Source organism: Hemitrygon akajei, chromosome 6 (assembly GCF_048418815.1).
Source record: "Hemitrygon akajei chromosome 6, sHemAka1.3, whole genome shotgun sequence".
In the NCBI taxonomy this organism is placed as follows: Eukaryota; Metazoa; Chordata; class Chondrichthyes; order Myliobatiformes; family Dasyatidae; genus Hemitrygon; species Hemitrygon akajei.
The window spans coordinates 88,731,620-88,875,798 of NC_133129.1; the positions used below are offsets into that span (position 1 = coordinate 88,731,620).

Consider the following 144,179-nt stretch of genomic DNA (forward strand, 5'->3'; position numbering starts at 1 on the left):
ATAGGAACAGACGAGTTAGGTAAGTGTTTAATTGGAGTAAGGGGAAATATGAGGCTATCAGGCAGGAACTTGGAACCATAAATTGGAAACAGATGTTCTCAGGGAAATGTACGGAAGAAATGTGGCAAATGTTCAGGGGATATTTGAGTGGCGTTTTGCATAAGTACGTTCCAATGAGACAGGGAAGGGATGGTAGGGTACAGGAACCTTGGTGTACAAAGGCTGTTGTAAACGTAGTCAAGAAGAAAAGAAAAGCTTACAAAAAGTTCAAAAAACTAGGTACCGATAGAGATCTAGAAGATTATAATGCTAGCAGGAAGGAGCTTAATTAGGAAATTAGGAGAGCCAGTAGGGGCCATGAGAAGACCTTGGCAGACAGGATTAAGGAAAACCCCAAGGCATTCTACAAGTATGTGAACAGCAATAGGATAAGATGAGAGAGAAGAGGACCAATCAAGTGTGACAGTGGGAAAGGGTGTATGGAAACAGAGGAGATAGCGGAGGTACTTAATTAATACTTTGCTTCAGTATTCACAATGGAAAAGAATCTTGGCAATTGTAGGGATGACTTACAGTGGACTGAAAAGCTAGAGCATGTAGATATTAAGAAAGAAGATGTGCTGGAGATTTTGGAAAGCATCAAGTTGGATAAGTCACCAGGACCAGATGAGATGTACCCCAGGATACTATGGGAGGAGAGGGAGGAGATTGCTGAGCCTCTGGTGATGATCAACGGAGACGGGAGAGATTCCGGAGCATTGGAGAGTTGTTCCCTTATTCAAGAAGGGGAGTAGAGATAACCCAGGAAATTATAGACCAGTGAGTCTTACTTCAGTGGTTGGTAAGTTGATGGAGAAGATCCTGAGAGGCAGGATTTATGTACATTTGGAGAGGCAGAATATGATTAGGAATAGACAGCATGGCTTTGTCAAAGGCAGATCATGTCTTACGAGCCTGACTGAGTTTTTTGAGGATGTGACTAAACACATTGATGAAGCAAGAGCAGTAGATGTAGTGTATATGGATTTCAGCAAGGCATTTGATAAGGTGCCCCATGCAAGGCTTATTGAGAAAGTAAGGTGTCATGGGATCCAAGGGGACGTTGCTTTGTGGATCCAGAACTGGCTTGCCCACAGAAGGCAAAGAGTGGTTGTAGACAGGTCATATTCTGCATGGAGGTCAGTGGCCAGTGGTGTTCCTCAGGGATCTGTTCTGGGACCCCTACTCTTCACAATTTTTATAAATGACCTGAATGAGGAAGTGGAGGGATGGGTTAGTAAATTTGCTGATGACACAAAGGTTGGGGGTTTTGTAGATAGTGTGAAGGGCTGTCAGAGGTTACAGCGGGACATTGAAAGGATGCAAAACTGGGCTGAGAAGTGGCAGATGGAGTTCAACCCAGATAACTGTGAAGTGGTTCATTTTAGGTCAAATATGATGGCAGAATATAGTATTAATGGTAAGGCTCTTGGCAGTGTGGAGGATCAGAGAGATCTTGGGGTCCGAATCCATCGGACACTCAAAGCTGCTGTGCATGTTGATTCTGTGGCTAAGAAGGCATACGGTGCATTGGCTATCAGCTGTGGGATTGAGTTTAAGAGCCGAGAGGTAATGTTGCAGCTATATAGGACACTGGTCAGACCCCACTTGGAGTACTGTGCTCAGTTCTGGTCGCCTCACTACAGGATGGATGTGGAAGCCATAGAAAGGGTGCAGAGGAGATTTACAAGGATGTTGCCTGGATTGGGGAGCATGCCTTATGAGAGTAGGTTGAGTGAATTCGGCCTTTTCTCCTCAGAGTGACGGAGGATGAGAGGTGACCTGATAGAGGTGTATAAGATGATGAGAGGCATTGATCGTGTGGATAGTCAGAGGCTTTTTCCCAGGGCTATTGTGGCTAACACAAGAGGGCACAGTTTTAAGGTGCTTGGAAGTAGGTACAGAGGAGATGTCAGGGGTAATTTTTTTATGCAGAGAGTGGGGAGTGCATGGAATGGGCTGCCGGTGATGGTGGTGGAGGCGGATACAATAAGGTCTTTTAAGAGACTCCTGGACAGTTACATGGAGCTCAGAAAAATAGAGCACTATGGGTAACCCTGGGTAATTTCTAAGGTAAGGACATGTTCGGCACAGGTTTGTGGGCCAAAGGGCCTGTATTGTGCTGTATGTTTTCTATGTTTCTATGTAGGATTGAAATAAGCTGCAGAGAGTTGTAAACTCAGTCAGCTCCACCATGGGTACTAGCCTCCGTAGTATGCAGGACATCTTCAAGGAGCGATGCCTCAAAGTGTGGCATCCATCATTAAGGACCCCATGCCCTCTTCTCATTGCTACCATCAGGGAGGAGGTACAGGAGCCTGAAGACACACACTCGGTGATTCAGAAACAGCTTCTTCCCCTCTGCCATCTGATTTCTGAATGGGCATTGAACCCATGAACTCTACCTCACTACTTTTTTTATTTCTATTTTTGCACTATTTGTTTAATTTAACTATTTAACACATATACAAAGCCTATAAAAAGTATTCACCCCCTTGGAAGTTTTCATGTTTTATTGTTTTAAAACATTGAATCACAGTGGATTTAGTTTGGCTTTTTTTGACATGATCAGTAGAAAAAGACTTTCATGTGTAAGTGAAAACATCTCTACAAAGTAGTCTAAATTAGTTACAGATATAAAACACAAAATAATTGGTTGCATGAATTCACCCCCTTCCAGTCAGTATTTAGTAGATGCACCTTTGGCAGCAATTACAGCCTTGAGTCTATGTGGATAGGTCTCTATCAGCTTTGTACATCTGGACACTGCAATTTTTCCCCATTCTTCTTTACAAAACTGCTCAAGCTCTGTCAGATTGCATGGCGATCGTGAGTGAACAGCCCTTTTCAAGTCCAACCACGAATTCTCAATAGGATTGAGGTCTGGACTCTGACTTGCCCACTCCAGGACATTAACTTTGTTGTTTTTAAGCCATTCCAGTGTAGCTTTGGCTTTATGCTCAGGGTCATTGTCTTGCTGGAAAACAAATCTCATCCCAAGTCACAGTTCTCCTGCAGACTGCATCAGGTTTTCCTCCAAGACTTCCCTGTATTTTGCTGCGTTCATTTTACCCTCTACCTTCACAAGCATTTCAGGGCCTGCTGCAGTGAAGCATCCCCACAGCGTGATGCAGCCACCACAATGCTTCACGGTAGGGATGGAGTGTTTTTGATGATGTGAGGTGTTTGGCTTACATCAATCATAGTGTTTGGTCTGATGGCCAACACGCTCAATTTTATTTTCATCAGACCATAGAACCTCCTTCCTGCTGACTTCAGAGTCTCCCACATGCCTTCTACCAAACAATATTTCATGTGAGTTTTTTTTAACACTGGCTTTCTCTTTGCCACTCTCCCATAAAGCTGTGACTGGTGAAGCACCCGGGCAACAGTTGTTGTATGTGAGTCTCTCCCACCTCAGCCACTGAAGCTTGCTACTCCTCCAGAGTTGTCATTGGGCTCTTGGTGGCCTCCCTCACTAGTCCCCTTCTTGCACTGTCACGTAGTTTTTGAGGACGGTCTGCTCTAGACAGATTGACAGCTGTGCCAAATTCTTTCCATTTCTTGATGATTGACTTAGCTGTCCTCCAAGAGGTATTCAGTGACTTGGAAATTTCCTTGTATCCATCTCCTCACTTATGCTTTTCAATAACCTTTTCACGGAGTTGCTTGGAATGTTCTTTTGTCTTCATGGTGTAGTTTTTGCCAGGACACTGACTCACCAGCAGTTGGACCTTCCAGATACAGGTGTATTTTTACTGGAATCAATTGAAACACCTTGACTGCACATGGTGATCTCTATTTAATAATTATGTGACTTCTAAAACCAATTGGCTGCACTAATGTTGATTTGGTTTGTCATTTCAAATGGGGATGAATACTTATGCAATCAATTGTTTTGAATTTTATATTTGTAATTAATTTTGATCACTTTGTAGAGATCTGTTTTCACTTTGACACAAAGGAGTCTTTTTTCTGTTGATTTCAAATTAAATCCCCTGAGATTCAATATTGTAAAACAATAAAACATGAAAACTTCTGGGGGTGGGGGGGTGTATGAATATTTGTTATAGGCACTGTATATAATTGTAATTCACAGTTTTTTTCCCCTCCATTATCATGTATTGCATTGAACTGCTCCTATAAACTTAACAAATTTCACGATATTTGCCAGTGATATTACACCTGATTCTGATTCTGGAAGCAGATTTGAAAGTGGTGTTCGCGATGATATTAGACAGGGATATGAATATGTGGGGAGTGGAGAGATATGGATGATTACTTTAAGCTAGTATCATGCTCAGCACAGTCATTGGGGCTGAATGGCCTGTTCCTGTGTTGTACTGTTCCACTGTCTGCAATCCTGTGCAAAAGTCTTGGGCTCCTATCTATAGCGGGGGTGTCTAACACTTTTGCACAGTACTGTAGTAATTTTATGTATTGCACTTTACTGCTGCCACAAAAAAAATCAAATTTCACGACATGTGTGAGTGACGATAAACCTGATTTTGATATGGGTCTCTTTTGTGGACCGAGAGTGGGAAGGGGCAGGGAGAGGGGAATCATGGTCAGAAAAAGGAGAAGGGAATGGGAAGCACCAGAGAGACATCCTGTAATGATCAATAAATCAGTTGTTTGGAATCAAATGACCTTGCCTGGTGTCTCAGGGCTGGGTGTGTCTGCACCCTCACCACCCCCCCCCCCCATCCCCGACCCTGGTACTCCTTCTCTGCCATCTGTCCCACACCCCTCCCACGATGCTCCAGCCTCACCATTCCCAATATAATTTGCTTCTGCCAGATTTACATACTTGCTCAGTACTGTGTACCGGAGTGGTGTGAGTTCAGTGAGTCAGGTAGCATCTGTAGAGGGGAGTGAACAGTTGACGTTTTGGGTCAAGTCCTTTCAGTTGGGTTAGTTGGTTAAAATGGTTGGCGGTCAGCATGGAAGCAATGGTCCCCCAGCTGCCTCTCTTTACAACTGAGTGCTCTGTGGGAACACGGCCTCCCCGGGGATGCCGGGACTGAAATCCTGTGTTGACAGTGTCACTGATATTCGGCTTCCCGGGAATGGGTTTGGGAAGAAGCCGTGCATCTTGTCCTGGGGACTGACCCTCCACGCATGTGGCTGTGACCCTCAGGTTTGTCGACAAGGTCGTGACCTTCTACTACCATGGTGATGAGGAGGTGAAGGGTGACCTCGAGCTGCAGACCTGGATTACAGACATCACTGAGGTCGGACTTCAAGACTTGAAGGATTCTGTTAAGTAAGTGTTCATAGGGGGAGGTGGTGTGAGCAAAGATGGCGACTATTCAACCCTCCAAACCTGCCTATCTCTGCGATATCGAAATCTCACCATAAAGGAGGCTGTTTGACCTAACTATTGGTGATAGTCCCTCATTAGAGTGGGATAAATCAACCTACAACCTTTCCCTTCTCCCATAAACCTACCAATTTATCCCTTGCAAACAAGTATAGGAACACCAATGCTTCTGAAAGGACAATCGAACAAAAAGAAATGGATTCAGCCCAGTACATCTCGGGTGAAGCCCTCCCAACCATTGAGTACATCTACATGAAACGTTGTCTTAGGAAAGCAGCGTCCATTATCAAAGATCCTCACCGTACAGGACATGAACGTTTCTCACTGCTGCCACCAAGTGGTAGATACAAGAGCTTCAGGACTCGCACCACCAGCTTCATAAACATTTACTACCCCTCAACCATCAGGATTACTTCATCATCTGTTGAGATGTTCCCACGACCCACAACCAATTTAAGGTCACATTCTCGTTATTTATTGCTATTTATTTATATTTGTATTTGCAGTTTGTTGTCTTCTGCACTCTGATTGAACTTTCATTGATCCTGATATAGCTCCTATTCTATAGATTTATCTTTTATTATTTTTTGAGTCACAGTGCAAAGTAGGCCCTTCTGACCCTCTGAGCCACCCTGCCCACCAATCCTCCGATTTAATCCTAGCCTAATCACGGGACAAATTACAAAGACCAATTAACCTTTGGAGAGTAGAAAGAAACTGGAGTACTCGGGGGAAACCCATAGGGTCACAGGAAGCAAGTACAAACCCCTTTCAGGCAGGGTCGGGAATTGAATCCGGGTCACCACACTGTAAAGTGTTGTGCTAACCACTACACTACCATGCTGCCCATTTGCTGAGAATGCCTCAGGGTTGTATTCACCCCCCCCCCCATACGATACTCCAAAATATCACAGGTGCAGCCAATTTAGAAGTCATATAATTAATTAATTAATTAAACGGAGATCTATTTTTGAAAACCTGTGGGCAGTCAAGGTGTTTCAATTATTTGTAGTAAAAATACACCTGTATCTGGAAGGTTCAACTGCTGGTGAGTCAGTGTCCTGGCAAAAATTACACTATAAAGACAAAAGAACTCTCCAAGCGACTCGCCAAAGAGTTATTGAAAAGCACAAGTCATGAGATGGATACATGAACATTTCCAAGTCACTGAATATCCCTTGGAGCACAGTTAAGTCAATCGTCAAGAAATGGAAAGAATATGGCATAGCTGTAAATCTGCCTAGAGCAGGCCGTCCTCAAAAACTGAGTGACAGTGCAAGAAGGGACTAGTGAGGAAGGCCACCAAGAGACCTATGACAACTCTGGAGGTGTTACAAGCTTCAGTGGCTGAGATGGGACAGACTGCACATGCAACAACTGTTGCCCGTGTGCTTCACCAGTCACAGCTTTATGGGAGAGTGGCAAAGAGAAAGCCACTGTTGAAAAAAAAACTCTCATGAAATCTTGGTTAGAGTTTCCCAGAAGGCATGTGGGAGACTCTGAAGTCTGCTGGAAGAAGGTTCTATGGTCTGATGAAACCAAAACTGAGCTTTTTGGCCATCAGACTAAACACTATGTTTGGCTTAAGCTAAACACTGCACATCATCAAAAACACACCATCCCTACCGTGAAGTCTGGTGTGGCTGCATCATGCTGTGGGGATGCTTCACTGCAGCACGCCCTGGAAGGCTTGTGAAGGTAGAGGGAAAAATGAATGCAGCAAAATACAGGGAAATCCTGGAGGAAAACCTGATGCAGTCTGCAAGAGAACTGCGACTTGGGAGAAGATTTGTTTTCCAGCAAGACAATGACCCTAAGCTTAAAACCAAAGCTACTTAGGAATGGCTTATAGACAACAAAATTAACATCCTAGAGTGGCCAAGTCAGAGTCCAGACCTCAATCCAATTGAGAATCTGTGGCTGGATTGAAAAGAGTTGTTCATTCACAATCCCCATGCAATCTGACAGCGCTTGAGCAGTTTTGTAAAGAAGAATGGTGAAAAATTGCAGTGTCCAGATGTGATGGAGACCTATCCACACAGACTCCAGGCTGTAATTGCTGCCAAAGGTGCATCTGCTAAATACTGACTTGAAGGAGGTGAATACTTATGCAATCAATTATTTTGTGATTTATATTTGTAATTAATTTAGATCACTTTGTAGAGCTCTGTTTTCACTTTGACATGAAAGAGTCTTTTTCTGTTGATCAGTGTCAAAAAATCCACTGTGATTCAATGTTTTAAAACAATAAAACATGAAAACTTCCAAGGGTGTGAATATAGACACTGTAAATAAATAGCAATAATAATAATAAGCAAAAAAACAACAAGATAAAAGAGTCCTTAAATGAGTGTAGTTTTCCCCTTTTGTTCAAGAGCCTGATGGCTGAGGGGTAGTAACTGTTCCTGAACCTGGTGGTGCAGGTCCTGAGGCTCCTGTACCTTCTACCTGATGGCAGTAGTGAGAACAGATCACGTCCTAGGTGATGGGGATCTTTGATGATGGATGCTGCTTTTCTACGCCGACATTTCACGTAGATGTGCTCAATGGCTGGGAGGGTTTTACCTGTGATGTACTGGGCCGTATTCAATATCTTTTGTAGGATTTTCCACTTAAAGGCATTGGTGTTCCCATACCAGGCCGTAACACAGCCAGTCAGCACACTTCCCACCACACATCTATAGACATTTGCCAAGGGTTTCGATGACATGCCCAATCTCCGCAGACTCCTGAGGAGGCAGAGGTGCTCTCGTGCTTTCTTCACAATAATATTTATATGATGGGTCCAGTACAGATCCTCTGAGATAGTGACACCCAGGAATTTAAACCCAGGAATTCAGCGGAAAGTTGGGAATCTTTGATCAGCTGTGAGACAGGGAGCGGCCAGGGAGCTGAGTGTTTTCCCACTTTCTACTGCCTCATGGTGGTGATAGGGAGGGGAGAGTTATTCCAGTGTACAGGAATGGTAGGATTTTCTTGCAGTGGTGGAACACCTCTCTTTGCTTCTGGGTTCCTCTTCCCACTGGGAATGGTGGCAGGGAACAGCCTGGATTCAGACAGCCGACTTTCAATATGGGTCTTGTTTGTTCTTAGGAATCCCGACTGAATTCTGTTCCCGTTCAGAACTCTCCAAGTTCCTCACCATGGCCATCCACAGGTAACTGTCGCCCCACCGGTGAGAGGATAGGGGGGAGAGAGGAAGCATTGAGGAGCTGGGGAGGGTCAGATGGGGAGGTGTTGAGTAAGTAGTGAGGGACTGATAAGGAGTTTTGAGGAGGTGAGGGTCCAGTGAGAAGGTGTTGAGGGAGTGAGGATGGAGAGGTGAGGTTCCAATGAGAAAGCCTTGAGGAGGGAGAGGCGAGGGATGGTGAGGCAGTATTCAGGGGTTGGGGAAGAAGAGGGGAGGGACCAATGAGGAGGTGTTGAGGAGGGAGAGGTGAAGGACGGTGAGGAGGAGTTGAGGAAGGAGAGTGAGGGATAGTGAGAAGATGTTGAAGGAGTGGGAAAGGAAAGGTGAGAAACCAGTGAGGAGGTGTTGAGGAAATGAGAGGTGAGAGATGGTGAGGTGCTGTTGAGGGGGTTAGAGAGGGAGAGGTGAGGGACTGGTGTGGAGGTGTTGAGGAGGTGAGGAACCTGGGGGTTGATGAGGACCTGGTAAGGGGGAAATGAGGTTTGGGAGGGGGAAGTAAGAGGGTAGGGAGAGGGAAGTGACAGGCTGGGGAGAGGGAAGCACCCATCCTGGAATCAATACTGAACCAATGTACTTTCCCTCTGCCGTCACACCGGACTCGTGTTGCTGGACAGTTTGACTGGGGAGCCTGGGTACCCAACTCACCCTGTATGATGAGGAAACCTCCTCCCACGGCCAAGGGCTCGGTGACGATGGAGCACATGATGGCCTCTCTGCCTGACATCTCACAGTCCAGTCTCCAGATGGCCGTCAAATGGGTCCTCAGCCAGAGGCTGGCTGGAATGGTAAGAGGTTATCCGAATTGGATCCACTTTCAAAGAGAGATGCCCATTCTGCTCAAGGCTGATCCGTGGGATCTGAGTTTTGTCTGCCTGGGAGGTCTCCTGGTTTAGAAGGACAAGAGGTTATCTATCCAAGACTCTAACCTCCTGCTGGTCCGAGACCAGGACCAGGGCCAGTAGGCTCAGCATGAGTGGTTGCCGAGGAGTCCCCCGACTCCAAGGATTTGGAATTCAGAGAGCTGTGGTCACTCTGTTCAAGGCCAAAGGCACTGAATCATTGGAGGGATATCCAGAATGATCTGGAGAGGGGTCAAGGCTGTCGTAAGGGGGGCGTTGAAGGGGGACCCAAATGCACGACACAGACGCTGAAGTACCAGGAACTGGACTGGACTGGAGTTAGGGACGGGACAGAACACAGACTAGGAGCTGAGTCATGAACACAGACTTGAACTAGGACTAAGCGAGGCCGGGGCTCTTCGGGGTTTGGCCGCAGGTCTGGGCGAGGCCCGGGCTCTTCGGGGCTTGGCCGCAGGACTGGGCGAGGCCCGGGGCTCTTCGGGGCTTGGCCGCAGGACTGGGCGAGGCCCGGGGCTCTTCGGGGTTTGGCCGCAGGTCTGGGCGAGGCCCGGGCTCTTCGGGGCTTGGCCGCAGGACTGGGCGAGGCCCGGGGCTCTTCGGGGCTTGGCCGCAGGACTGGGCGAGGCCCGGGGCTCTTCGGGGCTTGGCCGCAGGACTGGGCGAGGCCCGGGGCTCTTCGGGGCTTGGCCGCAGGACTGGGCGAGGCCCGGGCTCCGAGGCTTGGCCGCAGGACTGGGCGAGGCCCGGGCTCCGAGGCTTGGCCGCAGGACTGGGCGAGGCCCGGGCTCTTCGGGGCTTGGCCGCAGGACTGGGCGAGGCCCGGGCTCTTCGGGGCTTGGCCGCAGGACTGGGCGAGGCCCGGGCTCCGAGGCTTGGCCGCAGGACTGGGCATGGAACTCCTGCACAGGACGAGACACATGGACAGGACAAGAACCCGAAGCCTTGACTTGGTCAAGGGAGACAGGAATGCAGAGACATGGAACACAGAGCTGGGGCCCCTCCTTAGGAACAGGACTTGGGGCCGGGGCTCTACACAGAGTCAGGACCCCTCCTAGGGAGCAGGATGTAGGGCCGGGACTCGTACACAGAACACAGAGAGATGGTTCCCAACACAGGGTAGCAGCAAACAGCCGGACCTACCTAGCAAAGGCATGGACACAGAGACAGTAAACAACAATAGACAGTTCCTTATCTAGACACAGCGAGGTTCCGGTCATCCTCCAGTGGTAGAACTGGACAGCGATACAGGCGAGGTTGCTGGAAAGGCTTCAGGCAGAAGGTGAAGAGAAGGAAGGGAACAGTCCAACCGCAGGGTAATGGCAAAGACAGCCTGACTTACCCAACGGAGGCAAGGACAAGATACTGACAAGATGAACCAGTACCCACATTCGATCCCAGGGCCACTTATATTCCCAGCCCCAAGACGAGCATCAAGTGCCTATGATTTAGCCCAACTGAAACAAGGGACAGCCAGAAGACCCGGAGTCAGGAGTCCACGGACTGGACCGTGAACCGGAACGCGGACTTCACGGACCAGACCATGACAAAGGCATTGAGTCAGCCATGACACTGGTTACTGGTACAGGCTCTAGAGGGGCTGAAAAGCCTCTTCTTGCTCAGTCTTGGTGAATTTTGGTTGGGTTAAATAGGAATCTTGGTTGTCAAGGACCAAGGGCCGGTTTATGTGTTCTGTGACTCTATGACTCTACACTCAATACCATCACTGTTGATCTTCTCGATAAAGGATTCCCATTCTCTCCCAGAATTCCCGCAGACAGCAAGTTTCCTGGCCCCATTCTGAGGGGCATTTTTCTGTAGTCTGCATTCCAGTGGACTGGTTCTGTCTTAAACGGCCCAAATTCAGTTCTACAACCATGATGGTGAGATTCAAACTCAGCTCTGAAGGGTTGTAGGTCCAGAGAATGAGACTGGTGACTTAAAACCGCCATTCTCACACTTCGGAGGCTAAAGCAACATCCGCTCCCTCCCTTGCCCTACGGCAACGCACGCAGAACACCGGAGGGACTCAGTGGGTCAGTCAAGCTTCTCAGATTGAGGATCTCCATCAGGACTGGAAAGGGAGGTGGCCAGAAACCAGAATTAAAATCAAACATCTGGGGGGAGGTGACGCCAGGTGAGAGGAGGAGGGGTGGATGAGAGGATTGGAGATGATAGATGGAAGAGGTAAAGGGCTGAGGGAGAAGGAATCTGATAGGAGAGGACGGTGGAGCACGGGAGAGAGTGAAGGAGGTGAGGAGCAGGTAATGAGGGGAAGAAAGGGGAAGAGAAGGGGCATCAGAATGAGGGAAAAGAAAGGGGGTTGTGGTAGTGAGGGGGAACAGAGAGGGTGTGGAATATAAAAGCAAGGATGTAATGTTGGGACTTTCTCAAGCACTGCTGAGGCCTCACTTGGAGTATTGTGGGCCGTTCTGGCCACTTATCTAAGTGCTGACGTTGGAGAGGGTTCCCAGGAGGTTCGTGAGCAGTGTTTGATGTCTCTGGACCTGTACCAGAATACTGGAATTCAGAAGAATGAGGGGTGACCTCAATGAAACCCATCGAAAGGCCAGAGGACACAGCCTCGGACTAGAGGGATGTCCTTTTAGAATGGAGATGTGGAGGATTTAGTCAGAGAGTAGTGAATCTGTGGAATTTGTTACCACAGGCGGCTGTGGAGGTCAAGTCATTGGCTATATTTAAGGCAAAAGTTGATAGATTCTTGATCAGACAGGGCATGGATGGATACGAGGAGAAGGCAGGAGATTGGAGCTGAGAGGGAAATGGATCAGCCATGATGAAATGGTGGAACAGACTTGATGGGCCAAATGGCCTAATTCTGCTCCTATATCTTATGGTCTTATGGTCTTATGGGCAGACTCACAGGTGACGTATTGCCTCACCTGGAAGGATCACGAATAGTGGTGAGGAAGGAGGTCTAGCACTTGACACAGTCATAGGGGTAAGCGCTAATAGGGAGGTCGGTGGACAGGGGAGTCACAGTCCTTCTGTTGTTTGTGTGCAGGTTCCACTGGGGAAATACATGGAGGGATTCTTCACTGAGGGGGAAGTGAAGGGGATCATCTGAGAATTTCAGGAGGAGCTGAAGGAGATTGATCGCACCATCCAAGATCAGAATGAGGGACAGGTCCTCAAGTATGACTACCTGCAGCCGGCCAACATCGAGAACAGCATCACCATCTGACCAATAGGGTGGTCAGGCTTGAGGGTGGATGGTCCTTGTGCACCTAATCCTGAATGGAAGGCTTCTGGCCACCATAGGATTCTCCTAGGGGCAACACAGCTGCAAAACAGGCCATTCAGCCCTTCAAGAATCTGCTGACCATAACCCAAGTCTCCAGAGCAACATTTTTGTATGCCTCACCCTCTCCCTCACAACACCTACCCACACACTGTCCACTGTTCCTTTCCCATCTCATGAACTTCTCTACACTCTCCACCCTACTCTCACAATTCCCAGCCTCCCAACTTTCCCTAGTCTCTTTTCCACAATTCCCAGCCTCCCAACTTTGCCAGATCCTGCTCTTCCACCATCAGCATCTGTGCTTTCACCTGCCGAAGGCATAATCATTGGAGGCCCCTCAATATTCCTCCCATGCCACATCTCCCTCTGACAGGATCACTGCACCGAAGGAAGACTTGGCTATCAGGTAAGCTGGGAATCTGCCCCCCTTGGAGAGTTGTAGAAGAATTTCCTGAAATTTGCAGCAGAAACATCCACCCCAGGTACCCATGATCCCAGGTACCTCCATTTTATTGACCACTGCTCCCACTGGATTCTCCGAGCCGTGCTCACCGCCATGCGGAGAATCCTACAGGCCCTGTCCCTCTCTCTGTCACCACTCCGGGCCTCACTCTTCACCGTCTGCCATGGACCTCTCCTACACTTCATTCTCCGCTGGATTCACGCCTCCAACCACCGTTTCGTCTCCTTCCTCGCGCCCAAGAAGGATCACAAGCTCGCCCGCCTGCAGCCCACGACGACGACCCCTTGGACTTCGACTCCTCAGGCCTCCGGCAGGCCAAAGACCCATCCGCCTCTGACTCTGACTCTGACCCCAACTGGAACCACGGCCTTCCGGACATGGGCACCAGCCCCCGGCGGGCCATGGACTCACTCGCTTCTGACTCGGAGCTCAGTTCTGGCACCCTGCAGGCCACAGGCTCCGACACCCCCGAGACCCTGACACTCTCCAGACCGGGACTGTTCTTACCGCCGCTGGGTCCTACCGCCTGTCTTATTCCTCTACTACCCCCTATCCTCCCCACGACTTCCAACCTTCCCTCTACCCCTCATCCCCACTCCATTCCTCTGATACCTCATCCTCCCCCAACCCCGCTCTCCCTGCACACCCCAACCCCCTCTCCCTCCTGAGACCTCCCACTCTATACCCTCCTCTGACCCCAGCCGCAACCCTTGCCATGTCTTCACCATCCCCTCTGAGGGAGTGCGTTCTGTCCTTAGCAAGGGCCTCACTTTTGTCCCCCTCTGTCCACACCTCAGTGAGTTCCATGGCCGCCATGACGCTGAACTCTTCTTCCGTCGCCTACGTCTCCGAGCCTACTACTTCAACAAGGATTCCCCTCCCCTACTGATGACCCCTTCTCCTGTCTTCAACCCTCCTCCTCCTCTTGGACACCCCTCCCCTGGGCCTTCTCCAACCTCACTCCCTCTGAACGCACTGCCCTCCACTCTCTCTGCACTAATCCTAACCTCACCATCAAACCTGCACACAAAGGTGGTGCCGTAGTGGTCTGGCGGATGGACCTCTACCTCACTGAGGCCAAACGGCAGCTCTCTGACACCTCCTCGTACTTACCCCTGCGACAGGACCCCACCAAAAAACATCAAACCATTGTCTCCCGTACCATCACTGCCCTTATCAACTCCGGAGACCTTCCATCCTCAGTCAAAAAACTCATAATTCCCACACCCCGCACTGCTCGGTTTTACCTCCTCCCCAAGATCCACAAGCCTGGTAGACCCATAGTTTCGGCCTACTCCTGCCCCACCGAACTTGTATCTGCCTACCTGGACTCTATTTTGTCACCCATAGTTCAGTCCCTCCCTACCTACATTTGGGATACATCCCATGCCCTCCACCTCTTCAATAACTTCCAGCTCCCCGGTCCCGACCGCTTCATTTTCACCATGGATGTCCAATCCTTATACACATCAATTCCCCATCAAGAAAGCCTCAAAGCCCTCCGCTACTTTCTGGACAATAGACCTCACCAGTTCCTCAACACCACCACACTCCTCTGGTTGACGGAACTGGTACTCACACTTAATAACTTCTCTTTCGGCTCTTCCCACTTTCTTCAGACCAAAGGTGTAGCTATGGGCACTCGCATGGGCCCCAGCTATGCCTGCCTCTTCGTTGGTTATGTGGAACAGTCTATGCTCCAAATCTATACTGGTACTGCTCCCCAACTTTTCCTTCACTACATCGACAACTACATTGGTGCTGCTTCCTGCACCCATGCTGAGCTCGTCAATTTCATTGACTTTGTCTCTTACTTCCAATCAGCCCTCAAATTCACTTGGTCCATCTTGGACACTTCTCTCCCCTTTCTTGATCTCTCAGTCTCCATCTCTGGAGACAGACTGTCCACTGACATCTTCTATAAGCCCACTGACTCTCATAACTACCACGACAATACCTCTTCCCACCCTGCCACATGCATAAGTGCTATTCCCTATTCCCAGTTCCTCCATCTCCGCCGCATCTGCTCCCAGGATGAGGCTTTCCGTTCAAGGTCCTCTTTCTTTAAGGATTGTGGTTACCCTTCTGCCATCATCAATGATGCCCTCACCCGCATCTCCTCCATTTCCCACACTTCGGCCCTCACCCCATCCTCCCGTCACCACAACAGGGACCATGTTCCCCTTCTCCTCACCTACCACCCCACCAGCCTCCGGATCCAGCATGTTATCCTCCACAACTTCTGCCACCTTCAACAGGACCCCACTACTAAGCACATCTTTCCCTCTCTACCCCTCTCCGCTTTCCGTAGGGATCGTTCCCTCTGCGACTGCCTGGTCCACACGTCCCTCCCCACAGATCTCCCACCTGGCACTTATCCCTGTAAGCATAAGTGCTTCACCTGTCCCTACACCTCCTCTCTTACCACCATTCAGGGCCCCAAACAGTCCTTCCAGGTGAGGTAACACTTCACTTGTGAGTCTGTTGGGGTAATCTATTGCATCCGGTGCTCCCAGTGTGGCCTCCTCTACATCGGCGAGACACGATGCAGATTGGGGGACCGCTTCGTCGAGCACCTACGCTCCGTCCGCCACAACAGACAGGATCTCCCGGTTGCCACCCACTTCAACTCTCCTTCACATTCCCATTCGGATATGTCCATACACGGCCTCCTCTACTGCCATGATGAGGCCAAACTCAGGTTGGAGGAGCAACAACCTCATATACCCTCTGGGTAGTCTCCAGCCCCTTGGTATGAACACTGAATTATGCAACTTCTGGTAATTCCCTCCCTCTCCCTTCCCCCATCCCAGTTTCACTCTGCCTCCTCCTCCAGTTGCCTATCACCTCCCTCATGATTCTGCCTTCTACTACCCATAGTGCTTTCCCCTTACATTCCTTCTTCGCCTCTCCTGCTTATCCCCTCCCTGCTTCCCCTCCCCCACCCCTTGATCTTTCCTCTGATTGGTTTTTCACCTGGCACCTTCCACCCTCCCCCCACCTTCTTTATAGGCCCCCTGCCCCCTCCTCCTTCAGTCCTGACGAAGGGTCTCGGCCCGAAACGTTGACTGCTCGTTTCCATGGATGCTGCCCGACCTGCTGAGTTCCTGCGGCGTGTTGTGCGTGTTACATCCACCCCACCATAGGAGGGATATTGAGGCTTTGGAGAAGGTGCAGAGGAGGTTTACCAGGATGTATTGGAGTATAAAAGTTGCATTGTTTGCTGTGTAACCAAAACAATGTAGTCAGCTTTGAGCTTGCTATTTGCTATGCATGTATCCAATTTAGTAGGAGCATGAAATCTTAAGAATGTAGAAGATAATGGTGTGTTAATGAGAGGTAGTTAAGAGATGTAGATTAGAACATGATTAAGTTAATGGGTAGAAACAATAGTGGGAAGTCGGGAGCTGATGTACTGGTGATACGCAACTGTAGACCGATTGGATATGCTAATGCAACTAAACCAGGAGATTGCTATAAAAAATGCTATGTACAAGGATCGGTGGGCAATCAGCGACTAGCTCAATGACTGTCTCAGCTTTGATTTGCAAATTAAAGTTTAATACTTCTTGAATCTTCTGCGTCTCCTGGTCGTTTGTGAGGCACGAGGAACCATGACAGATACTGCCTGGTTTAGAGGGCGTGTGCTGTCACAAGGGGCTGGATAAACTCGGGTTGTTTTCTCTGGAGTGCCGGAGGCTGAGGGGAGATCTGACAGAGGTTTAGAAGATTATGAGAGGCATAGACAGAGTAGACAGGGAGTATCTGTTTCCCAGGGTTGAAATGTCTAATACCAGAGGGCATGCATTGCAGGTGTTGGGGGGGGGGGGGGGTAGATGTGAGGGGTAAGTTTTTTACTCAGAGAGTGGTGGATGCCTGCTATGGTGGCCTCTAAGAGACGTTTGGACAGGCACATGGATGTGAGGATAATGGAGGAATGTGAACATTGTGTAGGAAGGAGGGATTAGTGTTTGGGTGTTTTTGATTTGCTTTTTAGCTGGTTCAGCACAACATTGTGGGCTGAATGGCCTGTTCCTGTGTTGTACTGTCCTATGTGCTGTGTCCTATTTCCCAAAGCTCTCCCAGAATCTTGCCCATTGCTCCTCGCTCAGCAGATCACTGGGAATAGAATCTCCCAATCTTGTTTGAGTTTGATTCCCAAACTCCATGGGGACTCCAGTCCCTGCATTGGAATTTTGTCCACACCTACAGAAGTTCCCCATTGGCTCTGATGCCCCTTGGATCAACTGGTTGCTGTAAATAGCGCTATTTCAATGCAAGTCTTTTCTGCACTCTCCTCTCCTTCGCCATGATGCTTGGAAAATGTGTTTCCTTTTAGCTTTCGTTATCCGCGAGGTGATGCCAGATCTCGGGAGTGCTGCTGCATTAAAGGTGTGACGTCAATTAAAGTTGTCCTTGTTGTGTGTGGGGTGGGGTGGGGAATAGTTGGAGATCACCCAAGATCAACATGCATGATCTTGTCTGGGGAGATGTCAGAAGGTCCACATCTGGTTTCTGGAATTGGGGAGACAAGGAAACCCATTGCAAAGGAGCAAGTTGGGAACAGCTTGGGAGTTCTTTCACAGACACATTCAAAGGCTGTTTGGCCCAGTGAGATGATGCTGGCCCCAGTGGTGTAATCGCACCAGTCCCATTCCCTCTTGCCTTATCTCCCTATACTACTGCAACTTAGACCATAAGACAAAGGAGTAGAATTAGGCCATTCAGCCCATCGAGTCTGCTCTGTCATTCAATCATAGCTAGTCTATTTTTCCTGTCTTGCACATCAGAAAATTCCTTTAATATTCTTTTAGCCAATAACTCCCATTAAGGGCAGAGTATAAAGTTCAAAGTAAATTTATTATCAAAGTACATATATGTCACTATGTACAACCCCGAGACTCACTTTCTTGTGGTCTTATTCAATAAATCTGTATAATGAAAGCCATAACTCCGTTGGTTCAAGATCCTGGTGGTTGAGGGCTAGTAACTGTTCCTGAACCTGGTCCGGAGGCTCCTGTACCTTCTACCCAATGGCAGCAGTGAGAAGAGAGCACGGCCTGGGTGGTGAGGGGGGGCTCCTGATGATGGGTGCTGCTTTCCTGCAACAACGCTTCATGTGGGTGTGTTCAGTGGTGGGGAGGGCTTCACTCCCGATGGACTGGGCCGTATCCGCTACTTTTTGTGGGAGTTTCCATTCATGGGCATTGGTGTTTCCATACAGTCAGTCAATATATCTCCACCACACACCTATAGACGTGTGTCATTCCAAATTGCCGCAGACTCCTGAGGAAGCAGGGAAGCTGCCGCGCCTTCTTCGGAATTGCACTTGTGTGCTGGACCCTGGGCAGGTCCTCTGAGATAACGGTATCGTTGAGCTCTTGCTAGTCGGTATGGAAATGACGGGCCAGGTGTCCTGTTCTATGTCATACGACTCTCTCTGTCAGTCTATGATGTCTTTGGGATATGGGAATAGGGTGAAACCCACTTGGAGACAGGGAGAAGGTCACACACACTCACACACACACACACACACACACACACACACACACACACACACACACTCACTCACACACTCACACACACCCACACACACTGACTAACACACACACACACACACACACACACACACACACTCACACACAACACACACACACACACACTGACTAACACACTCACACACAGACACACACACACACACACACACACACACACACACACACACACACACACACACACACACACACACACACACACACACACTCACTCACTCACTCACTCACTCACTATGGAAACACACTTTGTTCTGATCTTATTGCAGGAAGGCCAAGTATGCTTTAGAGAGGATTAGAGAGCATGTCTTATGAAGATAGGCTAGAGCTTCTCTCTTTGTAGTGAAGGCAGATGAGAGTTGATGATGGAGGTGTAGAAGATGATAAGAGGCATTGATAGAGTGGACAGCTAGAGACTTTTCCCCAGGGTGGAAATGGCTAATTCAAGGGTACATGAGCTTAGGGTGATTGGAGGACAGTAAAGAGGGACGTCAGAGACAGCAGGTTTTTTTACTCGGGGAGTGGTGGATGCACGGATCGGGGTGGTGGTAGAGACAGACACATTAGGGACATTTAAGACTGTGCCACTGGGCCACCAAGTTGGACTGAGACAGGGGCTGTGGATGTTTGGAGTTCTCTTTTCCAGCACTGGGCACTGGGAACCCACTGGCTGGGTAGATCTATGGTCGCAGCTGGGATTTTTATTTGGGAATCGCGAGAATGGACCCATTTAAGGCTGGGGGTGGGGGTGAAGGAAATTTGAATTGGTGGTGATTGCCATTATCAGCTCTGAGGCTCAGCGGGCAAGGGTGGGGTGGAGACATAGGATAAGACATTCCATACAGACATTTAAGGGCACAGGCAGGCATTTCAAAGAAACAAAGAACATTTATTATCAAAGTATGTGTGCAGTATACAGCCCTGAGATTTGTCCTCCTGCAGACAGCCATGAAACAAAGAAACACTGTGGAACCCGTTCAAAGAAAAACATCAAACCCCCAACGTGCAAAAAAAAACCAAATCATGCAAACAGCAGAAAGTGAGTGAAAAGCACACAGTTTTAAACATTAAACACATAGCAGTCTAGGAGTGTTCAGTTTAATTCAGTTCAGTTCAATGTAGCACCGTGTTATTAGTTGACTGAAAGTTGCTGAGCCAGTCCTGCCTGATCAAAATCGCACAAAATAGCAATAAAAAAGGAGTCACCAGAAACGCATGTAACGTGAACCGCAGAGTCCAGGTCACAAGACCCAAGATTCTGGCAACGTTGAGCAAGAGGGAGAGGGAGAGACCAGACAAATGCAGGCCAATGGCGCTGAACACCTGCTCACCTTCCGCTCTTGTCCTCGATGATTTCAATTCTGCTCGACACTTTGATTGGCGGGCACGGCGAGAAACGGAGTCGACCGTGGGGCTGGCACCCCATCCTCAGGCTTCTTGGCCTCCAGGCCACACACTCCGCTCGAAGCTTCACCGAGCTCTCCTGGGGTCAGCAAAGCACCAGGTCGCTCGATCGGTCTGAAAACACTCCGTCAAAACGTAAGTCCCAGGTTCCAGTCACACAAAGATTAGTAGCAGAATCAGATTTGAAAGAAGATTAAAAGAAGTAAAAGGCAGTTTGGAGCTTCGAGCAGCACCCAATCAGAGGCTGGAAGCCAACCAGTCCTGTGCAGCAGCCCCTCCATACTTGACAGAAATGCAACCATTTAGAATGCCCTCAATGGTACAAATTTGCTAGAGTCTTTGGTGCCATGTCAAATCTCCTCAGACACCTAATGACATTGCCACTGTTGTGCCTTCTATGTAACTACATTGATTTGTTGGGTCCAGGCTAGATCCTCAGAGATGTTGACACCCAGGATCTTGAAATTGCTCACTCTTCCCACTCCTGACCCCTCGATGAGGACTGGTGTGCCCTCCCTTGGCTTACCCGTTCTGAAGTCCATAATTAATTCTTTGGTCTTACTGAGTGCAAGGTTATTGTTGGAACACCACTCAACCAGCTGGTCTACCTCACTCCTGTACGTCTTCTTGTCACCATCTGATGTTCTGCCAACAATGTATGTTGCGTCATCGGCAAATTTATAGAAGGCACTTGAGCTGTGCCTAACCACACAGTCATGGGTGTAGAGAGAGTAGAGCGGTGGGCTCAGCACACGTCCTAGTGGTGCTCTAGTGTTGATTGTCAGAGAGGTGAAGATGTTATTGCAGTCTTCTGGTGAGGAGGTCAAGGATCTAATTGCAGAGGGAGGCTCAGAGGCCTAGTTTTTGGAGCTTGTTGATTAGTACTGAGGATATGATGTTGAAGCCGGAGCTGTAATCAATAAACAGCAGGCTGACGTAGGTGTTGCTATTGTCCGGGTGATCCAAGGCCAAGTAGAGGACCGGTGAGATTGCATCCGCAGTAGACCTGTTGTGGTGATAGGTGAACTACAGCGGGTCCTTGCTTCAGCAGGAGTTGATTTTGACCAGGACCAACCTCTCAAGGTACTTCATCACCGTAGATGTGAGTGCTACTGGAAGATAGTCATTAAGGGAGCTCGCCCTGCTCTTATAACCGTATAACAACTACAGCACGGAAACAGGCCATCTCGGCCCTTCTAGTCCGTGCCGAACACTTACTCTCACCTAGTCCCACCAACCTGCACTCAGCCCATAACCCTCCATTCCTTTCCTGTTCATATACCTATCCAATTTTTTTTTTAATGACAATATCGAACCTGCCTCTACCACTTCTATTGGAAGCTGATTCCACACAGCTACCACTCTCTGAGTAAAGAAATTCCCCCTTGTGTTACCTCTAAACTTTTGCCCCCTAACTCTCAACTCATGTCCTCTTGTTTGAATCTCCCCTACTCTCAATGGAAAAAGCCCATCCACGTCAACTCTATCTATCCCCCTCATAATTTTAAATACCTCTATCAAGTCTCCCCTCAACCTTCTAAGCTCCAGAATAAAGACCTATCTTGTTCAACCTTTCTCTGTAACTTAGGTGCTGGAACCCTGGTAACATTCTAGTAAATCTCCTCTCTACTCTCTCTATTTTGTTGACATCTTTCCTATAATTTGGTGACCAGAACTGTACACAATACTCCAAATTCGGCCTCACCAATGCCTTGTACAATTTTAACATTCCATTCCAACTCCTATACTCAATGCTCTGATTTATAAAGGCTAGCATACCAAAAGTTTTCTTCACCACCCTATCCACATGAGATTCCACCTTCAGGGAACTATGCACCATTATTCCTAGATCACTCTGTTCTAATGCATTCCTCAATGCCCTACCATTTACCATGTATGTCCTATTTTGATTAGTTCTACCAAAATGTAGCACCTCACACTTATCAGCATTCAACTCCATCTGCCATCTTTCAGCCCACTCTTCTAACTGGCCTAAATCTCTCTGCAAGCTTTGAAAACCTACTTCATTATCCACAATGCCACCTACCATAGTATCATCTGCATACTTAATAATCCAATTTACCACCCCATCATCCAGATCATTAATGTATATGACAAACAACATTGGACCCAGTACAGAACCCTGAGGCACACCACTAGTCACCGGCCTCCAACCTGACAAACAGTTATCCACCACTACTCTCTGGCATCTCCCATCCAGCCACTGTTGAATCCATTTTACTACTTCAATATTAATACCTAACGATTGAACCTTCCTAACTAACCTTCCGTGTGGAACCTTGTCAAAGGCCTTACTGAAGTCCATATAGGCAACATCCACTGCTTTACCCTCGTCAACTTTCCTAGTAACCTCTCCAAAAAATTCAATAAGATTTGTCAAACATGACCTTCCAAGCACAAATCCATGTTGACTGTTCCTAATCAGACCCTGTCTATCCAGGTAATTATATATACCATCTCTAAGAATACTTTCCATTAATTTACCCACCACTGATGTCAAACTGACAGGCCGATAATTGCTAGGTTTACTCGTAGAACCCCTTTTAAACAATGGAACCACATGGGCAATACACTGGGCACTGGTATGATTGTCGCCCTTTTGAAGCAGGTGGGGACCTCTGACTGCAGCAGTGAGAGATTGAAGATGTCCTTGAATATTCCCACCAGTTAATTGGCGCAGGTTTCCAGCACCCCACCAGGTCCACCACCAGAGCCTGACGCCTTGCAAGGGTTCACCCTCTGGAAAGATGTTCTGATGTCGGCCTCCGAGCCAGAGGTCACAGGGTCACCAGGTACTGAAGGGATTCACACAGCTGGAGTTTTATTCTGCCTTTAGAAGCATGCAGAAAAGGCACTGAGCTCATCTGGGAGTGAAGCATCTCTGCCATTCATGATACTGCACTGAGGACCAAGAAGGTGTGGAGAAGGGAGAGCCTACAGGACTGCTTTGAATTGGTAGACTGGACAGTATTCAGTGATTCTTCTTTGTGTCTGAATGAGTATGCCACTGCTGTCACCGACTTCATTAAAACCCGCGTGCCTACGACAAATTACCGTACATACCCAAATCAAAAGCCGTGGATGAACCAGGAGGTTCGTAGACTGTTGAGGGCTTGAGCTGTGGCATTCGAATCTGGTGACCCGGGTCTGTACAAGAAAGTCAGGTATGACCTGAGGGCGATTTCAAGAAATACGGAACAATTGTGAGCGAGCTTGGAGGTGGAGTTGAAGTCACGTCAACTCTGGCAGGGTTTGCAGGCCATTACTCCCTACAAAGCGAAAACCAACATCATGAGTGGCAGTGACGCTTCACTCCCAGATAAAGGGAGAAACTAGAGCTGTCAGGATCCGTGCTGAGCCTGTGATCTCTGTCTCTGAGGCTGGTGGCAGGCTGTCTTTCAGGAGGGTGGACCCTCACAAGACGGCAGGACCTGACTTTCTCCACGTCTCATTGCTACAGTCAGAGGTTCCCACTTGCTTCAAAAGGGCAACGATCACACCCTTGCCCAAGAAGAGCAGGGTGAGGTGCCTTAACCACTATTGTCCAGTAGCACTCATATCTACGGTGATGAAGTACTTTGAGAGGTTGGTCATGGCTAGAATCAGTTCCTACCTGGAAACACAGAAACTTGATGTTGCTTATCGGCTGCAGCTCAGTGTTTAACATCCTCATTCCTTCAGCCCTGATCAAGATCAAGACCAAGATGGTGGCGCGATGCAGTTTGCAGCGGCCTCTCCGGAGCTGGTATCTGTTATTTGTTAAGTGGGGTGCCGTGCACAATTCTAATCTATTGAAAAACGGACGTGGGAGCACGGAGGAACATCTGGAAATCTCCAGGAAGGCCTTCTTCATTGTTGCTGCTGTTGTGAGGTCCGGGTCTCTGCTGAGAAGAACGAGGCCCCCAGTCCTCAGGGTCGCATTGCCAGTGGCCGTTTGCGGGGCATCGTAGTGCGCTCGGCAGAGGATGGTGCTCGGAGAAGCTGTGCGGGAGGGGATGGTCGTCGGCTCGGAGGTTCGACGGACTCAGAGTTCGCTGTGGTCAGGTCGCTTTCACTGTGTGCTGCGTCTGCGAGGCTGAGTCTGGCAGCACCGTGGAAGTCCATAGCGGGATTATTCCCTTCTGCCGCCTGTGTGGGATGACGAGTCTATTGGGACCCTGAGGACTTGTGGAAACTGTGTGGTGGTTTCTTTTGAACTTATAGTCTTTTAACATCTTTGGACTATTTTTTACTGTGCCCATGGTCTGTTTTTTATCAATTGTGGTATTGTCTGCACTGTTGTAACTATATGTTAACTATAACTATATGTAACTATGTGGGTTTGTGTCGGTCTAGTAGCTTTAGTTTTTGGTTTGTTGGGTGGTAGAGTTGGTCCCCTGACTTGGTGTGTCTGGGCAGTCTTGTTTTGTCTGGTGGATTTGGAGCTCCTTTCCGGGGAATGCGCTAGGATGGTAGCGCGATATTAATACGCAGCAGCCTCTCCAGACTCTGGATTGGGGATTGCCAAACATTATGTGGCTTTTCTGGTGTAGTCTGTTTTGTCGTGTGCTTTTGTGATATCACTCTGGAGGAACGTTGTCTCATTTTTTAACTGCATTGCATTTGTGGTTTCTAAATGACAATAAACCGAAACTGAAATGAATTGAAAAAGCTACAGAACCTGGATCTCTTGCCGAAGGGCTTTGGTCCAAAACGTTGGCTGTACTCTTTCCTAGGTGCTGCCTGGCTGGCTGAGTTCCTCCAGCATTTTGTGTGTGTTGTCTGGACCTCCGTACTGCCCTCTGCAACTAGATCCTCTACTTCCTAACTGCAAAACTGTCATCTGTGCGGATCGGAAATAACATCTCTACGTCATGGACAATCAACACTGGTGCACTTACAGAATGTAGACTCAGCCCACTGCTCTAATCTCTCTACACCCATGACTGTGTGGCTAAGCATAGCTCAAATGCCATCTATAAATTTGCTGCCGATGCAACCATTGTTGGTAGAACCTCAGATGGTGACAAGGTGTACAAGAGTGAGATATACTAGTTAGTTGAGTGATGTCACAGCACAACCTTGCACTCAATGTCAGCAAGACCAAAGAACTGATTGTGGACCAGGAAGGGTAAGAAGAAGGAACACAAACTGATCTTCATAGAAGGATCAGAGGTGGAGAGAGTGAGCAATTTCAAGTTCCAGGGTGTCAATATATCTAAGGACTTAACTTGGACCCAACATATCGATGCAGCTATAAAGAAGGCAAGACAATGGCTATATTTCATTAGGAGGTTGAGAAAATTTGTTATGTCACCTAAAACACTTGCCAATTTCTACAGATGTACTGTGGACAGTATTCTAACTGGCTGTATCACTGTCTGGTATGGGAAGGGAGGCTACTGCACAGGATTGATGTAAGCTGCAGAGAGTTGTAAACTCAGTCAGCTCCAGAAAGGTGTCATCCATCATTAAGGACCCCCATCACCCAGGTCATGCCTTGTTCTCATTGATACCATTAGGGAGGAGGTACAGAAGCCTGAAGACACACACTCAACGATTCAGGAAACAGCTTCTTCCCCTCTGCCATCAGATTTCTGAATGAACATTGAACCCATGAACACTACCTCACTACTTTTTTATTTCCGTTTTTGTACTACTTAAGTATTTAATTTAACTATTTAATGTATCCATACCCACTGTAATTCAGTTTTTTCTATATTATGATGTATTTCATCATACTGCTGCCACAAATTCAGCAAATTTCATGACAAGTGCCGGTGATATGAAACCTGATCCTGATTCTGTAGGTTTCACCTTGCAGGACCAAAACCCCGCCAGAGCTGATGTACATCCGATTCCATCTCTAACATCAATCAGTATGGTTCTTTTAGCTCTTAAAGTAGCCTTCTGTAGGCCGTACCTGGACTTGTTGTATAGTTCTGGAGCACCGGACTTAAATGCCAGAGATCTAGCCCTCAGCAGGCTACGAACCTCCTGGTTCATCCATGGCTTTTGGTTTGGGGGTGCCTGGATCGTTCTCAGAGGCACACCCTCATCCACGTTATGAAGTTGCTGACGACTGTGGTGTATTCGTTCAGATTTGAAGGTGAATGCCCGAAGGTCCACCAGCTCAAAGCAGTCCTGTAGGCGCTGCTCCGTCTTGCTTGGTTCTCACCACTGGTGCTGCAGTCTTTAGTCGTTGCCTGTACACTAGGAGTGGAAGTACAGTAAGGCGATCAGAATTCCCAGCGTGTGGGCGTGGGTTGGCATGGTAAGCTTTCTGGGTGGTGGTATAACAGTGTGTCGGCTCCTCTGGTTCCACAGGTGAGATGTTGGTGGCAGTTGTTCAGAGGCTTCTGCAAGCTGGCCTGGTTGAAATCCCCCACAATGATATGGAAGGCACCACAGTGCACCGTTTCGTGCCTGCTGATCACGTTGCTCAGCTCCTTCAGTGTCTGCCTAACATTGGCCTGAGGTGGAAGGTACAGCACTATCAGGATGACGGCGGAAAACTCCCTTGGCAGATAAAATGGAGGACACTTAACCGCTAGATGTTCCATGTCGGGAGAGCAGGATTGAGACAGATTCGCCATGCTTGTGCACCATGATGAGTTAATCCTGAAGCATACTCCACCTCCACTACCCTTAAAGGATTCAGCGGTCCTGTCTTTGCAATGGATGGTGTAACCCTGGTGCTGCAGGGCTGAGCCATGTTTCCATGAAACAAAATACACTGCAGTGTCTGATGTCCCTCTGGTCCTGCAATCCTGCTCTGTGGTCTTCAAGTTTATATTGTGCGTTCAGCAGCAGGATAGTCTGGAGTGGGTGGGGGTGGAGTTGGTGGTTTAAGGGGTCTGTGCTTCGAACCTGCAGACTGACCTGTTTTCCTCATTTCCTTTTCCTTAATGTCGATAGCCCTCATCCACAGCACAGACTGAATGGGCCAAAGGGCCTGCTTCTATGCTATAATCAGAATACAGTGGCGATATCCTGACCAGATTCTTTGAAAGGTTTAGAGCATAGAACATTACAGCACAGTACAGGCCATTCAGCCCACAATGATTTGCCACTCGAAAATCACACATCCCCCGAAGCCCTCCATTTTACTTTCATCCATATGTCTGTCTAAGAGTTTCTCAAATACCCCTAATGAGTCTGATTCTACCACTACCCCTAGCAGGGTATCCCATGCACACACCACTCTCTGTGAAAAACTTTAATCCACCCTATACTATCATAAAACGTAGAACGTAGAAGAATACAGCACAGGAACGGGACTTTTGACCCACAGCGTTATGTTGAAAAAAACTAAACAGCAAATCAGAAACACCCAAACCCTAATCCCTCCTACCTACACAATGTCCTCATTCCTCACATCCACGTGCCTAATCAAACGTCTCTTAAAGCCTGCAATGTATTTGCTTCTAGCACCATCCCAGGCATCCACCCCTCCCTAAGTAAGAAGCCTCCCCTCTCTCATTTTCAATGCGTGCAGCCCTGGGAAGTGGATACTTTCTATTTCTCATAATCCTGTAAACCGCGATCAGATCTCCCCTCAGCCTCTGACACTCCAGAGAAAACAACCCAAGTTTATCCAGCTTCTTGTGACAGCACATGCCCTGTAAACCAGGCAGCATCCTGGTGAACCTCTTCTGCTCCCTCTCCGAAGCTTCAACATCCTTCCTATAGTGGGACGGCCAGAACTGTGTGCAATACTCCAGACGTGGCCTAACCAGAGTTTTTAAAAGATGCAACGTAACTTCCTGACTTTTGAACTCAATGCCTTGACTAATAAAAGCAAGCATTCCACAAGCCTTCTTAACCACCTTATCGACCTGTGTCGCCACTTTTATGGCGCTATGAACTTTGATCCCAAGATCTCTCTGCTCAGCAACACTGCTGAGGATCTCGCCCTCCAATCACCTTAAAATTATTTCCACCCTGGGAAGAGGTCTCTGTCTGTCCTCTCGATCTGTGCCTCTTATCATTGTGTATACCTCTGTCAAGTCACCTCTCATCCTCGGTCGCTGCAAAGAGCAAAACCCTAGATTGCTTGACCTATCTTCATAAGACGTGTCATCTAGTCCAGGTTTGATATATTGAGTTTTGGTACCGCCAGGGTAGGGAGTGTTTATGAGGAATGATGGTGTAGTTCTTCCTTTAGGTGCAGACAGGGAAGGTTTAATCAGAAGGCGGAGGAGAGTTGAGATACAATAAGTAACAGGCCCTTTCCGCCCGGTGAGGCCATGCTGCTCAATTCAAAGTTCCGAAGTTCAAAGTTAATTTATTACCATATGTGTACATATATGTCATCATGTACAACCCCGAGATTCATTTCCTTGTGGGTGTACACAGTAAATGCAAGAAACACAATAGAATCAATGGAAGACCAGAACAAATGTGCAAAATACAACAAACTGTGTAAATGCAAAAAGAAAGAAATTATAATAACGATCGAATAAGCAATAACTATCAAGGCCATGAGATGAAGAGTCATTGCAAGTGAATCCATAGGTTGTGGGAACAGTCCAGTGATGGAGTGAGTAAAGTTATCCCCTTTGGTTCAGGAGCCTGATGGATGAGGGGTGCGTAACTGTTCCTGAACCTGGTGGTGCGAGTCCTGAGGTTCCTGTATCTTCTTCCTGATGGCAACAATGAGAAAAGAGCATGGCCCGGGGTGGTAGGGAGAGAGATGGTCCTTGATAATGGATGCTGCTTTCCTGTGTCAGCACTCTGTGTAGGTGTGCTCAGTATTGGGGAGACCTTTACCCATAATGGATTGGGCCATATCCAATACTTTTTGAAGGCATTTTTAAACAAGGGTATTGGTGTTTCCATACCAGGCTGTGATGCAACCCAGTCAATGTACTCTCCATGGTGTACCTATAGCAGGTTTAGATGACGTGCCAAATGTCTGCAAACTCCAAAGAAAGTAGAGGACCGGCTGTGCACTTTTGTGCTGGGTTCAGGGCAGATCCATCAAACCGATAACACCAAGGAGTTCAAAGTTGCTGAACCTGTCCACCCCTGACCCCCGATGGGGACTGACTCACGGACCTCCAGCTCCCTCCTCCTGAACTCGATAATCAGCTCCTTGCTCTTGTGTCAAAATGGTTGTTGTGATGTGTCTAGTGAGGTAGAGTAGTGGGTAGTGCTTGTCACTCTCACTTTCAGCTTCCACCGCTGGCTAGCAGTCTTGCGGAAATAAGAGCTGAATGTGTGAGTCTCTCCCTGCCAGTACACGGCCTCTCCAACTGCAAGCCTCATCTAATCCCTCCCAGCTGGTGACACACGGAAACTGAACTCCTTTCAGACTCAGGCTGAACCACAGAGGACGGGGAGGAGGCCTGGCCCCTGCACAGTTAGTATGCAGGCCCAGCAGTGTGTGGACACGCCCTGGTGCTTGTGGACCAGATCCTCAGCTATGAGTAAATAGCCCCACTGCCTTGTGGCAGCTTCTGGAGAGACGAAGGTTGTGGGAGTAAAGCCAGACAGCAAATCCAGAGTGAAGCCCTCATGGTGACGGGACATCATCAAACATCCTTCTGGCAGCTCCTGCAGCCAGGCTGGTGTCAAACATATGGCCTCGTAAGCTTTCCTTTGGACTACGACAGTGAGGACGAGAGGGGGATCTTGACGATTGGGCATCTCAGGATCTCCGTACCTTCACCCAGTATCGTGCCCTGGAGAGGTCACGAGTGCTACTGTCCATTGTTCTTCGAGACAGACAAATGCCATCATCATTCTCCTGGCCTTGCCGATACTGAGTGAGAGGCTGTTGTTACGGCACCAGCAAGGTCTTCAATTTCAATAAGCCGAATCGTGACCAGCTTTGACTAGCTGGCGGTGGTCATCGGCAAACTTAAATACGGCATTGGAGCCGTATTTAGCCTGACAGTCTGCGTACATACTTCGAGGCTTTGAGTAGAGCAGGGCGCTAAGCACACAGCCTTGTGGCGCATCGCACTGACCGAGATTGCGGAGGAGATGTTGTTGAGCTAGGGTCTGCAGGTGAGGAAATCGAGGTCCAGGTCCTGAAGCTTATTGATAAGTTTTGAGAGGATGATAGTATTGAATGCCGAGCTTTAGTCAACGAAGAGCATCCCAATGTAAGCATTACAACAATGTGACCAATCACCTACCAAACTGCATCCCTTGGGAATGTGGAAGAGGATGGGGTGCCCTGAGGAAACCCGGGCTGCTGACACTGTAATAGCAATATGCTGCTCTGCGGTTCCAGGGCACTGGTGATAGATAGATAGATAGATAGATAGATAGATAGATAGATAGATAGATAGATAGATAGATAGATAGATAGATAGATAGATAGATAGATAGATAGATAGATAGATACTTTATTCATCCCCATGGGGAAATTCAACTTTTTTTCCAATGTCCCATACACTTGTTGTAGCAAAACTAATTACATACAATACTTAACTCAGTAAAAAATATGATATGCATCTAAATCACCATCTCAAAAAGCATTAATAATAGCTTTTAAAAAGTTCTTAAGTCCTGGCGGTAGAATTGTAAAGCCTAATGGCATTGGGGAGTATTGACCTCTACCTACTAATGTTATTGGTAATATCATCCATTTATCAAGATCTTCTTGAATTTTTTTCAATAATGGTAAGTAATTTAATTTATATAAGTTCTTTATATCATTATCAAATCTTATACCTAAATATTGTACTGTACTTTACTGTAAATCTGTGTCCTATCTTCCTCCAATAAGGGGGAAATTTATAGAATGAGAGAGATATGCAGGATGAAAACCTGCCACTTTTAGAATCATAGAACATACCTAAGTATAGATAGATAGATAGATACTTTATTCATCCCCATGGGGAAATTCAACTTTTTTCCAATGTCCCATACACTTGTTGTAGCAAAACTAATTACATACAATACTTAACTCAGTAAAAAATATGATATGCATCTAAATCACTATCTCAAAAAGCATTAATAATAGCTTTTAAAAAGTTCTTAAGTCCTGGCGGTAGAATTGTAAAGCCTAATGGCATTGGGGAGTATTGACCTCTTCATCCTGTCTGAGGAGCATTGCATCGATAGTAACCTGTCGCTGAAATTGCTTCTCTGTCTCTGGATGGTGCTATGTAGAGGATGTTCAGAGTTATCCATAATTGACCGTAGCCTACTCAGCGCCCTTCGCTCAGCTACCGATGTTAAACTCTCCAGTACTTTGCCCACGACAGAGCCCGCCTTCCTTACCAGCTTATTAAGACGTGAGGCGTCCCTCTTCTTAATGTCCTTTAGCAGTGTCATGTGGGAGCTGCGCTTGTCAGTCGAAAGTCGCTTCTACCGATTGGCCTGTTGAAGGATGCAGCAGCCCTTTCCCATTGGCTGCCGCGTGTGCCGCGGCACTGGTGTCCAGGTTTAGGCTGCTCGCGGCATAAGAATAACACGTGTGGGAGGCTCGGCCTCTTTATCTTCATCCCTGCGGCCGGCTTCAGGCTGAGGTCACGGCCGGTGCTGAAGAACCACTGGAAGGTACGCTGCAGAGGCAGGGGAGCCCGCACATGCTCTTAGCTAAGTATCTAAACACAAAAATACAACTGCAGACGCTGTGGATCAAAGAATACGTACACAACGCTGGAAGAACTCGGCAGGTCAGGCAGCATCCGTGAGAAAAGAGTAGCCAACGTTTCTGGCCGAGACCCTTCATCAGGAATGGGGGGGGGGGGGGGAAGAGAGGGCCGAAGCCCAGTAATAGAGATAGGGGAGGGGGTAGGGCCTAGAGGCGCCAGGTGGAAAACCAATCAGAGGAAAGATAAAGGGGGGAGGGAGAGGGGATAAGCATGAAAGAACTGTAGAGATAAAGAAGCAGAAAGTTGAAAGGGGAGAGAGGCAGAGAGGGACCTGGGATAGGGGAAGGGGGAGGGGGAGGGGAATTACCGTAAGTTGGAGAATTCAATGTTCATACCAAGGGGCTGGAGGCTACCCAGACGGTATATGAGGTGTTGCTCCTCCAACCTGAGTTTGGCCTCATCATGGCAGTAGAGGAGGCCATGTATGGACATATCTAGATGGGAATGAGAGGCAGAGTTGAAGTGGGTGGCAACCGGGAGGTCCTGTCTATTGTAGGTGCTCTACGAAGCGGTCCCCCAATCTGCGTCGGGTCTCGCCGATGTAGAGGAGGTCGCACCGGGAGCACCGGATGCAATAGACGACTCCAGCAGACTTGCAGGTGAAGTGATGCCTCACCTGGAAGGACTGTCTGCGGCCCGGAATGGTGGGAAGGGGGGAGGTGAGTTCTTCCAGCATTGTGTAGGTAGCTAAGTATCTGTTTGTTGAATTTCAGTATTGTAGTTTGTGTAACTGAGGGTGGCTTAGATGTTTGGTCGAATGTTTTACTGTTTGTCTGTAAATAAATGATTAATATATTTATTCAGAATCGGAGTTGTGAGCCTGCTGCCCCGTAACAAGCAGATGAATCTAGGGGCCACTAGTTCTGGGTAAAAAGATGGATGTTGAGGAACTGGACCTTGCCCCGGAGGGTGGCGTGCCCAGGGAGTGGGGGAGAGAACCCACTCCACGTTTTATTGATTTATTTAGCGATACAGAGCGGAGACGCCCCTCCGACCATTTAAGCCACACCACCCCAGTGACTACTCCACAACCCCAACTAATCCTAGCCTAATCACGGGACGCGGGCTGGGGAGCTTGGCTGCAACCAGCACAACTGATGGACAGAATGGCCTCGCTTTACAGCAAAACAGCAAATGGGGAGGGTAGGGGGGAATGCGAGAACTGGGTGGGGTGGCCTGGCATCTGGGAATATCCATGCAAAACAGAAGGATCTAATCCAACATCTAGAATTAAATATATAAAACACAAGATGCAGAATTTTTAAAAAAGTAAAATTTTAATAAAACTGCAGAAATTCAGCAGGGGTTTGAAATAGGTGTGTGCGTTTTTGAGGTGAAGAGGTCAAGAGATGCCAAAATCATCATCTCTTCCTCCATTTGAGATATACACACACACACACACGCACACATATACACACACACACACACACACACAGACACAAACTTACACACACACACACACACACAGACACACACTTACACACACACACACACAGACACACACTTACACACACACACACACACACACACACACATACAGACACACACGCTTTGTTTGTTACCACATTCAACTTTCTCTCTCCCCCTTGCTCTCAATCTCTTGCACACTCTGCCCATCTCCTTCTCACTCCTGCACACTGCCCTCTCGCACATGCCTGCATACTCTCTCTCCCTCACTCACACATCCTCTTTTTCACATAGAATTTGCACTCTCTCACTCACACTTTTCTCTCTCTCTCAAGCACACACACCCACACACTCGATATCTCTCTCTGACATACAATCTGCTCTCTCACTTGCTCATCCACACACATCTTCTTTCTCTCTCTCTCACAAGTACACACACACACAGTGCCTCTCTCTCCTGCTCACTCTAGCACACAGACAACACTTTCTCTAACATAACATTTTCTATCTCTCATGTTCTTTCACACACAATCTGTCTCTATCACTGTCTCTTTCTCATACACACTCACACTCTCTCTTCCACAATCTCACTTGCACACACAATCTCTCTCGCATTCACTCTTTCACTAATGTATTTTCTCTCTCCCTCCCATCCTCTCCCGTCTCCCACACATACAACACTGTCTCTCTCTCTCCTACCCCTCCCTTCTCCCCCCACTCTCTCTACTCCTTCCTTCCCCCTCTCTCTCTACCCTTCCCTTCCCTCTTTCTCACTCACTCTCTCCATCTCTCACACAGCGGAGTTGTCATCCAAATACTCCAGTTCTGTGCCGTGCTGCTTGAACTCGTGGTCGAGGAGCGAGGGGTTGCGGCGGAAGGCTGAGGCGATCTGGTCGAAGGTCTTGCCCCGGGTCTCCGGAACTTTAAAGTAGGTGAAGATGAAGAACCCCAGGAGCATCAGGGCAAAGATGAGGAACACAAAGGGGCCACACAACTCCTGCCAGCGGAAAAAGAGAGAGAGGGAGCGTTATTCATCATGATCTTATTCAGCATAACTCATTAATTATTATTTTTGATATTTCCAGTTTGTCTTATTTTACACTTCGGTTGGCAGTCTTGCCTGTGTGTGATTTCCCACTGATTGAGTTTCTTTGTTCTACTGTGAATGCCTGCAAGAAAATGAATCTCAAGATGGTACACAGTATACTGTACCTACTTTGAACTTCAGAGTCACAGAGTTCTACAGCACAGAAACAGGCCCTTGGTCCATCTAGTCTGTGCTAAACTATTAATCTGCCTATTAACCTGCACCAGGACCACAGCCCTCCGTACCCCGACCATCCACGTACTTATCCAAACTTGTCTTAAAAGTTGACTTTGAACCCACTTCCACTGGCAACTTGTTCCACACTCTCAACCACCACCCCGACTGAAAAAAATTGCCATGTTCCCCTCAAACTTTTCACCTTTCACCCTTAACCCATGACCTCAAGTTCGAGTCTCACCCAGCCTCAGTGGAAAAGCCTGTTTGCGTTTACCCTTTTGATGTCTCTCACAATTCTGTATATTTCTATCAAATCTCCTCTCTGTCTTCTACACTCTAGGGAATAAAGTCCTAGCCTATTTAACCTTTCCCTATAACTCAGGTCCTCAAGTCCTGGCCACATCCTGGTAAATTCAGTCTTTTTTACACCTTCCCTGTAGGTAGGTGACCAAAACTGCACATAATTGGCCTCAGCAACATCTTGTACAACTTCAACATGACACCCCATCTCCTGTACCCAATACTGTGATTTATGAAGGACAATGTGGCAAAAGCTTATCTACCTGTGATGCCACTTTCAATGAATTATGGATCTGAATTCCCAGATCTGTCTGTTCTACCATGCTCCTACCATACTGTTCTCGATGGATGGTCCTCCCCAACAGCAACACCCCACACTTGTCTGCATTAAATTCCATCTGCCATTTTTCACCCCATTTTTCCAGCTGGTTCGGATCCTGCTGCAAGATTTGATAGTCCTCCTTGCTGTCCACTGCACCCCCTATCTTGGTGTCATTTGCAAATTTGCTGATCCAGTTAATCACATTATCATCCTGATCATTGATGACAAACAATAATGGACCCAGCACCGATCCCTGTGGCACTCTGTTAGTTACAGACCTTCAATCAGAGAGGCAACCATCTACTATCACCCCCTGGCTTCTCCTACAAAGCCAATGTCTCATCCAATTTACTACCTCATCTTGAATGCCAAGCGACTGAACCTTCTTGACCAACCTCTCATGCAGGACCTTGTTAAAGGCCTTGCTAAAGTCCATGTCAACAACATCGAGTGCCTTCTTATCATCAATTTTCCTGGTAACTTCCTTGAAAAACTCTTTAAGATTAGCTAGACACACCCTACCATGCACAAAGCCATGTTAACTACCCTTAGTCGGTCCATGTCTATCCAAACACTTATATATCCGGTCTTTTAGAACTTTGACAGGGTTATGAGGAGTGTTTGATGGTTTTGGGCCTGTGTAAGGAAAGAGTTAACTGTGACTCCCCCTTGGTACATACCGAAATAAAATAGAACTTGGAAGACAAAACGGCGTGATTGGAATGTGGTGATAGTCTGGAACAATCCATATGCACAGACGCAAATCCCTGAGATGAGATACCGGAGATAATGTTTTCCTCTTTACAGACCTGTTGTCCCTGTTCACCTAATTATGTGTCTGGGCTGAAGGTCACAACAGATAAGGTGGTGCAGCTGGATGGAAAAGTATGGATGGCGAAAATCGTTTTGAAAGGATCTTGAAGGACATAAAAAGGAGTGTGTACAGCATGTGGGGAAAAGCTTCTCTTGGGCTAGGACAGGATCAAATGCCAGTGCCAAGTTGGAGAAGATAGGCACAGGTATGATGAGAAGGTGAAAGTATGAGGGAGCAGGACGGAGAGAAAATATGAGGGAAAGAGAGGGAGGGAGAGGGAAACTGAGTGAGCAAAAGAGAGAAAGGGAGAGGGAAAGAGAGAGAGGGATGGAAAGAGGGAGAGAGTGATAGGGAGACAGAGAGAGGGGGGCCTCCCTCAGACGCAAAGGGGAAGAGTTTTCTCTTGGGCTAGGTCAGAACCAAATGCTGGTGCTAAGAGTTGGAGAAGATAGGGCTGTACAATGAGATGGTGAGAGTATGTTGAGAGTGAGAGAGTGGGGGGAGAGGGGTGTGAGGAAGATGAGGGGGAATGGAGGAGGCATGAGGGGGAAGGGGAGAGGGAGGAGGAGAGAGGGGGTGAAGGGGGTGGGAGGGGAAGAGGGAGAAGGAAGGGAAAGGGGGAATGGGGAGAGAGGTTGATGGGTGAGAAGGGGAGGGGAAAGAGAGGGGGAAGACAGGGAGAAGGGGAGGGGGAAGAGAGGGGGGAAGACAGGGAGAAGGGGAGGGGGAAGAGAGGGGGAAGACAGGGAGGGGAGGGGGAAGGGGGAGTATAGAAAGGTCTTTATTTAAAACACAGATGAGGAGGAATTTCTTCAGCCAGAGGGTGAGGGTGTATCTGGGAAATTCATTGTCACAGATGGATGTGGAGGCCAGGTCACTGGATAAATTTAAAATGGAGGCTGATAGGTTCTTGTTTAGTAGGGGTATGAAATTTTACAGGGAGAAGGCAGGAGAATGAGGTTGAGAGGGAAAATACACTCAGTGGCCACTTTATTAGTTCCAAAGTTCAAAGTAAATTTATTATCGAAGTATGTATACCATATACAACCAAGAGATTTATCTTAAGGTAGCTCTTGTATTTAATACACTGAGTATATGTTCATGGTCTTCTGCTCCTGTAGCCCGTCCACTTCAAGGTTTGACGTGTTGTGCATTCGGAGATGCTCTTCTGCACAGCACTGGTGTAACGTGTGGTTATTAGAGTTACTGTCACTCTCCTGTCAGCTTGAACCGTCTGGCCATTCTCCTCTGACCTCTCAATGACAAAACAGAAATGTCGCTCACTGGATGTTTTCTGTTTTTAGCACCATTCTCTGAAAACTCTGGAGATTGTTGTGTGTGAAAATCCCAGGAGATCAGCAGTTCTGGAGATACTCAAACCACCAACAATCATTGAGGTTGAAAGTCACTTAGGTCACATTTCCTCCCCATTCTGATGTTTGATCTGAACAACAACTGAACCTTTGACCATGTCTGCATGCTTTTATATATTGAGTTGCTGCCACATGATTGGCTGATTGGATATTTGCATTAACAAGCAGGTGTACCTAATAAAGTGGCCATTGAGAGTAAATCAGCCATGATGGAATTGCAGAACAGACTTGATGGGCTGAATGGCCTAATTTCCTCCATGTTTTATTCTAAAGTATTTTTTCTTGTGAATATTGTGTCTCTGATGTGATATGCCTGTGAAGTTGCTGCAAGCTCTTTATCCTCTGGGTCTGAATCTTGGAGCTCACTAACCTCCTCCCCCCACCCCCCCCAGACAGGCCTCCATGTCTGAATCTCAGAGCTCCCCAACACCCCCTCCCTCCATGAGTATCAGGCCTTGGTCTGAATCCTGGAGCTTCCCAATACCCCGCACCACCAGCAGCGAGGGGGCACGGTCACCAGAACTGCAATGGTTCAAAAAGGCAGCTCACGTCCACCTCCTCGAGGGGCAGTTCGGGCTGGTCTTGCTTTGATGCCCAGATTCCGTTACCAGGGAAACACAACCAAAGGCACCCCTCCTCTTCACTGTATCAACACCTACTACTTCCCCAACTCTCTCGCGCGCCTGGTACTCTTGTTCCTCTTCCCCCCTCTATATCTCCCGCTCTCTCTCACATTTACACTGTCTGTCTGTATTTCTCTCTGTCCCACTCTCTCTGACACTGTGTGTCTCTTTCTGTTCTGCCCCCCCTCTGTCCCTCATCCCTCTCTCTGTCCCATCGCTCTCTCTCTGTCCCATGTCCCCCCCTCTCTCTCTGTCCCCTGTCCCTCTGTGTCCCCAGTCCTCCCCTCTGTCCCCGTCCCTCTCTGTACCCTGTCCCCCCCTCTCTCTCTCTCTCTCTCTCTCTCTCTGTCCCCAGTCTCTCTCTCTCTCTGTCCCCTGTCCCTCTCTCTCTCTCTCTCCCTGTCCCATCCCCTCTCTCTGCCCCCTGTCCATCCCTCTCTCTCTGCCCCCTGTCCCCCTCTCTCTCTGCCCCATTCCTCTCTCTCTCTCTGCCCCCCTGTCCACCCCTCTCTCTCTGTCCCCTGTCCCCCCTCTCTCTCTGTCCCCTGCCCCTCCTCTCTCTGTCCTTCTCTGTCTGTCCCTCTCTTCCCATCCCCCTCATCACTTTTTTCTCCCCCCTCTATTTTTGCTCTAACCTCCTCACTCTTTCTCTCTTGCCTTTCCCTTTCTCCTTTCCCCTTTCTCACTCTCCCTCCTTTCATCCATCTTCACTTTTCCTCTCCCCATCCTCTCTTTCAATTCCCCCTCCGTTCTGCACTCTCTCCATTCCGCACACTTTGTTCCCACCTCTCCCTATCTCCCTTCTCTCTTTATTGCACTCCAACTTCTTTCTACATCTTAGATTTTCTCCCTCCCTCCATCCCCTCTCTCCTTCCCCTTCTCTCTGGCTCAGTTCCTCATTTATTCCTTATTTACTCCCTCTTTCCCATTCCCTCCTCTCTCTCTTTTGCTCTCCCTCCCTCTCTACATCACTTCCTTCCCTCTCCCTCCTTCCCCCTCCCCATTTCTCCCTCCATCCCCTTCTCCCCACTTCCCACCCTCTTCTCCATGCCTCTCTCTCCCCTTCGCCTCTCCCAGTCCCCTCTCCCTTTTCCCTCCCTTTCTCTCTCCCCACTCTTTCTCCCCTTTCCCACCTCTTCCCCTCTCCCTCTCTCACCCTTATCTCTCTCCCTTCTCTTTCTCTCTCCTCCCCCACTCCTGCTCTCCCCATCCCTCTTCCCCCTCCCTTTCTCCCCTCCCCCCCACCAGACCTACCACGATGTACTGGAATGACATTCCCACGAGGAAATTGGAGCTCCAGTTGGTGAAGCCAGCGATGGCGAAGGCGGCCGGCCGAGGCCCTTGGCTGAAGAGCTCGGCCACAATGAACCAGGGGATGGGGCCTGGGCCCACCTCGAAGAAGGCCACAAAGCCGAAGATCCCCACGGTGCTGACGTAACTCATCCAGGGCAGCTTGTTCTGTGCAGAGGGACGAGGATACCGTCACAATCGGGACAGGCAAGACAGGTGATCGTGGTTAGGCTAACACAACTGGGAGTGTCTAATGGCAGGGTCTTAGGAGAGCATTAACCACAGCACAGGAGGAGACCTTCAGACTGTAATATAGTACAAACTAATTAAATTAGTGATCAAATGTCCAATTAATGCCTTCAGCCCACACAATTCCATATACTTCCTGCACATTTATGCACACTTGAGCTTATCTGTCTCTACCACCCTGTTTATGCCTCCCATAATGTTATAAACCTCTCTCAGAGCTCCTCCTCAGCTTTGCCATTCCAGAGCAAACAACCCAGGTTTGTCCAGGCTTTGGAGACGGTGCAGAAGAGGTTTAAAGTCAAATCAACTTTAATGATAGTTGAAATCACCCAAACCAGGACACTGTCTGGTTTAGAGGGCATGTGCTATCATGAGAGGCTGGATCAACTTGGACTGTTTTCTCTGGAGTGCCGGAGGCTGAGGGGAGATCTGACAGAGGCTTAAAAGATTATGAGAGGCATAGATAGAGTGGACAGGGAGTATCTGTTTCCCAGGGTAGGAATGTCTAACACTGGAGGGCATGCATCGGAGGTGAGAGGGGGTAGGTTCAAAGGGGATGTGAGGGGCGAGTCTTTTACTCAGAGAGGGGTGGATGTCTGGAATGTGCAGTCTGGTGTAGTGGTAGAGGCAAATACATTAGAGGTTTATAAGAGATGTTTGGATCGACACATGGATGTGAGGAAGATGGAGGGATATGGACATAGTTTAGGTAGAAGGGATTAGTGTTTGGGTGTTTCTGATTTGCTTTTTAGCTGGTTCAGCACAACATCGTGGGCCGAATGGCCTGTTCCTGTGTTGTTCTATGTTCTCTCCTTGTAGCACATGCCCTTTAAGCCAGTTAGCATCCTGGTGAACCTCTTCTGAACCCTCTTCAAAGCCCCAACGTCCTATAATGGGATGACCAGAACCATATAGATGGATAGATAGATAGATAGATACTTTATTCATCCCCTTGGGGAAATTCAACATTTTTTCCAATGTCCCATACACTTGTTGTAGCAAAACTAATTACATACAATACTTAACTCAGTAAAAATATGATATGCATCTAAATCACTCTCTCAAAAAGCATTAATAATAGCTTTTAAAAAGTTCTTAAGTAGTTTACTTAAATACATTAATATTACATTACATTAATATTAACTTCAGCTACCGATGTTATACTCTCCAGTACTTTGCCCACGACAGAGCCCGCCTTCCTTACCAGCTTATTAAGACGTGAGGCGTCCCTCTTCTTAATGCTTCCTCCCCAACACGCCACCACAAAGAAGAGGGCGCTCTCCACAACTGACCTATAGAACATCTTCAGCATCTCACTACAGACATTGAATGACGCCAACCTTCTAAGGAAGTACAGTCGACTCTGTGCCTTCCTGCACAAGGCATCTGTGTTGGCAGTCCAGTCTAGCTTCTCGTCTAACTGTACTCCCAGATACTTGTAGGTCTTAACCTGCTCCACACATTCTCCATTAATGATCACTGGCTCCATATGAGGCCTAGATCTCCTAAAGTCCACCACCATCTCCTTGGTCTTGGTGATATTGAGACGCAGGTAGTTTGAGTTGCACCATATCACAAAGTCCTGTATCAGTTTCCTATACTCCTCCTCCTGTCCATTCCTGACACACCCCACTATGACCGTGTCGTCAGCGAACTTCTGCACATGGCAGGACTCCGAGTTATATTGGAAGTCTGATGTGTACAGGGTGAACAGGACCGGAGAGAGCACGGTCCCCTGCGGCGCTCCTGTGCTGCTGACCACCGTGTCAGACCTACAGTCTCCCAACCGCACATACTGAGGTCTATCTGTCAAGTAGTCCACTATCCAATCCACCATGTGAGAGTCTACTCCCATCTCCGTTAGTTTGTGCCTTAAGATCTTGGGCAATATTCCAGATGCAACACAAGTTCCCAACACTTGAACTCAATTTCTCGATTTATCAGTCCCTGCGGCCACTTTCTAGGGAGTGTTGGACACCGATGTTTTTTTGATACTTTTTATAAGATGAATTAATGTAAGACTTAAGCTGCAGTTTAATCGTTTGTACCTTTAACAAACTCGAGTACTTTTCACAGTATGTGGTGGTTCATCCCCACTCACTGGCAGAAAACGGTATAGCAGCTAAACAAACAGTTTATCACCTTCAAACAACACACACAAAATGCTGGTGGAACACAGCAGGCCAGGCAGCATCTATAGGGAGAAGCACTGTCGACGTTTCGGGCCGAGACCCTTCGTCACCTTTTATCACCTTTCTCATTTTTTCATTGGCAAAGTGTCAGCACATTACCCACATGATGTAACTGTACAACCATTAATTGGTTTATTCTTATCTAACTAAGGAATATTTCTTAGTTCGATTATAAAATGATGGATTTTTCAGGGGTGCCATCTTTATTCTCTTTCATCTTCGGCTTCCGACTGCTTTTCATTCATCTCAGCTTTGTTTCTCAGCCCGTTATTTAGTTTGCATAGTATTTATATATTTGTCTGTACTCTAAAATAAGTGATCATTAATAATTTAAGACTCCTCGGCATTCAGCTTGCATTTCTAGAGTGTTAAAGACTTGGACCCCAAAAGTCTGTCTGCACATTTACCAGGAGTGCTGTGTACGCAGGGCCCTTAGTATTACCAAGGATCCCACCCATCATCCAGCATCCTCTTTGACTTTCTACCATCAGGCAGGAGACTCCGATGCTGAAAGACAAGAACGGTCAGGATGGGAAACATTTTCTTCCTTCAGGCCATTAGGTTTCTGAACTCCCTGCCGCATCACATTCGAAGTGCCACCTAATAATTTGTACCGTACCCAATGATATTTAATTTAATGCACTTTACTGTTTATTTATGCATAAATCATTTGTTGATTCAATTCTCACTTTCCTAGTTACTGTGTGTTATATGTGTACTACAGTGCTTTACACCCTGGTCCAGAGAAACACTGTCTTGTTTGACGGTACACATGTATATAGTTAAATGACAATAAACTTGACTTGACATCTACACTGTTAAGGGTCCTGCCTTTAACAGTGCACTGTCCTTTCTGTACAGAGACAGCCTTGTGTCCGAGTCCATGGCTCCCTGAAATTGGTGGCCTAGGGCAATGAAGAACGCTTTTGGCACACGTCTCTTCACAGGTCAAGCTGCTGAACCTAAGAGTCTGGGACACCACACTGCGCTGAGAAAATGTTAGCTATAGTGTGTACTTCTGACGGCCATACAACAAGAAAACGGTGGTAGCATTGGAGAGAGTACGGAAGAGGCTTGCCATTGTGGTTCAGTGATTTGACAGTTAATCTAATATCAGAGACTATACACAGTGCCTGGAACGGAAGGCTGATGTAATATGGAGAGATGAGATAGGCTGGGTTTGTTCTTAAATACGAGGAAGTCTGCAGATGCTGGAAATCCAGAGCAACACACACAGGAACTCAGCAGGTCAGGCAGCATCTATGGAAATGAATAAATACCAACGTTTTGGGCCGAGACCCTTCTCCAGGACAGAGAAGGCAAAAGGACAGGGGGAGGGTGAAGAGGCTGGCTGGAAGGTGACAGGTGAAGCCAGGTGGGTGGGAAAGGTCAAGGGCTGGAGAGGAAGGAATCTGATCGGAGAAGAGAGTGGACCATGGGAGGAAGGGAAGGAGACCGAGAAGGACACCTCTTTAACTGGGACACTGCCACAGGCAAACACAAAGTAGACATGACAATTTTTAGAAACTTGATTCTCTTCTGATAACTCTATAAACAAACTTATTGAGATAGATGCCATCGACGAACCCCTGTGAGCCAAAGAGATGCGAGCCAATAGAATTCAAAGGTCAACTCAAGGGACAACCAATCAGGGCCAAGGCAAGCCTGTATAAACAGAAGCATTCCCAGAGAGAACCATTTATCTTTGCACTTCTATCTTTGGCGGGGGGGGGGGGGGCGGGGGTTGGTAGTTTTCATTTTAAAACTTTACTAAGTTACAGAAGTGACTTTAATTCACAATATTGTCATTATTTATGATCTATAGGGCTTTTTGGGTTATTTTAGTTCGCATTGTCCAGTTACGGAAACTCAGTTGTGATGTGGGAAGGAAATCTCGTCGCTGATTGGCTGTGTGACGTGGTCTGGAACTTTGCCTGCATCGGCTCATAATTTGTTTCCAAGAGCCAGATGTATTACCACTGACTTGAATGACATGAAATGTGTTGTTTAGGGAACTGCCACAGGAGATGGACTTCAACCTGAAATAGTGTGAAGTGATTCACTCTGGAAGATTGAAAGTACAGGGTACAGGGTTAATGGCAGGATTCTTAGCGGTATGGAGGAACGGAGGGACTTTGGGGTCCAAATGCACAGATCCCTCAAAGGTGCTGCACAAGCTGATAGGTGGTTAAGAAGGTGTATGGTGTGCTGGTCAGGGGACTGAGTTCAAGAGCTGTGAGCTCTCTAAAACCCTGGTTAGACCACATTATTGTGTTGCCTCATCATAGGAAGAATGTGGGAGCTCCAGAGAGGGTGCAGAGCAGATTTGGAAGCTCCTGCCATGGAGAGGGAAGCCCTGAACACCGACAGAGATGGGGGACGTTCTGCTCCGATCTGACGGCATCCGTTAGTCTCGCGAGACCATGGATCTGTGCCTGGAAAGTCCACCTCCAGTCGGAGGGCGTTCACTGCTGCCCTAAACACCAGACATCGAGGACGAGGATGAGAGGAGATTTACCAGGACGCTGCGTGGGTTAGAGAGCATGTCGAAGGTTGAGTGAACTCGGGCTTTCCATTTGCAATGGAGGAGGGTGAGAAGTGACTTGATAGAGGACAGCTGGAGACTTCTCCCAGGGCGGCAATGGCTATTATGAGGGGACGTCATTTTAAGGTGATTGTGGGGTGGGGGGGTGGTTATCAGAGGTAGGTTTTTTTTAAAACTGAGAGTGGTGGGCGCATGGAACACACTATCAGGGGTGGTGGTAGAGGCTGAAACTTTAGGGCCATTTAAGATAGTCTTTCAATTCTCTTTCACCCATGTGCCTATGTGGGAGGGAAGGGTTAGCTTGATCTCCGAGTAGGTTAAAGGTCGGTGCAACATTGCGGGCCAGAAGGCCTGTACTGTGCTGTGGTGTTCCATGTTCTGTCTGGGCCATGCCATTTTCTCACAGCCACCATCGGGCAGGAGGTACAGAAGCCTGAAATCTCACTCCCCCAGGATCAGGGACAGCTTCTTCCCTTCATCCATTCAGTTCTCAACCCCAATCACTACCTCAGCACACCACACTACGGCCACTTTGCAGCGCAGTAGACTTGATTTTTGTTTTATTCAAGTATTCTTGTATAATTTTGCATAATCTGTGTATAATTTGTCTTTCTTGTGAATGCTGTTAATGTAACACTGTGTGCCTATGATGCAGGCAAGTTTTTCAATACCCCCGTGCACGTGTGTACTTGTGCAAACGACTATAAACTTGACTTTGACTTTCTGACTTGGGGGAATTATTATCCAAGCTTGAGATGTGGTTCGGAGGGGACAGGAAGCTTCAGAAAAGGAAATTATTTCAAATCTGTAAGAAATGAACTTACTTTTATTTATAAAGAGCCTTTTAATAAATAAACAATAAAAATCATATAAATAAAAGAAATAACCCTCAAGAAGGGGGGCAGTACATTATTTGAAGAGCAAAAAAATTCGGCCAATTGGGCGGGCTCTTACTTACCAGCAGCGTCAAGGAAACAGTCATCACTATGGCACAGGCGCACATCCCAGCCAATCCCAAGAGGTGAAGGGCCCGGCGGCCCATCCTCTCCACGAGGAACAGCTGCAGAACAGAAAGGGAGGGGGCTGTCATTCAACGGCTGACCTGCCTGAAGCCCCAGATGCTCCTCATCCCATGGCCTTTCATACACTTCCGCCTACAGTCCACTTTTCACCCAGAGGCCGGCCAGTGTCCGGAACAAGTTGCCAGGTCCAGTGCTGTGCAAGAGTCTGAGGCACATATCTAAAACCTAGTCTCCTCTACAGTCCATTGCTCTTCCATTCCTGGCCTCTTCCTCAACATGACCTCTTTAATTCATTTCTCAATACAAACTCCAGCACGTCGGTGGCTCACATGCTGTCCTAAGCCGACCTTTGCTTTAAATGCCTCCTTGCAGGTATCACAAACATGCCCCATGTCTAGATTTTCCTTTACATTTACCACTACCGCGAGCAATAGGATGGAGTTTGTCTATTTTTAGTGCGAGTTGCTTTAATGGATCTGATTTGGTGCTTTTTCTTCACATGGGGAAGAAAGGCTCCCATGGTGTTATAAATCTCACCACAATCTTCAATAGGGCACTTCTCAATCGGAAATGGAATGGGCACCATAACCACAGGCTTCCTTCCATCCCTGTCTCTTGTTTTTTTAAAATGTATATTTAAGACAGAGGTTGATAGATTCTTGATTAGTCAGGGCGTGAAGGGATATGGGGAGAAGGAAGGAGATGGGGCTGAGAGGAAAATTGGATCAGCCATGATGAAACAGCAGAGCAGACGCGATGGGCCAAATGGCTTCTGTATCTTATGGTCTCAAATATATACACAAAGACTTGGCCTCCACAGCTGCCTGTGGCAAAGGTTTCCACAGATTCACCACTCTCTGAATAAAGAAATTCCTCCTCATCTCCGTTCTAATGGATGTCCCTCTACTCTGGTCTTAGGCACCCACAGCGTAGGAAACATCCTACCTACATCCACTCTATCAATTCCATAGGTTTCAGTGAGGTTATCCTTCATTCTTCTGAATTCCAGAGAGTCATCAAAAGCTCCTGATATGATAAGACTTTCAATCCTGGAATCATTTTCATGAACCTCCTTTGAACCCTCTCCAGTTTCAGCACATCCTTTCTTAGATAAGGAGCCCAAAACCGCTCTCGATACTCCAAGTGAGGCCTCACCAGTCTCAACGTTACATCCTTGCTTTTCATATTCTAGTTCTCTTGAAATTAATGCTAATGTTACATTGCCTTCCTCACTACAAACTCAACCTGCAAATTAGCCTTGAGGGAATCCTGCACAAGGACTCCCAAGTCCCTTTGCACCACAGATTTTTAAATTTTCTCTCCATTTAGAAAGTAGCCTACGCTTTTATTTCTTCTACCAAACTGCATGACCATACACTTCCCGACACCTTAGTCCATCTGGCACATCCTTGCTCATTCTCCTCGTCTGTTTTAGTCCTTCTGCAGCCTCCACTTCCTCAGAACTACCCGTGTCTCTCAATCCCAGCATTACGTCCCCCGTGTCCAGGTCCCGGGGCAGGTTGCAATGTGCAGGGGAATACTCACAGAGAGCACAGTGAACACGGTGTTGATGATGCCAACTCCAATGGTGATGTATACCGGGTGTTCAATGCCCATCCCAATGAAGATGCTGGTAGAGTAATAAAACACCTGGGAGGGCAGAGAGGGGGGAGAGAGGGGGGGAGGGGGGAAGGGAGAGAGGGGGGAGAGAGGGGGAGAGAGGGGGGAGAGAGGGGGAAGGGAGAGAGAGAGGAAGGGGAGGGCAGAAAGGTGGGGGTAGGGAAGAGAGAGGGAGTGGAGTGGAGAGAGAGGGGGTGAGAAGGGGTGACAGGAGGTAAAAAGGGGGAGAGAGGAGGGTGAGAGGGAGAGGGGGAGGGGAGAGAGCAAGGAGGGAGAGAGAGTGGGGGAGGGAAGAGAGGAGGGGGCAGAGAGAAAATTAAAAAAAGATTATAATGGAACAGTAACAGGTTTTTTATTGTCAGATGTACTGAGATACAGTATTTGATACTGTGCTATCCGGACAGGCAATGCCTCGAGGCAGTGAAAAGAGAATGCAGGGTATGCATGTTACAATTACCCGGAACATGCAGAGCTGGCGGACAAACAAAATGCAAGTTCGACTGGGAGATCAAGTGCTCCTCTATTAGCGTGAGAGAGGTTCATTCCAGAGTTTGATAAAAGCTGGGATTGACAGCAAGGGGGAATCATTGGGAATGGGAATCGCGGCGAGTGCAATTCACTGGGAATAAGATTTGAGATTATCCGGATTGAGCGTTAAGGGGAAAGGGCTTCACAGGGAGCGGGGATTGTCAGGGAGTGGGATTCGCTGGGAAACGGCTTCACAGGGAGCGGGGATTGTCAGGGAGTGGGATTCGCTGGGAAACGGCTTCACAGGGAGCGGGGATTGTCAGGGAGTGGGATTCGCTGGGAAAGGGCTTCACAGGGAGCAGGGATTGGAGAGTGACGGGGAGTGACCGGGTTGGGTGAGAGTCACGGGATAGTGATCGGGTCAGGTGGGGGTTGCGGTGGAGAGTGACGGGGGAGTGACCAGGTCGGGTGGGGGTTGCGGTGGAGAGTGACGGGGGAGTGACCGGGTCGGGAGGGGGTCGCGGTGGAGAGTGACGGGGGAGTGACCGGGTCGGGTGAGAGTCACGGTTGAGAGTGACGGAGGAGTGACCGGGTCGGGTGGGGGGGTCGCGGTGGAGAGTGACGGGGGAGTGACCGGGTCGGGTGGGGATCACGGTGGAGAGTGATGGAGCAGTGATCGGGTCGGGTGGGGGTTGCGGTGGAGAGTGACGGGGGAGTGACTGGGTCGGGTGGGGGTCGCGGTGGAGAGTGACGGGGGAGTGACCGGGTCGGGTGAGTGTCACAGTTGAGAGTGACGGAGGAGTGACCGGGTCGGGTGGGGGGGTCGCGGTGGAGAGTGACGGGGGAGTGACTGGGTCGGGTGGGGATCATGGTGGAGAGTGATGGAGCAGTGATCGGGTCGGGTGGGGGTTGCGGTGGAGAGTGACGGGGGAGTGACTGGGTCGGGTGGGGGTCGCGGTGGAGAGTGACGGGGGAGTGACCGGGTCGGGTGAGAGTCACGGTTGAGAGTGACGGAGGAGTGACTGGGTCGGGTGGGGGGTCGCGGTGGAGAGTGATGGAGCAGTGATCAGGTCGGGTGGGGGTTGCGGTGGAGAGTGACGGGGGAGTGACCGGGTTGGGTGGGGGTTGCGGTGGAGAGGGACGGGGGAGTGACCGGGTAGGGTGAGAGTCACGGGATAGTGACCGGGTCGGGTGGGGGTCGCGGTGGAGAGTGACGGGGGAGTGACTGGGTCGGGAGAGAGTGACGGGATAGTGATCGGGTCAGGTGGGGGTTGCGGTGGAGAGTGATGGCGGAGTGACCGGGTCGGGTGGGGGTCACGGTGGAGAGTGACGGAGGAGTGACCGGGTCGGGTGGGGGTCGCGGTGGAGAGTGACAGGGGAGTGACCGGGTCGGCTGGGGGTCACGGTGGAGAGTGACGGAGGAGTGACCGGGTCAGGTGGGGATCACGGTGGAGAGTGACGGGGGAGTGACCGGGTCAGGTGGGGATCACGGTGGAGAGTGCTGGAGCAGTGATCGGGTCGGGTGGGGGTCACGGTGGAGAGTGACGGGGGAGTGACCAGGTCGGGTGAGAGTCACGGTGGAGAGCGACGGGGGAGTGACCAGGTTGGGTGAGAGTCACGGTGGAGAGTGACGGGGGAGTGGTTGGGTCAGGTGGGGGTCGCGATGGAGAGTGATGGAGCAGTGACTGGGTCAGGTGGGGGTCGCGGTGGAGAGTGACGGGGGGAGTGACCGGGTTGGGTGGGGGTCGCGGTGGAGAGTGACGGGGGAGTGACCGGGTCGGGTGGGGGTCGCGGTGGAGAGTGACGGGGGAGTGACCGGGTCGGGTGAGAGTCACGGTGGAGAGTGACGGGGGAGTGACCGGGTCGGGTGAGAGTCACGGTGGAGAGTGACGGGGGAGTGATCGGGTCGGGTGGGGGTCGCGGTGGAGAGAGATGGAGCAGTGATCGGGTCGGGTGGGGGTTGCAGTGGAGAGTGACGGAGGAGTGACTGGGTCAGGTGGGGTCGCGGTGGAGAGTGACGGGGGAGTGACAGGGTCGGGTGGGAGTTGCGGTGGAGAGTGACGGGGTAGTGATTGGGTCAGGTGGGGGTTGCGGTGGAGAGTGACAGGGGAGTGATTGGGTCAGTTGGGGGTTGCGGTGGAGAGTGACGGGGGAGTGAGCGGGTCGGGTGGGGGTTGCGGTGGAGAGTGACGGGGGAGTGATCGGGTCGGGTGGGGGTCGCGGTGGAGAGAGATGGAGCAGTGATCGGGTCGGGTGGGGGTTGCAGTGGAGAGTGACGGAGGAGTGACTGGGTCAGGTGGGGTCGCGGTGGAGAGTGACGGGGGAGTGACAGGGTCGGGTGGGAGTTGCGGTGGAGAGTGACGGGGTAGTGATTGGGTCAGGTGGGGGTTGCGGTGGAGAGTGACAGGGGAGTGATTGGGTCAGTTGGGGGTTGCGGTGGAGAGTGACGGGGGAGTGAGCGGGTCGGGTGGGGGTTGCGGTGGAGAGTGACGGGGGAGTGAGCGGGTCGGGTGGGGGTTGCGGTGGAGAGTGACGGGGGAGTGACAGGGTCGGGTGGGGGTTGCAGTGGAGAGTGACCAGGTCGGGTGGAGGCCGCGGATACTCACAGCGTTGACGCCCGAGAGCTGCTGAGACAACTGCAGCATGACGGCAATGAAGAGGGGCTGCCGATAGGCTGGGCTCCTGAACAGCTGAGCGATGGTCACCTTCCGCTCCAGGTCCATTCTCCGTTTCTCTTCCTTCATCTCTGAGAGAGAATTGGAGACATCCTGCTGGCCCGTCAGTCTCCTCAAACCTGTGCACAACACCAGAGAACCAGGTTAAAGGTTACCTCACCATGGCAGGAGGCACGAGGAGTACTCCGAGGATAATGGCCGTTAGACAACACACACAAAGTGCTGGAGGAACTTGGCAGGTCAGGCAGCATCTATGGAGAGGAATAAACAGCCGAGGGGAATTCTGTCCCCCCTTGCCTGCACCCCTGCGAGTTCCCTGCCCGCTATATCACAGAGATCTTCTACTGTTGTCTCTATCTCCAAGCCCACTTCTTCGGCAAGACTTCCCACACTGATGACTCCTCCTATTCTTGGACACTTCACCCTGGTTTCTGCCTGCCCTGGATCTTTTCATCTTTAATTGACGACTAGTCACTGACCAGCTCAACCTCAGCACTTCCCTCTGCTCCTCGATCGGTACACTCCGCTCTCCGCACCAGTCCCAACCTTACCATCAAACCCGCAGACAAACGGGGTGCGTTGTGTTTGTAGTGTGGGGGACTGGCACCTACCTTGCTGAGGTCAGGCGGCAACTCTCAGACACCTCCTCAGAGCTGCTTCTCGAACGTGTGTCTGACTCCATCACCGACCTCATCAACTCTGGAGGACTCCCATCCACTGCCACTAAGCTCACCCCACACTGCTGACTTCTACCTCAGGTCCTACAAACCTGACTGGTCGGGGAGGCCTACTCCCGCCCCACAGACCTCGACTCCATTCTATCCCCCCCGGTTCAGTCCCTTCACATCTACATCCACGACACTTCACGTGCCCTCCAATTCCCTCACCCTGACCACCTCATTTTCACCATGAATGTCCAGTCCCTATACACTTCCATACCCCATCAAGAGGGATTAAAGCTCTGCGCTTCCTTCTCAACAGGAGACCCAAACATTTCCTCCCCACCACCTCCCTCCTCCATCTAGCAGGCTGGTCCTCAAACTCAACTACTTTTCCTTTGGCTCCTCCCACTTTCTCCAAACTCAAGGTGTGGCAATGCCTGTCGTTTCACCGCTCACACAGAACAGCCCATGTTCCAAGCTTTCCCTGGTAACGCTCCCAAATTCTTCCTGCGTCACCCACGCTGAGCTCATCAGTTCCATCAACCTTCCCCCAAGTTACACCTTGCCCTTAAATTCACTTTCCCCATTTCTGATACCCCCCTCCCCTCTCTCCATCTCTGGATACCTTTAACAAGCCTACTGACTCTCTCAACCATCTCGACTATACCTCTTCCTGCCTTGTCTCCTGTAAAAATGCTATTCCTTTTTCTCAGTTCCATAGTCTCCCCCTGCATCTGTTCCCAGGATGAGGTTCTCCTTTCCAGGGCATCAGAGGTGTCCTCCTCCTTCAAAGAACAGGGTTTCCCTTCCTCCACCATTGATGCTGCCCTCACCCACACCGCCTCAATTTCCCGAACATCCGCGTTCACCCCATCTTCCCGCTGCCTTAACAAGGATGGAGTTCCTCTTGTCCTCACCTACCACCCCATGAGCCTCCACATCTGACACATCATTCTCTGCAACTTCCACCATCTCCAAGGGGATCCTACCACCAAATGCATCTTTACCTTTCCCCCATCTCCCAACCACTTTCCACTGGGATAGATCCCTCCATGTTTCCCTTGTCCATTCATCCCTCTCCACTGATCTCTGTCCCAGTACAAGGAGCCAAAGTGCTACATCTGCCCATTTACCTCTTCCCTCACCTCCATTCAGGCCCCCACCAGTCCCTCCAGGTGAGGCAATACTTCACCTGCCAATCTGTCTATTGTGTCTGGAGCTTCCAATGCGACCTCCTCTACATTGGTGAGATCCAAATTAAATTGATGGATCAAGCGTTCCCGCTCCGTCCGCCAAAAGTGGGAATTCCTGGAGGCCAAACATTTTAATTCCGATTCCCTTCCCTGTTCTGACATGTTGGCTTATGGCCTTCTCTACTGCAACAACGAGGCCATCATCAGGCTGCAGGAGCAACACCAGGTAGCCTCCAACCCCATGGCACAGACATCCATTTCTCCTTCTGCTCATTTTTTCTCTCCCCCCTTTCCCTTTTCTATTCCCTCTCTGGCCTCTTACCTCTTTCCTCACCTGCCTATCACCTCCCCCACCGGAGCCCCTCCTCCTTCCCTTTCTCTCATTGTCCACTCTCCTGTTAGATTCCTTCCTATCTGGCCCTTTACCTTTCCTACTCACCTGGACCTCATGATTCTGCCTTCTTCTACTACCCATAGCGCTTTCCCCTTACATTCCTTCTTCACCTCTCCTGCCTATCCCCTCCCTGCTTCCCCTTGATCTTTCCTCTGATTGGTTTTTCACCTGGTACCTTCCACCCTCCCCCCACCTTCTTTATAGGGCCCCTACCCCTTCCTCTTCAGTCCTGACGAAGGGTCGCAGCCCGAAACGTTCACTGTTCGTTTCCACGGATACTGCCGACCTGCTGAGTTCCTCCAGCGTGTTGCTTTGACCCCAGCATCCGCAGAGAATTCTGTGTTCAGGGCAGCGGGTTGAAGAGAGACTCTGAGACTGGTCCCAGAGGGGCCCGAATCTGAGTGAGACCTCAGGGCAGTGGGTTGGAGAGGAGACAGACTGTGCTAGAGGGGCCTAATAGCCTCCTCCCAAGCTGTGTTTGGCCACAGGAGTCTGAAGGTTTATAAACTTGCACAGCAAGGAAATAGGCCGATCAGCCCACTGGATCTGTTCTGACCGTCAGCCACCCATCTACACTGATGCTATTTCAGTCTCCCCACATTCCCATCCACTACCCCAGATTCTACCCCTCACTCACTCACTGGGGGGAGGGGTAACTGGTAATTTACAGCGGCCAATTAACCCACCGACCCCTCACAGTGTTGGGATAGGAGAGGACACCAGAGCAGCCTGGGGAACTCGTACAGCCACGGGGGGAATGCGCAAACTGCACACACAAACACATGCATGCACAGCGCCAGATGTCAGCATTGAACCGGTGTCTCTGGAGGGGGAAGATGTCCACTCACATATCTTGGCATTGCTCTCCTTGTTGCGCACGATGTAGAGGAAGCGGGGACTCTCCGGGCAGAGGGGAAGCAGGATTGCCTGAAGGAGGGCCGGTATCACAGTGACCGCCAGGAGCAACGGCCAGAGCTCGTCTGTCCCCAGGATGACGTCCAGGCCGAAAATCTGCCAGTAAATGCCACGGAAACATCTCCATTAGGTCTGGGCCTCAGCCTGCCTGTGTCCCCGGCAGCACCACTGGCCGTTAGTTCCAGTGTATCCCCACCAATATTTACAGATCCACCATCTTATTTGGATGCGTAACGGCTTGGTATGATAATCACTCTGCCTATAACCGTAAGAAACTGCGGAGAGCTGTGGGCATAGTTCAGCACGTCACGTGAACCATCCTCCCCTCCACGGACTGTCAACACTTCTCACCGCCTCAGTAAAGCAGACAACACGATCAAAGACCCCCTCCCACCTCAGAGAGTCTCTCTTCTTCCGTCGGACAAGGGATAGAAAAGTCTGGAAGAAAGTACCGTCAGGTTCGAGGACAGCTTCTATCACACTGTTATCAGACTCTTGTGGAAATATATTTGATAATTTGAGATTTTTTATGTATTTAATCTTGTAATGTGACAAAATGGAACCTGTATAATCCCAGAATGCTTTCTATATACTAAGTGTGTGTGTGTGTGTGTGTGTGTGTGTGACAGGAGGCGTGTAATGTCCTGATCATTGTTCACTGTGTAACTAAGGGGGTGGGGTGGGTGATGTTCTGTGCGGCCTTGAAGGGAAACAAGAGAGCAGCTGCTGGGTGGACGTGGGGGTGGGAACTGACTCAGCCAGAACAGCCAAAGAATTCTATAAATACGAACTTTATAAGCTGTAAAACGGAAAGCACCTGCAGTCTATTGTAAGAAGCGGTGGTGAACTTCAACTTGCAAGTAATAAACGCACTTTTGATCCACCCTGTGCTTTTCAGTTCTTTGTTATAAGACCTAGTGGAAGGCACACGGCACTCTTCAATGGATTTTTTGTCTGATAAGATGGACGCTTGTCCTCGCAATCTACCTCGTTGTGGGCCTTGTACCTTATTATCTGCCTACCCTGCACTCTCTCTGCAACTGTGACACTTCATTATTCATCCTGTTACTGTTTTCCCTCGTGACCTGTGACAATTGTAAGCTAATTATCTATTTACCCTGCTTTGACTGGTTATTTCCAACCATACTTACACTCGTGTCCTAGAAGGACCAGACCTTACAAAACTTGTTACCGGACTGTCTACCCCGAGACCATTACATCCAAAATTCCACAACCCTGACCCCAATGCCCTACATCCAGGTATTTTTTTGCCCTTCTCCCAAATTCTCCACCCCAGTGTCCTGGATCCGGTAACCCCCATGCAAGATTCAACAGTCTGATGTCCAAAATCCCAGCACTCTCTATCTCAAGGTCCTGTAAACAGCATTCCCAAATGCCTGTCATGATACCCCATATCCCAAGAATCCTGAAATTTCTTCCCCAGCTTCTATACTCTGATTCCGGCACTCCCAACTGCAATGCCACATATTCAACATTCCACGATTCCCTGCTGCAGGACTTTGCATCCCAGATTCCTAGACTCCCTTTACTATACCTGGGATTCCCTGTCCCAGAGCCCTGTATCTGAAGTTTCCAGACTTACAAGCACATCTGAGATCCCCAGTGTCCTGCACCCATTTCATCCCCATTGCACATTTGGAACCCAATGACAAACCTGAGCAATGAGGATCCCGGTGACGATGCCAAGTTGGTGCAATGTTCCCAACATTCCTCGTAAGCTGGTGGGCGAAATCTCTCCGATGTACATCGGGACCAGTCCGGAGCAGATACCTGCCGGGACACAGGACACCATTAGCTCCCGGGGTCCACCAATCGCAGGGAGGGGCTGGGAAATAGCCAGCCAACTCACCAGAATAAGCACCAATGACAAAGCGGCCGAGGATCAGCATCTCATACGATTGGCAGTATTTTGACAGCCCCATCAGTGTTCCTCCAATCAAAGCAAGGCTATTGTTGACCAGCATGGCTCGCTTCCTATTGGACAAAGTTACATGTTGGTGAGCCAATCAAAAGGCAACATGAAACAGAAGGACATTCGGACCCTTGAGCCTATTCTAATATTGACTGAAACCACAGCCAATCATTTACCTTAACACCATTTCCCCACCCTTTTTCCATACCTCCTTTAATAGCCAGAGATCTTTTCAACCCTATAAGGAATCAATAAGAACACAGGAAATTAGAGCATGAGTTGGCCATCTGGCTCATCGAATCTGTTCCGGCAGTAATGAAACGTATCAACTCCTGCCTGAGAAACAACTTGAATCTGCTCCAATTTACCTAACAGAGCAACGGGTGCCATCACATTGGCCCCTCACTCCACATTGGAGCATCTGCTCAGCCCAGAGACAAAGATCAGGATGCTCTTTATCGACTACAGCTCAGCATTCAGCACCATCATCCCCTCAGAACTAATCAATAAGCTCCAAGACCTGGGCCTCAATACTTCCTTGTGTCATTGGATCCTCGATTTCCTCACTTGCAGATCCCAGTCAGTTTGGATTGGCAGCAACATCTCCTCCACAATCTCCATCAGCACAGGTGGATTTCAAGGCTGTGTGCTTAGCCCTCTGCTCTACTCATTTTACACTGGTGACTGTGTAGCTAAGCATAGCTCCAATGTCATATTCATGTTTGTTGACGACACCACTGTTGCAGGCCAAATCAAAGGTGGTGATGAATAAACTGAAAATCTGGCTGTTGCCATAGCAGCAACCTCTCACTCAATATCAGCAAGACCATGGAGCCGATTAGAGACTTCGGGGGACGGGAACCAGAGAGGTTTCTCTTCATCAGATGATCAGAGGTGGGGAGGGTCAGCAACTTTAAATTCCTTGGTGTTATCGTTTCGGAGGGCCTGTCCTGGGCCCAGCATGCAAATGCAATTACAAAGAAAGCACGGCAGTGCCTCTACTTCCTTAGGAGTTTGTGAATATTTGGCACGACATCTAAAACTTTGACAAACTTCTATAGATGTGTAGTGGCGAGTATTTTGACTGGCTGCATCAGAGACTGGTGTGGAAACAGCAATACCATTGAATGGAAAATCCTACAAAAAGTAGTGGATATGGTCCAGGTAAAGCCCTCATCACCAGTGAGCACATCTACACAAAATGCAGTATCCATCATCAGGGACCTTCCCCACCCAGGCATGTTCTCGTCTCGCTGCCGCCATCAGGAAGAAGGTACAAGAGCCTCAGGACTCACCCCACCAGGTTCAGGAACAGTTATTACCTCTCAACCATCAGGCTCTTGAACCACAGGGGATAACTACACTCAACTTCACTTGCCCCGTCATTGAAATGTTCGCACAATCTATGGACTCACTTTCAAGGACTCCACATCTCATGTTCTCAATATTTATTGCTTACTTATTTATTAATATTATTTCTTTTGTTTTTGTATTTGCACAGTTTGTTGTCTGTTGTACGTTGATGCAACACCCAAGTTGGTGTGGTCTTTCAACGATCCTGCTGTGGTTATTACTCTGTGGACTTATTGAGTATGGCTACAAGAAAGTGAATCTCAGGGTTGGAAACGGTGACATATGTACTTTGATAATAAATTTGTTTTGAATGTTGAACTTCCAAAAGTAGTTTTTCATCATCTCTGTCCCAAATCCACTCCCCTGAATCTTGAGGCTATGTCCTCTCATTCTAATCTGACTTCCCAGTGGCAACAGCTTTGCTGACTCTATCTTATCTAGCCACATCGTGATTTTATACGGTTCTATAAAATATCCTTTCATTCTTCTGAATTTTAATGAGTATAGAACCAGACTCAATCTCTGCTCATCGGGCAATCCCCACACCACCACCCCCACCTCCGGAATCAACCTGGTGAACGTCCAAGGGTAGAGTCTCACTAATTCTCTGAGGTCACCCTGGGAGACATCGTCATCATCGGCCTCTCTCAGCCTCCTCCAACAATCACCAAGGTCACGATATTCGAGCTCAGTACCACTCTTCCCTGTCCCTATGTCCCGATCCCTTGAACATGCAGAAATCTCCCGCAGATTCACCTCTCTATGCACGAGAGAGTCAGAACGAGAATCAGGCTTATTGCTACTGACACGTGTCAGGAAATTGTAGTGCAAGGTATAAAAATGCCCATCAACGACAAAAAAAAGTGCAGAAGACAGTTAGTGTTCATGGGTTCGCTGACCGTTCTGGAATCTGATGGAGGAAGGGAAGAAGCTGTTTCTAAAATGTTGAATATGGGGTCTCCAGGCTCTGTACCTTCATCCTGATGAGAAGAGGGATGTCCAGAGTGGTGAGGATTTTCACCGATGGACGCTGCCTTTTTGAGGCATGTCCTCGATGGCGAGGAGGGTTGTGCCCATGATGGATCTGCCTGAGTCTATAACAATCTGCAGTCTCTTGTGATCCGGTGCATTGGAGCCTCCAGAGCAGGCAGTGACGTAACCAGTCAGAATGCTCGTCATCTGTAGAAACTTGCTAGAGTCTTTGTTGACACACCAAATCTCCTCAAACTCCTAATGAAACATAGCCGCTGACATGCCTTCTTCGCGTTTGCATCGAAGTGTTGGGCCCAGGATAGATCCTCCGAGATGTGGACACCCAGGAACTTGAAGCTGCTCACCCTTTCCACCACCTACCCTTCAGAGAGGTCTGTCAATGGGAAGCCAGAAGAACACACACCAGACCCTCAGTGAGGCTTCCTCCTTCCTGAAATCCACAATCAGTTCCTTGGTGTTGCTGATGCTGAGCCCAAGGTTGTTGTGGTGACTCCACTCAACCAGCTGATCTACCTCACTCCAGTATGCCTCCTCACTGCATGTCCTCTACCAATCTTTGTCCTAAATGGCCTTCCTGTCATTGTGAGTCTCAGACTCCTCAACTGGGGAGAAATGTCATCACTACGTCCTGCTCTCAGGCCCAGAGGGGCAAGTCACACTTTACCGTGGGCTCATCTCTGGTTGTCCAACCAAAACGTAGAGTGCAATTGTACAAGACGTTGGTGAGACCACATTTGTGGAGTACTGTGTACAGTTTTGGTATCGGAAAGGCAGAGTGCAAAGGAGATTATGAAGTTGCCTGGGCTTGAGGGTTTGAGTTACAGGGATAAGTCATAGAAGCAGAATTAAGCCATTCAGCCCACTGAATCTGCTCCACATTCCATCCCAGTAGATTAATTATTCCGCTTAACTTCATTCTCCTGCCTTCTCCCCGTAACCCTTTACGCCCCGACTAATCAAAAACCTATCAACTTTCACCCTAAATATACTCAATGACCTGGTCTGCACGGCCGTCTGTGGCAATGGATTCCACAGATTCACCACCCTCCGGCTAAACTGTGACTCTTGCGAAATTCCTCCCCCTCTCTGTTCTAAAGGGAATGTCCTTGAATTCTCTTCTCTTATTATATTATTTATTTATGACCTTATTTTCTCCTTCATCTGCCTGAAGAGCAAAGGGTGAGGGGGAGGTATCAGCCTCAGATGATGACGAGGAGGTGTACAGGAGTGAGGTAGATCGGCTGGTTGAGTGGTGTCACAGCAACAACCTCTCACTCAACGTCAGCAAGACCCAGGACTTGACTGTGGACTTCAGGAAGGGCAAGTCCAGCTTCAGATTTGTTTATCAATCATGGAGACATCAAAACTCACAGTGAAATGTGGCACTGTGCGTTGACAACCAACACAACCTAAGGATGTGGTGGGGGCAGCCCGCAGGTGTGCCACACATTCCGGTGCCAACACAGCGTGCCCGCAATGTTCAGTCTAACACTGGAGTGGCACGGTAGTGTAGTGGTTAGCTCAATGCTTTACAGTACAGGGTTCAATTCCCACCGCTGCCTGTAAGGAGTTTGTACGTTCTCCCCGAGACTGAGTGGGTTTCCTCCGGGTGCTCCAGTTTCCTCCCACAGTCCAAAGACGTACCGGTTGGAAGGTTAATTGGTCATTGTAAATTGTCCTGTGGTTAAATTGGGGGGTTGCTAGGCAGCACGGCAACAAAGGGCCAGAAGGGCCTGTTCTGTGCTGTATCTCAACAAAGAAATAAAGCAAGAACGGCAACAGTAAAGAAGCCCCTTTCCCACCCACTCACACACACAAACACTCCGGACCTACAATCTCCAGTCCTCACTGGAAAGGACATCAGCATCTCAGAGGATCTGTCCTGGGCCCATGCACCACCGCCATCACGAAGAGTGGGGCTAGTTCATTAGAAGTTTAAGGAGACTTAATACATTGCCAAAAACTCTAGCAAACTTCCACAGAAGTTCAGCGGAGACGTTCTGACTGGTGGCACCACCTTTTGGTACAGAGGCTCCGAATGCAGAGGATCGCAAGAGGCCACAGAGAGCTGTAGACCCAGCCATCTCTGATGCTCTCACAGTCAAGGACACCTTCGAGAGGCAGCCTCTCAAGAAAGCGGTATCCATCGTTAAAGACCATTTGGGGCAGGTGTGGAAGACTGAGGGGCGATTTGATAGAGCTATACAAAATTATGATAGAGTAAATGCCAGCAGGTTTTTTCCACTGAGGTTGGGTAGGCCTACAACTATAGGTCATGGGTTAAGGGTGAAAGGTAAAAAGTTTAAGAGGAGCATGAGGGGACACTTCTTCTCTCAGAGGGTGCTGAGAGGGGGGAATGAGCCGCCAGCACAAGTGGTGCACACGAGCTTCAAAGTTCAAACTTCAACGTTTAAGAGAAGTTTGGATAGGTACATGGATGGGAGGGTATGGAGGGCTATGGTCCTGATGCAGGTCGATGGGAGTAGGCGGTTTAAATGGCTCAGCATGGACTAGATGGGCTGAAGGGCCTGTTTCTGTGCTGTACTTTTCTATGACCCTCTTCTCATTACTACCAGCAGAGAAGAGATTCCCACACTCAATGTTTTAGGAACAGCTTCTTCCCCTCCATCACAAAATAACTGATTTCAAACATACATCAGTGACAATAACCCTGACTGCGACCCCCTCTACACATCTGCCCTCCTCATGAAGAGTGAATGGGTAGTGTTGGGACAAGGAAAACCCTTCTCCCCCCACCCCATCTCAAGTCCCAAGGGTCCTGAGGTCAACCGTGAAGTTTTAACCACAATATGGCTCCTGGTTAACACTGAGACAGTTGTGGAGGTGGTGGTGGGGTGGGGAGGGGGGGCAGTGTTAAAATCAACTCCAATGTGGTCCTGGCTTCCCCGAGCTCTCTCTCCTTCTCCCGCCCTGGCCGGGCCTACCTTCCCAGCCACTCAGCGAGTGTTCCCACCAGGAATGAGGATACCATCCCACCGACGGAAAAGATGGCCACCGACAGGCTCCACAGCATGGTGAGCAACGACTGGTCAATGGGCTGCGGGTGCTCAACGCCCGTCTGCCGCTCCATCCAGGTCTTGTTGTAGCTTTGCTCGATGATCTGCAGAGGAGCAAGGGTGTCCCGGGGAGGGAGTGGAATGGAGGAAGGTCGGGGGTGGAGAAAGTTCAGTTAGTTAATCAATTTCAAGTTAAATTGTCACTCAGCCATACACATAAATACAGCCAAATGAAACGGTGTTCCTCTGGGGCCAAGGTGCAGAACAAATACCAACACTCACACACAGCACATATAATTATGACAGCAGAATAACAGTTACAAAAACACAATATATAGCCCAAGTCGCTGAGCGGCATGGCCTGCAGGATGTTGTCCTGAAGCCACGTTTCCGCAAGAACAGCCCGCAGCAGTTCCTCATATCACCACAGACGGAGGCAAGTAACACACACAAACTGATCGAGGAGCTCAGCAGGCCAGGCAGCGTCTACAGAAAAGAGTCCAGTCGACGTTTCGGGCCGAGGCCCTTCATCGGGCCTGCTGAGCTCCTCCGGCACTGTGTGTGCGTGTTGCTTGGATTGCCAGCATTTGCAGATTCCCTCTTGGTTGTGACAGATGAAGGTAATCCAGCTTGTCTCCCTCCAAGCGAACACTGGAGGGCACTGCTGGGAGGGGCCAGCCCCCAACCCAGCGCAGAATCCAGCAGCTGTGGCAGTGGGCATCACAACTTCCAATCCCATACACCGTGGTGCACAGGGCAATTCACAATGCAGGGTGCAGTCACGCACGCGCACACAGAGTCAGACACCCAGTCAAACTCACACTCGCAGAGACTGGGGAATATCCGGTCTCCCACAGAGCTTAGGGAACAGATAAACACGAGATTCTGCAGACGCTGGAAATCCAGAGCAACACACACAAAATGCTGGAGGATCTCAGCAGGTCAGGCAGCATCTACGGGAATGAATAAATGGCTAACGTTTCAAAGTCCCGACGGAGGGTGGCATGGTAGTGTAGTGGTTAGCACAACGCTTTAGAGTACAGGCGACCCGGGTTCGATTGTACGTTCTCCCCGTGACTGTGTGGGTTTCCTCCCACAGTCCAAGGACATACCGGTTAATTGGTCATTATAAATTGTCCTGTGATTAGGCTAGGATTAAATCAGGGGATAGTTTCTTAAGGTTGTTAGAGCTGGGGGAGTTAGTAAGGATCAGCTCTCACTACCTATTAAATGCTCCCAATGGCATGCGCCTCAAATAGCTTCTGACAACCAAATCCAGCTCCTGGCCTTCACGTGTGGCTTAGCTACTAAGCCTGACAGAATCATATCTACTGACAGGAGAGGGGCAAAGGCAGGTTACTGGCACCTTAAAACCAGTTACCTTGGGCAGATGGGACTCGTCAGCCATCGTTGGCAGCTCATCTAGAAGGGAACTCTGTACTCAAACCTCCACTGCCTTGTTGTTATACCCACTCACGGGGAGGGCTTCGGGAGTGAACCCCCGAGGGAAAAATCCAGAGCTGGAGTCCCTAAGACAGTCCTACGTTGAGTTCAACGCTGACTGGCAACTCCTGCGACACCGCCGGTGTCAAACTGTATCGGTCTCTGCCGTTCCTTTGGGTTCATCAGAAGTGTGGAGAGGGGGGAGCTTCCCGCACGGGCAACAGCTCACCATATCGTACTGCCCAGGCTTGTGTTTCCAGACAGCCAGGGTGAATATATCCACGGCCAACCCAGTTCAACGGAGGCCTCAAAAATCAGGGGATTGCTGGGCGGCACAGCTCAAGGCCTATTCCACGATGTATCTCAAAATAAAAATTAACGGGTTTCGACCTAAAACGTTAACTGTTTATTCATTTCCATAGATGCTGCCTGACTCGCTAAGCTCCCCTAGCTTTGTGTGTGTGTTGGGGAATACAATGCAGTGTTCAAGTGCAGGAGATGGGATGTTATGTTGAAGTTGTATACTACATTGGTGAGGTCTAATTTAGAGTATTGTGTCCAGTTCTGATCACCGACCTACAGGAAAAATATAAATAAGGTTGAAAGAATACAGAGAAAACTTACGAGGATGTTGTGGGGTCCGGAAGACCTGAGTTATAAGGAAAGACCGAATAGGTTAGGACTGTATTATTTAGAATGTAGAAGATTGAGTGGAGATTCGATAGAGGTATACAAAATTATGAGGGGTATAGGTAGGGTAAATGCAAGCAGGCCTTTTGCTCTGAGGTTGGGTGGGACTGCAACTAGAGGTCATGGGTTAAGGGTAGAAGGTGACAAGTTTAAGGGGAACAGGAGGGGAAACTTCTTCACTCAGAGGGTGGTGAGAGTGTGGAATGAGCTGCCAGCACAAGTGGGGTTTGAGATTTTGATTTCAAGGTTTAAGAGAAGTTTGGATGGGTACATGGACGGGAGGGGTGTGGAGTGCTCGGTCCGGGTGCAGACCGCAAGGCCTGTTTCTACGCTGTACTTTACTCCGAATCTATACATTCGGGATCCCATACAGAGACTGGAGAGGGAATATATTACGGTATTTATTCAGGGACAGTCACGCGGATGTGGAGAATTTATTATTGCCGAGGCAGTATTTTCACTCCAGGGAGGAATATCGTCCTTTGATGTATAGGTCGACCCGACTCAGAATGGTTAATATGATCCCCTCTCCGGCAGCTGTCTTATGTCCCGCTGTGTTTTCCACACACTTTCACACCTCCTCCTCCAGCTCCCCGAATCCACCCCCTCTCCTCGCCAGCACCTTTAGGCCAGACCCTCAGCCCTTCACACTATCAGTTCACTCCTGCCCAGACTCGGTTTGAGTGTGGAATGCTTAGTTTTAGCACCGTTGTGGAAACTGAGTGTGTTCTTGTGTTCCCGCTGGTCCGTGTTTACCGATCACACAAAAAGCTAGGGGAGGGTGAGTGCCGTGAGAATTTCCCCCACTCCACGGGGCGCAGAATGGGACACAGACTCGGGGTAAGGGGCTTACCCATTTCGGAAGGAGAACAGGACAAGAGGGCTGTGTGAATCGCTGGAAATCTCTATCCCAGGGAGCTGGGAGTCAGAGTCACAGAGCACACCCGAGGCAGGCGGACTGTTTGTTCTGTGGGACAATCAAAGGTCAAAGGGCAACAGGCAAGGAGCTGGCACAAAGGCTAAGATCATTTCACCCTGATCTTGTTTGTATGTGCAGCAGAAGTGAAGAGTCAAATGGCCTCCTCATCCAACTTCCAATGCATCTCTAGCTGTGTGCACGCGTAGTCTGTTTTCACATTTTGTGCCTCAGTGAGTGCACACACCTATCATAGAGTACAGCATAGAAATAGGCCCTTTAGCCCATCGAGTCCATGCTGAAACCATTTAAAACTGCCTATTCCCACTGATCTGCTCCGGGACCACAGCCCTTCACACCCTATCATCCATGTACCTATCCAAACTTCTTTTAAATGTTGAAATCAAGCTCGCATGCATCACTGTTCCCCTTAAACTTTTAACCTTTCACCCTTAAACCATGACCCCTGGTTGTAGTCCCTCCCAACCTCCATGGAAAAAGCCTGCTTGCCCTATGTATACCTCTAATCAAATCTTCCCTCAATCTTCTACATTCCAAGGAATAAAGTCCTAACCTTTGTGTGTCTTTGTGTGTTTAGTTAGTGCATATTGTAGTAAGCGTGCAATTAATTTACACGCATCAGCACACACACATACACGTGTGTAAATGAGCACACATGTCCTCGTGCTTAGAACAATGCAGTGCCAAACCAACGAAATTGGTAATCAAATCCCAAACAAACTAATCCTTTTTGCCTGTATACTCTCCATATCACTGCCTTCCCTGCATTTTTGCGTGCTTAGCTAAGAGGGTCATAAATGCCTCGAACATATTTGCCTCTACCACCACCCCCTCCGTGTGTGTGCCATGTGATGTCCTTGTGAGTGAATGTATGTGATTATCTGAAGACGTGGAGAAATAGGGTTCATTTCAAAATGGGAAATATATCTGCGTGTTGGCTTCTCACCACCCACCGGGGTGACATGGTGGCGTGGTGGTTAGAACAACGCTTTACAGTACCGGGTTCAAATCCCGAAAGGTGTTAGTACATTCTCCCGTGACCGCGCGGGTTTCCTCCGGGTGCTCTGGTTTCCTCCCACAGTCCAAAGACGTACCGGTTGGTAACTGGTCATTGTAAGTTGCCACACGTTTGGGATAGGACTAAATCGGGGGATTGCCGGCAGTAGGAGCAGTAGGCCTGTCTTGTGCTGTACTTTCTGTGCATCTGAGCGAGCGACAGGACTATGAACATTTGTCTGTGTCTGTGGGGGTGGAGGAGTTTGTGTGATTATATATGTGTGAGTGTGCCTGTCTCTGGGCGTGGGTCTCTCCACACCTGTATTTGTGGACAACAGCCTGAGATTCAGTGTGTGTGACAGACTCTGTTCCTATTACAGACCGCCCACCCCCCCACATGCACACGGAGAGCCTGGCGAGGACATCTCCGTTGTGGAGCCTCCGCCCCCTCCCTCAGACGCCCACCCACCAAGCTGGGCCTGACCCCCCCCACCCCCTGGGGGAGGCGGAGCAGAGGAGGGTAGGGGATGGGACACCATCTAGAGAGGAGTTGTACCCCTGTAGAGGGCGCGGGGCCACTCCCAGCTCAGAGCGGTGGCCCCACCTCGCCCCGTGACCTTGCCGACCCACCAGTTTGTTTACAACCACCGACAGACGAGCCACACCCCCCCCCCCACCCCCCATGGCTGGTCATGGGTATCAGACACAGCCGTAACACATGCCCAGCACCTGACCGATTGTGTCAGCCCTGCCCACAGCCGTCAGCACTGAAGCACAGTTAACCCTTTCCCAGCACCCCGTCACCCCGCCCGTCCCTGTCCCTCGTTTCTGAACCTTTACCTCATGGATCTTTCCCTCCTTCTCTACCTCTCCCTCTCTTTCTTTGTCTCTCACCTCCTCTACCATTTTCTTACACACTTTCCCTCCTGACCCTATCTCTTCCTCTTTCTTTCACTCCTTCCCTACTTTTCTCTCCCCCACACACACCTTTTTCGCCCATCTTTCCCCCCTCGCTCTCATTCACCTACCTTCCCTTCCACTCCCTCCCACTCCTTTAACCACTCCATTTCTCTGTGTCTGATGGGTGATAGGAACAGTGCAGGGTCCCTCAGATCCTCGAGCCCACCACTCAAATATTCCATCCACTCCCAGATCTAACTGCATCTCAGCCCAATCCCCGTGAGAGGGAGGAAGGGGTTTAGAAGAAAAGGGAGAGAGGTGGTTGAGGGAGTGCAGGGTGCTGGGAAAGGGTTAACTGTGCCTCAGCGCTGACGGCTGTGGGCAGGGCTGGCACAGTCGGTCAGGTGCCGGGCATGTGTTGTGGCTGTGTCCGTGGCACTGATACCCGTGACCGGTCACGGGAGGACCTGGCTGTCAGTGGGTGTAAACAGACGGGTCGTCAAGGTTACGGGCACGGTGGGGCCATCGCTCTGAGCTGGGAGAGTCCCCCGTGCCCTTCGGAAGGGTTCAACCCCTCTCAGGGTGGAGCGTCCCATTCCCCACCCTCACCTGCCCTCCCCAAGGGGGCTGAGGGGGGCCCAGCCTAGCGGGTGGACATCTGAGGGAAGGGGTGGAGGGAGGTTCAGGAAGCAGCTCCACAACTGAGGCGTCACTGCCAGGCCGACTGTGCATGTGTGTGGGGGGTGGGGGGGGTCGGTGACCCCACACAGACCTGTCATATGACAGACATAGTCATGCACACTCAAACACAGGCTGGTCTCCACGATCACAGGCGTGGAGAAACACTGGGACACAGCTGTATCAATCTGCCTCGGCTTTACTTCCAGTACTGGGTCACCATCAGTTACCCGGCCCACACAGGACTGGTAGGGTGGGATTGTTCTTCCAGCAGCCAGCACAGACCTGATGGAACAAATGGCCCCCTCCTGTGGTGTAAGTAGTGGTTTTTTTTTGTGGGAGAATTTGAAATTTTCCAACTAAAATTTCTTTCTGTTTTTTGGAATCTTAGCTCCAATCTCCAGAACTGGAATAAACACTCTCTCTCATCCAGTCAGTTCCACCTAATTCTAGAAAACATGAATCCCTTTTGTGCGTCACAGTCCAGAGGAAACACCGGATTGCCTGGAGGGAGAGAGTTTGAAAGGAGCAAGTGGAGGCCACAGTCCCAAGGAGACATCAGATTGTGCAGACGGACAGAGATTTTAAAAGAAGCGAATGAGCAGTCGATACTTTTTGCATGTGACAGTCACCAGGGAGACATAGGGTTGTGCGCTGTCCAAGGACTAAGAAAAACAAGCTAGGTTTAACTAGAGCAGCTAATATGTGAGTGGGCCAGTGTTGGAGTGGGGAGTTCAGAGACGCAGGCCGTAGGTACATACTTTTTCATTATGTATTCTTTATTCCTTTCTTATTGCACATTTAGAGCAGTGGGGCTGCCAGGCCGGATAGTGGAATGCCCCTCTTGCAGGATGTGGGAAGGTAGGGAAACGATTACAACTGTGAGAAGTGCACCCAGCTGCAGCTTCTAATATACTGTGTTAGGGAGATGGAGCTGGAACTGGATGAACTCCGGATCACCCGGGAGGCTGAGGGGGTTGATAGACAGGACATACAGGGAGGTAGTTACACCCAATTGTAACTGGGTGACCGTCAAGAGGGGGAAAGGTGGTGGACAGCCAGTGCAGAGTACCCCTGTGGCCGTTCCCCTCAACAACAGGTATGGATAGCGTTGAGGGATAACCTAGCACAAGAAAGCCACAACAGTCAGGTCTGTCACTGAGCCTGGCTCTGTGACTCAGAAGGGAAGGGGAGAGAAGAGGTGAGCTGTCATGATAGGGAAATCATTAGTTAGGGGAACAGAAAGGAGATCTGTGGATGAGAATGAGATTCCCAGAGGGGACGTAGCCTTCCCAGTGCCAGGGTCTGGGACAACTCAGATCAACTCTACAGTGGGGGTGTGAAGAGCCCGAGGTTGTGGTCCACATCGGTGCCGATGACATAGGAGGGATGGGTGATGAGGCCCTGCATAGGGAGTTCAGGGAGTTAGGTGCTAAATTAAAGGGCAGGGCCTCCAGGGTTGTGATCTCAGGATCGCTGCCCAGGTCATGTGCGAATGAGGCCAAAAATAGGATGATTATAAGTTTAACACATGGCTAAGGAGTTAGCGTATTGTTGCCATTAGTGAGACTTGGTTGCAGCTCAATATTCCGGGGGTTCTATTGTTCTAGGTGTGACAGAGCAGGAAGGATTAAAGGAAGGGGTGTCATTTCTAGTCAGAGAAAATATCACGGCAGTGTTCAGTCAGGACAGACTGGAGAACTTGTCTAGTGAGGCATTATGGGTGGAACTGAGAAATGAGAAAGGTATGGCCACTTTATGGGAATAAATTATAGACCACCCAATGGTCCAAGGTATTTGGAGGAGTAAATTTGTAGAGAGATCGCAGAATTTTGCAAGAAACATAAGGTTGTGATAGTGGGTAGTTTTAACTCTCCACATATTGACTGGGACTCCCAAACTGTAAAAGGGCTGGAAGGGATAGAGTTTGTTCAGGAAAGGAAAAGTTCCTGAGCCAGTAAAAAGAAATTCCAACTAGAGAGTGTGATAATAGATCTCCTACTAGGGAAGGAGAGAGGGCAGGTGACTGGAGTTTGTGTAGTGGAACACTTTGCATCCAGTGATCATAATGCTGTTAGTTTCAAGGTCATTAAGAAAAAGAATAGGTCTGGTTCACAGGTTGAGACTCTAAATTGGAGAAAAGCCAACGTTGATGGTATCAGAAAGGATCTGGCAAGAGTAGATGGGGTCAGGCTGTTTTCGGGAAGTGGGAGGACTGCAGAAGTAAAATTTTACGTGAATATTCCTCTCAGAAGAACAGGTTTAGGGAACCATGGTTTTCAAGTCTTGGTGAAGAAAAAGGAGGTACAGGCAGGTAAGAACAAATGAGGTACTTGAGGAGTATAAGAAATGCTAGGGAACACTTAATAAGGAAATCATGAGGGCTAAAAGAAGACGCGAGGTTGTTCCAGCAGACAAGGTGAAGGTGAATCAGGGCTTCTGCAGATAACTTAAAAGCAAAAAGGTAACATGGGACAAACTTGGTACTCTGGAAGATTAAAAAGATAACCTATGTGTGGAGCTGAAAGAGATAGAGGAGATCTTAAATGGATTTTTTGCATCTGTATTTGCTCTGGAGATGGAGACAGAGTCTATAGACGTGAGGCAAAGCAACAGTTAGGTCCTGGTCCCTCTACGGATTACAGAGGAGGAGGTGTTTGCTGTCCTGAGGCAAATCAGGGTGGAGAAATCCCCTGTTCCCTTGGACCCTTTGGGAGGCCAGTGCAGAAGTTGCCGAGGCCCGAGGGGAGATCCTCGACCACGAGCTAACGTGCTCTGTTGTTTAAGAAAGGCTCTAAGAATAAGTCAGGAAACTAAGGGTGCTGAGCATGACACAGGGAAGTCATTAGAACATATTTTAAGAGACCGGATATATAAGTATTTAGACAGATGGACTGACTAGGGTTGGTCAACATGGCTTTGTGTGTGGTAGGTTGGGTCTAACCAGTTTTATAGAGTTTTTCAAGCAAGTTACCAGGAAGGCTGATGAAGGCAAAGCAGTGGATGTTATCTGCAAGGCCTTTGACAAAGCCACACATGGGAGGTTGGTCAAGAAGGTTCAGTCGCTTGACATTCAAGATGAGGTAGTAAATTGGATTAGGCATTGGTTTTGTGGGAGAATCCGGAGAGTGGTAGTAGATGGTTGCCCCTCTGACTGGAGAGCTGTGACTGGTGGAGTGTTACAGGAATCGGTGCTGGGTCCTCTGTTGTTTGTCATCTATAATCAATAATGTGGATGATAATGTGGTTAACTGGATCAGCAACTGTGCAGATGACACCAAGATCAGGGATGTAGTGGACAGTAAGGAAGGTCACCATGGCCTGCAGCAGGATCTGGACCAGCTGGAAAAATGGACTGAAAAATGGCAGATGAAGTTTAATGCAGACAAGTGTGAGGTAGAAACTTTGGTAGAAACAACCAGGGTAGGTCTTACACAGTGAATAGTCGGGCACTGAGGAGTGCTGTAGAACAAAGCGGCTTGGGAATACAGGTACCTAATTAATTGAAAGTAGCATCACCGGTAGATTGGGTCGTAAAGAAAGTTTTTGGCACACTGGCCTTCATATATTGAGTACGGGAGATGGGATGTTGTGTTGAAGTTGTATGAAATGTTGGTGAGGACTTACTTGGAGTATTAGGTGCAATTTTGGTCATTGACCTACAGGAAAAATGTAAATAAGGTTGAAAGAGTACAGAGAAAATTTACAAGGATGTTGTTAGGACTTGAGTTATAGGGAAAGGTTGAATAGGTTAGGACTTTATTCCTTACAATGTAGAAGACTGAGGGGAGATTTGAAGGAGGTATACAAGATTACAAGTGGAATAGATAGGGTAAATGCAAGCAGGCTTTTTCCACTGAGGTTGGGCGAGATGACAACTAGAGCTCATGGGTTAAGAGTGAAAGGTGAAATGTTTAAGGGGAACACGAGGGGAAGCTTCTTCATTCAGCGGGTGGTGAGAGTGTGGAACAAGCTGCAGTGCAAGTGGAGGAAGTGGGTTCCATTTCAGCATTTAAGAGAAATTTGGATAGGTATATAGATAGTAGGGGCTATGGTCCAGTTGCAGGTCGATGTTAGTAGGCAGTTTAAGCGGTTTGCACAGATTAGATGGGCCAAAGGGCCTGTTTCTGCGCCATAGTATCCTGTGACTCCATGACTAATCTCTGCTAAACTATTGAGGCTTCTAGGAATATAGTCTGGTTTCCATAACCTCGTCCATAATTCATCCTGGGAATACTATACTGCCTTACTCTGCTTCCACTGAGGGGCAAGATATGCATCCTACCTCTCCCTCTCTGTCTTTTTCTCCCTTCATGGACTCATACAGCACAGAAACTGGCCCTTTGGCCCACCGAGTCTGTGCCGTCCATTTACACTGACTTCATTTTGCTGCGTCCACAGTCCCACCAACTCCCCACTGATTCCACACCTCAATCACACCAGCAGCAAAATATACAGAGGCGAATTAACCCAGCGGCCCAGCAGGTTGCTGGGATGAGAGATAAAACCGGAGTGTCTGAGGCAGGGGGAAGCCACACGGTCACAGGGAGAGGGTGCAAACTCCAAAATCCCCTTCTATGTCTTGTGTCATCTCTGGCACTCCATCAAGTTCATCCTCATTTTCAGTCTCCCTTTTGCTTTCTCCCCCCCCCACCCTCACTATTTCAATTCTCACTCCCTCATACTCTCCTTCAATCTCACTCTCACATTCTCACTTTCTTTCAATCTCTTAATCTCTCTCACTCTTTCAATCTCTCTCACTCACACTCTTTCTTGCCTCTTTCACTCACTCTCACACTCTTTCACTCTCTCTTTTTCAAACTTACCCTCACACTCTCTCTCTCTCAATCTTCCTCTCCCTCTCACTCTCACGTGCTCCCCCTCTCAGTCTCTCTCTCACTCTCGATCTCCCTCTCACACTCTCTCTTAATCTCTCATAGCTCTCAGTAACACACTCTGTTCCACATACACTCTCTCATATTTCACATGTCATGCTCCTTTTCCCTCCCTCTCCCTCTCTCTCTCACCTTCTGAGGAGCATTGATGACACCAATGTTGTACCCGAACTGCAGGGATCCCAGTACAGCTGTGCACACGGCCAAGATCAGGGACCCTGTGACTCGCTGTAATACAGGAAGAAAGAAGAACGCATTAGGGTAACAGAAAATGTTCTCCCCCAAATTATTTTCAATTCCTGCCCCTCACAAACATGAACAGACAAATTTCCATATAAACTGTCCTATCTCACACTCCCAGGGTCAGACACAGAGTGAATCTCCCTCCACACCGTCCCATCACACACTCCCAGGGTCAGACACAGAGTGAATCTCCCTCTACACCGTCCCATCACACACTCCCAGGGTCAGACACAGAGTGACACTCCCTCCACACCGTTCCATCACACTCTCCCAGGGTCAGGCACAGAGTGAAGCTCCCTCTACACTGTCCCATCACACACTCCCAGGGTCAGACACAGAGTGACACTCCCTCCACACCGTCCCATCACACACTCCCAGGGTCAGACACAGAGTGAAGCTCCCTCCACACTGTCCCATCACTCACTCCCAGGGTAAGACACAGAGTGAAGCTCCCTCTGCACTGTCCCATCACACACTCCCAGGGTCAGACACAGAGTGAAGCTCTCTTTACACTGTCCCATCACACACTCCCAGGGTCAGACACAGAGTGAAGCTCCCTCTACACCGTCCCATCACACAGTCCCAGGGTCAGACACAGAGTGAAGCTCCCTCTACACTGTCCCATCACACACTCCCAGGGTCAGACACAGAGTGAAGCTCCCTCTACACCGTCCCATCACACACTCCCAGGGTCAGACACAGAGTGAAGCTCCCTCTACACTGTCCCATCACACACTCCCAGGGTCAGACACAGAGTGAAGCTCCCTCTACATTGTCCCATCACACACTCCCGGGACAATCAAGTATGTAAACATGACAACCCTCTAAGTCTCTCTTCTCCATGTAATATTCAATGTTGTTTTTGTACCTCCCACAAACACTTGAGGGGCATAAAAAGTATGAATGCACAACGTCTTCATCCCAAGGTTGTGTTATGGTTGTTAGGAACTAGAGGACTAGGGAGCTAGAGGGCATGGACTTAAGGTGAAAGGGGAAGGTTTAATAGGAACCTGAAGGGTAATGTTTCACCAGGGGGTGGTGAGTGTGTGGAATTAGGAGCAAAGAGAGGCCACTTGGTCCCCTGAGCCTGCCCCGTCATTCATCAAGATTGTGGCTGGCTTTTGACTTCAGTGCCATTTTCAAACATACAGAAGTATGTATGTGGTATACAACCTTGAGATTTGTCTTCTCCAGACAGTCACAAAACAAAGAACCAGCCCTTTCAAAGAAAAACATCCAATATCAAAACCCCTCACATGCAAAAAGTATTGCACAAACAGCAACAAGAGTGAAAACGCAGAATCGAAGGGCATGTTTCAGTCCAGTTCAGCTCAGCGTTCACTATCTGCAGCCTGCCCCAATTCCAAAATCACCCAAAAGTAGAGACAAAAGAGTCACCAGAACTAGAACACACCATAAAAATGAATTAAGGTCCAAATCTACAATCAGGATGGTGGTGTAGTGGCATCAGCTCTGGACTTCAAGGCAGATGGTCCTGAGTTCAAACCCAGTCGGGTCCCAACCTGGGCCGCAGCAGAATCTGCATGAAGAAAGGCCTGGCAATCTACTTCCGTATCTCTCCATGAGAACACTATGGACCCTGTGGTCATCATGAGGTCACGAACAGTCGGACTCGACTGAACAAGGAACAATCCGTATGATTTAAACCTTGCTCCAGCACCAACCACCGACAGCATCGAGGAAGAGAAAGGGATCATTCAAACACAAGGACCTTCCCTCAGTCTCAGCGAGCGAGAGACTGCCCCACACAGACGCCTTATCCCGCAGCAGGAACACTTGCTCACCTTCCGCACCCATCTCGATGACTTCCATTTTCCTCGGTGCTTCAATTGACAAGAGATGGAATCGATCGTGGGCCTGGCACACATCCTCAATCCCCACCATTGTCCAGAAACCGATCAACCTCTATCTTGAATATACTCAGTGGCCAGGATTCCACAGGCACCCAGGGTACAGAACCCCGAAAGATTGCCAAGCTCTGGGTGGCAGGGTGGGGGAACATCTCTACCAGAGGAGGTACAACTCCCTCTTTCCCTCCGCTAGCTTGTAGGTCATCCTTGGGCAAGGTGTAGCACCTGCTTAGCCTTCCCCCCCACCCCCTCACTCCATAATCAAGGAGCCATGGGGTAGTTGTACGAGCAGCCGGTGCAGATCACAAGTCCTGGTTATGCCAGCACTGACGCCAGGCAGACAATCTCTGAAGAGTATTGATAATGGCTGGGGTCACCCGTCTTGTAAAGACACTGCCCAGAAGAAGGCAATGGCAAACCACTTCTGTAGAAAAATTTGCCAAGAACAAACATGGTCATGGAAAGACCGTGATCACCCACATCATACAACAAGGCACATAATGATGATGTCATATGACATGGCACATAATGATGATGTCATGTGACATGGCACATAATGAATGAATGTTGTCTACTTGTGTTGGCTACAGAAATTCCATGGATGACTGGTGATTCAGCAGTTACATTTCTAGATGATCCATATTGAGCAGGGGTCACCAACCTTTTTAATGTCATGGACCCCTATCATTAATAGAGGCTTCATAGACCCCAGATTGGGAACCCTTGTTCCAAGGAAACAGATTCATTGAGAATGTCCACAAGGAAATTAATATCAGGATTATATATTGTGTCATAAATGTCCTTTGATAATAAATTTATTTTGAATGTTGAGGTGGTTTTCATGGACCCGTCAGAACTCTAATGGTGGAAGGGAACTTCCATCAAAATGTTGAGTGTGTGTCTTCAGGCTCCCGTTCCTCGTCGCTGGTGGTAGTAATGAGAAGAGGGCACGTCCCAGATGGTGAGGGTGTCTCATCATGGATGCTGCCTGAGGCATCACATTTTAAAGAGGGAGGACTGTGCCCTTGACGGAGCTGACTTCGTCTACAACCATCTTTCAACCTATTTCGATCCTGCGTGTTGGAACTGCCGTACCAGACGGTGATGCAACAGCCGGAATGCTCTTTACTGTACATTGGTAGAAATTTGCTCGGGTCTTTGGTGACTCTGCTCACACTCCTAACGAAGTCGAGCTGCGTTCATGGCTTCTTCACACTTGCATCAGTGTACTGGGGCCAAGGCAAATCCTGAGACGTCTTCGGAACGCAGATTCAGAGTTTGCATTGTGGGGAGACACTGACGACACACAGTGCCCACTTTGTTTTCTACCTCCTGAAGCGGCCACTGAGTGTGTGCTTGTGGCCTTCTGCTGATGTAGCCCGTCCACTTCAAGATTCGACACGCTGTGTGTTCAGAGATGCTGCTTTGCACACCATTGTTGTGATGTGTGGTTATCTGAGTTCCAGTCAGCTTAAACCAGTCTGGCCATTCTCCCCTGACCTCTTTCTTTAACAAGATGTTTTCACCCACAGAACTGCCACTCGCTGGAGGTTTGTTTGTTTTTTGCACCATTCTCTGTAAACTCGAGAGACTGTTGTACATGAAAATCCCAGGGATCAGCAGTTCCGGAGATACTTAAACTACCCCGCCTGGCACCAACAATCACTCCACGGTCAAAGTCATTTAGGCCATAAGACATTGGAGCAGAATTAGGCCACTCGGCCCATCAAGTCTGCCCTGCCCTTTGATCATGGCTGATCCATTTCCTTCTCAATACCAGACTCCTGCCTCTTCCTGTAACCTTTCACCCTCTGACTGATCAGGAATTTATCAACCTTCTCCTTAAATATACCCAGTGACTTGGCCTCTACAGCCACCTGTGGCAAAGAATTCCAGAGATTCACCACTCTCCGGCTAAAGAAATTCCACCTCATCTCTGTTCTGAATGGATTTTCCACTATTCTGAGGTTGTGACCTCTGGCCCTAGACTCCCCCACCATAGGAAACATCCTCTCCACATCTATTCTATCAACATTTTTATATCACCTTTCAACATCCGATAGGTTTCAATGAGCCCCCCCCCCCATTTCTTCCAAATTCCAGTGAGTACAGGCCCAGAGCCATCAAACATTCCTCATCTGACAAGCCTTTCAATCCCAGAATTATTTCAATCCTGACGAAGGGTCTCAGCCTGAAATATTGACTGTTTATTCCTCTCCAGAGATGCTGCCTGACCTGCTGAGATCCTCCAGCACTTTCTGTGTGTTCCTCTGGACTTCCAGCATCGGCAGATTTTCTCTTGTTTATAACGACAGTATGACATGTTTAGAACACAGAACAGGAACAGTCCTTTTGGCCCTCAATGTCCATGCTGACCCAGGATGCCAAATTAAACTAAATCTACTGGGCACCAGGGTAGCGCAGTGGTTAGCGCGACGATATTACAGCTCAGGGCATCGGGGTTCAATTCTGATGCCATCTGAATGGAGTTTGTACATCCTCCAAGTGCCCCGGTTTCCTCCCACAGTCCCAAGATCTACCGGTTAGTAGGTTAATTGGCCATTGTAAATTGTCCCGTGATTGGGCCAGGGTTAAGTTGGAATTGCTGGGCGGCGCAACTCAAATGGCCGGAGGGCTTATTCCACCCCGTATCTCAATCAATAAATAAAAATCAGATTCTGCCTCCACACAATCTACATCCTTCTGTATCTGAATCTAACAGTGCCACTCTCGTATCTACCCGTTCCAGGCACCCAGCTCTCTCTGATCAGACTAGATAGGCACTTGGGTCCGGCATGGTCGAGTTGAGCTGTGTGCTGTGGGACTCCATGACGAAGCCTTTTTCTAACGTGGTTCCAGAGCCGTGCCAGTAAAGAGTCATGTCAGGAGGTCTCCAGCCGAGTCACAAGGGGGAGGTATCATCTATCATGTTCGGGTGATTTAAAGCACGGTCTTTGCTGGTATCTATTTTGGGGAGGTGAGGACGAGTGAGACTGAAGGAGTGAGGGAGTGAGGGACACCCAGGGCAATCCTGATCCCAGTTGGTGTGTGTGTGTGTGTGTGTGTGTGTGTGTGTGTGTGTGTGTGTGTGTGTGTGTGTGTGTGTGTGTGTGTGTGTGTGTGTGTGTGTGTGTGTGTGTGTGTGTGAGTGTGTGTGGTGTGTGTGGTGTGTGTGTCTGTGTGTGTGTGAGTGTGTGTGAGTGTGTGTGAGTGTGTGTGGTGTGTCTGTGTGTGTGTGTGTGTGTGTGTGTGTGTGTGTGTGTGTGTGTGTGTGTGTGTGTGTGTGTGTGTGTGTCACACCTCTTTCCCTTACCCTGGGCATCTGACCTCTCACTCTCCTGAACAGCAACCTGGCACTTCACTTACCCCTTGCTCTCCTCTGACCCTTCATCTTCCCCAGCCCACACGACCCTTAACCCACACTTTCCACTGACCCTTCAACTTCCACTGACCTTTCACCCTACATTGACCATTCCCCTTCTCCACTATCCCATCATCCTCCCTTCTCCCTCCATTGACCCATCGCTCTCCCCTGACCCCACACCAATCCCCGTCCACACTCTTCACTCTGTACAGCGCTCACTTTCCACTGAGCCCCCACTTTCCCCTGACTATGGCCCCTCACCCTCACAGATCCCTCACTCTGCACTCACCCATCACCCTGACCTTTCACTCTATACTGACCCCTCACCCTCTGCTGATCTCTTGCCTTCCATTGACCTCTCACCCCACCCTCTCCTGACTTCTCACCTTCCACTGACCCCTCACCCCTTAGCCTCCACCGACCCTCCACCCCCTTGCATTCAGGCTTTACTGAGCAGCTAAAGCCCAGCCAAAGGTCAGAGTCACCTTCAACCTGCCCTTCAGTGCGGCGGGTGACGTAGGGAAAGGTTTGTTTGATTTCCACCCTCTCTGAATGAGATACCTTATCGCTTCCTGCAAACTTCCCCTTGCCACCAATGTCATTTACTCCTCCTCTTTGGGATCTCGTTATCAAAGGCAGGACCAGCAGTTATCGGCCCTCCCTTACTGCCCCTTGTGGAGGTGAGCCGCCTACTGGACTACAGCAGTCCCTCTGGTGAAGGTTTTCCCCTCGTGCCCTCAGGGAGGCAGTCCCAGGTCTCAGACACGGTGACGGTGAAGGAACGACAGTAGGCCTCCAAGTCGGGAAGGTGTGTGGTTTGGAGGGGAACCTGTGGGTGGTGGCATTAACCTGTACCCACGGCCCTCAGGGGTAGGAGGTGTAGGTTACACCAAGGGAAGATCCCTTAAACCATTAGGAGGGTGATGGCACCTAATGACGACTCCTTTGCTTGCATCTTCAGAAACAGCTCTATTTCTATCTTTGATATCTCTTATTTTCCCTTTTAGGGTTCTGAAGACCCTGGCCTGGAGTTACACACTGACTTCGGTTCTTTGCAGAACTGGGACCCGCTCTCAGGGCCTCACGACCAGCCGTTTCTCGATAGGCCGAGGATGCGGCCTGGAAGACCAGCGCGCCTTCAGGGCGCCAGATTCTCGTGGCCCTGGAGGCGGGCGGATTCGAGGTCGGTGCTGCCGCCTGCTGTGTCGTGGGAGCACACGGAAGGTCGGGAGCAGTGAGCTGGCTGCTGGAAAAAGCGACGCAACAGACTTTTAAACCCGCGAGTTGTCTTGTTATGTCTGCCCTCTCGCTGTGAAACGGGACACCTCTGTTTCCCTCATTATGCAGAATCCCAGGTGAAGGAGTAGTCTTTGGGGTTCTGCAAGTCTGTGTCTTTACTGGTGCTTTGCTTCACACTTGAGTGCTCGGTGGGGGGGGGGGGGGGTGCCGATGCTTTTTTTGCTGGTGGGGAGGGTGGGGGGGGTCGTTGCTTTACTGCTGCTTGAGCATGGAAGGGGGGAGCTGGGGGGGCTTGGGGCTCTAACATTTAACTGTCATTCGTTCTTTGGGGCACTCCTCTGTTTTTGTGGATGGTTGTGAAGAAAAAGAATTTCAGGATGTATATCGTATATGTTTCCCCGACGTTACATGTACCTTGTGAAACCTACTGAATCCACAATCTCGAGAAAGAATATAATCCTGATTCAGGTAACCCACCCCCACCCCCGCTGTGTTTCTTTGCCTAGAGTGTGACGCACTAGAGGATGCAAGATCAGAAGGAGAGGTTTGAAGGAGGTGTTTCAGGCAAGTGTTTGTGTTTTTTTTATAAACACAGAGCGTCACAGGTGTTAGCAGGTGACATAGTGCTGTTAGCAGGTACAATACAGACAGCTAGGTACATTTTAGATACAGACATACATTTATATAGCTATTGCCCATGACACCACTGGCATTTAGGGCAGCAGTGAAGGTCCTCCATCCAAGGAAACATGGAGAACGTCTGGGGGAGCTTCACAAGAAAGATCCTGTGAATGAAAGGCTTCGTGTATGAGGAGCAGCTCAGGCTCCAGGCCTGAGTTCTGAGGGTTGAGGAGGAATCGCTTTGAAACCTTCCAGGTACTGAAAGGCTTGCACAGACGTGGAGAAGATGCCTCCGTCAGTGGGAGAGTCTAGGATCTGTGGGCACAGCTTCAGAATAAAGAGGTCTCTCTTTAGGACTGAGATGAGGAGGACCGTCTTCAGCCAGAGGGTGGTGAATCGGTGGAATTCATTGCCACAAACGGCTAGCTAGGCCAAATCACTGGGCATGTTTAAAGTGCAGATCGTTAAGTTCTTAATTGGTTAAGAGATAAGGGGAGAATGGAGGAGAATGCAGTTGAGAGAAAAAAAGGAAATGGGCCGTGATTGAGTGGCAGAGCAGACTCAATGGGCCGAATGGCCTAATTCTACTCTTACATCTTATGGTTTGGGTATCGGGGTGGAGATACCGTACGTCTCTTTTTCTCTGCTGGCCTGGACAAGGTGTAGCCCCCCCCCCCCCCCACACTGCCCCTGATCAGGGTCACGTGAAGCCATGGGGGCAGGTGGTGGATGGTCGTATGAGCAGCCGGTGCAGATCACAAGTCCTGGTTATGTGACCACTGACGCCAGGCAGACAATCTCTGTGGCTGGGGTCACCTGTCTTGTAAAGACACTGCCCAGGAGAAGGCAACGGCAAACCACTTACGTCGAACAATTTGCCAAGAACAATCAAGGACAAAGACCATGATCGCCCATGTCATACAACAAGGCACATAATGATGATGTCATACAACAAGGCACATAATGATGATGCTATCTTACAGTTCTATCACTCACCCCATTTGTTTCCATCTCTCCCCCCCACCCACAATGCCCTCCACCAATCACCTACCAACATCTGTCCCTCCTCCCCCTCTTCCTCTACGGACCGACTGTCTCCCTCTCCGCTCCCAGTCTTGATACGGGGTCCTGACCCGGAACGCCGACCACCCCTCTGCCTCCACAGATGCTGCCTGACCCTCAGTTTATTTACTGAATCCTGGCTAGTAATCCGAGCTAAAGTCATCACAAGGTCAGTGCAGAGAGAGTGCTTCACAGCCCAGACCGAGGCTCTTCGACCTCTTCCGTTCATACTTCCATATTTCCTTAGTGTTTTAAAGAATTTACAGCACAGTAACAGGCCTTTCTGGCCCAACAGCCAATTCAAAGATTCAACGTACATTTATTATCAAGGTGTGTAAACAGAATACAACTCTGAGATTCGTCCTCCCACAAACAGCCACAAAACAAACACCACGGAACCCGGTCAAGAAAACGTTAAACACCCAACGCGCGGAGAAAGAAGACATTGGGCAAATGGCAAAAGTGAGCGGACAAGACGTAGATTATCAAGCATTAAACTAGGAGTCGGGTGGTATTCAGCCTCGCGCTGCTGCCCCGCTGTAGGCCGCAGGTCCAGCCTTTGCTGAGGCACCCCAGACCACATTGATGGTCCTGATCAAACTGCTCAAAATCAGCAAAAAAACAAGTAACTAGAATCCAGGAACGCATGCAACATGAACCCCGAAGTTCCCCCAAAACGAGTCCACAGCCTCTCCGATCTACCCTTGCAAAGTGGATCCCAAGACCCACCCGTGTGACCTACTAACCAGAACGTCTTGACAATGTGGGAGGAAACTGCAGCACTCAGTGGAAACCCATGCAGTCACAGGGAGAACGTACAAACTCCTTACGGGTGGCGTACAACACAACTATTCCAACAATCCCATCCCCCTGCTAGGTAGTGTAGTGGTTAGCACAACTTTATAGTACAGGCGACTCGGGTTCAATTCCCCTGCTGCCTGTAAGGAGTTCAAATGTTCTCCCCGTGACTGCCTGGATTTCTTCCCACTGTCCAAAGAACATAAGAGATAGGAGCAGGAGTCGGCCTTCTGGCCCGTCGAGCCTGCTCACCATTCAGTAAGATCATGGCTGATCTGGCCATGGACTCATCTCCACCTACCTGCCTTTTCCCCATAACCCTTCATTCCCCACTATGCAAAAATCTGTCCACCCGTGTCTTAAGTATATTTACAGAGGCAGCCTCCACTGCTTCATTGGGCAGAGAATTCCACAGATTCACCACTTTCTGGGAAAAGCAGCTCTGGTTCTGGTACAAAGACATACCGGTTGATAAGATAATTGATCATTGAAAATGGACCCGTGATAAGGCTAAGATTTTTTTTAAAAATCGGGGGATTGCTGGGGGGCACAGCTCGAAGGGCCTATTCCACCCTGTGTCTCAATAAATAATAAAATGAAATATTTTCTTCCCTTCCGCCCCACATTCCCAAAAGCTGCCCCCAGATTTTACCCCTCACCCACACATGGGGTGGGGGTGGAGAGGCACTTTACAGCGGAAACCCCGCACGATATTGGGATGTGAGGGGAAACCAGAGCAGCCGGAGAAACCCATATGGCTTTGTGGAGAACATGGACACGCACAAAACCAATCACAGCGCCAGAAGCCGGCATCAAACCCGGGTCTCCGTGGTAGAGAATTCCAGAGCTTTACTAGGAATAAATTCCTACCCATCCCAGTGTTAAATCCTGACTGGCTGCATCACTGCCCGGTATGGGAACTGTACCTCCCTCAATCGCAGGAGAGTGGTGTGGACAGCCCAGCGCATCTGTAGTTGTGAACTTCCCACTATTCAGGGCAGTTACAGAGACAGATGTGGAAAAAAGGGCCCGAAGGATCATTGGGGACCTGAGTCGCCCCAATCACAAACTGTTCCAGCTGCTACCATCCGGGAAACGGTACCGCAGCATAAAAGCCAGGACCAACAGGCTCCAGGACAGCTTCTTCCACCAGGCCATCAGACTGATTAATTCATGCTGATATTTATATTGATTATCCTGTTGTACATACTATTTGTTAAAAATTACTATAAATTGTACATTGCATACTTAGACGGAGAAGTAACGTAAAGATTTTTACTCCTCACGTATATGAAGGATGTAAGTAATAAAGTCAACTCAATTCAATTGGGATCAGTTTAGATGAGCATCTGGGTCAGCATGAATGAGTTGGGCTGAAGGCTCTGGTTCCATCTCTATGACTCTAACCTAAAGCTAAGTTATTTAGTGCTTGTGAATGGACAACACTCATCCCAGAAACGCTGGAGGAATTCAGCAGGCCAGGCAGCATCTGTGAAGGGAATATATAGTTGACACCTTGGGCTGAGACACTTCATCAGGACCAGATAGGAAGGGGACAGAAGCTGGAATAAGTATTAAGTGGGAGGGGCAGAAATTCAGCCAAACCCAGGTTGGAGACCTCTAAGAGAATGCTAACCTTATTACTGGGTTTGGAGGCTTGCTTGTCTCAATGACCCGGAGAGCCTGTTGGCTGGAGTCAGGACTTTATGCTTTGGCTCTTGGTAGGGTCACCCATGCCAAACAGGTCAAAGGGTAGAGGTCATACTGAGAGTGGTCCACCGATCCTCCAGGTTCGGGGGTTCAGCTCAGGACTAACAACCTTGACTAATGAAACAAAATTGTTAGAGAAACAGCATTTTAAATCTGAGTGTGACAGTATTCCTGAGTCTCCAGCTGAGACCTGCATGACTGGGAGTCATGAAAACCAAGAGGAAGCTACTGACACAATGAAGGAAGCCCTGAACACCACCAAGCCCAAGGGCAGCCGGAGATGGAAGATCTTCATTGCTGCCCCAAACACCACCCCAAACTCAGGTTGGAGAAGCAACACCGCATATTCAGCCTGGGTGGCCTCTAACCCAATGGCATGAATATCGATTCTCTGACTTTTAGTAATCACTCCCCTCTGTTCCTCTTCCCCCCCTCCCCATTTCTCTCTTTTTCAATTCCCCAATCTGGTTAATCTCTCACCAATCTCTTCCCCACCCTAACCCTTATAACCTGCCCATCACCTCCCTCCTCCTTCCCTTTCTTCCATGGTCCACTGTCCTCTCCAATCAGATACTATCTTCTTCAGCCCTTTACCTCTTCCACCTATCACCTCCCAGCTTCTTACTTCATTCCCACCCATCTATTCGCCTTGCCCCTCACTTGGTCTCACCTATCACCTACCAGGTTGCACTCTTTCCCTTTCCCCTCACCTTCTTGTTCTGACCTCTTCCTGCTTCCTTCCCTGTTCTGATGACAGGTCTCAGCCCAAAATATCGACTATTTATTTACCTCCATTGATGCTGTCCGATTGCAGAGATTCTTCAGCATTGTGTGTGTGTGTGTGTTGTTTAGCTATTCGGTAAGATTGACACCATAACACTAAGTCCCAGTAACACCAGAGGTGGAAGTACTCGGAAGGCAGACCACGTGTTACTTGGGGTGTGGACCAGATTTGTGGCTGGAGTTGGAGTCATAGAAAGCTACAGCACAGAAACAAGCCCTTCAGCCCATCTAGACCATGCTGAACCATTTAAGTTGCCTACTCCCAATGACCTGCATCAGGACCATAGCCCTCCATACCCCTCCCATCCATGTACCTATCCAAACTTCTCTTAAACGTTGAAATCGAGCTCGCATGCACCACTTGTACTGGCTGCTCATTCCACACTCTCACGATTCTCTAAGTGAAGAAGTTTACCCTCATTTCAACTTTCACCCTTAACCCATGACCTCTAGTCCCACCCAACCTCAGTGGGGAAAGCCTGCTTGCATTTACCCGATCTACAGCCCTCATCAAATTTCCTCTCAATTTTCTAAGTTCTAACCCAGGGGTTCCCAACCTGGGGTCCAAACAGTATGGGTCCCAAGCACAAAAAAAGGTCGGGAATCTGTAAAAAGGTCCTTCAGTCCTGGCAACATCCTTGTAAATTTTGTCTGAACTCTTTCGACTTTATTTACATCTTTCCTGTAGGTAGGTGATGTACAAGATAAACAAAATACAAGCTGAACTTTACCACGTTCGATTTCCTGCTTCCGTAACACGGACCAGGGATGGTGGAAAATGCATGACAGAGTACCAAGGTCACCAACACTTGACTTACGGACACCCTGTCCATGCGAGTGAGTGTTTGGGATGGATGGAGCTGCCACAGGGCTGCAAGTTAACTTCTGCCCAGGTGGGACTGGGACTGGGGCAGTTCCCTGTGCTGTCGCCCCTTCCCGAGCCACAGCCACTGGAGGCTGGGTGGTGCTGAGCGGAGCTGGGAGCTCTGGAACGTAAACTCTCAACTCGCTTATGGGAGCACAGACTGGCGATACGGAGACACGATCCGCTGTTGCGGATCTCAGTACACGAGCACCGAGAGGGACGCCTCTTTAACTGGGACGCTGTGGAGGTCTGGCACAAAGCAGGCAGGAGAACTTTTAGGAGCATGGTTCCCTTCTGATAACTCCGTAAACAAACATATCAAAATAGACGCCATCTACAAACCCCTAACAGCCAATAGAATTCAAAGGTCAACTGAAAGGGTAGCCAATCAGGACTGAGACAAGCTGGGGTGGGGGGGGGGGGGGGGGGAGTCCTGTATAAACACAAGCATTCCCAAAGAGAAACCGGAGGGTGTCACCTCGACTGGTGATGAAACATCTACAAGCTAATTGCCAAGCTGGGTGAACACCGCATCGTCAAACCCCTCAGCCCCAGCTGCCGGTATTTGCCACCAATCTGAAAGAGCTGGGAGCACTGGGCAGACTCACTGAGCCAGTGGGGCTGCTCTTTCAGCACCCGCTTACTCCCCTGTCACCACTGGTCCCGTGATCCTCTCCCACACACTGCTAAGGACAGCGCTGGAGTGGCCATTCAGCTCACAATGCTGTGACGATCTTGATGTCAAGTTACACAAAATGTCCTCCTCCTGCGCATCATGCATATCCCTCCGTTCCCCTCAGACTGGAATCGGCTTAGTACTGTCTCATGCATCAGTATCAGGTTTAATATCACCAGCTTAAGTCATGAAAATTTCATTTGTGGCAGCAGTACATAGTAATGGAAAATTACAGTAGGTATATACTGCATATATTAAGCAGCTAAGTTACATAAGCAGTGTAAGAATGGAAATTTAAAAAGAAGTAGTGAGGTGGTGTCCAAGGGTTCAATGTCCATTCAGATATCGGATGTCAGAGGGGAAGAAGCTGCTCCTGAATCGGTGAGTGTGAGCCTTCAGGCTTCTGTACCTCCTTCCTGATGGTAGCAATGAGAACAAGGAATGAGAACCTGGATGAGGGGTGTCCTTAATAATGGATGCCACAATTTTGAGAAATTTCTCCTTGAAGATGTCCTGGATACGACGGAGGCTAGTGCCCATGGTGGAGCTGACAGAGTTTACAACTCCCTGCTGCTTACTGTGATCTTGTACAGTAGACCACCATGACCCCCCCCCCCCCATACAAGAAGGTGATGCAGCCAGTTAGAATGTTCTCCATGGTACATCTATAGAAATTTGCCAAAATACAGTGAAAGGCTTGTCTCGAATACTGTTCATACAGATCAGATGATTACACAGTGTATTAAGGTGGAACAAGGTAAAACAATGGCTATGCAGAATAGAGTGTAAAAGGTAGGGAGTGCAGTGCAGGTAAACGATGAGGTGTAAGATCACATTGACGTGGATTGTGAGGTCAAGAGTCCAATTTATCGTACTAGGGAACTATTCAAAGTTCAAAGTAAATTTCTTATCAAACTACTTATATGTCACCATATCCAACCCTGAGATTCATTTTCCTGCTGTCATAGAGCCAATAAATCCATATAATAATAATCCTAACAGAATCAGTGAAGGACCACACCAACCTGGGTGCTCAACCAGTGTGGAAAAGACACCAAGCTGAAGGCTCCAATGCGCAGGATCGGGAGAGGTTACAAGACGGTTGCAGACGTAGCCAGCTCCATCACGGGCACAACCCTCCCCGCCACCAAGGACACCTTCAAACGTGGTGTCTCGGGAAGGCAGCATCCACCATGAAAGGTCCTCACCACCTGGGACGTGCCCTCTTCTCATTACTACCAGCAGGGATGAGGAATGGGAGCATGAAGACACACACTCAACATTTGGATGGAATTCCCCTTCCACCATTCGAGTTTCGAAAGGTCCATGAACACTACCTCAAAGCTCAAAGTAAATTTATTATCCAAGTACATACGGTGTATGTCACCATATGCAACCCTGAGATTCATTTTCTTGTGGGCATACTCAATAAATCCAGAATAGAATAATAACCATAGCAGAATCAATGAAAGACAGCACCAACTTGGGGTTCGACCAGTGTGCAAATACAAGAAGATGTAATGATAAATAAAGAAGCAATAGATATTGAGAACATGTGATGAAAAGTCCTTGAAAGTGGGTCCATTGGTTGTGGGAACAGTTCAGTGATGGGGCAAGTGAAGTTATCCTTACTAGTTCAGGAGCCTGATAGTTGGAGGGGTATAATGTTCCTGAACCTGGTGGTGTGAGTCCTCAGGCTCCTGTGCCTTCTTCCTGACGGCAACAGTGAGAAAAGAGCATGGCCTGGGTGGTGGGGATCCCTGATGATGGACGCTGCTTTCCTGCAGCAACATTTCACGTAGATGTGTTCAATGGTGGGAAGGGTTTTACCCATGATGGGCTGGGCAGTATCTATTACTTTTTGTAGCATTTTCCATTCCAGGGCATTAGTGTTTCCATACCAGGCTGTGATGCAACCAGTCAATGCACTCTCCATCACACACCTGTAGAAGTTTGTCAAAGTTTTAGATATCATGCCAGCATCTATATAGTCTTATAACAGCCAGCTGACAGGAGGTACAGGAGCATTAGATCCCACACCTCCAGGTTCAGGGACAGTTACTGCCCTTCAACTATCTGGCTGCTGAACCAGTGTGGATAACTTCACTCACCTTAACTCTAAACTGATTCTACAACCTATGCACTCACTTTCAAGGACTCTACAACTCATGTTCTCAATATTTATGGCTTTTACATTTATTATCATCATTCTTTTTTTTTGTATTTGCGCACTGGTTGTTTGTCAGTCTTTGTGTGTAGATTTTCATTGGCTCGATGGTATTTCTTTGTTCTACTGCGAATGCCTGCAAAAAGATGAACCTCAGGGTAGTTTTTATTGACCTACAGGTACTTTGATAATGAATTCACTTTGAACTTTGACATAGCCACCGGGCCAGGTTGAAAAGGTCAGTGTGTCTGGAGGAGAGGGACAGGCCGGCCCAGCTCGCTCCAGCGCGAGGTTTACTCATCTCTGCGCTGAACTGAGGCTGTGGCCTGCAACTAACGGGCTCCTGGATCGGCTGCAGCGATGCCTGGCTTCGTGTCGGTGGACTCACTTTCGAGAACCTCAGTTCTGAATGTTATTTGCTTACTTGCGATGTTTGCGCAATTTGGTTTTTTTTCTGCACACTGGGTGTTTGACGGTCTTTCCTTAATGGGTTCTATTGGGTTTCTTTGTTTGGTGGCTGCCCGTAAGGGGATGAATCTCAAGATCCTACATAGTATACATACTCCAAACGTACTTTGAAGAGCTGAGAGATGCAGAGGCATCTAAGCCTCAGTGCAATTCACCAAAGGTTAGTGCCTGGTAGCCTTTAACACATGTTCAGAGGTTGTAGGCTCAGCCAGCTCCATCACGGACACAGCCCTCCCACCACCAGTGACACCTTCAAGATGCTGAACCTCAAGAAAGTGACACCCATCATTAAGGATCCTCACCATCCGAGACATGCCCTCTTCTCGTTACGACCCAAGTTCTGAGTAAATTTATCATCAAAGTACATCGTATGCTACCCTGAGATTCATTTTCTTGCAGGCATACACAGTAGGACAAGGGAATACAACAGAATCAATGAAAACCAGCACACAAAGACTGACAAAGCACCAGTGGGCAAAAGGAGGCAGGCGTACGGATGCCGGTGCTGGAAATCCAAAGCAACACACGCGTTGATGCTCTGGGCCGAGACCCTTCATCAGGACTGGAAAGGAAGGGAGAAGACACCAGAATAAAAAGGTGGGGGGGAGGAGAAGGAGGGGGAGAAAGGGAATCAGTCCAGAGTTGTGGTGAGTAAAGTTATCCATGCTGGTTCAGGAGCCTGATGGTTTAAAGCATACCTGTCAAACTCAAGGCCCGCGGTGGAATTATCTTTGGCCCGCGAGATAATATCTAATTACTATTAAAGCTGGCCCCAGTAATCGAAGTGCCTATGGCGTATAATATGGCTAATGCTGAGTTTACTTAGGTACCAGGTTTTCAGGGTTTTTAGTGTTTATTCGGCAGTCTTCTTCATAAGAAACGGAATTTGTAAAGTGAAACACTTTGTAGTTATAGCAGAGACTGAGACACATGAGAGCAGGCTGAAAAAACGGAGGCAACGAAAGCTGCGTTCGCACGTGTCCGACTGATCCGGCCCGCATGAAGCTGCATTTTGCTCAATCCGGCCCGTGACCTAAAATGAGTTTGACACCCCTGGTTTAAAGTAATCGCTCTTTCCAAACCTAGTGGTGTGGAACCTCCTTCACAACATCAGAGTCAAGAAGGGTCATGGTGGGACATTGGGGGGGGGGGGGGGCGAGGTACAGAAGCCTGAAGACCCACTCTCAACATTTTAGAAACAGCTTCTTTCTCTCTGACCAAAGCAGAGACATTGATTAATTTTAAGAATGAGAGTAGCCAGTTTCTTGACAAGGACTACTGGGAATACAGTAAAGCAGAGGTGCGATTACAATCAGGCCATCTTGGGTAAGTTGATGAGGTAAGTTTCTGGAAAGTTTCTCTTTCTCATCTCAGTTCTTCATCCCTTGCCTGTTGGGGCACAGAGGTGTTGTGAGAGTAGATCTGGGCAGTGCTTTGCTCTGTGTGGGATGTGAGACGCCTGGTTGACCTCCAGTCTCCCAGATGAACACATCTGCACCAGGTGCACCGAGCTGAGAGACCGTACTTGATGACCTTTGACTCGTATGGGAGAATGAAGAGCTGCAGGGTGGTGGTCATCCCGAGGCCCCAGGAGGCAGGTAACAGGGTGGCTATCAGGAGAAAGGAAGGGAAATGGACAGCCAGTGCAGAGTACCCTGTGGCCACTCCCCTCAATAATAGACACTGTGGAGGGGGACGACCTACCGGAGTGCCGCAGTGACCGACTCCTTGACACTCAGTCTGGTGCTGTGGCTCAGAAGAGCAGAGAGCTGAAGAAGACAGGAGCAGTGAAAGGAGATTCCTCAGTCAGAGGAACAGCGACGAGATTCAGTGGGCGCCAGGGAGACACCCGGGGGGATATGTTGTCTCCCCAGTGCCAGGGTTAGGGATGTCCTGGATCAGGCCCACAGCATTCTGAAAGGGGAGGGTGGGCAGCTGGAATTCTGTGAACATATTGGCACCCGATCCAGAAAGCTGTGAAACAGGACCTCCAGGGTCGGAATCTCTGGATTGCTGCCTGTGCCACGTGCCAGTGAGGGTAAGAATAGGATGATATAGCAGGTGAATGTGCAGCTGAGGAACTGGTGTGGGGGGCAGGGGTTCACTGGGGAAAGTATGACCTGTACAAAAGGGTTGATTACACCTGAACCCGGGAGGTTGGACAGGTTTGCTAGAGCCGTTTGGGAGGGTTTAAACTAATTTGTCGGGGGGGGGGGTGGGAACCGGAGTGATAGGGCTGAGGATGGGGTAGTTAGTTTACAAACAGAGGCAGTGTGTAGTGAGACTGCTAGTGAGGAGAGGCTGATGATCGGGCAAAATTACAGTCAACAGGATGAGTTGCAATGTAGAAGGTGGACAAAATTGAAAAAGGTGAATACAGGGCTGAAGGTGTTATAGTTGAATATGAGCAGTATACAGAATAAGATAAACGAACTTGTAGCACGGTCACAGATTAGCATGCAAGATGTTGTGGGCATCACTGAATCATGACTGAAAGAAAATTATAGCTGGGAGCTTAACGTCCAAGGACACACATTGTATTGGAAGGACAGGCGGGAAGGCAGAGGGGATGGTGTGGCTCGGTGGGTTACAAATGAAATCAAAGCATCTGAAGAAGGTGACACAGGGTCAAATGGCGTTGAATCATTGTGGGTAGAACTAAGGAACTGCAAGGATAAAAAGATCCTGATAGGAGCTATTCATAGACCTCCAAACAGTAGTAAATTTGTGGTCTACAAATTAGTGGGAGATAGACAATTCATGCCAAAAGGACAATGTTAGCATAGTCATGGAGGATTTTCAATATGCAAGTAGGTTGGGAAAATCTGGATGGCGCTGGATCCCGAGAGGGGGAATTTCTCAAATGCCTACAAGAGCAGCTGATGGTTGAGCCCACTAGGGGATCAGCTATTCTGGATTGGGTGTTATACAATGAACCGGAATTGATTAGAGAACTAATGGTAAAGGAAGCTAAAACCAGATGTATCAGTATTACAGTGGAGTACAGGGAATTACAGTGGCAAGAGAGAGGAAATGGCCAAAATTGATTCAAAAAGAACAACGGTGGGGATGATAACAGAGCAGCAATGGCTGAAATTTCTGGCAGCAATTCAGAAGGCACATGATATATACATCCCAAAGAGGAATACAGAACTGTGGCTGACAACAGAAGTTGGAGTCAAAGAGAAGGCTTATAACAGAGAAAAAATTAGTGGGAAGTTAGAGGACTGGGAAGCTTTTAAAAACCAACAGAAGGCAACTAAAAGTCATAAAGAAGGAATAAGCTAGCAATAATATTAAAGAGGATAGCAAAAGTTTCTTCAGGTACCTAAATTGTAAAAAAGAGGTGAGAGTAGATATCGGACTGCTGGAAAACAATGCTGGAGAGGTAGTAATTGGGGCAAGGACATGGCAGATGAACTGAATAAGTATTTAGCCTCCGTATTCAATATGGAAGACATTAGGGGTATGCTGGAAGTTTGAGAGTGTTGGGGGCAGAAGTGTGTGAAGTTGCCATTGTTAGGGAGATGGTTCTTGGGAAACGGAAAGGTCTGAAGGTGGATAAGTCACCTGGACCAGATGGTGTACACCCCAGGGTTCTGAAAGATGTGGCTGAAGAGACTGTGAAAGCATCAGTAATGATCTTTTGAGAGTCTCTAGATTCTGGCAAGGTTGCAGAGGAAAGGAAAATTGCAAATATCACTCTACTCTTCAAGAAGGGAAAGAGGCAGAAAAAAGGAAATTATAGGCCTCAGTAGTTGGGAAGATGTTGGAGCCGATTGTGAAGGATGTGGTTTCAGGATACTTGGAGGCACATTATAAAATAGGTCATAGCAGGCATGGTTTCCTCAAGAGAAAATCTTGCCTGACAAATCTGTTGGAATTCTTTGAAGAAATAACAAACAGGATAGACAAAGGAGAATTGGTGGATGCTGTGTACTTGGAATTTCAGAAGGCCTTTGACAAGGTGTCACACATAAGACTGCTTAACAAGCTACGAGCCCATGGTATTACAAGAAAGATTCTATCAAGGATAAAGCAGTGGCTGATTGGCAGGAGGCAAAGAGAGGGGAGCCTTTTCTGGTTGGCTGCCGGTGACCAGTGGTGTTCCAGAGGGGTCTGCGTTGGGAACAACTCTTCCTACATTAAATGTCAATGCTTTGGATGATGCAATTGACGGCTTTGTGGCCAAGTTTTGAGTAAGTAGGGAGGCTACAGAAGGACTTAGACAGAGTAGGAGAATGGGCAAAGAAGTGGCAGATGGAATACAGTGTCGGGAAGTGTGTGGTCATGCGCTTTGCTGGAAGAAATAAAAGGGTAGGCTATTTTCTAAATTGGGAGAAAATTCAAAAACCTAAGGTGCAAAGGGACTTGGGAGTCCTCGTGCAGGATTCCCTAAAGGTTAATTTGCAGGTTGAGTTGGTGGTGAGGAAGGCAAATGCAATGTTAGCATTCATTTCAAGAGGAATAGAATATAAAAGCAGGGATGTAATGTTGAGACCTTATGAGACACTGGTGAGGCCTCACTCAGAGTATTGTCAGTAGTTTTGAGCTTCTTATCCAAGAAAGAATATGCTGACATTGGACAGGGTTTGACAGAGGTTCACAAAAATGATTCTGGGATTGACCAGCTTGTCATATGAGGAGCATTTGTGGCTCCGGGCCTCTACTCACTGGCATTCGGGGGGTGACCTCTCTGAAAACTATCCAATGTTGGAAGGCCTTGATAGAGTGGATGTAGAGGGGATGTTTCCTAAGGCAAGAGGACACAGCCTCAGAATGGGGGGGGGGGTGTCCATTTAGAATGGAGATGAGGAGGGGTTTCTTTAGCCAGAGAGTGGTGTATCTGTGGTAATCATTGCCACAGGCGGCTGTGGAGGCCAAGTCACTGGGTGTATTTAAGGCAGAGGCTGATAGATTCTTGATTAGTCAGGACTTGAAGGGATACGGGAAGAATGAGGCTGAGAGGGAAATGGATCAGCCATGATGAAATGGCATAGCAGACTCAAAGGGCCAAATGGCCTAATTCTGATCCTATGTCTTATGGTCATCTACACTAGGTTGGCACATTATTAGGTTCACCTGTACACCTTGTTAATGCAAATATCTAATCAGCCAGTCATATGGGGGCAACTCAGTGCATAAAAGCATGCAGACATGGTCAAGAGGTTCAGTTGTTATTCAGACCGAACATCAGAATGGGGAAGAAATGTGACCCAAGTGACTGACCGTGGAATGATTGCCGGTGCCGTACAGTGTAGTTTGAGTATCTCAGAAACTACTGACACTCTGGGATCTTCACGCACAACAGTCTCTAGAGTTTACAGGGGACAGGGTGGAAAAGCTAAAAAAACAACCAGTGAGTAGCAGTTCTGTGGGCCGAGAAAAACCTTGTTAATGAGGAGGGTGGCCAGACTGGTTCAAGCTGACAGGAAGGCGACGGTAACTCAGAAAGCCCAGCGGCGTGCAGCAGAGCGTCTCTGAACACACAGCACGTGGAACCCTGACATAGCCGCAGCAGCAGAAAACCACACATACGTCATCAGCGGCCACACGAATAGTCACAGCAGGCACCTGATAAAGCGGCCACCGAGGATATCTCTGTTATACGATGACAGAGGATTATCTCTAAACTGAAACAAATGTAAAACCCCAAAAAAGTAGAATTATATTCAATTAATTATATTTGATGACTCCATCATATTGTGATTTACTGTATTATATTTTAGGGTATTTTAAATTTTAATGCAGTGTGTGCTATTTTGTTACAACTCATAATTTATATTGAACTCTAACTTATCGTGAATTTAAACCGTAGGTATGCATTAAAGCAAGATTTCATCGTGTAAGTGCTAGTCTTTATCAATCCATATCTTTTGAATATGAACTGATTAAGTAACTGACAGAACATTCAGCACTGCTGCGCCATTCAGTCGGAGTGTGGCCAAGTTCGAGGAAGCACTACCAACCCCATATCCCTCAATTGCCTTCAGATCCAAAACTCATAATGAGAAAGTCTGCAGATGCTGGAAATCAGAGTAACGCACTCAAAATGCTGGAGGAACTCAGCAGGCCAGGCAGCGTCTATGGGAAATGCCTTTCCTGTGTTACTGGGCTAGAGGATACCACTTGATTAAACACTGTTACTGGATATACTTTATGTTGCAATATTTTATTCTGTTGTATAAATCGCTGTCCACTAGACTGCATCACTGCCTGGTCTGGAAACACCAATGGCTTTGAACAGAAAATCCTACAAAAAGTAGTGAATATGATCTAGTCCATCAGGGGTAAAGCCATTGAGCGCATCTACACAAAATGCCATTGCAGGAAAGCAGCATCCATCATCTGGGACCCCCACCACCCAGGTCATACTCTCTTCTCACTGCTACCATCAGGAAGAAGGCACAGGAGCCTCAGGTCCCACACCACCAGGTTCAGGAACAGTTACTGCCCCTCAACCATCAGACTGTTGAACCAAAGAGGATAAATTCACTCAACTTCACCTTGCCCCATCATTGAAATGTTCCCACAACCAATGGACTCACTTTCACGGACTCTTCATCTCGTGTTCGTGATATTTATTGTTTATTTATTATTATATTATTCTTTCTTTTTGTACTTGCTCAGTTTGTTGTCTTCTGCACTGGTGAATGCCCAAGCTGGACGCTCTTTCACTGATTTTGTTAAGGTTGTTATTCTATCGAGTCTGCCCACCAGAAAGTGAATCTCAGGGCTGTATATGATGACATTCATTCACTTTGATAATACATTTACTTTGAACTTTTGTACTGAACTCGATAGAAGGCTAGAAATTACAGCCAAACATTATTACTGGGATATACTTTTTAATAATTTCATGAGTTCTGTTGTACAAAGTATTTAATAAGATATCTGGTTGGAAAATTATATTCAACTAAATATTACTGCAAAAATCCTCACTTGGTAATATTTTAATAATACAGTATTGATGTACAAACTATTTGAAGAGATGTTTAGCTGGAAGATACTGCTCACCTGAACGTTATTACTGGAGTACATCTTACTTTAAGAATACTTATTTTAGAGATACAACTTAGAATAAGCCCCTCTGGCCCTTCGAACCACTGCCCAGCACCCGGAGGAAACCCACACATGCCTGCTCTATAAACTGTTCTATTGCACAACCTACATATGAATAATAATGTATAATTAATATTAAGTATGTTAACAATATATTTGATGCACTGATTTTCATGACGTCTATTACACCAATGACAAATGGATTACATAGAACATACAGCACAGGAACAGGCCATTCGGCCCACAGTTATGTACCAAGCCAGCTAAAAAAGCAAATTACTCAAACACTAATCCCTCCTACCTACACCATGTCTATATCCCTCCATCTTCCTCACATCTATGTGCCTAATCAAACATCTCTTAAAAGCCCCTAATCTATTTGCTACCACCAGGCAGTGCATTCTGGGCATCTACCACCCTCTAGAGTAAAAAGCTTGCCCCTCACATCCCCCTTTGAACTGACTCCACTCACCTCCAATGCAAGCCCTCTGGTATTAGACATTCCGACCCTGGGAAGCAGATACTCCCTGTCCACTCCATCGATGCCTCTCATAATCTTGTAAACCTCTATCAGATCTCCCCTCAGCCTCCAGCGCTCCAGAGAAAACAGCCCAAGTTTATCCCGTGATGGTCCTTGTTCTCTAAACCAGGCAGCATCCCGGTGAATCTCTTGTGCACCCTCTCCAAGGCCTCCTCTCTTCACCATAGAGAATTTATATTGACTTTCAGTATTTATGCCGGATCATTATACTGTAAGGTATATTGCTGTGACTACAGGATTGTATACTACACTCTACCGACTGTATGCATATTGTTTGGTTAATGCCGGCTATGCTAGTTATTGTTTGGTTAACGCCGGCTATGCTAGTTATTGTTTGGTTAATGCCGGCTATGCTAGTTATTGTTTGGTTAATGCCGGCTATGCGGAGAGCTGGAGCAGCGACTTCCCTCGTTCCCTACCTCTGGTCCACCAAGTTGTTGGAAACCGTGGAAAACCATCGCTGCGATGCCCCGTTACCCCGCCGCCGCCCTCACTGGGGAGCCGAGCGAGCAGACGTCCTCCCCCTGCCGCGGCCGGCGAATTTGTGCCGGCCTCTGGGGCTGGGGAGGGGCTCCCAGAGCCGCGGGGCCAGCGAGTTCAGACGCGGTCATTGGCTCCGGTGGAAGGAGGGGCTGGGATCACGGGAGGCAGGCGTGGGAAGTTCGGTCAGAGGTGTGGAGAGAGGGAGGGAGAGAGGGGAGAGTGGCGGGGTAGAGAGAGGTGAAGGGTGAGGAGAAGGGGTGGGGAAGAGAGAGATGGAGGGTGAGAATGGTGGGGAAGGAGAGTAGGAAGGTGAGGAGGGGTGAGGGAAGGAGTGGAGGGAGGGGTGGAGAGTGAGGGGGATGGGAAGAGGGAGGGGTAGAGAGAGGAGGGGAAGGAAAGAGAAAGAAGGGGAGGGAGGGGTTGAGAGAGAGGGGTGGATGAAGAGGGGAGAGGAATGAAAAGGGTGGGACAGAAGGGATGATGAGGGAGGTTTAGGGGAGGAGGGAGATAGGGAAGGAGAGAGGGGGACAGTATAATGGGCAGAAATAAAAAGAATAGGGAGGGGAAGATGGAAGTTTAGGGATGAGAGGAAAGGGGCAGAGAGAGGGGAGGGTTGGAGAGGGCAGAGAGAGATGGACAAAGAGCATGGTATAACGAGCAAGATATGAAAAGAATAGGGGAGAGGAATTTTAGGGAGAGCTAGAGAGAAAGGAAAGGGACAGAGAGAGGGGGGAAAGGGGGTTAGAGAGGGGAGAAAGGTGAAGAAAAGGACGGGAATAATGGGATAATGAGGGAGATATGAAAGGGATAGGGAGGGGAGAAGAGAGGTAGATTGAGAGAGTGGGTTAGGGGAAAACGGGAGAGAGAGGGAAATCACCCCCCCCCCAGCCTAATCACGGGACAATTTACAATGGTCAATTAACCTACTGACCAGTACGTCTATAGACTGTGAGAGGAAACCCACACGGCCACAGGGAGAACATACAAACTCCACACAGGCAGCGGCAGGAATTGAACCCCCGTACTGCTGAACCACTATGCCAGGTCCTCACGCTCCCCGTGGTTCGCCGCAGATACCGGCATCTGTAGAATCTCTCGGGTTTGAAGTGAGTTACTGCTGTAGGCATCCAGGCACAGAGTAGGAATACTCCGAAGATTCGCTTTTTACTGCGGCAGCACCGCCCGGTTTCTGAATTAAGAGTGAAATTGCTTGAGGTTTATCGGCAGAGCGAGCAAGCGCTCTTGAAAGTCAGTGAGGTGACCTCTTGACAAGCAAGCTGTGGCTCACTCCGTTATCTCTGCATTCCTGTTGCAAAGTGTGAAGGGGGAGGGAAAAGACGAGCGTAAAACCTTCTGACTCCCGGGAAGTGGGGTTGGGGCGGGGGAATCGCCACCTTCCTCTTGGAGACCTCCATAGGGATCTAGTCACCTCCAACAAGGTGAGCCAGGGTTACGCGTATTGAGATACAGGCCCCGCCGGACCTTCGAGCCGCCACCAACAATCCCCCGACTTCCCCGATTTAAAACAAGCCTAATGGTGGACAATTTACGGGGGCAGCTTAAGAAACCCTCCAGGTCACGGGGAGAACGTGGAAACTCCTTACAGGCAGGGGCGGGAATTGAACCCATGTCGCTGGTACTGTAGATCGTCGTGCTGACACTACGCTACCGTGCTACCCTGTTGCCGGGGCGCAAGTGTTCCGGTGAGGAGCGTCTGGGCAGGTTGGTGCAGAAGGGGCTTAGTGTGACTTGCAGAGGTATCCGCACTGATCAGAATCAGGTTTAATAGCAGATTACCTACATTTACCGAGAAATCTGCTGTTTTGTGACAGCAGAACATTTCAAAGACATTAAAAATGACTTTTTCCCATTAACTATGGTGTTTGACCATGATCACCCACACAGTACAACACGGATCATAATGATGATGATTTATTTAACGGTAATAAGCAATTCTGACCACGATCGTTCTTGGAAAATGTTTCTACAGAAGTGGTTTGCCGTTCCCTTCTTCTGGGCGGTGTCTTTACAAGACGGGTGACCCCAGTCACGATCAATCTTTGAAGAGAGTCTGTCGGGTGTGGGCAGTTCTATAACCAGGATTTGTGATCTGCACCGGCTGCTCATATGACCATCCACCACCTGCTCCCGTGATCACATGATCCGGATGGGGTTGGGGGGGCTAAGCAGGTGTTACACCTGGCTCAATGGAGGTTAGCGGAGGGAAGGAGTACCTTATGCATCCTTAGTAGAGAGGCAGCTCCACCCCAACACCCATAAATAAATTCTGCAGAGGAATAGTGAGGTAATCAGTCCTGATGGAGGATTTCTGCCTGAAATGTCAAGTGTTTATTCCTCTCCACAGACGCTGCCTGACCTGCTTAGTTCTTCCAGCATTTTGTTTGTGTTGCTGCAGATTTCCAGCGTCTGCAGACTTTCTCATTATAGTGAGGTAATGTTTATGGGTTCCTGGGCCGCTCAGGAATCGGATGGCAGAGGGGAAGAAGCTGTTCCTGAAACGTTGAGTGCGGGTCGTCAGGCTCCTGTGCCCCCGTCCGGATGGGAGTAATGAGAAGTGGGCACGCTCCGGGTGGTGAGATGCCGCCTTCTTGAAGGACTGGCTGCTGAAGATGGAGGTAGGCACAGAGTCAGTGAATCACAGTGTAAAAAATAATAAAAAGGAAACCTACTGAGCAGCAACTCTGTGGGCAAAAACGCCTCGTTGCTGAGGAGGATCGGAGGAGAATGGCCAAGCTGATAGGAAGGCAAAGGTAACTTAAATAACCACGTGTTACAACCGTGGTGCACAGAAGAGCACAACACGTCAAACCCTGAAGTGGACGGGCTACAGCAGCAGAAGACCATGAACTTGGTGGCCACTTTGTTAGGTACAGGAGGTACCTAATAAAGTGTAAAAATGGTATTTTATGGTGTACTATGGGTATGGATCAATGGCATAGCCCCCTCATTGATGTACTTATTCAAACTTCCCCTAACCGGCTGCATGCACCACGTGTGCTGGCAGCTCATTCCACACTCTCACCACCCTCTGAGTGAAGACATCTCCCCTCATATTCCCCTTAAACTTCTCACATTTCACCCTTAACCCAAGACGTCTCGTCCTAGTCTCAGCCAGCCTCTGTGGAACAAGCCTGCTTGCATTTACCCGATCTATACTCCTCATAATTTTGTATACCTTGATCAAATCTCCTGTTTTCCTGCACTCCAGGGAATAAACTCCTGGAGTATTCACCCTTTCCCTATAACTCAGGTAACACAATCCCATCAGTGAATTCACTGGAGTGAACCCTCCACCTCTATCCTCCCCCCTCCCCCCTGCAGAGGTAAAAATCTCTGTATAGACCATTAATTGATTGGCTGGGAGCTGTGGGTGTGTGATGCGTATCAGTTACAGGCAGACTAAATATAGTGCCTTACGTTTCACAAGAAGCCACAAGGGCTGGGGAGGGATTTGCTTTGGCCTTCTGGCCAGCTGCCCATATTCTTGGGATGTCGACACCCGTACCCAGCTGCCAATCAGGTGACTGGCATGGATGCTGCCCGCCTGCACTCGCCTTCCTCCCGCGAGAGACCGAGGGTGAGCCGTGTCATCGGCTGACCCGCACCACAGCTCCCTCACATCACGATTCCCTGGACAGCAGAGAACACAGAAACAGGCCCTTCAGCCCACAATGTCGTACCAAATTAACACTATCAGTAATCAAAAACACAACTAAACAATGCCTGCACATTGCCCACATGCCTTTCTCGTGAAGGGTCCTGGCCGGAAACATTGGCTGTTTATTCCTCTCCGTGGTTGCCCACCTGACCTGCTGAGTTTTCCTCCAGCGTTTTATGTGCACGATTCAAGATCTCCAGCATCCGCAGAATCTCTTGGGTCTACCGTGCGCGTGCCCAAGAGCCTCTTGGATGCCTCTGCCTACGTTTGGCTGGTCTCCCTCGCCCTCTGGCTTGCTGCTTCCGGAGAAAGGTGCGGGAGCCTTTCTCACACTGCAAGGTCTGATCAGTGCAGTTCGTGGCTGTGGACTCACTTTGAAGGACGCTGCAGTTCATGTTATATGCGTATCTTTTGCTATTTTTGTGCGATTTGATTGGGGCGCTCTGGCGCAGAATGGCTCTGCGGCCTGCAGTCATTGAATGGCACGGCGCTGTATTGATCCGAACAGTACTAAATATTCAAGGACTCTGTGGTTTGACGTTTAATTTTCTGTGTGTTGCTGGCTCACTTTGGCCATTTGCACAGTTTGTTCTTTTCCTCGCACACTGGGTCTTTGATGTTTTTCTTTGAACAGGCTCCATGATGTTTCTTTGTTTTGTTGTCTGGGAGGGAACGAATATCAGGATTGTATACTTTGATAATAAATGTACTTTGAATCCTTGAACATCAGAGGTATCTGCCCGCACCACCACCTCAACCAATGCATTCCAGGCATTTCTGTTGGAAAAATAACTTCTCCTGTGAACTTACCCCCTCTCACCTTTAATCCATACCCTCTGGTATTAGGCATTTTGATCCTGGGACTGTATATCTATCCTTTGTATTAGCTTTCCAGTCTCTGTCAGATCTCCCTCAATCTCCGACGATCCAGAGAAAACTACTGAAGACTGTCCAAGCTCTCCCTGTACCACACGTCCTCGAATCCAGGCAGGCACTTCAGACACAGCTCCCAGAGCACATCGGGCAGGAAAACAGGCCCTTCGGCCCATCGAGTACATCCTGACCGTGAACAGCCCACTTAGACTGATCCTGCACTAATTGCTACATTCCCATCCCATCAACTCCCTGTGGTGACCGCCCCCCCCCCAGTTCTGCCTCTCACCCACCCACTATGGGGCAATTTACAGTGGCCCATTAACTCACCGTGTCATAGGAATGCGGGAGGAAACGGGGAAAGCCCACAGGGTTACAAGGAGAACGCGCAAACTCCACACACAAACCCAACACCGGAAGCTGGGATCAAACAGGGTCTCTGGCTCTGTGAAGGAATTGTTTTCTTTGCTCTGTAACGCTACGTCAGCCATGCCTCAGTTTGCTCGTGTGTCAGCATCAGGTTTACAAGTGGCCTTTGTTAATCTTATCCTCAATGTTCGAACAAGTGACAGAGCAGGCTCCCATCTCTGAAGGATCAGTACTGGCTGCTGAGTGAACCTTGCCTCCCACACATTCCCCAAGAAGCTCACAACCCTCATTCCACTCCTCTGGATGTAATGGTGTCAAAAGTTCCATAATGTGAGAATCACAATGAAATTTCCATATCATGCACCAATTTTTTTTTAAATCACCTATATTTGTAATTTCAATTCATAGTTCAAGTTAGAGTAACTGATGCCAAGATTAAGGAAAGCTTTTGTGTTGGTCCACAAATCAAACAGGCATCAGTGACAGGCAATTCAAAGAACTTCTAGTGGGACTGGAGAAAATCACATGGAAGGCATTCAAGGGTGCTGTTGAAAATTTTCTTGGCGACTACAGAGCATCAAACTACGTGCAGCTGGTTGACAACATGTTTCAAGCACACAAAACCGTGAAGTGCAACACGTCACTAAAGATTCATTTTCTGCATTCCCATTCAGACTTCTTCCCTGTGAATCTCGGCTCTGTCAGCGACGAGCACGGCATTTGTCAGCTCTGTCAGCAACGAGCTCTGTCAGGACATTGCGGTCATGGAGAAACAGTATCAGGGTGACTGGAATCCATCAACGCTGGCTGATTATTGTTGGGCACTTAACTAGGAAGCCTCAAAAAATGAGTAAAAATAAAAATCATTAACAAAGCATGTAAAGAGAGGTCTTTAAACTAACTAGTGGGGGGGGGGAGAATTCTAGAGAGCAAATAATTAAAAAGACAATGGAGAAGGTAATGGATGTAGGTAAAAGTGGAGGAATAAAAAGACAGAGTGTGTCAGGAGGGGAAAGAATGTACGGAGATAAGCGTAAAGTTGTACAAAAGGAAAAGGTAGGAAATAAGTGTCAAACATATTTGAAAGTCCTTTATTTGAATGCACGTAGTATTAGGAATAAAATTGATGAGTTGACGGTACAAATAATTACGTATGGTTATGATATTGTGGCAATTACGGAAACATGGCTGCAGGGTGACCAGGACTGGGAATTAAACATACAAGGGTATTCGACAATTAGGAGAGACAGGCAAGAAGGAAAAGGAGGTGGGGTGGCTATGTTAATAAAGCAAGAAATCACTGCAATAAAGCGAAATGATATTGGCTCAAAGGATCAGGATAACGAAACAATTTGGGTAGAAATAAGAAATAGTAAAGGGAAAAAAGCAGTGGTGGGAGTAGTCTATAGGCCTCCAAACAGCTGTAACTCAGTTGGTCGGAGCATAAATCAGGAAATAGTTGGGGCTTGTAATAAGGGAACAGCTATAATTATGGGGGATTTTAACTTTCATATTGACTGGACTAATCAAGTCGGACACGGCAGCCTTGAAGAAGAGTTTATTGAGTGTATTCAGGATGGGTTCCTTGAACAATACGTTACTGAGCCGACAAGGGGGCAAGCAGTTTTAGATCTGGTCCTGTGTAATGAGACAGGACTAATAAAAAATGTCCTAGTAAAGGATCCCCTTGGAATGAGTGACCATAACATGGTCGAATTCCATATTCAATTAGAGGATGAGAGGGTTGGATCTCAAACAAGCGTACTGAGCTTAAATAAAGGAGACTGTGATGGTATGAGAGCGGAATTGCTTAAGATGGATTGGGAAAATAGATTAAAGGGTAGATCGGTACTTGATCAGTGGTGTATATTTAAGGAGTTATTTTACAACTATCAAGAAAAATATATTCCACTGAAGAAAAAAGGGTGTAAAAGAAAAAAATAGTTATCCGTGGCTAAGTAAAGAAATAAAGCAAAGTATATGACTAAAAAGAAAGTTATATAAGGTAGCTAAATCTAGTGGGAAGATTGAAGATCGAGAAGCTTTTAAAGATCAGCAGCAAATAACAAAAAGATTGATTAAGAAGGGGAAGATAGATTATGAAAGTAAATTGGCGAAAAACATAAAAGCAGATAGTAAGAGTTTTTATAGTTACATAAAAAGAAAAAGGGTGGCTAAAGTAAATGCTGGTCCCCTAGAAGATGAGACTGGGAAATTAATGGTAGGGGACATGGAGATGGTGGAAACGCTGAACAAATATTTTGTATCAGTTTTTACAGTAGAGGACACTCAAAATATCCCAACACTGGATAAACAGGGGGCTCTGGGGGAGAGAAGCTAACTACGATTCAAATCACCAAGGAAACGGTACTTGATAAATTAATGGGACTGAAGGTGGATAAATCCCCTGGACCAGATGGCTTGCATCCTAGGGTCTTAAGGGAAGTGGCGGTCGGGATTGTGGATGCATTAGTGATAATTTTTCAAAACTCGCTGGACTTGGCAATGGTCCCGGCAGATTGGAAAAATGCTAATGTAACTCCTTTATTTAAAAAGGGCAATAGACAGAAGGCTGGGAATTATAGGCCAGTTAGCCTAACATCTGTAGTTGGCAAAATGTTGGAATCGATAATTAAGGAAACAGTAACAGGGCATTTGGATAAACATAGCTTAATAAGACAAAGTCAGCATGGCTTTACAAAAGGGAAGTCATGTTTGCCAAATTTGTTGGAGTTCTTTGAGGACATAACATATAGGGTAGATAAAGGGGAACCAGTGGATGTTGTGTATTTGGACTTCCAAAAGGCATTTGACAAGGTGCCACACCGAAGATTATTACTTAAAGTAAAAAATCATGGGATTGGGGATAATATTCTGGCATGGGTGGAGGATTGGCTTTCTAACAGAAAACAGAGTTGGGATAAATGGTTTATTCTCAGACTGGCAGTTGGTGACTAGTGGTGTTCCACAGGGGTTGGTGTTGGGACCCCAACTCTTTACAATTTATATTAATGATTTGGAGAAAGGGACTAAGTGCAACGTATCGAAGTTTGCTGATGACACAAAGATGGGAGGGAGTGTAATGAGTGCGGAGGACATTGAAACCCTGCAGGGGGACATATATAGGCTGAGTGATTGGGCAGACATCTGGCAGATGAAATATAATACTGACGTGTGAGGTCTTGCACTTTGGCAGGAAAAATAATAGAGCAAGTTATTATCTAAATGGAGAGAAACTGGAAAGTGCTTCTGTGCAAAGGGATCTGGGGGTCCTGGTGCAGGAAACACAAAAAGTTAGTATGCAAGTGCAGCAGGTGGTCAAGAAGGCCAATGGAATGCTGGCTTTTATTGCTAGGGGGATGGAGTATAAGAACAGGGAGGTCTTACTGCAGTTGTACCAGGTATTGGTGAGACCACACCTGGAGTACTGCGTGCAGTTCTGGTGTCCATATTTAAGAAAGGACATACTGGCTCTCAAGGCAGTGCAGAGAAGGTTCACTAGGTTAATTCCGGGGATGGGTGGGTTGATGTATGATGAGAGGTTGAGTAGATTGGGACTCTACTCATTGGAGTTCCGAAGAATGAGAGGTGATCTTATTGAAACATATAAGATTGTGAAGGGGCTTGATCGGGTGGTTGCGGGGAGAATGTTCCCAATGATGGGTGAAACTAGGACTAGGGCGCATAATCTTAAAATAAGGGGATGCCGTTCCAGGACTGAGATGCGGAGAAATTTCTTCACTCAGAGGGTAGTGGGGCTGTGGAATTTACTGCCCCAGAGAGCTGTGGAAGCTACTACACTCAATAAATTCAAAACGGAGATAGACATTTTCCTGGATAAAAATGGCATTAGGGGATACAGTGAGCGAGCAGGTAAGTGGACATGAGGCTAGGTTTAGATCAGCCATGTGATCTCCTGGACCAGTTTTCGATAGCCTGGATGGGTCGGAGAGGAATTTTCCAGATTTTTTCTCCTCAATTGGCAACTCGGTTTTTTTTCCCCCGGGTGATCACATGGGTTTGGGCGGGATGAATAATAAAATAAAATGGGCGACATGGTGCCCTGTTGGTTGGCACTGTTGCCTTGTGGGATTCGGTGAAAACTAGAGTTAAGATTGGATCAGCCATGATCTTGTTGAATAGTGGAGCAGGCTTGAGGGGCCGATTGGCCTACTCCTGCTCCTATTTCTTATGTTCTTATGTTCGCCTAGTTGAAACTACTGCAAAGCATCAATGCTATTATGCAATTAAATGCATTATATTATAGTTAGTTTCTTGTTTCTCCAAATTCCTACATGACACAAGTAGTCCAAAATTTATACTTGTGCTCAGTTTCAAGCGATCTATCATAAACAAAAAAAAATTGAGGCAGCAACACTTTGAAAAAAATTGTTATAAACCCATGCCCACTAGTCTCCTGTTGTTCCATGGGTGGAAAGAATGCTGTTATAGGTTCTATTCCCAGCACTGCCTGTAGGGAGTTTGTATGTCCTCCCGATTAATTTCCACTGGGTGCTCCGGTTTCCTCCTTTCTGGTTACATCTGTATTTGGATTGGTTGGGATAAGGGGACAGTTACAGTGCATGGTGGGGGGAGGGGTTGATTTGATGTTTTTCTTTGAATGGGTTCCATGGTGTTTCTCTGTTTCGTGGCTGTCTCCAGGGAAGATGAATCTCAGGGTTGTATACTGCATGCATACTTTGATAATAAATGTACTTTGAATCTTTGCAGAAAACAAATTCCTCCATATTTTGCAAATCAGAACTCCTCATTTGCTGATCAGGACCGGCTGGAGAGTGAAAGAGTTAAGGTAAGGGAACCTGAGAGGTAAGGGTGACCCCAGTGGTCCTAAATTTAGCCAGGAGGAAAAAGGGAAGCATACGTAAGGCTTCGGAAGCTAAACTCAGAATGGGCCCCAGCGGAATATAAAGATAGCAGGCAACTGCGCAAGCAGGCAGTTAGGAAGGGGAAACGGGGACAAGACATGTCCTTGGTGACCAGGGCCAAGGGCCAAGGATAAATGTAGGCATTTTTCTACATTTTTAAGAAAATGATAACTAAATGATTGGTCCACACAAGGCGGAAGGGGTAGAAGTCAGAATGGGTAAGACAGGGGAACACACACCAGTCCTCATAGAGGGATCAGAAGTGGAAAGAGTGAGCAATTTCAAGTTCTTGAGTGTCGAATGACTAAACCTGGTCCCGACGAAGGGTCTCGGCCCGAAACGTCGACAGCGCTTCTCCCTATAGATGCTGCCTGGCCTGCTGTGTTCCACCAGCATTTTGTGTGTGTTGTTCCCAGCATATCAATACAGTTACAAAGAAAGCAAGACAGTGGCTATATTTGATTAGGAGTTTGAAGATATTTGGTTTGTCACCTAAAACACTCGCAAATTTCTATAGGTGTACTGTGGTGAGCATTCTAACTGGTAGCATCAGCGTCTGGTATAGGGGTGGGGGGACTACACAGGATCGAAATAAGCTGCAGAGAGATGTAAATTAGTCAGCTCCATCATGGGCACTAACCTCCATAGTATTTGGGACATCTTCAAGGAGTGATGTCTCAAAAAGGCAGCATCTATCATGAAGGACCCCCATCACCCAGGTCATGCCTTGTTCTCATTGATACCATCAGGGAGGAGGTACAGAAGCCTGAAGTCACACACTCAATGATTCAGAAACAGCTTCTTCCCCTCTGCCATCCGATTTCTGAATGGACATTGAACCCATGAACACTACCTCACTACTTTTTATTTTTGTTTTTGCACTACTTAATTAATTTTACTATTTAATATATTATACAGTGCCTGTAAAGTTATTCACCCTGCTTGGAAGTTTTCATGTTTTATTGTTTTACAACATTGAATCACTATGGATTTAATTGACATTGATCAATAGAAAAAGACTCTTTTGTGTCAAAGTAAAAACAAATCTCTGCAAAGTAATCCAAAAGTTATTACAATTATAACATGCAAAATAATTGATTGTATAAGTATTTGCCCTCCCTTAAATATGACACACCAATTATCACTGGTGCAGCCAACTGGTTTGAGGAGTCACATAATTAGTTAAATGGAGATCACCGTGTGCAGTCAAGGTGTTTCAATTGACTGTAGTAAAAATACACCTGTATCTGGAAGGTCCAACCGGGTGAGTCAGTGTCCTGGCAAAAACTACACCATGAAGACAAAAGAACATCCCAAGCAACTCTGTGAAAAGGTTATTGAAAAACGCAAGTCAGGAAATGGATACAAGAATATTTCCAAGTCACTGAATATCCCTGGGAGTACAGTTAAATCAATCATCAAGAAATGGAAAGAATTTGGTACAGCTGTCAATCTGCCAAGAGCAGGCCGTCCTCAAAAACTGAGTGACAGTGCAAGAAGGGGACTAGTGAGGGAGGCCACCAAGAGACCTATGACAACTCTGGAGGAGTTACAAGCTTCAGTGGCTGAGATGGGAGAGACTGTGCATACAACAACTGTTGCCCGTGTGCTTCACCAGTCACAGCTTTATGGGAGAGTGGCAAAGAGAAAGCCACTGTTAAAAAAAACTCACATGAAGCTAGAGTTTTTCAGAAGGCATGTGGGAGACTCTGAAGTCAGTTGGAAAAAGGTTCTATGGTCTGATGAAACTAAAATTAAGCTTTTTGGCCATCAGACTAAACACACACTCATCAAAAGCACACCTTCCCTACCGTGAAGCATGGTGGTGGCTGCATCATGCTGTGGGGATGCTTCACTGCAGCAGGCCCTGGAAGGCTTGTGAAGGTAGAGGGTCAAATGAATGCAGCAAAATACAGGGAAATCCTGGAAGAAACCCTGATCCAGTCTGCTAGAAATGCGCCTTGGGAGAAGATTTGTTTTCCAGCAAGACAATGACCCCACACATAAAGCCAAGACTATACAGGAATGGCTTAAAAACAACAAAGTTAATGTCCTGGAGTGGCCAAGTCAGAGCCCAGACCTCAGTCTAATGAGAATTTGTGGCTGGGCTTGAAAAGGGCTGTTCACTCATGATCCCCATGCAATCTGACAGAACTTGAACAGTTTTGTGAAGAAGGACGAGGAATAATTGCAGTGTCCAGATGTGCAAAGCTGATAGAGACCTATCCACACAGACTCAAGGCTGTAATTGCTGCCAAAGGTGCATCTACTAAAGAATGACTTGAAGGGGGTGAACACATGCAATCAATTATTTTGTGTTTAGTAATTGTAATAAATTTAGACCAATTTGTAGAAATTTATTTTCACTTTGACACGAAAGATAGTGGGACAAGTTTGTGTGCTGGGATATTCTGAGATAAAGTTGTAGGTAGTGTTGGGTCTTCTGAAAGGCATTAAGGTAGATGAGTCCCCAGGGCCTATTGAAAGAAGCCAATGATGAGATTGCTGGGGCTTTGACAAGGATTGTTGTGTCCTCATAGCGACAGGTGATGTCCCAGAGGACTAGACAGTAGAAAAGGTTGTGCTTGTGTTCCAGAAGGGAAATAGGGGTGATCCAGGTAATTCACGGCCAGAGAGCCTCATGTGAAAGTTCCAATTAACTTTATTATCAGAATACATATATGTCACCACATACAATCCTGAGATTTGTTTTCCAGTGGGCATAGTCAATATAGAATAGTAAACTTAACAGGATCAATGAAAGATCAACCAGAGTGCAGAAGACAACAAACTCTGCACTGCAAATATAAATAAATATAAATAAATAACAATAACTATCGAGAACATGAGATAATGAGCTAAAGAGTCCTTAAAGTGAGATAATTGGTTGTGGAAACATCTCAATGGATGGGCAAGTGAGTGCAGTTACCCTTTTTTGTTCAGGAGCCTGGTGGTTGAGGGGTAATAACTGTTCCTGAACCTGGTGGTGTGAGTCCTGAGGCTCTTGTACCTGATGGTAGTTAGTGGCATTAGAGAGGATCCTGAGGGATAGGATTTATACTCCTTTGGGGAAACATGGCCTGATTAGTGACAGTCCACATGATAACTCTGATAACAGGATAACTCTGTGCAGGAGTTTTATGAGGAGGCGACAAGGTGACTGATCCGTATAGAGGCAGTGGACGTTGTCTACATGGACTTTAAGAAGACACTTGACAAGGTCCCTCATTATTCAGAAGGTAACAATGCATGGGATCCAGGATAAATTGCAAGTGTGGATTCTGAAGTGGCTTGCCAATAGAAAACTGAGTGGAGGTGTGGAAGGCTATCATTCCAGATAAAGGTCTGTTACTAGTAGTGTTCGGCAGGGATTGGTTGTGATATACTGCATATCAATGTAGACAGATGGATTAGCAGCTTTGTTGATTGTTGAAATTTCAAACAGTGTGAAGGAATATCCAAGAATACAGCAGGATAAATATCAGATACGGGTATGGGCAAAGAGAGTTTAATCCAGGCAAGTGCGAGGTGTTGCACTTTGGAATGTCAAATGAAAGGAGGGAGTATACAGTTACTGGGAGGCCCCTCGACAGCAATAAGGCACAGAGGGATCTTGGGTCCAGGTCCATAGTTCACGAAAAGTGGGTGCGCGGGTGGATTGGGTGGTAACGTAGGCCTGTGGGATGTTTTCTTTCATTGGTAAGGGTGCTGAGAATAAGATTAAGGAAGCCGTGTTGCAGTTATACAACTCACCCTTACGTGCAATTGAAAATGACCCATTGAGTCCATAAAAACTCACCTATTGTACCCTTTGAAACTCACCACAGTGTCCATTGAAACTCACCTACTGGGCACATCATAATCTATCCATTGAGTCCATTGAAACTCACTCACCTGGCCCTTTGTAACAAAACCATTGGGACTATTGAAACTCATAGTGGATCTCCTGAAAAGAACCATTTGGATCCATTGACAGTCACCCACAAGGCCTATTGAAACTCACTGACAGACTAATTGAAAGTCCTAGAGGAGTAATTGGAACTGGGCTCACTGAATCTGAGAATGGAACTGGATCTGTCTGCATTTCCTGCAGTGAGCTGTATATTTCCAGCAAAGTTCTGCCAGACGAGGCAATGGCGTTCCATTCTCCTTTCGGTATGTTGTGTTGGGCAGCTGACGGACAAAGTTTGGCAGGACCTCTGGTAGTTGGGGCCAAGTGTGGTTTGCACTCGATGACCTCCTCCCAGAGCCAAGGGGAAAATGGAAACCTCTTCCAGAATGGGACAACCTCCCGGAGCAATTTACCTGGGACACTGGGATCTTCCTATATCATCAGCGGGTCTGGGTCAGGCTGTAAAGAAGTGAGGATTGCACCCTGCAAATGAAGAAAGGGAGTGTGGACCACAGTAGTGGAAGAGTGAAGATGAGGTATTGGTACTGGTTTATTACTGTCATGTACCAGGACATAGTCTTGCATACTGTTTGAGCACCTTTGTTCTGTCCACTATGAAAGGTAGGATCTTCTAACGACTATCCATCTTAATTCAACTTCCCATTCTGACAAGACCGTCCACGGCTTCCTCTACTGCCGTGATGAAGTCAAACTCAGCTGGGGGAGCAACACCTCATATTCAGTCTGGGTAGCCTCCAATCTGATGGCACGAGCATTGGTTTCTCCAAATTCAGGTGCTTTCTCCTCTCTCCCTCCTCGCATTTTCCACTCCCCGCTGTTCTTCTCTCACTTCTTTTCCTCTCCTCACCTGGCCATCATCCCTCTCTGGATCCATCCCTTTCTTCCATGCTCCACTAGGTTCCTTCTTCTTCAGCCCTTTACCTCTTCCACACATCACCTCCCAGCTTCTCATGTCATCTATTGAAACTCACCCATTGGGCCCATTGGAACGTACGCATTCATGCGATTGAAACTCATCCACCTTCCCTTTCACCCGGCCTCATCTAGCACCTGCCAACCTGTACCCTCCCCCTCCACACAACCTTCTTATTCTGCCTTCTGCTCCCCCTTCTTTTCCAGTCCTGGTCAAGCCTGAAATGTCGACTGTTTATTCCCCTGCACAGGTGATGTCTGACTTGCTGAGTTCCTCCAGCATTTGTATGTGCTGCTGATGTATTGTCCATTGAGATAGAACTATAACAAAGCAGGGTGAAGCATAGCAGCTATGGGGAAAGAGCTGTGCGGGTAAACAATAAATTGCAGAATCACAATGAGGTAGATTGTGAGGTCAAGAGCCCATCTTATCGTACAGGAGGTCCATTCCAGAGTCTGATGAAGCTGTCCTTGAGCCTGGTGGTACGTGCTTTCAGGCTTTTGTATTCTCTGCCCGATGGGACGGGGAAGAAGAGAGAACGTCCACTGTGGGTGGGGCCTTTGACTATGCTGGCTGCCTAATATAGACAGAGTCCATGGAGAGGAGGCTGGCTCCTGTGATGTGTTGATTCAAACGAATCAAAATACATTTATTATCAAAGTGTATATGCGGTATACCCTGTGTGGGCATGTGGCCTAGTGGAAAAGGCATCGGACTGGTGATCTGAAGGTCACTGGTTCGAGCCTCAGCTGAGGCAGCGTGTTGTGTCCTTGAGCAAGACACTTAACAACACATTGCTCTGCGACGTCACCGGTGCCAAGCTGCATGGGTCCTAGTGCCCTTCCCTTGGACAACATCGGTGGCGTGGAGAGGGGAAAGCTTGCAGCTTGGGCAACTGCTGGTCTCCCATACAACCTTCGCCCTGGAAACCTTCCAAGGCACAAATCCATGGTCTCACGAGACTAACGGATGCCTAGTATACAACCCTGAGATTCGTCTTCCCACAGACAGCCATGAAACGAAGAAACACCATGGAACCTGTTCGAAGAAAAACGTCAAACCCCAATCGCACAAACGGTGACAAGAAAGAGTGAGCAAAAACACAGAATGTAAACCACAAAAGCTCAGTGTTGGTTATCTGTGGGCCACCCTAAATGAAAGTCACGCAGAACAGCAACAGGAAAAGGAGTGACCAGGAACTACAGACCAATCCACAAACCACAGGCCCAGAACTTTGGTACCATCCTCTGACAGCATCAAGGGGGGAGAGAGAGAGAGCATTCAAAGGACCTTCCCTCGAGAGTGGTGAGTGAGAGGGAGAGAGAGACTGTCACACGCAGACACCATCCTCTGGCAGCAGCCAGCGAGAGACTCGGAGATGGTGCTGAATATGATCACCTCCCGCATTCGCTTCGATGATTTCAATCTTCCTCAACATTTTAATTGGCGAGAAGCAGAGATGATATTGGGCTCATGCCCCATCTCTAAACTTCCTGGCCTTGAGGTCGCTCGGCTTCCGGAACCTTCTCGGAGACAGGACAGAGCCAGATCACTCAATTGGCCGGAAAACTCAACATCAAACTTTAGATCGCAGGCTCCAAACGTGGCAGGACCACACTTAAAAGATAAAGAAGACGTAACAGAAGTGGAAGAAAGAGTTTCATGGGCCATCTGGAGGATGTTTGTTGCCCATGGTAATGTTCTCTGGTGCCTTCTTCTTCCGGACAGTGTTGGACTGTGTCCATAACTCTCTGCAGTTTCTTACAGACACAGGCAGAGCACTTGCCATTTCAAGTTGTTAGGCATCCAACTAAAATGATTTTGAAAGTACATTGATCAACATTGGTGAGGATCACCTCTTCCATGAAAGAATTCATGACTTAGGATTGGGATGGATGAGGGATGCCTTTGACAGGGAGGACTGGAACCTCTGGAATGCTCTTGGCCAGAGGACATGCTCAAGGGGAATATTCGAGGTTGGGATTGGTGGATTCTCTTTGGGGTGTCAAGGAAAGTAATAGGTGTGAAAACTGGGACCAGGAACCAAAAAGAAACTTTCTTCTGTCAGCAAAGAGCCCCACCGTCCGGGCCATGCCGCCTTCTCACGGCTGTATTTGGGCAGCTGGCACAGAGCCTGAAATCCCACAGTGCCAGGTTCAGAAACAGCTACTTCCCTTCAACCACTTTGTTCCTGAATCGACCTGCAACTACCTTAATCTCTGCCTCCTGTGGGGGAGGAGGAAAGAGCAAACGTCTGGGGTGGGTGGGGGCTTCGATTGCGCTGGCTGCTTCACTGAGGCTCTCGGCCTATCTGGTCTCCCTGTAGAACGGTGGCACCTGATCCCAGGAGACACCCTGACAAAACGGAGCCACAGGGGACTGCGGAGGGAAGAGGATGTGGGGTTTCCACCTCAAACATTGACAATTCCTTTCACACGTATAGATGCAAAGTCTAGTGGACTTGGTTTAGTACATCACAGACACATCCTTCCCCACCGTTGGTAGTGTCTACAGGAATCACTGCCTAAAGAAGGCAACATCCATCATCAGAGATCCCACCATCGGGGCCATGCTATCTTCTCACAGCCACCATCGGGCAGGAGGTACAGAAGCCTGAAGTCCCACACCACCAGGTTCAGGGACAGCTACTACCCTTCAAGCATTTGGTTCCTGAACCAACTGGCACAACCCTAATCACCACCTCAGTACAGCAACACGGTGACCACCCTGCTCTCCGATGCTCCAATGTTTTGTTCTTTCTTGTATAATTTATGCTTATTTTTCTTGGGAACTCTTCTTACCCGATTTGTGCTGTTGCTGGTAAGTTCCTCATTTCACCTATACACACTATATAGCAATAGACTTGATTTTGGCTTTGGATAGCAGTGTGGGATAGAGGGACTGAATGGCCTGCTACTGCTTATATAACCTTAATATTTTGACATTTTCTGATGCATAGGATTTTTGAATGGAGAGTGTCACTGCTTCTCAGTTTCAGAGACCTGGGTTTGAGTGTGTGTGTGTGTGTGTGTGTGTGTGTGTGTGTGTGTGTGTGTGTGTGTGTGTGTGTGTGTGTGTGTGTGTGTGTGTGTGTGTGTGTGTGTGTGTGTGTGTGTGTGTGTGTGTGTGTGTGTGTGTGTGTGTGTGTGTGTGTAGAATACACACTCTCGCATGGGTTTTCCTCGTATGTTCTAGATTTCTCCCACATCCCAACCACATGCAGGGATGGTGGGTTATATTCCATCAGGTAGCCTCCAATTGGATGGAAATGAATGATGATTCTCCTTCCGGTGAACAAATTCCGCCCCCTCCCAATTTCCCCTATTCCCCACTCTGACCCCTACTTCTTCGCACCTACTTAGCATTTCCCCTGGGTCCGCACCTCCTTCCTTTTCTCCTATGGTCCTATCAGATTCCTTCCTCTCCAGCCCTTGACCTTTCCCACCCTATCACCTTCCAGCTAGCTTCTTTCCCCTCCCCCCACCTTTTTACTCTGATATCTACCCCCCCCCAGTCCTGAAGAAGTTCGACTGCCTATTCTTTTCTCCAGTTCCCTCCTGCATCCCTCCTGCATGCAGGGTCAGTGACTGCTGTCAATTGCACCCCCCCCCCCCATCTGATCGAGTGAGGGACAGAATATGTGTATGGGTCACTGCTGGGGGCTCGGGTTTGCTTCCACATCCCAACGTGGTGTGAGGTCAGCGGGTTTGCTGACTGCTGTTTGACTCCAATCACCTCTCCGGGCTGCTTTACCAGGGGAAGGTCACTGGCAGACCGGTGCCAGCTTTCAGTGAGCTTAAGAACAGAGACCTGTTTGGGAGTGGAATCTATGTAGACCTTTAGACACTGCCAACTACATCAACGAATCATATGACAGCAGCAACTTTATTGATAGAAACATAATTGTAAATACAAGGAAGTTATATTAACCCCTTATCAAAAGCTTGTTTGAAATCAGATAGAAAAATATGTTCAGTCATAAGACATAGGACTGGGACTGGGCCATTCTCTTCCACTATTTAAAATTTAAATTTAAAGTGAAACCACCTGACTTTAATAACATTCTTAAGAAAATCTTGTGCAATATCGCCTCTGTGTGTGTGTATATATATATATATATATATGTGTAAAGTGGTGGTTAAATAAGCGTTGCAAAAATAGAAATTAAAAAGTAGTGAGGTAGTGTTCGTGGGTTCAATGCCATTTCAGAAGTCAGATGGCAGAGGGAAGAAGCTGTTGCTGAATTGTTGAGGGTGTGCCTTCACCTGTCGTGATTTTTTTTTGTTTTTGTGACCGCGGTACGTTGCAATACATAATATTAAAAACTGTGAATTACAGTAAACAAATATATAAATTGGTTAAATTAAATAAGTGTTGCAAAAAGAAAAGTAGTGAGGTAGTGTTCATGGGTCCATTCAGAAGTCGGATGGCAGAGGGGAAGAAGCTGTTCCTGAATCGCTGAGTGTGTGTCTTCAGGCTCCTGAACCTTCTTCCTGATGGTAGCAATAGTCTGAGAGATGGGGCTCCTTAATGATGGATGCTGGCTTTTTGATTTATCGCTCATTGAAGATGTCTTGGTAACTATGGAGGCTAGTACCCATGATAAAGTTGAGCTGTACCCCTGGTCTTAGACTCTAATTTCCCCCACTCCATACCCCCCATCCATTGGAAACATCTTCTCACTGTCCACTCTGTCTTTCGATGTTTGGTAGGTTACAATGAGATCCTACCCTCAGTCTTCTAAGCTCCAGTGAGTACAGGCCCAGAGCCATCAAGAACTCATAATCCAAAGATCGCCACCGTCCGGGCCATGCCGTCTTCTCACAGCTACCATCGGGCAGGAGACACAGAAGCCCAAAGTCCCACTCCACCACGTTCAGGAACAGCTATGTCCTTTCAACCATTTGGTTCGTGAACCAACCTGCACAACACTAATCACTATCTAAGAATAGCTACACAATGAACATCTTGCCCTGCAACGGGCACATTGTTTTGAGAGGATAGAATCGCTACTGTAATAGAGTTGTTTGTCATTAAAGTACCTGACAGGTTGCAGCATGGTGTGGTAAGGCTAATCAAATGCACAGGAATGTAAGAAGCTGCAGAGAATTGTAGTCTCTGTCCAATACATTTTGGGCACATTCCTCCCCACCAACCAGGCCAGGCCATTTAACCCATAGCTACCACTGACAGACAGACAGACAGACATACTTTATTGATCCCGAGGGAAACTGGGTTTCGTTACAGTCGCACCAACCAAGATTAGTGTAGAAATATAGCAATATTAAAAAACCATAAATAATTAAATAATAATGTTAATTATTCCAAGTGGAAATTAGTCCAGGACCAGCCTATTGGCTCAGGGTGTCTGACACTCCGAGGGAGGAGTTGTAAAGTTCAATGGACTTTTTTCTTCTTCTTGTTCCAATTGTGCCCCTCCTGGAGAAGTGCAGATGGAATCCATGGGGGGGGGGGGGGTGGGGGGAGGCTGGTTTGCGTGATGTGCCGAGCTGGGTCCCTGGCTCTCTGCAGTTTCTTGCGTCCATGGCCAGGGCAGTTGCTGTGCCAAGCCACGAGACATCTGGACAGGAGGCTCCCTGAGGCGCGTCAATAAAAATTGCTGAGGGTCAAAAGGGAAAAGCTATATTTCGTAAGCCCGCTGAAGCGGTTGGGGCTGGACAGCTTCTTTATCCATGGCACCAGCGTGCTTGGATCGGTTGGGGGCAGCCCGCCCGGAATTGTTGCCAGCTTTCTGGTGCTGACGTAGCACGACCACAGTTTACTAATCCTCATCTGTACATCTTTGGAATGAGGAGGAAACCGAGCACCCGGAGGAAATCCATTAGTCACAGGGACAACAGGCAGCCCCAATCAATCACTGGCTGCATTATAATTTCAAAGTCTGGTATTATACAGTGCTGTGCAAAAGTCTTAGGCACATGTAAAAAAAATCCTGTAAAGTGAAGATGCTTTCAAAAATAATGAAATGAAAAGTTTCTAAATATTGAAAAATTTTCTATAAAGAGCAGTCAACAGTAAATACCAATATTTGGTGCGAACACCCATTTGCCTTTAAAACTGCATCAATTCCCTTAGGGACACTGTTGTGCAGTTTTATGCAAAAATTGGCTGGTGGTTTGTTCCAAGCACCTTGGAGAACTCGCCACCGTTCTTCTGCCGACTCTGGGTGTCTCACTTGCCTTTCGCCTGTCTCTCCAGGTAATCCCAGACAGCCTCGATGATGCTGCGATCAGGGTTCTGTGGAGACCACACCGTCTGAAGCCATATAAAAAATCTCTGGTGCCTAAAGGCTGATTTATACTTGTGCGTCGCATCGACGCCGTAGGTAATGCGTACCTGATACACCATCGATAACTCTCGGAGACGGGAGGCGAACGACAGGCTTTTATTAGCTGCAAGAAACGACCACACAACATCCTGGAGACTGAGGGAGGAGCAGTGCCTCCAACCGCCTTTATACAGGGGTCAGTGGGAGGAGCCACAGGAGCAGTCAGCAGAGGGGCATGTCCAGACAGGTATATGTAGTTCACCACAGTACCCTATGCCGTACCTACGCTGTACGGTGATGTGCACATCTCCAGAAAAGTTCTGCCTAGACTTTGCACAGTACTGTATTTTATATATATATAGATAGATAGATAGAGGAGAGAGGAGAGGGAGAAGCATTCAGAGCATGCAAGAGAGGAAGACAATAGACAATAGGTGCAGGAGTAGACCATTTGGCCCCTTGAGCCAGCACCACCATTCACTGTGATCATGGCTGATCATCCACAATCAGTACCCCATTCCTGCCTTCTCCCCATATCCCTTGACTCCACTATCTTTAAGAGCTCTATCTAACTCTTTCTTGAAAGCATCCAGAGAATTGGCCTCCACTGTCTTCTGAGGCAGAGCATTCCACATAGATAGATAGATAGATACTTTATTCATCCCCATGGGGAAATTCAACTTTTTTCCAATGTCCCATACACTTGTTGTAGCAAAACTAATTACATACATATCCACAGCTCTCTGGGTGAAAAAGTTTTTCCTGAACTCCGTTCTAAATGGCCTACCCCTTATTCTTAAGAGAGTGTGAGTGTGTAAGATTGAATGAAAACGAGTGAGAAAGGGAGAAGAGGTGTGAGAGGGGTAATGGTAATTAACCCAACAGGTCACAGGGAAAGCGTGCAAACTTCATGCAGATATCACTGGAGTCTCTGGGGTCTTGAGATAGCGACACAACCTGTCAGTCACGAAATAAAACTAAGTAGGTAGAGAAGCTGGACGTATTTTAAACAGGTGCACACATACTCCTAAAACCACAGTCTCAAATATGTCGGGGCGGCTTATATATTGAGCAATACGGTAAGATGACGCCTGACTAACTGATATTCCAAAATGGTCCCGTTGCCGTTGCCGTCAGCTTTAGCTCAGTGGGTACTTCGCAGCATCAACTTAACAATGTAAAGTTCCAGCCTGTTCCCCACGGGCGCTGTCTGATGGTTTTTGTTGTTTGAAATCGCCCCCGCAGTGCAGTCGGGACCTGTCATCGTGCACACACCGCCCCCGCCGTTCGGGAATCGTTCCTTGCATTCCCTTGTCCCGGGTTCGATTCCAGCTCAAGGTTTGCGCAGACATTAAAAGCAACAGGTCCGGGATAAGTTGTCTCCGTCGTTTTGTTGTGTATTCTGTTTCTGTTCAATTTTACTTGCCCGCTTCTCGTAATACGCAGAGTCCGAGCTTGAGAGGTCAGCTGCGGCATTACTGGGCGGCTGATATCTACAGTGACACCCGATGGTCAGGAAGGTGCTCCTGAAATAGTGGGTGGGCAGCGACGGGCATGACAGGTACACGGTCACGTCACGGCCGTTCACTGCAAGCAGCCAAGTCCCCAGTTTGTGACGCTTGTTCGTACCACTGGACCCGGACTTCTGAAGTCCGAACGGCCCCAATGCATTTTAAACCAAGCGAATGTTGAAAGGCCTCGATAGATCGGATGTGGAGAAGATGATTCCCGTGTAGGGGGAGTCTAGGACCAGAGGACACAGCCTCAGAATAGAAGGACATCCTTTTAGAACGGAGATGAGGAACTTATTTAACCAGGGAATGGTGAATCCGTGGATTTTTGGGCAGCTGTATGTATATTTAAGGCGTGGTCAGGGCATGAAGGGATGCAAGAGAAGCAGGAGATTGGGACTGAGAGGAGAAATAGATCATGATGAAATGGTGGTGCAGATTTGATGGGCCAAACAGTCTAATTCTGCTCCTATCTCTTACTGCCTTAAAAACTCTCCTGCACAGGATTCTTGTCATTGTCTGACTCTACCGACAACCACAACCAACCACCTCAATGTGATATGAAAAGAGGGAGGGGGAGAGGGGATTTTATTATCAAAGTACATATTGTCACCATATACAGCTCTGAGATTCATTTTTGTGGGCATACTCAATATAGAATAGTAACCCTAACAGGATCAATGAAAGATCAACCAGAGTGCAGAAGACAACAAACTCTGCACTGCAATTACAAACCCATTTCCAGAAAAGTTGGGATATTTTCCAAAATGCAATAAAAAACAAAAATCTGTGATATGTTAATTCACGTGAACCTTTATTTAACTGACAAAAGTACAAAGAAAAGATTTTCAATAGATTTACTGACCAACTTAATTGTATTTTGTAAATATGCACAAATTTAGAATTTGATGGCTGCAACACACTCAACAAAATTTGGGACAGAGTTAAAATAAGATTGAAAAGTGCACAGAATATTCAAGTAACACCGGTTTGGAAGACTCCACATTAAGCAGGCTAATTGGAAGCAGGTGAGGTATCATGACTGGGTATAAAAGTAGTGTCCATCAAAGGCTCAGTCTTTGCAAGCAAGGATGGGTCGTGGCTCACCCCTTTGTGCCAAAATTCGTGAGAGAATTGTTAGTCAGTTCAAAAGGAGCATTTCCCAACGCAGGATTACAGAGAATTTAGGTCTTTCAACATCTACAGTACATAATATTGTGAAAAGATTCAGAGAATTCAGAGACATCTCAGTGTGTAAAGGGCAAGGTTGGAAACCACCGTTGAATGCACGTGATCTTCGAGCCCTCAGGCGGCACTGCCTAAGAAACCAACATGCTACTGTGACAATTATAGCCACCTGGGCTCGGGAGTACTTCGGAAAACCATTGTCACTTAACACAGTCCATCGCTGCATCCAGAAATGCAACTTGAAACTGTATTATGCAAGGAGGAAGCCATACATCAACTCTATGCAGAAACGCCGGCGAGTTCTCTGGGCCCGAGCTCATCTCAGATGGACCGAAAGACTGTGGAACCGTGTGCTGTGGTCAGATGAGTCCATATTTCAGCTAGTTTTCGAAAAAAATGGGCGTCGAGTTCTCCGTGCCAAAGATGAAAACGACCATTCTGATTGTTATCAGCGAAAGGTGCAAAAGCCAGCATCTGTGATGGTATGGGGGTGCATCAGTGCCCACGGCATGGGCGAGTTGCATGCAGGTGAAGGTACCATTGACTCTGAGGCATATATTAGGATTTTAGAGAGACATATGTTGCCATCAAGGCGATGTCTCTTCCCAGGACGTCCATGCTTATTTCAGCAGGACAATGCCAGACCACATTCTGCACGGGCTACAACAGCGTGGCTTTGTAGACACAGAGTGCGTGTGCTTGACTGGCCTGCTGCTAGTCCAGATCTATCTCCTATTGAAAATGTATGGCGCATCATGAAGAGGAGAATCAGACAACGGAGACCATGGACTGTTGAGCAGCTGAAGTCTTATATCAAGCAAGAATGGACAAAATTTCCAATTGCAAATCTACTACAATTAGTATCCTCAGTTCTAAAATGATTAAAAACTGTTATTAAAAGGAAAGGTGATGTAACACAATGGTAAACATGCCTCTGTCCCAACTTTTGCTGAGTGTGTTGCAGCCATCAAATTCGAAATTTGTGTATATTTACAAACTACAATTAAGTTGGTCAGTAAAACTATTGAAAATCTTTTCTTTGTACTTTTGTCAGTTAAATAAAGGTTCACATGAATTAACATATCACAGATTTTTGTTTTTATTGCATTTTGGAAAATACCCCAACTTTTCTGGAAATGGGGTTTGTATAAATAAATAACAATAACTATCGAGAACATGAGATAATGAGCTAAAGAGTCCTTAAAGTGAGATCATTGGTTGTGGGAACATCTCAATGGATGGGCAAGTGAGTGCAGTTTCCCCCTTTTGTTCAGGAGCCTGATGGTTGAGGGGTAGTAACTGTTCCTGAACCTGGTGGTGTGAGTCCTGAGGTTCACATGGTCCCTCAACACCAGCTCCATAGCAAAGAAAGCCCAGTAGCGTCTCTACTTTCTGCGAAGGCTGAGTGTTACGTACCCCGTTACTGGGTCACTTACCAGCAAAGATAGAGAGGTCCGTTGAAGTCTGATGGTACTATTTTAAAAAGTCTTTATTTATAAAGGGGCACAAAAATAAGATTAATACAAACATTCAGATAATATACATCGTCAATACTCAATCTAAAAGCACGGGTATAATCATAATCATCAATAAGAAATAGCTCTATCGTTTGTCTAGGGGATACTGTATTGTCCGATGGAAAAATAAAAGTCAATTGTCATTCAAGATGCAGCTCTTTGGATTTTAGAGAGAGACAGTCTTAAACTTGCCCGTGTCTTTTATGAGGCCGATCCGTTGAGTCGGGGGAGTTGGTTCCCCGTTGTTAGTTCAAAATCGTTTTCCGTGGTACCAGCCACTGGCTCCCAGGCAAGGGAACCGAACACACGTGGCTTCCTTCAAATGGCTTCCCGCTATTACGGGATCGCTAGCGTTTCTTCTGGTGCGTCTGAGGGGGCTGTTCCTACAGCCCCTCTTTTATCCTGACTTGCAGAGTTGTAGATGTCAATCAGGTTGGGGGGATGATGCAATCTCTCCCCTTCACCCAGCCCACTTTGCCCGACGGCGGTCACATAGCATAGCATCGCAATCCACAAACGTGTCTCCAAGAGACAATGGCCAATGTCTCGTGACTTTACATCGCCGGGGAACGAGGCAATTTGCATGTCTTTCTCTCATTTTCTGGGTCCCCTGACCCAACCCAAGAGTGCTCTTGCAATTCTCACAAAGGAGGGGGCTGCGGGCATAACATGAGGAAAGTCCATTTCCCACCCCCCCCCATCCTCTCCACATTCTACAGGGGTTGTATTGAGAGCATCCTGAGCAGCTGCATCACTGCCTGGTTCGGAAATTGCACCATCTCGGATCGCAAGACCCTGCAGCGGATAGTGAGGTCAGCTGAGAAGATTATCGGGCTCTCACAACTAGACTATGTAACAGTTTCTTCCCCCAAACTATCAGACTCCTCAATACCCAGCACCTGGACTGACACCTTGCCCTACTGTCCTGTTTATTATTTATTGTAATGCCTGCACTGTTTTGTGCACTTTATGCAGTCCTGGGTAGGTCTGTAGTCTAGTGTAGTAGCTGTGTGCTTTTTTTTCTCTGTGTTGTTTTTTTTACTTAGTTCAGTCTAGTTTTTGTATTGTGTCATGTAACACCATGGTCCTGAAAAACGTCGTCTCATGTTTACTATGCACTGTACCAGCAGTTATGGTCGAAATGACAATAAAAGTGACTTGACTTGACTTCCTGTACCCTCTACCTGATGGCGGCAGCAAGAAAAGGGCATGTCCCGGGTGGTGGGGGTCTCTGATGATGGACGCTGCTTTCCTACGGCAGTGTTTCATGTGGATGTGGTCAGTGGTTGGGAGGGCTTTACCCGTGATGGACTGGGCTGAATCCACAGCCTTTCTGTAGGACTTTCCATTCAAGTGCAATGGTGTTTCCGTACGAGGATGTGATGCAGCCAGAGCAGGAGAGACATAGAAAGGGAGGGTAGAGTTTGTCTCTGACAGGGAGGGAGTGAGACCAAAGGGAGAAATCAATGTATCTTTTAAACATAAGAAGAATCAGGTTTATTATAGAATTGTGGAAAAGTACAACAGAGGAAGAGGCCCTTCGGCCCATTTTGCCCATGCCGAACCATTTAAACTGCCAACTGGACCTGCACCCAGACCATAGCCTTCCATACCCTTACCATCTATGTACCTATCCAAACTTCTCTTAAACATTGAAATCGAAATTGCATTCACCACTTGTACTGGCAGCTCGTTCCACACCCTCACCACCCTCTGAGTGAAGAGGTTTTCCCTCATGTTCCACTTCAACTTTTCAGTTTCCCCCCCGTAACCCATGACCTCCAGTTGTAGACCCACCCAACCTCAGTGGGAAAGGCCTGCTTGCATTTACTCTATCTGTACCCCACATAATTTTATATGCTTCAATCAAATCTCCCCTCAGTCTACATTCCAAGGAATAAAATCCTAACCTATTCAATCTTTCCTTATAAGTCAAGTCCCCCAGAACAGGCAACGCCTTTGTAAAATTTCCCTGGACTCTTTCAACCTTCCTGAACACATTTGACAACCCCTAGTCCTTTTACAGTGTGGGAGTCCCAGTCAATGTGTGGAAAGTTAAAATCACCTGCCATCACAATCTTAGGCTTCTTGCAGCAGTCTGCGATTTCTCTGCAAATTTGTTTCTCTAAATGCCTCGGACTGTCGGCGGTCTGTAACATAGCCCCATTGTCCCCGACATGAAATTTGCTGTTTAGTGGCAGGGTACGGTGCAAGTAATAAAATAAATTACTGTACTAACATTTAAAAAAGTGCAAAGATGGTGGTGTTTAACTGTTCAGAAACCTGGTGTTGGAGGAGAAGTTATTCCTGAATGGTTGAGTGTGGGTCTTCAGACTCCTGTACCTCCACCCTGATGGTGGTAATGAGAAGAGGTGGGTGGTGAGTGATGGACGTTGCCTGCTTTAGGTAACACCTTTTGGAGGTCTTAAGTCCTTATGTTCTTGATGGTGGGGAAGATCGTGTCTGTGATAGAGCTGGCTGAGTCTGGAACTCTCTGCAGCCAGCCCCTTGCAATGGAGCCTCCATACAAGACTGTGGACATTGAGGGTATGGCACAGGAACAGGCCATTCAGCCCACAGTATTGCACTAAACCAGCTGAAAGGCAAGTCAAAAACACCCAAACATTAGCCACTCCTATCTACACTATGTCTATATCCCTCCATCTTCCTTACATCTCTGTGCCTATCTAAATATCACTTAATAGTCTCTAATGTATTTGCCTCTACGACCATGCCAGAAATCCATGACTCTCTGAGTAAAAAACTTACCCCTCACAGCCCCCTTGAACCTACCCCCTCTCACCCTCCATGCTTGCCCTCTGGTATTAGACATTTCATCCCCGAGAAACAGATACTCCCTGTCTACTCCATCTATACCTTTTATACTCTTGTAATCCTCTGTCAGATCTCCCCTCAGCCTCCGGCACTCCAGAGAAAACGACCCAAGTTTATCCAGCCTCTCATGACAGCACACGCCCTGTAAACCAGGCAGCATCCTCCTCTGCACCCTCTCCAAAGCCTCAACATCCCTCCTATAGTGGGGTGACCAGAACTCCAGATGTGGCCTAACCAGAGTTTTATAAAGTTGCAACATAACCTCCTGACTTTTGAACTCAAAGTTGCGGTTATTTCTTCAGCGGTTTGAACGGGGCAAAACTGCGCACAGCAAGAAGAGTTTACAAAGAAGACAGGTTTATACAGCGGGCTTTGGAGAAGTGGGCGCTGGAGTAGAGGATGACAGAGTAGGAAGGCTTTGGCTCAACGGAGCTTCGGTGATAAAGGGTCGAGGTGAGGTAGATTACCTGTGTAGAATACAGACAGAAAGAATGCGTGTGAGGCCAGTGTTCTGTGCTCGGTGTTTGATGTGGGAAGTCTTGGAGACTCCCAGCCTCCCGGACGGCCACATCTGCACCAGGTGCGTCGAGCTGCAGCTCCTTAGGCACCGCGTTAGGGAACTGGAGATGCAGCTCGATGACCTTCGTCTGGTCAGGGAGAGCGAGGAGGTGATAGAGAGGAGCTATAGGCAGGTGGTCACACCGGGTCGTGGGGAAACAGTTAAGTGGGTAACAGTCAGGAGAGGGAGGGGCAAGAGGCAGATGCTAGAGAGTACCCCTGTGGCTGTCCCCCTTAATAATAAGTACTCCTGTCTGAGTACTGTTGGGGGAGACAACCTGCCTGGGGGAAGCAACAGTGATCACACCCCTCTGGCTCAGAAGGGTAGGGAAAGGAAGAGGATGGCAGCAGTGATAAGGAACTCTATAGTTAGGGGATCAGACAGATGATTCTGTGGATGCAGGAAAGAAATGTTGCTGATTGCGTCCAAGATATCCTGAAGTGGGAAGGAGAACAGCCAGGGGTTGTGGTAGATATTGGTACCAACGGCATAGGCAGGAGAAGGGAGGAGGCCCTGAAAACAGACTACAGGGAGTTAGGAAGGAAGTTGAGAAGCAGGACCACAAAGGTAGTCATCTTGGGATTACTGACTGTGACATGTGACAGTGAGAATAGGAATAGAGTGAGGTGGAAGATAAATGCGTGGCTGAGGGATTGGAGCAGGAGGCAGGGATTCAGATTTCTGGATCATTGGAACCTCTTTTGGGGCAGGTGTGACCTGTACAAAAAGGATTTGATCCCAGGGGGACCAATATCCTGGTGGGAAGGTTTGCAAAGGCTATTGGGGAGAGTTTAAACTAGAATTGCTGGGGGGTGGGAACCAAACTGAAGTGACGGAGGAAAGGGAGGTTGGCTCACAAATAGAGAAAGCTTGGAGTCAGTGCGAGAGGGAGGATAGGCAGGTGATAGAGAAGGGATGCGTTCAGACCGATGGTTTGAGATGTGTCTATTTTAATGTGAGGAGCATTATGAACAAAGTGGATGAGATTAGAGTGTGGATCAGTACTTGGAGCTATGACCTTGTGGCCATTACAGAGACTTGGATGGTGCAGGGGCAGGAATGGCCAGGCTTTAGATGTTTCAGAAAGGACAGGGAGGGAGGCAAAAGAGGTGGGGGCATGGCACTGTTGATCAGAGATAGTGTCACGGCTGCAGAAAAGGAGGAAGTCATGGAGGGATTGTCTACGGAGTCTCTGTGAATGGAAGTTAGGAACAGAAAGGGGTCAATAACTCTACTGGATGTTTTTTATAGACCACCCAACAGTAACAGGGACATCGAGGAGCAGATAGGGAGACAGATTCTGGAAAGGTGTAATAATAACAGGGTTGTGGTGGTGGAAGATATTAATTTCCCAAATATTAATTGGCATCTCCCTAGAGTGGGGGGTTTAGATGGGGTGGAGTTTGTTAGGTGTGTTCAGGAAGATTTCTTGACACAATATGTAGATAAGCCTACAAGAGGAGAGGCTGTACTTGATCTGGTATTGGGAAATGAACCTGGTCAGGTGTCAGATCTCTTGGTGGGAGGGCATTTTGGAGATAATGATCACAATTCTATCTCCTTTACCATAGCATTGGAGAGGGATAGGAACAGACAAGTTAGGAAAGTGTTTAATTGGAGTAAGGGGAAATATAAGGCTATCTGGCAGGAACTTGGAACCATAAATTGGAAACAGATGTTCTCAAGGAAGTGTACAGAAGAAATGTGGCAAATGTTCAGGGGATATTTGGGCGGAGTTCTGCATAGGTACGTTCCAATGAGACAGGGAAGGGACGGTAGGGTACAGGAACCGTGGTGTACAAAGGCTGTTAAAAATCTAGTCAAGAAGAAAAGAAGAGCTTACGAAAGGTTCAAAAAACTAGGTAATGATAGAGATCAAGAAGATTATAAGGCTAGCAGGAAGGAGCTTAAGAATGAAATTAGGAGAGCCAGAAGGGGCCAATGAGAAGGTGGACAGGATTAAAGAAAACCCCAAGGCATTCTACAGTATGTGAAGAGCAAGAGGATAAGTCATTAGAGAAGAGGATCAATCAAGTGTGACAGTGGGAAAGTGTGTTTGGAACCAGAGGAGATAGCAGAGGTACTTAATGAATACTTTGCTTCAGTATTCACTATGGAAAAGAATCTTGGCGATTGTAGGGATGGCTTGCAGTGGACTGAAAAGCTTGAGCATGTAGATATTAAGGAAGAAGATGTGCTGGAGCTTTGGAGAGCATCAAGTTGGATAAGTCGCCGGGACAGGATGAGATGTACCCCAGGCTACTGTGCAAGGTGAGGGAGGAGATTGCTGAGCCTCTGGCGATGATCTTTGCATCATCAATGGGGATAGGAGGATTGGAGGGTTGCGGATGTTATTCCCTTATTCAAAAAAGGGAGGAGAGATAGTCCAGGAAATTATAGACCAATGAGTTTTACTTCAGTAGTTGGTAAGTTGATGGAGAAGATCCTGAGAGGCAGGATTTATGAACATTTGGAGAGGCAGAATATGATTAGGAGTAGTCAGCATGGCTTTGTCAAGAGTGGGTCGTGCCTTACAAACCTGATTGAATTTTTTGAGGATGTGACTAAACACATTGATGAAGGAAGAGCAGTAGATGTAGTGTATATGGATTTCAGCAAGGCATTTGATAAGATACCCCATGCAAGGCTTATTGAGAAAGTAAGGAGGCATGGAATCCAAGGGGACATTGCTTTGTGGATCTAGAACTGGCTTTCCCACAGAAGGCAAAGAATAGTTGTTGATGGGTCATATTCTGCATGGAGGTCAGTCACCAGTGGAGTGCCTCAGGGATCTGTTCTGGAACCCCTACTCTTCATAATTTTTATAAATGACCTGGATGAGGAAGTGGAGGGATGGGTTAGTAAATTTGCTGATGACACAAAGGTTGGGGGTGTTGTGGATAGTGTGAAGAGCTGTCACAGGTTACAGTGGGACATTGATAGGATGCAAAACTGGGCTGAGAACCCAGATAAGTGTGAGGTGGTTTATGTTGGTAGGTCAAATATGATGGCAGAATATGGTATTAATGGTAAGACTCTTGGCAGTGTGGAGGATCAGTGGGATCTTGGGGTCCGAGTCCATAGGACACTCAAAGCTGCTGCGCAGGTTGACTCTGTGGTTAAGAAGGCATATGGTGCATTGGCCTTCATCAACCATGGGATTGAGTTTGAGGTAATGTTGCCGCTATATAGGAACCTGGTCAGACTCCACTTGGAGTACTGTGCTCAGTTCTGGTTGCCTCACTAGGAAGGACCTGGAAACCATAGAAAAGGTGCAGAGGAGATTTACAAGGATGTTGCCTGGGTTGGGGAGCATGCCTTATGAGAATAGGTTGAGTGAACTCGGCCTTTTCTCCTTGGAGTGACGGAGGATGAGAGGTGACCTGATAGAGATGATAAGATAATGAGAGGCATTAATCGTGTGGATGGTCAGAGGCTTTCTCCCAGGGTTGAAATGGCTAGCACAAGAGGGCATAGTTTTAAGGTGCTTGGAAGTAGGTACAGAGAAGATGTCGGGGTAAGTTTTTTTTTTACTCAGAGTGGTGAGTGCATGGAATGGGCTGCCGGCGACAGTGGTGAAGGCGGATACGATAGGGTCTTTTAAGAAACTCCTGGATAGGTACATGGAGCTTAGAAAAATAGAGGGCTTTGGGTAAGCCTAGGTAATTTCTAAGGTAAGGACATGTTCAGCACAGCTTTGTGGGCCGAAGGGCCTGTATTGTGCTGTAGGTTTTCTATGATTCTAATATAGCAAATATTAATTTCAACAGCGACCAGTATGAATGTGGATTGTAGATTGAATTTAAAATGCAGCTGAGAATAATGGTCTTCCTGGAGCTGCAGATCAGGTTTGATGGCAAAGCAGGAAACACCCTCATCGACCTGAGATGTCTGCATATGCATGAATGCAACGCAGAGACAACAGTGATCAACATTTACTCTGAGTGTGCTGGTGGGAAGATCAAGGTGTTTGAAAATCACATGTAACTCAAAGGTAGTATTATGGATGCATTGTAACTTCAGAAATTGTCCTGCTGTGACCCTTGTTCTTTAACATATGAAAATGTGATGTACTGTTGGGTCAGGGAGCCGCTCTCCAGAGTGACTCCAAATGTTACCACCTTGTGTGCTGAATAAATACTTTTATATGACCAGCTGTGAGTCTCTCTCATGGCTTTCGTTGACAGTCACAACCATACAACCCACCAGTCAGAATGCCTTTCATGGTATATCTGTTGAAATTTGCTAGAGTCCTTGGTAACATGCCAAATCTCCCCAAGCTCCTAATGACATTCAGAAGTTCAAAGCAAATTTATTACTTGTTATTCCCTTAACATTTCACCTTTCACCCTTAACCTATGACCTCTAGCTCCAGTCTCACCCAATCTCTGTGGGGAAAGCCAGTCTGCATTTACCCTTTCTATACCCCTCAGAATTTTGAATACCTCTATCGAATCTCCCTTCATTCTCCTGTGCTCCAGGGAATAAAGTCCTAACCTGTCCCCCCCTTTCCCCTATAACTTAGGTCCTCAAGTCCCAGCAACATACTTGTAAACTTTCTCTGAACTCTGAATATTATTTATATCTTCCTGGAGGGAGGTGACCAGAACAGCACACAGTACACCCAATTTGGCCTCACCAACATCATATACAATCTCAACATAATAGCCCAACTCCTGTACTCAGTACTTTGATTTAAGAAGGTGAATGTGCCAATATGGAATCTGTAGGCCTCTGCTGGTCAGGGTTGACCATGGATATGGCATCCTAGCTGTCTAGATACGTAAGCCAGGGCGGTATGATATGGAGAGCAAGCTGTTGCTCATGTAACAAGCCCCCCCCACCCCACACCCCCACACATCTGATGAACCCAAAGGAACAGCAGAGACCGATACAGTTTGGCACCAGCAGCATCACTGGAGTTGACAGCCTCGGATTTTTCTCCTTGGGGTTTACTCCCAAAGCTTTGAAACTTTGAGATCAGTGGAGGTTTGAGATCTCCTAGAAGAGCTACCAATGGTGGTGGATGAGCCCTATCTGCCTGAAGCAACTGGTTTTAAGATACTAGTCACTCGCCTTTGCCCCTTCTCCTGTCAGTAGGAATGGTTCCACCAGGCTTAGTAGCCAAGCCACACGTGAAGGCCAAGAGGTGGACTTGGCTGTCAAAGGTTATTTGAGGCGCATGCCATTAGGAGCATTTAATGGGTAGTGGGAGCTTGTCCCCATGACCAACCCCAGCTATGACAACTTTGAACCATTGTGACAAAAGACCTCTTTACAACCCTTTCTACCTGTGACACCACTTTCAAGGAGTTATGGATTTATATTCCCAAATTCCTCTGTTCTACTGCACTCCTCAGTGCCCTACCACTCAATGTGTAAATCCTATCCTGGTTGGTCCTCCCAAAGTGCACCTCACACTTACACGAGAAAATCTGCCCATGCTGGAAATCCAGAGCACCACACACACACCACACACACACGGGACTCAGCGGGTCAGGCAGCATCTATGGAAATGAATAAACAGTCAAAGTTTCGGGCCAAGACCCTTGTGTAATTAAATTCCATCTGTCATTTTTCAGCCTATTTTTTCCAGCTGGTTCAGATCCCTTCCTCACTGTCTGCTATGTTCCTAATCTTGATGTAATCCATAATTCTGCTGATCAAGTTTACGACATTATTAGACCATAAGATATATGAGCAGAATGAGGCCCTTTGTCTTATCGAGTCTGCTCTGGCGTTTCATCATGGCTGATCCATTTTTCCTCTCAGCCCCAATCCACCCCACCCCACATCCCTTCATGCCCTGACTAATCAAGAATCTATCAACCTCTGCCTTAAATATACATAAGGACTTGGCCACCTCACAGCTGTTGTAGCAAATAATTCCACAGATTCATCACTCTCCGGCTTAAAAAAAATTTCTCCTCAGTTCCTTTCTAAAAGGAAGCCCTTCTGTTCCGAGGCTTAGACCCTCCCACCATTGGAAACATCCTCTCCACATCCACTCTAACAAGGGCTTTCACCATTCAATAAATTTCAATGAGGTCACCCTTCATTCTTCTGAATCCCACTGAATACAGGCCTGAGCCATCAAATGGCAAGCCGTTCAATACTGGAATCATTTTCCTGAATCTCCTTTGAACCCTCTCCAGTTTTAGCACATCCTTTCTAAGGGGCTCAAAACTACTCACAATACTCCAAGTGAGGCCTCACCAGTATTTTATAAAGTCTCAACATTACATCCTTGTTTTTATATTCTAGTCCTCTCAAAATGAATGCTAACATTGCATTTGCTTTCCACACCATAGACTCAGCCTGCAAACTAATTTTTAAGGAATCCTACACAAGGACTCCCAAGTCCCTTTATGCCTCAGTTTTTTTTGTATTTCCTGTCCATTTAGAAAATAGTCTAACCTTTCATTTCTTCTTCCAAAGTGCATGACCATACACTTCCCAACACCATTCCATCTGCCACTTCTTTGCCCATTCTCCTAATTTGCCAAAGTCCTTCTGTAGCCTCTCTACTTCCTCAAAACTACCTGCCCCTCCACCTATCTTCGTATCATCTGCGAACTTTGCAACAAAGCCAACGATTCCGTCATCCAAATCAGTGACATACAATGTAAAAAGAAGCGGTCCCAACACAGACCCCGGTGGAACACCACCAGTCACCGGCAGTCAAGCTCCCTTTATTCCTACTCTTTGCCTCCTGTTAATCAGCCACTGCTTTATCTAATGTTTCCTGCAATCCCATGGTCTCATAGCTTGATAAGCAGCCTCATGTGTGGAACCTTGTCAGTAGCCTTCTGAAAATCCAGTTACACAACCGATTCTCTTTTGTCTATCCTGCTTGTTTCTTCAAAGAATTCCAACAGATTTGTCAGGCAAGATTTTCCCTTAAGGAAACCATGCTGACTTCAGCCTATTTTATCGTGTGCCTCCATGTACCCCGAAACCACATCCTGAACAATCACCTCCAACATCTGCCCAACCAGTGAGACCAGACTGCCTTTCTTCTGCCTCTCTTCCTTCTTGACGAGTGGAGCGACATTCAAAATTTTCCAATCATCCAGAACCTAGTGATTCTTGAAAGATTATTACTGATCCCTGGACGAACTCTTCAGGCACCTCTTTCAGAACCCTGGGTGTACACCATCTGGACCAGGTGACCCATCTACCTTCAGACCTTTCAATTTCCGAAGAATCATCCCCAGTAATGGCAACTTCACACACTTCTGCCCGCTGACACTCTCGAACTTCTGGTACTCTGTTAGTGTGTTCCACAGCGAATACTGATGCAGACTCCTTATTCAGTCCATCCACCAGTTCCTTGTCACCCGTCCAATATCACCTCACACCTTCCTTTTACACTATGTAGCTGAAGAAACTTTTGGTATCCTCTTTAATATTATGGTTAGCTTACTTTTGCATTCCATCTTTACCTTCAGAATGACCTTTTTTTTGGTCGCCTTCTGTTGGTTTTGAAAAGCTTTCCCATCCTCTACCTTCCCACTGATTTTTACTTTATTGTACAGCACGTCCCTTCTTTGACTTCTCTCGTCACTCATGGTTGTGTCATCTCGCCTTTAGAATACTTCTTCCACTTTGGAATGTACATATCCTGTAACTCCTGAATTGCTTCCGGAAATTCCAGCCATTGCAGCTCCACTGTCATCCCTGCCGGTGGTCTTTTCCGGTAAGTTCTGGCCAGCTCCTCTCTCATGCCTCTATAATCCCCTTTACTTCGCTGTAGTACTGATACATCTGACTTTAACTTCTAGTTTCGGGGTGAATTCGATCATATTATGCTCACTTCCTCTAAAGGTTCCTTTACCTTAAGCTCTCTAATCAATTCCGGTTCATTTACCAAGCTGATTTTCCCAGTCTACCTGCATTTTGAAATCCCCCATGACCTTTTGACATGTATTTTCTATTCCTGTGGTAATTTGTAGACCACATCCTTACTAATGTTTGGGGGTCTGTGTACAACTCCCATCAGGGTCTTTTTACCCTTGCAGTTCCTTAGCTCTAACCACACTGATTCAATGCCTTCCAACCCTATGTGACCTCTTTCTAATGATTTGATTTCATTTGTAACCAACAGAGCCACACCACCCACTCTGCTTCCTGCCTGTCCTTTCAATACAATGTGTGTCCCTGGACATTAAGCTCCCAGCTATAACCCTCTTTCAGCCACAATTTAGTGATGCCCACAACACTATAAGTGTCAATTTGTAACTGTGTTACAAGTTGACCTACCTTATTCCATATACTGCTCATATTCAACTATAACACCTTCAGCCCTGTATTCACCTTTTTCAATTTTGTCCACCTTCTACATTGCAACTCATCCTGTTGACTGTAATTTTGCCCGATCATCAGCCTCTCCTCACTAGCAGTCTCACTACACACTGCCTCTGTTTGTAAACCAACTATCTCATCCTCAGTCCTATCACTCCGGTTCCCACCCCCCCCCCCCCCGACAAATTAGTTTAAACCCTCCCAAACCGCTCTAGAAAACCTGTCCACAAGCATGCTGGTCCCCCTCAGGTTCAGATGTAATCCATCCCTTTGATACAGGTCATACCTTCCCCAGAAGACACTCCAGTGATCCATAAATCTGAACCCCTGCCCCTGCACCAGTTCCTCAGGCACACATTCACCTGCCAAATCGTCCTATTCTTACCCCTCACAGGTGCATGGCACAGCCAGCAACCCAGAGGTTCCTACCCTGTGTTACACAAGCAAGGCAGTGGACAAACCCAAGTGCAGGACACAGGCACAGAGTCAGGAGGCATTCTTGACATAGCAAGCACAGAATCAGTACACAAGAGCAATGCTACACCTAGAACTGACCATCCTAAGCACCACAAAACAAGGTTACTCACACCAGAGTCAACCAACAAACTGGCAGCTCCTTGTTGTGGTCACAGGGTTTTTATACTGCATTTGCTGATGGAAGGCAGGTGTGTGTAGTTAGTGGAACCTGGGAATGATTGGAAACTAAACGAGGTGATTGAGGCCCAATTCCTGAGGTAAATAGCCAGGTGGGCGATTGCCAGAAGGGACTGTGACACCCTGGAGGTCCTGTTCCCCAGCTTTCTACGTAGCTCCCTAAAATCTCTCCTCAGGACCTCCTCACCTTGTCTACTTATGTTATTGGCGCCAATATATACCAAGACTTCTGGCTGCTCACCCCCACCCTTGAGAATGCCATGGACCCGATCTGAAATATCCCTGACCCTGACACCTGGGAGGCAACATACCATCCGGGTGTCTCTATGGAGCCCACAGAATCTCATCTCTGTCCCTCCGACTGAGGAATCTCCGGTCAACGCTGCAGGTCTCTTCACCTCTCTGCTCTTCTGAGCCACAGCACCATTCTCAGCACCAGAGACCCGGTCACTGTGGCTCCCCGCCCCAGTAGGTCATCCCCCTCAATAGTATCTAAGATGATACTCTTATTACTGAGCGGAATGGCCACAGGTGTACTCTGAATTGGCTGTGCTTGCCCCTCCTTGTCCTGACAGTCACCCAGTTACCTGCCTCCTGCAACCTAGGGGTGACTACCTCCTCACTCTCCTCTATGAGCCGAAGGTCATCGAGCTGCAGTTCCAGTTCCTTAATATATTCTCTCACCAGGAGAAGGACGTGATGGACACAGTGGGGTGGTTCCCTGAGCAGACTGTCCAGTTCATCTGGCAAAATGCCTCATCACCAGACCTCAACAACAGGCACCAAGACCTCACCTGGCTGGCAGTGAGAGGGGCCCTCCCAGTCCGATCCCTCCTGTATGCCTGGAACGTCGTCTCCACACCCCTCTGCCCATGGGAGGACTGCAATGAGGAGGAGTCGGTGACCCACCTCTTTGCACACTGTGGGTTCGCAGAGAAGGTGTGGAGGAGGATGGAAGGGACAGTGTCGAGGTTCATCCCCAGCAGCTGCGTAACAGAGGACTGTCTGATCTACGGGCTATTCCCAGGGACGCACACGGAGACCAACACCCGGTGCTGCTGGCAGATCATCACCTCGGTGAAAGACGCTCTTTGGTCGGCCCGAAACTTGCTGGTCTACCAGCACACGGAGATGTCCGTGGGGGAATGCTGCCGACTGGCACATTCTCAGCTGCAGGAGTACGTGCTGAGGGACGCACTCAAACTCAGTGCAGCCACCGCAAGGGCCCGGTGGGGAAGGACCACGGTCTAGGGTTCTTCTCCCGCGGGAGTTGAGGGGTAGGGTGGCGGGGAGTATACCCCTCAACAAGGGTATGTAAATATGAAACAACAGAGTGCCAATTGGGTGGGTAAAAGTGTGGAAATGTAAAGACCGTAATGGAAACATTTGTAAAGGATTGAGAGACATTGACTGGGTTATTGTACATAATTTTATTTTTGAATAAAGTGTATTTTGTTCAATAAAAAAAATTCTCTCAGGAGCTGCAGCTGGGTGCACCTGGTGCAGGTGTGTTTGTGAGATCTCCAGTGTCTCAGACCTCCCACACCCAGCACACACTGCCCAGGAGCTATCCTCACGACACTACTGTGCCCGAACAGGTAAAGGTGAATGACCAAGATCAGAAAGAAACAATCTTCCAAATACTTAACCTTGCCCAGGCGAAGTGGAGAAGAATGCATTATCTTCTCCACAAGACCGCAGAGCTTAAATGTCGGTGCAGCTTATACACTGATCATTACGGTAGAAGGCCGGCTGACGTAGTTTATCCTTATATACAGAAGTTGTGCGGTTTCAGTCGCCGTCAGCTTTAGCTCAGTGGGTACTTCGTTCAACAATTTCGACAATGTTACCCCCACGGGCGCCGTCTGATGGTTTTTGTTGTTTCAAATCCCCCCACCCCCCACCCCCAGCAGTGTAGCCGGGGCCTGGGGCTTGTCATCGTATCGGGCACACACTGTTCAGGAGTCGCCCCCTGTGGTCCCGCAGGCCGGCAGCGCGGGTTCGATCCCAGCTCAGGGAAAAGAAGCTTCACACAAAAGCCGATAAACTGATTGACATCACGAAACAAAAGCAACAGCCGCGGAGTAGATTGTGTTTGTGGTGAGAATATTCTGTGTTTGTTCGATTTCATTAGTCCATTTCCGGTAATGAGTGTGTAAACAGTTCAGCCTCTATCAGAGAGAGTCGCACACAAAGGGCTGGAGGAACTCGGCAGGTCAGGCAGCGTCTATGGAAATGAATAAACAGTCAACGCTTTGGGCCGAGACCCTTCATGAGGACTGAGGTGGTGGGGGAAAGATGCCAGAATTAAAGGACTGGGGGAGGGGAAGGAGGGTAGCTAGAAGATCATAGGGGAAGCCAGGTGGGTGGGAAAGGTAAAGGGCTGGAGAGGAAGGAATCTGAAAGGAGAGGAGAGTGGACCATAGGAGAAAGGGAAGGAGGAGGGGACCCAGGGGGAGGTGGTAGGAAGTAAGAGGCTGAAGTGGGGAATAGAGGAAGGGGCGGGGCGGGGCGGGAAGGATTTTTTTTTGAACCAGAAGGAGAGATCGTGATTCATGCCATCAGGATGTAGGGTACCCTAACAGAATATAAGTTGTTTCTCCTCCACTCTGAAGGTCTGTTCTTGGCACAAGAGGAGGCCATGGACTGACATGTTGGAACAGAGATGGGAAACATAATTAAAACAGTTGACCACCGGCTGGGAAGTCCCGCTTGTGGCAGATGGTGCGGAGGGGCTCGGTGAAGCAGTCCCCCAATTTACACCGGGTCTCACCAATGTAGAGGAGGCAGCATTGGGTGTACCAGACACAATAGACAACCCCAGCAGATCTGCGGGTGAAGTGTTGCCTCAGCTGGAAGGACTGTTTGGGGCCCTGAATGGAGGTGAGGGAGGGGGTGAACGGGTAGGTGTAGAACTTAGCCGACTCGCAGGGGTAAGTCCCAGGTTGGGAGATTCGTGGGGACAAATGGACAAGAGAATCATGGAGGGAGCGATCCCTGTGGAAAGTGGGGTGGGGGGTAAAAATATGTTTGGCGGTAGGATCCCTCTAGAGGTGGCGGAAGTTACGGAGGATGACGTGTTGGATGCAGAGGCTCATGAGGTGATAGGTCAGTGCAAGAGGAACTCTGCAGGTCTGGCAGCGTCTATGGAGAGGAATGAACAGTTGATGGTCTGGGCCAGCACAGCACACTTTATCAGGACTGTCATGGGGGTGGTGAAGAGGCAGAGATAGAATGTACCTCTGACTATCACAGGCAATGCAGTGTTGTGGATGGCATAGAACTGGGGTTCCCAACCTGGGATCCACCGACTCTTCCGTCAATGGCAGGGGTCCATGGCATTAAAAAGGCTGGGAACCCCTGGTTTAGAAGATTGTGAAAGTATACAGGGAGATACCGTTCAGTTGCAAATAGTGGCGGAAAAATGACAGACAGAGTTTAACCCGGACAAATGAGAGAGTCATAGAACATTACAGCACAGAAACAGGCCATTCAGCCCATCCAGTCTGTGCTGAACTATTAATCTGCCTAGTTCCATTGACCTCCACCAGGCCCATAGCCCTCCATACCCCGCCCATTCATGTATCTATCCAAACTTCTCTTAAATATTGTGATCAAACCCACATGCCCCACTTCCACTGGCAGCTCGTTCCACACTCTCACCACCCTCTGCGTGAAGGAGTTCTCCCTCATGCTCCCCTTAAACTTTTCACCTTTCACCCTTAACCCATGACCTCTAGTTGCAGTCTCACCCAACTTCAGTGAAAAAAGCTTGCTTGCATTTACCCTATCTATACCCCTCATAGTTTGGTATACCTCTGTCAAATCTCCACTCAATCTTTTGCATTCTGGAGAATAACGTCCTAATCTGTTCAACCTTTCCTTATAACTCAGATTCTCAAGTCCCGGCCACATCCTTGTAAATTTTTCTGCACTCTTCCAATCTTACTTACATCTTTCCTGTAGATAGGTGACCAAAACTGCACACAATACTCCAAATTAGGCCTTATATTAGGTCTTATACAACTTCAACATATCATCCAATCACCTGTACTCAGTAGTTTGATTTATGAAGGCCAGTGTGCCAATAGCTTTCTTTACAACCCTGTCTACCTGTGATGCCACTTTCAGGGAATTATGGATCTGTATTCCCAGATCCCTTTGTTCTACCACACTCCTCAGTTCACTGTGTAAGGCCTACCCTGGCCGGTCGTCCCGAAGTGCAACACCTCACACTTGTCTGCATTAAACTCCATCTGCCATTTTCAGTCCATTTTTCCAGCTGGTCCAGATCCCACTGCAAGCTCTGATAGTCTTCCTTGCTGTCCACTACACCCCCAATCCAGTTAACCACTTTATCATCCAGGTCGTTGATATAGATGACAAACAACAATGGACCCAGCACCGATCCCTGCGGCACTCCACTAGTCACAGGCCTCCAGTCAGGCAACCATCTCCTCCCACTCCCGGCTTCAATGCCTAATCCAGTTTACTACCTCATCCTGAATTCCACACGACTGAACCTTCTCGACCAGCCTCCCCTGCGGGACCTTGTCAAAGGCAAGAGGGTTTGCACTTCAGGAATTGAAATGAAGAGGATGGCCCGTCTGGTTCAAGCTGACAAGAAGTTGACAGTAGCTCAAATAACCACGTGTTACAACAGTGGTGTGCAGAAGAGCATCTCTGAACGCACAGCACATCGAACCTGGAAATGGACGGGCTACAGCAACAGAAGCCCATAAACTCAGTCACCATTTTATCAGATACAGGAGGTACCTAATAAAGTAATGCACGGAGTGTAGATCATTTGCTAATAGGGTTGGAGGAATGGTGGTTGAATTTTGTTCATTCGTTATGCGCCATGTTAGACCATAAGACATAGGAGCAGAATTAGGCCATTCAGCCTATCGAGTCTGCTCCACCATTCCATCATGGCTGATCGCAGATCCCACTCAACCCCATACACCATCTCGTCATATCCTTTGATGCCCTGACCAATCAAGAAATGATTAACTTCTGCCTTAAATATACCAAATGGACTTGGTCTCCACCGCGGCCTGTGGCAGAGCATTCCGCAGATTTACTATTCTTTGGCAGAAAAAGATTCCTCCTTACCTCTGTTCTGAAAGGTCACCCCTCAATTTTGCGGCTGTGCCCTTTAGTTCTGGCTACCCTTACCATAGGAAACATCCTCTCCACATCCGCCCTATCTAGTCCTTTCAATGTTTGGTAGGTTGCAAAGAAAATTCCCCCACATTCTTCTAAATTCCAATGAGTACAGGCCCAAAGCTGCCAAACCTTTCTCATATGTTAACCCCTTCAGTCCCAGAATCACCCTCGTGAACCTCCCCTGGACTGTCTCCAATGACAACACATCCTTTCTGAGACAGTACTACAAATGCAGCCTGACTAGTGTCTTATAAAGCCTCAGCATATCTGTTTGCTTTTATATACAATTCCCCCTTAAATGAATACCAACATGGCATTTGCCTTCTTTACCACAGACTCAACCTGTAAATTAACTTCTGGGAGTCTTGCAAGAGGACTCCTAAGTCCCTCTGCACCTCTGATGTTTGAACCTTCTCCCCATTTAGATAATGGACCGCACTATTGTTCCTTTTACCAAAATGTATTATCATACATTTACCAACACTGTATTCCATCTGACACCCTTTTGCCCATTCTTCCAATCTGTGTAAATCCTGCTGCAATCACATTGCTTCCTCAGCACTACTTACCCCTCCACCTATCTTCGTATCATCCACAAACTTTGCCACAAAGCCATCAATTCCATTATCCAAATCACTGACAAACAACGTGAAAAGTAGCGGTCCCAATACTGACCCCAGAGGAACAGCACTAGTTACTTGCAGCCAATCAGAAAAGGTCCTCTTTTCTCGTGCCTGTCAGCCATTCCTCTATCCATGTCAGTATCTTACCTGTAACGCCATAAGATTTTATCTTGATAAGCAGCCTCATGTGTGGCACCTTAACAAATGCCTTCTGAAAATCGAAATAACATCCACTGCCTCTCCTTTGTCCTTCCTGCTTGTTACTTCCTCAAAGAACTCTTTAGCAGATTTGTCAGGCAAGATTTCCCTTCACAGAAACCATGCTGACTTTCACTTATTTATCATTAGTCTCCAAGTACCCCGAAATCTCATCCTTAATGATAGACTCCAACCCTTTCCCAACCACTGAGGTTAGGGTAACTAGGCCTATAATTACCTTTCTTTTGCCTTCCTCCCTTCTTAAAGAGTTGTACGATATGGGTGATCACGGTCTTCCCATGACCATGATTGTTCTTGGCAAATTTTTCTACAGCACTGGTTTGCCATTGCCTTCTTCTGGGCAGTGTCTTTACAGGACGGGTAACCCCAGCCATTATCAATACTCTTCAGAGATTGTCTGCCTGGCGTCAGTGGTCACATAACCAGGACTTGTGATATGCACCGGCTGCTCGTACGATCATCCACCACCTGCCCCCATGGGTTCACATGACCCTGATCAAAGGGCTAAGCAGGTGCTACACCTTGCCCGAGGGTGACCTGCAGGCCAGCTGGGGGAAGGCATGCCTTACACCTCCTTTGGTAGAGATATCCCCACCCCTGGGGGAGATACATCAAATTCCCAGGTGTGAATATCACCTCCCGTGTCAACCACATTGATACCTCAGAGAAGGAAACTCCCTGATGTCTCTACTTCCTCAGGAGGCTAAAGGAATGTCCTCATCATTATCGACACTGCTCAGAAAGCATCCTAACTGGGTGCAACAGAGCTTGGTACGCCAATTGCTCTGCCCATGATGGCAGGGGACCGCAGAGAGTTCAGAACACACCTCAACACATCACAGGAACCAGGCTCACCTCTACACCTCCCATTAGCTCAGTAAAGCAGCCAGCATAATCAAAGACTCCGCCAGCCCTGGACCTTCTCCCGTCGGGCAGGAGATACAGGAGTTTGAAAGCACCTACCGGCAGGTTCAAGGCCAACTCATACTCCGCTTTTTGAGTAGGAATGGAACAGAATCTTGTTGCATTTGACCATAAAGAACAAATTCCAGGTTTGTTCAGGCCTGATGCTGTGGAGGACTCAGTGTGACACCTACATGATGTGTTTTAAGGGTGGAGGACTGAGGGAACGGAGTGATACGACACTCCCAGCACGACCAGAATATGAAAGCAAGGGTGTAAAGTCGAGGCTTTACAAGGACCTGGTCAGGCCTGTCAGCACAGAGGGACGCCCAGTTAGAATGGAGATGAGAAGGAATTTCTTTAGCCAGAGGGTGGTGAATCTGTGGGATTTGTTGGCAGAGGCAGCAGTGGAGGCCAAGTCATTGGGTATATTTAAGACAGAGGTTGACAGATCCTTGACTGGTCAGGGCATGAAGGGATACGGGGAGAAGGCAGGAGATTGGGGCTGAGAGGAAAATTGGAGCAGTGGTGATGAAATGGTGGGCGGTGCAGATTTGATGGGGCAAATGAGCTAATTCTGCTCCCTTTCTCTGCACACAATTTCCCGAGGTGGGAGGCGGTGGCTGTGAAGACATGTGCAATAGCAATCGCCGCCAGTAGGGGGCAGCAGAGCCTCCCCGGAGGCAGCGATGCGACCCGTCAGTCAGGAGAGAAACTCGGCGTATTTGAAAGGTAGCACACGTGTTCTCCTAAAACCGCGGGGGCATCTATGTCAGTGCGGCTTATATACTGACCATCAGAGGAAGCTGACGCCTGGCTGACTGACTTTCCAAAATGGTCCCGTTGCCGTTGCCGTCAGCTTTAGCTCAGTGGGTACTTCGCAGCATCAACTTAACAATGTAAAGTTCCAGCCTGTTCCCCACGGGCGCTGTCTGATGGTTTTTGTTGTTTGAAATCGCCCCACCCCAGCAGTGTAACCGGCACTTGTCATTGTGCCCCCACCGCCCCCGCTGTTCAGGACTCGTTTCCAATATTCCCTGATCCTGGGTTCGATTCCAGCTCCAGGAAGAAGAATCACACAAAACTCATTGAGCTCGCAATGCAAAAGCAATGTGATCCGTCTTCATCATTTGGGGTGATATGTCTTTTTGTGTGTGTGGCGAACACATTCTACTTCTGTTCAAATTGATTAAAACATTTAACTTAATGAGAGTGTGTGTGTGAGAAAGACACAGCACACATAAACACACATACACCACACAACACATTCCCACATACTCACACTCACACTCACACATAAACACACATACACCACACAACACATTCCCACATACTCACACTCACACAAACACACACACACACACACACATACACCACACAACACATTCCCACATACTCACACTCACACTCACACATACACACACACAACACCACACAACACATTCCCACATACTCACACTCACACACACACAGACACACACACACACATACACCACACAACACATTCCCACATACTCACACTCACACATACACATACACACACACATACACCACACAACACATTCCCACATACTCACACTCACACACACACAGACACACACACACACATACACCACACAACACATTCCCACATACTCACACTCACACATACACATACACACACACATACACCACACAACACATTCCCACATACTCACACTCACACTCACACATACACACACACATACAGACACACACACATACACCACACAACACATTCCCACATACTCACACTCACACTCACACATACATACACACATACACCACACAACACATTCCCACATACTCACACTCACACTCACACATACACACACATACAGACACACACACATACACCACACAACACATTCCCACATACTCACACTCACACTCACACATACATACACACATACACCACACAACACATTCCCACATACTCACACTCACACATACACACACACATACACCACACAACACATTCCCACATACTCACACTCACACTCACACATACACACACACATACAGACACACACACATACACCACACAACACATTCCCACATACTCACACTCACACTCACACATACATACACACACATACACCACACAACACATTCCCACATACTCACACTCACACTCACACATACACATACAGACACACACACACATACACCACACAACACATTCCCACATACTCACACTCACACAAACACACACACATACACCACACAACACATTCCCACATACTCACACTCACACTCACACATACACACACACATACACCACACAACACATTCCCACATACTCACACTCACACTCACACATAAACACACATACACCACACAACACATTCCCACATACTCACACTCACACAAACACACACACACACACACATACACCACACAACACATTCCCACATACTCACACTCACACTCACACATACACCACACAACACATTCCCACATACTCACACTCACACTCACACATACACACACACATACAGACACACACACATACACCACACAACACATTCCCACATACTCACACTCACACTCACACATACATACACACATACACCACACAACACATTCCCACATACTCACACTCACACATACACACACACATACACCACACAACACATTCCCACATACTCACACTCACACTCACACATACACACACACATACAGACACACACACATACACCACACAACACATTCCCACATACTCACACTCACACTCACACATACATACACACATACACCACACAACACATTCCCACATACTCACACTCACACTCACACATACACACACACATACACCACACAACACATTCCCACATACTCACACTCACACACACACAGACACACACACACATACACCACACAACACATTCCCACATACACTCACACTCACACATACATACACACATACATCACACAACACATTCCCACATACTCACACTCACACACACACATACATACACACATATACACACACAGAGACACACACACAGACACACACACACACAATACACACACACATTCACACTCTCTCACACACACACAGACACACACACATTCACACTCATACACACAGACACACACACACACACATGCATACACACACAGACACACACATTCACACTCACACACACACAGACACAAACACAATACACACACGTGCACACACACAGACACACATGCGCACACACAGACATACAACAGAGTTCTATCTCCATAAATGAGAGAGACAGACAGACTGCTGGAGGAACTCAGCAGGTCAGGCAGCATCTGTGGAGAGGAATAAGAAGTTAACATTTCGGGTAGAGATCCTCCAGCTGGTCTGCGGGGATGGGTGGGCGGATAGTGGGGAGAAGGAACAGACAATGTAACTCTGAGAGATACTGACTGTATCTCTATCGCAGACATGGAGAGGGTTAGCAGCTTTAAATTCCAGGGTGTCACTGTCTCCGAGGACCTGTCCTGGACCCAGCATGGAAATGCAACTGTGGAGAAAGCATGGCAGCACCTCTACTTCCTCAGGAGTCTCAGAGATCCAGCGTGACATCTACAACTTTGACAAACTTCCATAGATATCTACTGGAGTGTGTATTGACTGGCTGCATCACCGCCTGGTATGGAAACACCAATGCCCTTGAACAGAAGATCCTACAAAAGGTAATGGATTTGGCCCAACATAGCACAGGTAAAGCTCTCCAAACTGTTGAGCTCATCAACGTGAAACACTGTTGTAGGAAAGCACCATCCATCACTGGGACGCCTACCACCAGGCCACGCTCTCTTCTCGCTGCTGCTATCAGATAGAAGGTTCAAGAACAGTTACTACTCCTCAACCATGAGGCTCTTTGACAAAAGGGGATAACTACACTCACTTGGCTGTCTATTGAGATGTTCCCACAATCAATGATCTCACTGTAAGGACTTTTTGCCTTGGTATTTCATCTTCTCATTATTTATTGCTCTTTATTTATATTTGCATTTGAACAGTTTATTGTCTTCTGCACTCTGGCTGATCTTTCATTGATCCTGTTACAGTTACTATTCTATAGATTTGCTGAGTATGCCCGCAGGAAAATGAATCTCAGGATTGTACGTGGTGAAATATATGTACTTTGATGATAAAGTTTACTTTGAACTTTGAAATTTGGACAAGACCGGTGGTGTTCTGGAGAGTGCCAAAGTTTGCCAAAGGATACAGTGGAATGTACACCTAGTGGCCACTTTATTAGGTACACCCATACACATGCGAGATAATGCAAATATCTAATCAGCCAATCAAGTGGCAGCAACTCAATGCAATAAAGCATGCAAACATGGTCAAGAGGCTCAGTTGTTGTTCAGACCAAAGATTAGAATGGGGAAGGAATGTGATTTACGCGACTTTGACCATGGAGTGATTGTTGGTGTCAGATGGGGTGGTTTGAGTATCTCAGAAACTGCTGATCTCTGGGATTTTCACGCACAACAGTCTCTAGTGTTTATAGAGAGTGGTATGAAAGACAAAAAAATCCAGTGAACAGCATTTCTGCGGATGAAAACACCTTGTTACCAAGCAAGGTAGGAGGAGAATGCCCAGGCTGGTTTGAGTTGACAGGAAAGTGTCGGTAACTCAAATAACCACGTGTTACAACAGTGGTGTGCAGAAGAGCATCTCTGAATGCACAACACATCGAACCTGGAAGTGGACGGGCTACAGCAACAGAAGACCATGGACGTACGCTCAGTGGCCAATTCATAATGTACAGGGGGTACTCAGAGTAGAATATGTTAGATTAGATTCAACTTTATTGTCATTGTGCTGAGTACAGATACAAAGCCAATGAAATGCAGTTAACATCTAACCAGAAATGCAAAGAATAGTGTTATTTACAAAATAACTGTGAATAAAAAGTAAGTGCTACAGCACACAAATATA

The 144,179-nt window shown here is 47.9% G+C and overlaps 1 protein-coding gene across 2 annotated transcripts; it reads right to left on the minus strand.

The window, feature by feature from the left end:
- Positions 1-32,966: 32,966 nt before the first annotated feature.
- LOC140729236 (solute carrier family 2, facilitated glucose transporter member 4-like) lies at positions 32,967-94,911 on the minus strand. 2 transcript variants are annotated; one of them, XM_073048786.1, is made up of 11 exons: positions 94,761-94,911; positions 71,004-71,099; positions 60,261-60,436; positions 54,907-55,031; positions 54,712-54,827; positions 52,970-53,132; positions 49,804-49,991; positions 46,655-46,759; positions 45,046-45,147; positions 39,066-39,269; positions 32,967-34,112 (listed from the first exon to the last, which is right to left on the minus strand). In XM_073048786.1, the coding sequence occupies exons 1-11, from the start codon at positions 94,797-94,799 to the stop codon at positions 33,906-33,908; spliced, it is 1,521 nt and encodes a 506-aa protein (XP_072904887.1). In that variant the 5' UTR covers positions 94,800-94,911; the 3' UTR covers positions 32,967-33,905. The 2 variants fall into 2 exon arrangements, with proteins under 2 accessions (XP_072904887.1, XP_072904886.1); XM_073048785.1 differs by lacking the exon at positions 94,761-94,911 and adding an exon at positions 94,273-94,743.
- Between the last annotated feature and the right edge of the window lie 49,268 nt (positions 94,912-144,179).

Coding starts and splice junctions, on each gene's coding strand:
- LOC140729236 (XM_073048785.1), bottom strand. CDS start 94,506: ATGGTGAAGAGAGGAGGCCTTGGAGAGGGTGCACAAGAGATTCACCGG. Junction 55,032..60,260: donor CTCGCTGAGTGGCTGGGAAG/GTAGGCCCGGCC, acceptor TTTGTCCAATAG/GAAGCGAGCCATGCTGGTCA. Junction 39,270..45,045: donor CTGTTTCCTTGACGCTGCTG/GTAAGTAAGAGC, acceptor CCCTCTGCACAG/AACAAGCTGCCCTGGATGAG.